At 45.6% G+C, this 144,179-nt stretch overlaps 1 protein-coding gene across 1 annotated transcript; it reads left to right on the top strand.

The window, feature by feature from the left end:
* Positions 1-31,105: 31,105 nt before the first annotated feature.
* Positions 31,106-126,908, top strand: GGH (gamma-glutamyl hydrolase). Its single transcript, XM_082259146.1, has 9 exons — positions 31,106-31,442; positions 87,106-87,220; positions 93,016-93,066; positions 99,212-99,296; positions 101,649-101,787; positions 109,447-109,553; positions 110,797-110,887; positions 115,643-115,780; positions 126,428-126,908. Exons 1-9 carry the CDS (start codon positions 31,154-31,156, stop codon positions 126,544-126,546), a joined length of 1,134 nt encoding a protein of 377 aa, XP_082115272.1. The 5' UTR covers positions 31,106-31,153; the 3' UTR covers positions 126,547-126,908.
* The last annotated feature ends 17,271 nt before the right edge of the window (positions 126,909-144,179 follow it).

The following is a 144,179-nucleotide window of genomic DNA, read 5'->3' as shown; positions in this document are numbered from 1 at the left end:
GGGCCCCCAACCCGCATACATGTGAACCAGGCCTAAAGCAATAGTAAAGTCATTAATAGATAAAAACACCGGTCCTCCTGCAGGTTTAACCAATTAATGACTTTACTATTGCTTTAGGCCTGGTTCACATGTATGCGGGTTGGGGGCCCACATTTGCACAGGCATAGCAGCCCATTGATGTGAATGGGCTTGAGCTGCTATGCCTGCGTTTTCAGCTGAAAAAAGGTGCATGCAGAATTTAAAAAAATGCAGTGGCCATGAAATCCATCCTTCTTTTGCACCATGCGACTTACCTGCCGTTGCTGCACACGCAAACTGTTTATTTTTAAATGCCGTGCCCACGTATACAAAAAATGCAGAAAGCTTGCCAGAGCAGGAACTGCAGGTTAGTCGCATGGTGCAAAAGCAGGATGGATTTCAAGGCCACTGAATTTTAAAAAAATGCTGCATGCACCTTTTTTCTGCGGAAAATCAATGGGCTGCTATGCCTGTGCAAATGTGAACCACCAACCCGCATACATGTGAACCAGGCCTAAAGCAATAGTAAAGTAATTTATAAACAACACCTCCTTCAGGTTTAACCACTTCTTGACCACAAGGATTTGCCCTCTTAATGACCAGGCCATCGGATCGGAGCCGAGCGCCAGAACCAGTTATCACCAGTTAGGCCAGACACTGCTTGATGACCTATTTTAGGCCTGGTTCACAGAGTCTGTACTGACTGACTATATAATAATGTGCATAAGTGAACCAAAGCCCCTAAATTCAGCAATGAAATTGAAGTGAGGTGGAAATTTAATAATTTAAATTTAATAATAGAATACCGTGATAATACCGTATACCGTGGCAAAACCTTAATCAATTAATCGCAGCATGAAAATCTGATACCGTCACAAGCCTAGCGGTGACATAGGCGTGCGCACAGGGTGTGCTGGGTGTGCCTGGGCACACCCTAATCACCTAGGGCACATAGCATTGCCAGTGAGGAGATGGGAAAGATCTCCCTGGGACCTGCTCTGCTCTATTTCTCCTTGCCTACAGGTACATGGCCCCGATACATTACTCTCCCTGCTGGCAAACACATGCATGTGTATTTCAACTTTGGGGTGCACACCTTAATGCAATAGGCTGCGCACACCTATGGGCGGTGTAGGTGGAAGCGGCGGTGGAGGAGGACCAGGGCCGGATTAACAGCATCATGGGCTTGGTGCTGAGGATTTTGAAGGGCCTTAAGGGCCGTGCCTTGCCATGCACCCAGAGGAGGAAGGGTGCAGCCATGCATGCCTAATTCAACATGGGATGCTGTCTCTGAAGCCCATAAACACATCCATGCATCGCCAACTGTCCCTCCTTGTCCGGCCTTCACGCTGTGTGGGGAGGTTCTGAGGGTGCTGCCTGGGGAAGCGAGCATAGAAGCCAGACTTCTGTGTTTACAAGTGACAGAAGAGCGGTAACAGTGAATATGGCCAACCCGGGGCCTATATAAAAGGTAGGGGCCTGGAGCTGCAGCTCCAATAGCCCCTACATTAATCTGGCCCTGAGGAGGAGGACGAGGTAGCCAACACTGCTTCTTTTCAAAAATTTTAAATGAGGGTACACCCCAAAAGAGTGAGAAAGAGCAAAAATGGAACAATGGGTGGGTAAGGTCGGTATCCATTGCTATTCTGCATAAGGTACGGAAAAGTCCCGTGGGATCCATGCCTGGTTCATTTTAATGAACGTGAGCTTGTCCACATTGTCTCTGGACAGGCGGCTGCGCTTGTCTGTTATAACGCCCCCAGCCGTGCTAAATACCCGTTCAGATAATACACTGGCTGCAGGGCACGCCAGCACCTCCAAGGCGTAAAGGGCAAGCTCAAGCCATGTGCCCAATTTGGAGACCCAGAAGTTGAAGGGGGCAGACCCGTCATTCACTACATGTAGGCGTGTGCACACATACTGCTCCACCATGTTGGTAAAATGCTGCCTCCTGCTAAGACGTTCCATCTGAGCTGCTGGTGCTGCTGTTTGTTGTGGCGTGCTGACAAAGCTTTTCCACATTTCGGCCATGCTAACCCTGCCTTCTGAGGTGCTGGCGGTGCCCTGGTTGCGTTGGCGACCTCCTCCTCCTCCTCCTCTGCCTTGTGCTTCCACTGTGGCCCCGCTGTCAGATGGGAATGCCAGCAGCATGGCGTCTACCAGCGTGCGCTTGTACTCGCGCATCTTGCGATCGCGCTCCAGTGAGTGAATTAAGGACGGTACGTTGTCCTTGTAACGGGGATCCAGCAGCGTGGCCACCCAGTAATCAGCACAAGTTAGAATGTGGGCAACTCGGCGGTCGTTGTGGAGACACTGCAGCATGTAATCGCTCATGTGTGCCAGGCTGCCCAGAGGCAACGAAAGGCTGTCCTCTGTGGGAGGTGTATCGTCCGTGTCCTCTGTATCCCCCCAGCCACGCACCAGTGATGGCCATGAGCTGGCCTGGGTGCCACCCTGCTGTGAACATGGTTCCATCTCCTCCTCCAGCTCCTCCTCCTCCTCATCCTCCTCATCCTCCAGAACTGTGCCCCTGCTGGACAATTGCGTCCCTGGCGTTTGCGTGTGCAGGAACCCACCCTCGGAGCCCCTTGCGAATGACTGCCCTGAAAGCCTTGGAAATGTTACCTCTTCATCCTCCTCCTCCTCCTCATCCTGTGCCACATCCTCTTCCATCATCGCCCGAATTGTTTTTTCAAGGAGGCATGGAAGTGGGATAGTTAAGCTGAGAACGGCGTCATTGCCACTGGCCATGTTGGTGGAGTACTCAAAACAGCGCAACAAGGCACACAGGTCTCGCATGGAGGCCCAGTTAAATTAAATAGCGGAATAGAAAATATGATCCAAAAAAAGTGTATGTATATCACACGTACACAACCACACTGGGCCCCAATTACTATTGTTTGTACCCCTAAAAGGCTAGATGAGGAGTAGGGGGAGTATGGAACAGGCAGCACCCTCAAACCTTCAGAAGTATGAGATGAACCCCAACAACTTGGAAAGGTGGATCTCTCTCACACGTACCGACACAGACTATCCCGCAATTCAATTGATCCTCAAAGGTTTTTATTGAATAGCGGAATAGGAAATATGATCAAAAAAAGTGTATGTATCTCGCACGTACACAACCACACTAGGCCCCAATTACTATTGTTTGTACCCCTAAAAGGCTAGATGAGGAGTAGGGGGAGTATGGAACAGGCAGCACCCTCAAACCTTCAGAAGTATGAGATGAACCCCAACAACTTGGAAAGGTGGATCTCTCTCACACGTACCGACACAGACTATCCCGCAATTCAATTGATCCTCAAAGGTTTTTATTGAATAGCGGAGTAGGAAATATGATCAAAAAAAGTGTATGTATCTCGCACGTACACAACCACACTAGGCCCCAATTACTATTGTTTGTACCCCTAAAAGGCTAGATGAGGAGTAGGGGGGGTATGGAACAGGCAGCACCCTCAAACCTTCAGAAGTATGAGATGAACCCCAACAACTTGGAAAGGTGGATCTCTCTCACACGTACCGACACAGACTATCCCCCAATTTAACTGATCCCCAAAGGTTTTTGATTAAATAGCGGAATAGAAAATATGATCCCAAAAAAGTGTATGTATATCACACGTACACAACCACACTGGGCCCCAATTACTATTGTTTGTACCCCTAAAAGGCTAGATGAGGAGTAGGGGGAGTATGGAACAGGCAGCACCCTCAAACCTTCAGAAGTATGAGATGAACCCCAACAACTTGGAAAGGTGGATCTCTCTCACACGTACCAACACAGACTATCCCCCAATTTAACTGATCCCCAAAGGTTTTTGATTAAATAGCGGAATAGAAAATATGATCCAAAAAAAGTGTATGTATATCACACGTACACAACCACACTAGGCCCCAATTACTATTGTTTGTACCCCTAAAAGGCTAGATGAGGAGTAGGGGGAGTATGGAACAGGCAGCACCCTCAAACCTTCAGAAGTATGAGATGAACCCCAACAACTTGGAAAGGTGGATCTCTCTCACACGTACCGACACAGACTATCCCCCAATTTAACTGATCCCCAAAGGTTTTTGATTAAATAGCGGAATAGAAAATATGATCCAAAAAAAGTGTATGTATATCACACGTACACAACCACACTAGGCCCCAATTACTATTGTTTGTACCCCTAAAAGGCTAGATGAGGAGTAGGGGGGGTATGGAACAGGCAGCACCCTCAAACCTTCAGAAGTATGAGATGAACCCCAACAACTTGGAAAGGTGGATCTCTCTCACACGTACCAACACAGACTATCCCCCAATTTAACTGATCCCCAAAGGTTTTTGATTAAATAGCGGAATAGAAAATATGATCCCAAAAAAGTGTATGTATATCACACGTACACAACCACACTAGGCCCCAATTACTATTGTTTGTACCCCTAAAAGGCTAGGAGTAGGGGGAGTATGGAACAGGCAGCACCCTCAAACCTTCAGAAGTATGAGATGAACCCCAACAACTTGGAAAGGTGGATCTCTCTCACACGTACCAACACAGACTATCCCCCAATTTAACTGATCCCCAAAGGTTTTTGATTAAATAGCGGAATAGAAAATATGATCCAAAAAAAGTGTATGTATATCACACGTACACAACCACACTAGGCCCCAATTACTATTGTTTGTACCCCTAAAAGGCTAGGAGTAGGGGGAGTATGGAACAGGCAGCACCCTCAAACCTTCAGAAGTATGAGATGAACCCCAACAACTTGGAAAGGTGGATCTCTCTCACACGTACCAACACAGACTATCCCCCAATTTAACTGATCCCCAAAGGTTTTTGATTAAATAGCGGAATAGAAAATATGATCCCAAAAAAGTGTATGTATATCACACGTACACAACCACACTAGGCCCCAATTACTATTGTTTGTACCCCTAAAAGGCTAGGAGTAGGGGGAGTATGGAACAGGCAGCACCCTCAAACCTTCAGAAGTATGAGATGAACCCCAACAACTTGGAAAGGTGGATCTCTCTCACACGTACCAACACAGACTATCCCCCAATTTAACTGATCCCCAGAGGTTTTTGATTAAATAGCGGAATAGAAAATATGATCCCAAAAAAGTGTATGTATATCACACGTACACAACCACACTAGGCCCCAATTACTATTGTTTGTACCCCTAAAAGGCTAGGAGTAGGGGGAGTATGGAACAGGCAGCACCCTCAAACCTTCAGAAGTATGAGATGAACCTCAACAACTTGGAAAGGTGGATCTCTCTCACACGTACCAACACAGACTATCCCCCAATTTAACTGATCCCCAAAGGTTTTTGATTAAATAGCGGAATAGAAAATATGATCCCAAAAAAGTGTATGTATATCACACGTACACAACCACACTAGGCCCCAATTACTATTGTTTGTACCCCTAAAAGGCTAGATGAGGAGTAGGGGGAGTATGGAACAGGCAGCACCCTCAAACCTTCAGTATGAGATTGTGTTCACTGTACCCCACAAAGATTGAGTTCACTGCACCCCACAATGATTGTGTTCACTGCACCCCACAAAGATTGTGTTCACTGCACCTCACAAAGATTGTGTTCACTGTACCCCCCAAAGATTGTGTTCACTGCACCCCACAAAGATTCTGTTCACTGTACCCCACAAAGATTGTGTTCACTGCACCCCAAAAAGATTGTGTTCACTGCACCCCAAAAAGGATGTTGTTCACTGCACCCCAAAAAGGATGTTGTTCACTCCACCCCAAAAAGATTGTGTTCACTGCACCCCACAAAGATTGTGTTCACTGCACCCCAAAAAGATTGTGTTCACTGCACCCCAAAAATGATTTTGTTCACTGCACCCCAAAAAGGATTTTGTTCACTGCACCCCAAAAAGGATGTTGTTCACTCCACCCCAAAAAGATTGTGTTCACTGCACCCCAAAAAGATTGTGTTCACTGCACCCCACAAAGGATTTTGTTCACTGCACCCCAAAAAGATTGTGTTCACTGCACCCCAAAAAGGATGTTGTTCACTGCACCCCAAAAAGGATTTTGTTCACTGCACCCCAAAAAGATTGTGTTCACTGCACCCCACAAAGGATTTTGTTCACTGCACCCCACAAAGATTGTGTTCACTGCACACCAAAAAGGATTGTGTTCACTGCACCCCAAAAAGATTTTGTTCACTGCACCCCAAAAAGATTGTGTTCACTGCAGCCCAAAAAGATTGTGTTCACTGCAGCCCAAAAAGATTGTGTTCACTGCAGCCCAAAAAGATTGTGTTCACTGCAGCTCACACACAGAAAAATGGATGTGGATCACTGACACCTGCCTATCTCCAATCCCACACCACACAGCAATATCGATTGTAGTTTGTAGAACACAGTTTCCCTAAAATTCAGCAGACTCTGTCCCTAACAGGATTGAGAAGAGATCGTAGATCAGGATTGAGTGCAGACCCCACCCCCCACACAGCAATATCGATTGTAGTTTGTAGAAGACACTGACCCTATATAATTCAGCAGACTCTATCCCTAAAATGCCTACAACTCGCCCTGCCTAAACACTCCGACCTGTCCCTCAATTCTATCCGGACACAAATGGTTTTTTCCTGCCTATCTTTCCCTAATCAGCAGCCAGCACGTTGATGTGTGCTCTGTCCCTGAATCTAAGCAGCATAATGACGCCGCTGCGGCTGCCTCGAACTTATAAAGACTTGGTCACATGCTTCAGACGGCCAATCACAGCTACTGAGACATTTGCAGGCATGGCTGGGATGGCTTAAGGCACACCAGTTAAACGATTGTTGATTGGCTGTTGAAAGCCCGCCATGAAAAGAGCGCCAAAGCATGCAAAACCCGGAAATAAAACGACCGAACACGGATTTTTACCCGAACATACAGTAAAGTGTCCGTGTCCGTGTTCGGGTACAAAAAATCCAATTATTCGGTACGAACACGAATAATACAGTCCGTGTTCGCTCAACACTAATCTTAACCGAACACATAGGAAAGAATGGAACATGCATGAGGTTTGCTGCATTAAAATGGACAATTGTGAATTATCCCTAAAATCTTTAGTGCTTTTGATCACCTTTATAAATGTGTTAACATGCATTTTTATATAAATGTACAAATAACAGTAAAAACTATTGCACATTATCTAAAAAGTTGTAATTAAAGGGCTTCTAATATGGATGAGCCTGGGTTCAATATAAACCCAGAATTTAGGGCCAATGAGCTGCTGGCCCGAATAATTATGTCAAAAGCAGCCCTGCGCCTTTGTAAATATGCAGCTGTGGGTCGGGAATGCTCATGACCTCACTGACCTAATGTGGTCTTATGCCCATATTAGGTCAAAAATTTCACCAGCATCCCTGTGTATTTGTGTGTCAGCTGCGGGTTGGGACCCTCCTGCCCACAGCCCATTGGCCTGACAATGACGGCAAACTGTCAGCTTCGGATGAACCCAAGCTTATTGCTATACCTTGGAATACATTCCCAGAAGAGTTGAAGCTATTATAGCTGCAAAGGGTGGGCCAACTCAATATTGAACCCTACGGACCAAGACTAGGATGCCATTAATGTTCATGTATGTGTAGGCAGGTGTCCCAATAGTTTTGGTAATATAGTGTACATTGGGCCTGCGTTACTGGAGGCCCAAAGTGTTTGTGGATAAATCTCCTGGCCATCCAATTCCAGCAGGTTGAATATCAGCCACTGCTAACTCTCCTCTTGTATGCATAAAGCTACAGATTTCCTCAATGACCCAGATGGGAGTTCAGGTGTCACTCTTGGTTCACACCTAACAAAATTAGCTCATGGGAATAGTAAATTATGTCCTAAGGTACCACATCCCTGATTAGTACAAAGAAGTATCGAATGTTGGGGCATAGGTTGGGATTTTAAGGGTACCGTTTTTTAACAACCAATATAACACAAGGAAATGTGTGATTTGTAGTTTTCCTAGAAATATGGCTTTATTATGTACAAATATTCCCAACAATGGGGTACATGATCATATATCAAACAAACATAGTAACAGACAATATATAAAATATACAATATAATAATGTGCCATGATGGCAAGCATCATAATGTCAACATGTAGTCGCAGCCTTAATTAGGTGGGTGGACTCCTCAAAGGTTGCTACCGGCTTAGACGACCCTGGCCGATGTGCATGGAATACTCAATAGTATCCACTATCCGTCTCTCTTAATGAGCCCTAAATGTGGAAGAAGCAAAAAACCAACAAAGCATAAGGGCCCTTTGACACTGAAGCACTTTTGATGCATTCCCTTTTTACTTATAACGTAAGGTGCCTTTTTGGTGTGCTTTTGAAAATATAATTGGCTGGGTTCACACTGGTGCAATTAGGATGTGGGTTTCCCCACATCCAAGTCACATTGTCAGACTGACCGGCTCTTCTGGTCCCTTTCAGGTCGAATTCAGCCAAAAATTCGGACCTGAAATGGTGAACAGGGATGCACCGAACCCTTTGTTGCAAGCCACTCCACACGGAGTGTGATCCCAAAGAATAGTATTCATGCACATGTTGCTCAGGAAAAGCATCCCAGTGTGAAAGGTGCCTAAAACTGCTTTATTTAAAAAGCATGCATAAGCTAGCCACAACATTTCTGATGGGATTCCTCAGAAATGTCTTCCAAGGCAATGGACTGGCTAACCTATTTTCTCAAATCAGGGGTGCTCAACCTGTGGCCCACGGAGCCCACTGATGTTGTCCATGACCTCAAACCAGGGCTTGCCTAGGGTGGGCAACCCGTTGCTTGTGATCTGGGCTTGCCGATCCAACATCCCAGAGCATCAGAGTGCATCAAGCCTCCGCTGTAGCACCAGCTCCTCTCCCAGGTGCAGTGATACCAAGTGCACTTAATCTGGGTCCTTTCTCGCACCATGGAGAGTGATGGCAGCAGAAGCTGGAAGAGGCAAAGGTCAGTGTAATAGACATCACATACGCTGCGCTTTTGCAATGGGCATATTGGCACCTATAAAGTGTGAAAAGCCAATAGGCTGCTTTCCTGCGGGTTAGCTGCACTTTGTCATAGACTTCTATCATATCATGCAAGTGTGGTGAACTTTCTGAAAGTGCACCAAAACTTCTGCATTCAGGAGCTTTGGTGCGCTTTCAGAAAGTGCACCACACCTAGGTAAACCTCTGCACATCAGTGTGAAAGCAGCCTGATAGCGGTATTGAGACGTTTGGGGTGGTAAACCCCCATAGTTTAGATGTCTTTTTTACCACCAACCCCAAATCACTGGTGTAGCGTCAGGGGTCGCAATAGTGACCATGCCCCAGTGGACAGACGGAGCAGCATATATATACGGCTCCATTCACACCAATGCTTTTTTTTTTTTTTTTTTTTTTTTTATGCTTTTCGCAGAAATGCAGGACAATTATTTAACATGGTTTCCTATTGAACACGTGCACATCAATGCATTTTTGTACCTTTGCGGTTTTGGAAAGAGTCAGGGACTTTTTTTTTAATGCAAACTGGTGCTTTTTTTTTTTTTCATTTAGTAGACTTCAATGGGGATGCTGCATAAAAAGGATTTAGTGCGCTTTTACCACGATTTGCGTTTTGAAATCTGCACAACAAATTTTCAAAAAAAAAAAAGGCATTAAAACTGCCATTCGCTGTACAATGCAGTGGAAAGCACAGCAAAAAGCACTACAGAAACGCTCAAAAGCAACATGTGTAGGTGTGAATAAAGCCTAAAAACTGATCCACCCCATTTTCCTACTGAAACCACTGAAAGCCTACTTCTCCTCCTGCCTTCTGCTGGCAGTCAGCGGCTGCAGGATGAAAATATGCACTATGGTATTCAAAATGACAAATTCAAAATTATGAACCATTTAATTGTGGCCTGCGACCAGTTACTAATTTATGTAAGTGGCCCTCGCTCTTAAAAAGGTTAAGCACCCCTGCCTTAAATGCACGAACTCTTTTGTTTCCATTAAATACCAATAAATATACAGTGCTGTGAAAAAGTATTTGCCCTTCCTGATTTTTTATTTATTTTTGCATCTTTGTCACACTTAACCACTTAAGCCCCAGCCCTATTTCGGACACTTTTTGTTTACAAGTTTAAATCAGTATTTATTCCTAGAAAACTACTTAGAACCCCCAAACATTATATATATTTTTTTAGCAAAGACTCTGGAGAATAAAATGTCGGTCATTGTAATATTTTTTATCACGCGGTATTTGCGCAGCGGTCTTTAAAGCGCCATTTTTTTGGAAAATTTTTGAAAAATCACATTTCACTAATTTTAAAAAATACTAAACAGTAAAGTTAGCCCATTTTTTTTGTATATTGTGAAAGAACATGTCACGCCGAGTAAATAGATACCCAACATGTTACGGTTTAAAATTGCGCCCCCCCGTGGGATCGCGACAAACTACGGTCAATAGAGATCTCAATCTGCGACCCTTTAAATTTATTTAACGGTTACCAGTTTTGAGTTAGAGTGTAGCTCTTTTTTTTAAATTATTGCTCACGCTCTGGCGATCGCGGCGATACCTCACGTGTGGTTTGAACAGCGATTTCATTTGCGGCTCGACTTCCGTATACGTTTTTTTTTGTGCGCGAGCTAACAGTGACGGGGGTGGCTAAATTTTTTTTTTTTTTTTTTCCATTTATTTTATTTATTTTTTTAACTTTATTAAAGTTTAAAAAAAAAAAAAAAAATCTGATCACTTTTATTGCTGTCACAAGCAATGTAAACATCCCTTGTGACACCAATATGTAGTGACAGGTACACTTTATGGAGGGATCGAGGGTCTAAAAGACCCTAGACCCCTCCACTACACTTCCCTGTATGCAAAACGCCGAAAACGGCATTTTTGCATACAGCCGTTTTTCAAATTTGCCACCTTTTGCAGCACAGTAACCCGGAAGTGACGTCATGGACGCCGCCTCCGGGTTACGTCATCGGAGACCCGATCGATGCCGTTTCCGGCATTCATCGGGACTCCATCCAGCCGGCGGACGTGCCGGCTGGGTGCTCGGGGCTCCCGGTGGAACGGGAGCCCCGGGCAAAGCCACGGAAGGCGGCGGGAGGGGGGGGGGACGTCCCCTCCCGCCCCCCCGGGTACCGATCGAGCGGCTCCCGAGCCGCATCGGTCGGTACCGACGGAAAGCCAACCGTCGGCTCTACACCACGGTACCGGGATGGTGCCTCTAGCTAGAGGCATCATCCCGGTACACTACCGCAAAGTTTACCGACGTAGACCTACGTTAGTATGCGGTAAGTGGTTAAATGATTCAGATCACCAAACTATTTTTTAACATCACATAGAGAGAACCTGAGTAAAAATGCAGTTTTTAAATGATTTCATCTAGGAGACAAAAGCTGTCCAAACCTGCCTGGCCTTATGTGAAAAAGGAATTCCCCCCCCCCCCCCCTGCTAAATCATGAAGGAACTATGATTAAACCCATTTTTTGGAAAGCCTGATTACTGCCAGACCTGTTGAAGCAAGAAATACTTTAAATAGAAGTTGTCTGGGAAATTGAAGCATGCTAAAAGATCTCAAAAAGCAACACACCGCGTGTTGCTTTTTCAAGAAATTCAGGAACAGATGAGAAACTGTAATAAGCGTATTAGGCTGGAAAGGGTTACAAAGCCATTTCTAAGGCTTGGGGATTCCGGCGAACCACAGTGAGAGCCATTATTCACAAATGGAGAAAACTTGGAACAGTGGTGAACCAAGAGCACAATGATGACTCATTCAGGAGGTCATAAAAGAACCCAGAAGAACATCTAAAGAACTTCAGGACTAATTTGCCTCATTAAGGCTGAATTCACACTAGCTGCAGCTGCAGATCACAGCAGGGGGTCTGGTGTGTCCCTGTCACCCATTTCAGGTGCAAATCGGGTTTGAATTTGGACCTGAAACGGAGCCAAAGATGCACAGGAACCTCCTGCAATGCAGACAATGGCCGTCCCTGAGCTGTGTGAACCGGCTCCACTGAGAGCCGGTCACAGTCTCCTGTCATGCATATTGGATGTGGGGAAACCCGCATCCAATTCACATCAGTGTGAACCCAGACTTAAAGTGTTACTAAACCCACAATCGTAAAGCATGCTTGTTAAACTCACTGTGGAACCTCGGGTTAATCCTCGGCATTGTGTAAAAAAAAAAAGCATAAACTGAAAATCGCTGTAAAATACCGTGGAAAGCACCGCAAAAAGCACTACAGAAACGTCCAAAAGCAACATGCATAGGTATGAATCGAGTGTAAGAACCATTTTCCTACTGCAGCTACTGAAAGCCTACTTCTGTTGAATCAAGAAATCACTTCAATAGAAGTTGTCTGAGAAATTGAAGTATGCTAAAAGATCTCAAAAACCAACACATCATGCAGCAATCCAAAGAAATTCAAGAACAGATGAGAAACTGTAATTAACGTATCAGTCTAGAAAGGGTTACAAAGCCATTTCTAAGACTTTGGAACTCCAGCGATCCACGGTGAGAGCCATTATCCACAAATGGAGAAAACTTGGAACAGTGGTGAACCTATGCAGGAGTGGCTGGCCTACCAAAATTACTCAAAGAGCACAATGATGACTCATCCAAGAGGTCATAAAAGAACCCAGAAGAACATCTAAAGAACTGCAGGCCTCATTTGCCACATTATGGCTGAGTTAACACTAGCTGTGGCCATGGATCAGAGCAGGACCCCGGTGTGTCCCTGTTTTACTGTTTCAGGTGCAAATCCGGTCTGAAATTTTGCCTGAATTCGGACCTGAAACTGAAACAAAGACGCACAGGACCCTCCTGCAATGCGGACCACGGCCACCCCAGAGCTGTGTGAACTGGCTCCACTGAGAGCCGGTCTCAGTCTCCTGTTATGCGAATTGGATGCGGGGAAACCCGCATTAAATTCGCAGCAGTGTGAGCCAAGATTTAAAGTAATTAAAGTGTTACCCACAACCGTAAAGACAGTCTGTATAGGCAGTAAAGCAAGCTTGTTATACTCACTGTGGAACCTCATGGGTTAATCCTCTGCATTGTGTAAAAAAGCTGTTTGATCCTGTCTCCTCTGATCATCTCCTTCTTCCACTGACTTTAAAGTATATGACCTGGAGCTAAGTTAAACTAGGATGAGGGCCAGCATGAAGAGGCGAAGTATTAGTGGGGTGATTTAGAATGATGCATTCTGTTTTACCAGATTGAATAGTTCAAGGCAGAGGGTGTGTCCTGTAGTGGGTAGAGCGGAGGGGGGATAGTTTGGAGCTCAGTCGGAGCTCATCACATCATCAGACAGTTTTCTTCTGCATTCCTGGACTTCACCTGTAGGAAGAACAAAAGATGGGTGACTTGGATAACATGCTGTCCCAGCTTAGAGCTGCGGCTGTGCCCAGAGGCCCTGGATGGCTACAAGAAAAACTCTCACTTATTGCAGGAGCCCAGTCAGGTCTCTCCTGAGCCCTCTTCTAGTTGCCCACATGCTAGGAGGTCTAGGCCTTCTGAGCGCTTCAGTCCTCTGGCGACATCTCAGGTTCGGTGCCATTTTGGAAGCCCCTCAAGGGACCCACCGACCCCCACCAGCCAAGCGCACACCTGCTTCCCCTGGTGTGCGAGTCGGGAGGAATCCTGTATATGGGGAACCCAGGGCAGGAGTTTTTTCATCTGCCACCCACTCCCCTGCCATCTCACCTCACAGTGTGGATGGAGCGGCTGGCTATACAGGCTCCCTGCCTGTGTTTAGTGCGGCCCGGTGTGGGAGTGACTGAGCTGGCACCTCCAGTGTCGGGGGACAGGGTTCCATCTGAGGCCTCAGCTTGCAATCTTGGTGCAGGTGTGGGACCATTGGATTTCTCTGGTCAACGGCTGGTGGCGCATGTGGTAACTACAGCCGGAAAGGCTTCGGATCACAAAGCGGCTGACAAAGGAGTCGCTGGGGTTGATGGGATATGTCTGGTAAAAGCTGCAAAAATGTGAAGGGTATGTGTGTTTTAAAAGGGCCTTTGGGTGTGCATCTAAAAACGGAAGTGAAGGAGCATATATGGAAGGGGTAGTATGTGGAAATGTTTCTTTGTTGCCATTGTAGAAATTTTACTTTAAAGTTAAACAAGATGAAAGTAAGAAAATGGAAGAAGAAAAACAGCAGAATCCGTTGATTTCCCATACGTTCTCAAACTGGTTGTAGGCGTATACAGTTTTAGCTAGTGTCATTGGGGCAGTCCGGCCTTCCTTACGGTGGGACCACAAGAACATCCATCTCTGAATGAAACTGATGTAGTCTCCACAAATTTCAGTGCCTCCCTTTCAGGGTGGGGCCATGGGTACAGCAGCCTCTTCACAACCTGTCACAAATCAGAGGGGGTTATGTTGGCAATTTAATGCTGGATCTTTCAAGTTTGGCACCGTGTGCTGTTTCCGTCATGACTGTTCAGGGTTTGGAGGGTCTCATGCGCTGTCCTTATGCTCCAAGCAAGGAAAAGGAGGAGACGCTGGAAAAAGGGAAGACACCGGTGAGGGTAGAAAATATGGCGACTTTAATAAAAGCGTTATCCTAACAGGGAGGCAGCTTGTGTGTTGCAGCTGGGTTTCTAGTAGGGTTTTCCTCATACCCTGCCAGTTGCTGGTTGTTCCTCCTTTGGCAGATAACTTGCAGTCATCTCATTTACATCCAGCGGACGTTTTCAGGAAAACTTTTCATAGAAGTTGCTTGGGTTCACATGGCTGTTTCTTTGATTCACTGCCAGTATTTCCCCTTTGGGTATTATCCCCAAAACACAGCACAGGTTACGCCTCTTTCTTCGCTTGTCGCATCCTAAAGGGGGTTCACTGAATGATGCCATTTGATCTGGAGCTTTGTACTTTGTCCTATACTTTTTTGGATATGGCAGTGTCGTGGGTTTGTAGGTATAGTAAAGGTTCATTGTTGGCAAGGAGTGATCCTAGTTGTTGCCTTCTGCTAGGGTGCAAATGGCAAGGGCAAATTTTCTGTTGATAGATGTTTACCAATAGGCTGTGCCATTTCTTGTTTGTTTGAAATATTAAGTTCCTTTTTGGAATGGATAGTTCGGGATGTTTCTGGGCTTAATTGTCATCCATTATTTAGATTATTTCTTGTGCATAGGGGCTGCTGGAAGTACTATCTGTGCCTCACTTTTGGCCACGGTCCAACATGTTTTCGCATTTTTTTGGTGTGGCATTGGCCCCTGACAAGATTGAGGGCCCTGCCACTGAGTTGCTGTTTCTAGGTATTGTCTTTGACACCATGGCGATGGAATGTAATTTGCCTTTGGACAAACTTGAAGATTTTAGGGGGCGGTTTCTGCCACTAGGCAATGCGAAAAAAAAATATTCAACTTCGTGCTTTGCAATCTCTCTCTTGGGCAAGTTGCAAAATTCATGCCCATGGGCCACATTTTTTGTAGACTGGTGGAGGCTACAGCTGGCATTAAGGCACCACATCCTTATATTCAGCTGGGGCATGATCAACGTGAGGACTTGTGAGTGTAGGATTCATGTCTGGTTTCTTACAATGGCCGCTCTTTGTCAGGAGCAGGTGATTTGATCTAGAACTGTTCACTGATGCGGCAGGCTCTGCTGGTTATGGAACTTACTGTCAGGGTCGTTGAAGTGCTGAGAGTTGGCCAGTGAAATGGAGGGAGGAATTGTATGGAATTGTGCATGTCCCAGGAGTTGATAACTCAGTGGCTAATGCTTTGTCTCGTTTCCAGTGGGACAGATTCTGTTGGTTGGCACTGGAAGCAGAGCAGCACGGAATTCTATGCCCCAAGCATCTGTGGAGCATTGCATTGCCGATTTTCAAGTTCTCACTTCGTCATTCGGTATGTGCGTCATTTTGATACTCATACTACAGTGTGTGGCAGGAATAGAGCGATCTGGTGAATGAAGTTTAACAAGGTGTGTGTCTCTTCTATGTCTCTGAAGTTGGCTGGTCTGGTTTTCATGTTTAAGTTGTCGGGTTACAGAGATGTTGCTAAGGTTTTTTCTGGCCAGGTAGATTATGCAGGATTATGGGAAGGGTCGCTCTGTGGCCTAAGCTTGACGCCCAGTTTCATTTGAAGTTCTTGTTGCTGTAGTGGGTCACTTGGATAGGGTTTGTTCTTCTGCCTATGAGGTTGCTTTGTTCCAGGCCATCTTTGTGCTGGCCTTTTTTAGGGCTTTTCGGTGGGCGAATTGGTGAGCCGGAACAAACGTGGTGAGGGTGATTTAAGTTTACAGGATGTATGGTTACTGGCCACTACATTGGGTATTCTGTTAAGAAAATCTAACACAAAGCAGTAGGAGGGGTTCTTGGATTGAGCTGTGTGTAGTTCCCTCTTCTCCAGTTTGCCCTGTCCGGGCTGTGGGGGCTTCTGCCAAATCTTCCGGGAGTTTCCTTTATGCATGTGGATGGGACTGCAATGTCTCGATTGCAGTTTAGGGCAGTGTTCAGGAAATGCCTGTTGTCCACTGGTTTGAGTGCAGACAATTATTCTTCATATTACTTTAGAAACGGGGAGGCAATGGAAGCGGTCCGATGGGGACTTAATGACCAGGTCTTTCAGTGCATTGGGTGATGAGAATCACTCAGATTGTGTTCATATGTGCGTCCTCATTTTATTGTAGCTTCTAGTCTAAAGTCCAAAGCTTCTAAAGTTTGTTATCTGTTGGGTCGGGTTAAGTAGTGCCGTCTTATAGGGTACAACCCGTCTTCATTATTCCTATCTTCTTGTTGGTTGTTGATATGGTTAGGATTCTTGGGGGGTGTTGTATTTCCTCCTCCCTATTTTTCCTTTCTCTTGCTGATTCAGAGGCGTGCTTGGTGTGGATCCTGGGTCACTCGTATGTTTTTTAGGGTGCCAGGTGAACGGAGGTTAGGACAGTGGGTAAGCAGTTAGGCTTGTCCAGGAGTGAGGTCAGAGTTCGCTGGCTGGGCATTCCAGGAATCCTGTGGTCTAGGATCTTGCCCAACATGCATCTTCATTCTAGTTTGGACAGACCCCTGATGAGGTCTTCTTGCATGTCTGGGGCAATGACCTTGGCTTGCGCTCCATGCGCGAGCTAATACGGGATATTAAGTTCCATTTTATTTATTTATTTTTTGTGTGGTCCGATATAGTTGTCAGGTCTGAGTGGCATATGGCTAACTCTGTTGAAAAGATCAACAAAGCCGGGATAAAGGTGAACAAGGAGGTACCAAGGTTTTTTGCCTGAAATGGGGACCTGGCAATAGGTCATTGAGAGCTGGAGGATGAGTCCTGGCCATATCTGTGAAGAGATGGTGTGTATCTGAATGCCATCAGCATTGATTTGTGGCATCTGGAGTTGCAGGAAGGTATTCAGCAGACCTTTCAGGTTTGGGGGGCAACAATGCATAAGGTGTCATGCTCGCGTGCTGTGGCAGGGGGTCTATTGGGCCCATCTGAGGTATGTGTGTCCCTTCCTAACAATACAGTGGTAACATCGGAGTATTAGGTTGTATCTGGTAGTATGTAAGTAGTTGAGTGTCCCTGAGCCGGTGGAGTTGCGGCTGGGGGCATTTGATTGCGTGGCAGATACAACCGGTTAGTCGTGAGTATATAGGCCTTCAAAGACCTTAGACTGGGCATAAGCTGAGGTTGGTTTATTTGTATGCATTGACTCTATTATATGCATTAAACTTGTTTTCTTGGGAATGTTGTGTTTAATGATTTGTAATAAAAAAGGCTGCTATGGCCATTCGAATCCAAATAAAAAATGTTGTCTGGTCATTTTGGAAGGGGGGATGGGTCAAGTGTTTTAAAGATAACCGGAGCCTCTGCATTCTGCAGGTCCCTCAGTCATGTATTTCCTGATATTTAAAGAGCATTAGGGGGCAGGCTGCACATGCTCAGTTTGGTGTGTATTACCAGATATTTATTTTTTCTTTCTGTTGGGTTGGGCTAAGTTGTGCCGTTTTATAGGGTAGTGCATGTGATCAGCACAGGGCCATTCAGCACTGTCCAGACTGAGGGTCAGGGGTCCTGCATTCTGATAGGATAATCTTGGGCGAATGAAAACTCTTCCTACAAGCTTTAACTAGACACTGATAGAAGTCAGGTGACTGCTCTAACTGCTGATGAGAAAAGGTATTTAGCAGTTAATATTTACTAAAATAATAGCATTTCAATGGTCTGTGTTCTGTGGAAGACCAGATATAGAGAATGCAGGGTACGGGGCTTAGTAACACTTTAAGGTCAGTATTCATGATTCGACAATAAAAAAAAATGGTATCCATGGGAGAGTTCCAAGGTGAAAGCCACTGCTGACCAAAACCACAAAGGTTAATCTCACATTTGCAAAAAAAACATCTTGGTTATCCCCAAGACTTTTGGCCAAATATTCTGTGGACTGATGAGACAAAAGTTGAACTTTTTGAAGGTTGTGTGTCCCATTACATCTGGAGTAAAAACGAACGCAGCATTTCATAAAAACACCACCATATCAACAGTGAAACATGGTGGAGTTAGTGTGATGTCTGAGGCTGCTTTAGGACCTGGACGACCTGCCCTAATTGATGGGACCATGAATTCTGTGCTCTATCAGAAAATCCTGAAGGAGAATGTCTGTCTGGCTATCAATTTGTGATCTGAAGCTCAAGTGTACTTGATGCAGCAGGACAATTATCTGAAATGCACCAGCAAGTCCAATGGCTCAAAAAAATACAAATTTAGGTGGCCTAGTCAAAGTCCAGACTTAAACTGATGTTCCAGCCTCCCCCTCCAAAAATTAAAAGTCAGCAGCTACACATACTGTAGCTGCTGACTTTTAATATTAGGACACTTACTGTCCTGGAGTCCAGCGATGTCAGCACCGCAGCCGATGTTTCCATCGGCTGTTGGGTGCTGCCGCTGCCATTGCCGGTAAGGGAACCCGGCAGTGAAGCCCTGCGGCTTCACGGGCGGGTCCCTACTGCGCATTCGGATTGGCATGGCGGCGGGGGAAGGAGGAGGGGGCCAAACTTCCAAGGGACGGCGCCGCGGTGCTGTCTCCTGGCAGTAAGGAAGGGTATCAATCAAAAAAATATTCCTTAAAATAAAAATTAAAAGCAATATCACGCCCGTTGACAAAGTCGGAAATGACGAAATGCGTCAGTGCGTGAACCTCACGGCGTCCGGAAGTACTGGGGGACACGAGCGGAGTGATCGGAGCTGCCTGACACCAACGTGGAGAGGGTGAGAGGTACCGTCACTGTCCGAGAATGCACCCTATGTAGTGAGAGTATACCATTTACTGCGCTGCATTTTAATTTGTGAGTGGATTTTCATTTGAGTTTGGGTTGAATAAATGTGAAGTTTAAAACGTTATCACAATAGTGCGTGCCTTTGTATCTCTTTTCCCTGTTGAGTCATCCTGGTCCATGGATGATCTGGTGAGAAGGGATTAAATGAGCACGAGGATCATTGGGGTCATTAGCTGCCACAGGGAGAACACAGGATCTGAGCCAGTTTGGATGACCGCATTTCTCAGTGTGTGAGCCTTGCCTATGAAAGTGGGTGGGCAATTTGTTCCGGTGAGTTGCCATTCTCACTGATTTTCACAACGGTGGATACAAATAGCTTTCCGAGGATTCTGGCTGCACGGTGTTTTTTCCTGTTTAGTGGATTGGCTTTCTCCAGTGATCTTTACTACATGAACTAAAGGCCCGTACACGCGTAGCGATTGTCGGCTGTAAATATTCGGCCACCGACCGATTGGCCGATTGTCGGCTTGTTAGTATGATGCTTCCGACAACCGACAGCGAATTTTCGGCCGAACAGAATCTGCAGACTTTAAAATTTTTGTTGGCCGTCACCAGAATGGCCGATTGTTCGCCAGTCAATACAGAATTCGGCCGACAAACAGCAGATTTGCAAGACTGGGCATGCTCAGAAAAGAAAAAAGACACGGAAAGTTAACCATCACATGACATCACTTCTGCAGTCTGCTGTTGTTGGCCGACAAAATTCGTGTGCAGTCTTTAGCACTTTTCAGCCGACAGGACAGCACCGGACAAAAGATGGCCGATCGTTCGGCCGACAATCAGTACGTGTGTACAGGGCTTTACTCTTGGAGTATCTACTCCTATGATTATTGGACTGAATATTTTTTGTCTGCGCTACTAATACTTTTACTTTAGAATCCATATGGGATTTGAGTTGTGTATTTAATTTGAAGTAAGGAAGGGTACCTGTCCCCCTTCCTCCCTGAAAGGTGCCAAAGGTGGAAACAGAAGGGGGGGAGGAAGCAAATGAGCAGAAGTTCCACTTTTGGGTGGAACTCCGCTTTAAATCCAATTGAGATGCTGTGGCATAACATTAAACAGGCCGGTAATTCTCAAAAACCCTCCAATGTGGCTGAATTATAACAATTCTGCAGAGGAGTGGGCCAAAATTCCTCCACAACGATGTGAAAGACCTTTTGCCAGTTATGATAAACGCTTGATTGCAATTGTTGCTGCCAAGGGTGGCACAACCACTTATTAGGTTTAGGGGGGGCAATTACTTTTTGACATAGGGCCAGACCGGTTTGGACAGCTTTTTTCCCATCCTAAATGAAATAATCATTTAAAAAATGCATTTTGTATTTACTCAGATTATCTTTGAGTAATATTAAAGTGACAAAGTCTTGTGTTTTCTTTTTTTTTTAATAACAAACATGTTATACTTCCCTCCTCTGTGTAGTTGGTTTTGCACAGGGCAGCATGTATTCTCCTCTTCTCGGGTCCCTCTTCGCTGCTCCTGGCCCCTCCCTCCTGTCAAGTGCCCCCCTACAGCAACCAGCTTGCTATGGGGGCACCTGAGCCGAGCTGCAGCTCTGTGTCTATTCAGACACTGAGCTGCCGTTCAGCCTCACCCCATTCTCCTGATTGGCTAACTTACTTTGACGGCCAATGGCACCACTGCTGTGTCTCAGCCAATCAGGAGGGAAAGTCCTGGATGGCCAAAGGACTTGTGGACATCACTGGATCAAGATGGGGCTCAGGTAAGTATTAAAGGGGCTGCTACACACAGAAGGCTTTTAATCTTAATGCATAGAATGCATTTAGATGAAAAACATTCTGACTTTACAACTCCTTTTAAAATATTTTTGGTGCTCTGAATCCTTTACGTGTGAAAAATATGCAGAAAAAAAAAATCAGGAAGGGGGCAAATACTCTCACAACACTGTATAATATCCTTCACTCCCTCCTACTATTTTTTTTTTTCAGTGGTTCCCTAAGACTGGAAAATCGCTTAAATTTCAGTATTGTTTGCCTCCTGGCTGTATAACATTATCTTGTCATGGCAAAATTTATTTTATACATACAATCATCAGAAGAATTTTGTTGCCAAATGAAGAAACAATAAAAGGTTTGTATTAGCAAAGTCTGTCTAAGGGCTCTTTCACACGGAGCGGACCGCATTGCGATCCGCTCCGGCACTTTTTTTTTTTTTTTCTCGGAGCTGATGACATCCGATTTTCCTTCCTTTCTGTTTTTTGAACGGAGGAAAAATAGGGTTCTGTTCCGTTCCAAAAAACGGAACAGAACTGAAAGGAAGAAAATCGGATGTCAGCGGATGGTAATCCGCTGACATCCGCAATGCTATTGACTTACAATATGTCCGCAAATCATCCGCAAAAAAATGGATGATTTGCGGACATATGGAGCGCCCGTGTGAAAGAGCCCTAATAATATATCCGCTTTCTCTAGTCAGTTCTTTATGTAAAACTGAACATTTTCCTCTTGCCATGTAATAGCGGCACAGCCTGATTCTTATTAAATGTTACACCCAGAAAATAACATTGTTATCTCTTTACCATTGTTGACAGGCAGCCAAGAACATTAACCTCTTGCCCTCCGAAACATTTACCCCCCCTTCATGACCAAGCCATTTTGGCACTACGTTACTTTAACTATTGCGCAGTCGTTGTACCCCCCCAAAAAAAAAAGTTTTGAAAAAAATATATAGATATTTTTTACTTTCTGATATAAAACATGTCCAATAAAAAATGTAAAACATCTAATTTCTTCATCAGTTTAGGCCAATATGTATTCTGATACATGTTTTCGGTAAAAAAAAAAAAAAATCCCAATAAACGTACAATGATTGGTTTGCTCAAAAGGTATAGCGTCTACAAATTATGGGATCTTTTTATTTATTTTTTTATTTTTTTACTAGTAATGATGGCAATCTGTGACTTATAGCAGGACTGTGATATTGCTGTAGACAGTCGGGACACTAACTGACACTTTTGACACTTTATGGGGACCAGTGACACTAATACAGTGATCTGTGCTAAAAATATGCATTGTCACTGTGTGCCTGACCAGTGTTTTCTCACTGTGTGGAAGGTGCTTTTACTAGGGAAAGGCATTGATCCATGTTCTTGCTTTGCAGGAACCCAGGATCAATGCCTTCCCTACTGACCGAATGGTGATCTGCCTTGTTTATATAGGCAGACTGACGTTTTTGGCTCTCTGCCTAATGATCGGAGGGTGCCAGCAGACATCGAGTCTGCATTACACGCAGATCAGCTCCTGCTGTGCCTAATCACAGCAGGAGCGGGTCGCGGGTGCGCCCCAGATCCGGAAAGGTCAGATCACATACTAGGTGGATGGTTGTAAAGTGGTTAAGCAACAAACACAAAAATCAAGTGCAGGAAGGCAAGTATGAACAGGACCTGCGGGAATAAAATGTGCATTGTGACCTGATTGATCATGAGCACGGGTCTCTGAAGACCCTTCTAGTACCGGGAACAGGACTTGTGTTTGTTCCTTTTCATTATAGTATCATGCAGTTAAAGCTAGCTGTAGAATTGATAAAAATGAATATCCATGGAGTTTTGATATGAACTAAATAATGCCTCCTGAAAGAGCGAATTGCAAAAGGATTTGTAAAGCACCAGATGGAGGTGGTAAAAACAATCGTCAACAAAAGAGCTGGATGAATGCCTGAGATTGGCAGCACAGTAGGACCCCTGGGGGTATTTATTGTCCACACCTGTTTGGTAATAAAAAAGCAATGTAGGGATGGCGCCAAGGTTAGAGATACTTAGAAGTTAGGTCAAAACCATAGCCAATAACAATCCTCAAAAATGTTCACAATGACACTCATAGTTAAAGTGGTTGTTTTAAAGGACAAGACCAGTTATAATAGAGGTGGCGGGCGGAGGGCACTAGCACACGAGCAGACAGGCACGGAGGGGAGGGGGCAGAGGAGGCCAGAGGAGAGCTGTAGGTGATGGAAGCACGTAAACTGACCATGGTGTCAGGGCTCAGTAGCCATGATATAGAGTGGTCAGTTCACAGAGGGGAGGGCAGGAACTGGCAGGATCAGACAGGTTTTTTAGGTGATACGGGGGGCCAAATGATACAGCACAAGCACTGTGCTGTATAACATGCTTTAAGGGAACAGGATCCTTTTTTATGGGGGGGGGGGGGAACAAATGCTTTAAGTGCAAAACCAATGGACTATGATGTGATGTACCGCAACTGTGGGGATCCCTCTGTTGGTTGATGCTACTAGAGCAAACACCAAGGAGTCCTGGATGAAAGCAACACTATACAAATTGCCAAGCACACACAAATTCCTGTTTAGTAATGTAGCACACTTGCTGGGCACAAACACATTATGGTCACACTTTCAGCTGGGATGCCCATCAGCAGAAGAACCTATCTCAGCCTGTTTATACTATCCTCCGAGATCAAAGGCCCCATTCCTTGGGCAAAGGACAATGATGAGCTCGGCTTGCCTTGTTAGAGGTAAGTTCAAGTCCTAGGTTAGGGCTCGTTCACACAGGCATACCTTCGCAAAGAGCCATTTTTGGGATGCACAGGTGTTCCATGCATTTGCGTGCAGGCCAGAAGCGTAGCTATAGGGGTTGCAATTGTGACCTGGCCCCATGCTTCAGGGGGGCCATGTGGTAACCCTGTCATATTTAGTTATACACCTGAATAGGAGGGGCAGCGGGGCAACATAAATAGGAACCAATGCCCTCCATTTTCTTCCTGGAGTCGCTGAAAGCCAATTCTCCTTCCCACAGAAATTCTCCTTCGCACAGCTGCAGGAGGGGATCAGTACCTCTGCATGCTGCCCCTTGTCTCCAGGTTACCTGACTCTTGCTGCCCCCCGTGTGCCCCCCTGGTCCCCCCTCCCCCCACAGTGCTACCAGCTCCCCCCACCCTCGTCTCCCGCTGGCTGCTGCAGGGGATTCTTTCAGGGGGGAGAGCATGGGAAGGGGCCAGAAAATATGTAATATACCAGCCTATTCCTTTTATGAATGGACACAGTGAGTGATTGGTACCAATTGCTCCTTTGTCCATTCATAATTAAAGCATAGTAAACTGTGTTTACCTTGCTTCAGTTTGTGAATGAATGGGAAGCTCTGTTCATTTATTCTGTGCAGCTGAGACTACAGAGATGGAGATTGAGTGTCCTCAAACTCCTTTCTCTGTCTCAAAGGTGAAACACCAGAGGTATGTTTAGTAAAAATGATAAAAAAAGAAAATAATTAAAAAAAAAAAAAGAAAATGACCATGTCCACTACCCTACTGACACCATCTGTTGCCCTACTGACCACGTCTACTGCATTACTGACAAAGTCCTACTGACACCACTGGCGAAGCTACCTGGATTGCAAAGGTCACACTTGCAACTGTCCAGGTCAGGGATCCTGGAGGTCGTGAGGTCTTTTTATGCTGAACTTCTTGGGAGTAAAGAGCTTGACAAGACAAGATGGAAAGCTTTTTGGACTCTACTCCAGGTCTAAATGGTGGAGATGTCCCTTTGTTGAATTTGACAAAAGAGATCACAGTTGAAGAGGTGACGAGGGCAATTGAACCGCTTGCCATCAAAAAGTCACCTGGATCGGATGGTCTGAAGGCTGAGTTTTACAAAGCCTTTAAGTCTATTCTGGCCCCACATTTGGTAGAGGTTTTTAACAGTTGTCTTGCTGAGGGGGTGCTTCCCCCTCCATGAGACTCTCAGCTGTGATTCTTCTTTCAAAAGGTAAAGATCCTTCGATGATTGAGAATTGGCGCCCCATCAGCCTTCTCAATGTCGATAGGTGCTGGCGAAGATACTTTTCTGGCGCCTATCGGCAGTAGCAGAGTCTTTGCTTTCTCGCCATCAGCACTGTTCGATCCAGGGTAGTAGCACCTTCACAGCGGTTTTAGCTGTCCGGGAGGCCATGGAGCAGTGCAGGGCTGCAAGCTGGGGAAAGTATCTACTGGCATTGGATCAGGCAAAGGCTTTCGATCGTGTCAACCATGAGTACCTGTGGTTGCTCTTTAGTAAGTACGGTCTGCCGGGTGGTTTTGTCGATTGGTTAAAAGTCTTGTATAAGGGGACAGAAAGCTTCCCTCTTGTTAATGGTTGGGTTGGACAGTCCTTTGAGGTTGGTTCTGGGGTGCGCCAGGGTTGTCCCCTGAGTCCCCTGCTCTATGTGTTTGCAATCGACCCCTTCATCAGGAGGCTAGAGAGCAGCATGTTGTGTGGGGTACCAGTGGGAATCCCGGGTGAGCCGCCTTTGAGGGTTGTTGCCTATGCGGATGATGTGTCAGTGATTGTCACTGGGACAGATGAAGCGGAGGAGGTGGTCTCTTTGACATCACGGTACTCTGAAGCATCAGGCTCCAAGATCAATCAGGAAAAGAGTGAAGTTTTTTGGATGGGAAAGGAAGGTGAGGGGTTTGATCTCCCGGACACCTTTCCAGTGCCCCAGGAAAAAATTAAGATATTAGGCATTGAATTTGGACCTGGCGATTATGGCCTCAAAAACTGGGAAGGCAGGCTGGAAGTTGCCAATACTAAGGTGGTCAGCTGGAAGAGATGGAAGTTATCTCTGAGGGAAAGGGTTGATCTGATTAAGACTTACCTGATACCGATCTTCTTGTATGTCAGCCCTGTCTGCATCTTGCCAGTGTCTCTCTATGCTAGGATCTATAGTGTGTTCTTCCAGATGCTGTGGGGGAACAGACTGAACCCCATCAAGAGGAATGTCACCTATCTATCCAGGAGGGAGGGTGGCTTAGGTATGGTCAACCCCGTTCTTTTCTTTTCACTGCTATTTCTCAAGTTTAACATTGGTAGTATGCTTGCAGTGGAACCTCCTGGATGGGCAGGCATGTTTAGATCTTGGTTTAGGAATAGTGTCCATCATTGGTGTCGGTGAAAGGAATAGTGTCCATCAATGGTGTCGGTGAAAGGAATAGTGCCCCATCATTGGTGTCGGTGAAAGGAATAGTGCCCCATCATTGGTGTCGGTGAAAGGAATAGTGTCCATCATTGGTGTCGGTGTAAGGAATAGTGCCCCATCATTGGTGTCGGTGAAAGGAATAGTGCCCCATCATTGAATGGACACAGTGAGTGATTGGTACCAATTGCTCCTTTGTCCATTCATAATTAAAGCATAGTAAACTGTGTTTACCTTGCTTCAGTTTGTGAATGAATGGGAAGCTCTGTTCATTTATTCTGTGCAGCTGAGACTACAGAGATGGAGATTGAGTGTCCTCAAACTCCTTTCTCTGTCTCAAAGGTGAAACACCAGAGGTATGTTTAGTAAAAATGATAAAAAAAGAAAATAATTAAAAAAAAAAAAAGAAAATGACCATGTCCACTACCCTACTGACACCATCTGTTGCCCTACTGACCACGTCTACTGCATTACTGACAAAGTCCTACTGACACCACTGGCGAAGCTACCTGGATTGCAAAGGTCACACTTGCAACTGTCCAGGTCAGGGATCCTGGAGGTCGTGAGGTCTTTTTATGCTGAACTTCTTGGGAGTAAAGAGCTTGACAAGACAAGATGGAAAGCTTTTTGGACTCTACTCCAGGTCTAAATGGTGGAGATGTCCCTTTGTTGAATTTGACAAAAGAGATCACAGTTGAAGAGGTGACGAGGGCAATTGAACCGCTTGCCATCAAAAAGTCACCTGGATCGGATGGTCTGAAGGCTGAGTTTTACAAAGCCTTTAAGTCTATTCTGGCCCCACATTTGGTAGAGGTTTTTAACAGTTGTCTTGCTGAGGGGGTGCTTCCCCCTCCATGAGACTCTCAGCTGTGATTCTTCTTTCAAAAGGTAAAGATCCTTCGATGATTGAGAATTGGCGCCCCATCAGCCTTCTCAATGTCGATAGGTGCTGGCGAAGATACTTTTCTGGCGCCTATCGGCAGTAGCAGAGTCTTTGCTTTCTCGCCATCAGCACTGTTCGATCCAGGGTAGTAGCACCTTCACAGCGGTTTTAGCTGTCCGGGAGGCCATGGAGCAGTGCAGGGCTGCAAGCTGGGGAAAGTATCTACTGGCATTGGATCAGGCAAAGGCTTTCGATCGTGTCAACCATGAGTACCTGTGGTTGCTCTTTAGTAAGTACGGTCTGCCGGGTGGTTTTGTCGATTGGTTAAAAGTCTTGTATAAGGGGACAGAAAGCTTCCCTCTTGTTAATGGTTGGGTTGGACAGTCCTTTGAGGTTGGTTCTGGGGTGCGCCAGGGTTGTCCCCTGAGTCCCCTGCTCTATGTGTTTGCAATCGACCCCTTCATCAGGAGGCTAGAGAGCAGCATGTTGTGTGGGGTACCAGTGGGAATCCCGGGTGAGCCGCCTTTGAGGGTTGTTGCCTATGCGGATGATGTGTCAGTGATTGTCACTGGGACAGATGAAGCGGAGGAGGTGGTCTCTTTGACATCACGGTACTCTGAAGCATCAGGCTCCAAGATCAATCAGGAAAAGAGTGAAGTTTTTTGGATGGGAAAGGAAGGTGAGGGGTTTGATCTCCCGGACACCTTTCCAGTGCCCCAGGAAAAAATTAAGATATTAGGCATTGAATTTGGACCTGGCGATTATGGCCTCAAAAACTGGGAAGGCAGGCTGGAAGTTGCCAATACTAAGGTGGTCAGCTGGAAGAGATGGAAGTTATCTCTGAGGGAAAGGGTTGATCTGATTAAGACTTACCTGATACCGATCTTCTTGTATGTCAGCCCTGTCTGCATCTTGCCAGTGTCTCTCTATGCTAGGATCTATAGTGTGTTCTTCCAGATGCTGTGGGGGAACAGACTGAACCCCATCAAGAGGAATGTCACCTATCTATCCAGGAGGGAGGGTGGCTTAGGTATGGTCAACCCCGTTCTTTTCTTTTCACTGCTATTTCTCAAGTTTAACATTGGTAGTATGCTTGCAGTGGAACCTCCTGGATGGGCAGGCATGTTTAGATCTTGGTTTAGGCCTTTTCTGCAACTTCGGGAAGAAGGTGGCCAAGTGAAGAATCTCAGGGGTCATTGTGGTCAGCTTCCAGCCTATGCCGCTCCATGTCTGAAGTTGCTACGGCAGTGGCGACTGTCGGCTGAAGATCTCAGATCCGCTCCGAGGAAAGTCCTCATGAGCCGAGTCTTGAGCAAAGTCTTTCATGACCCACTGGCCTTAAGGGATTGCCCAGGCCCAATTTTGAGGGAAGGGTTAAGATTGATTAATTTGGCTAGAGTCCCCCTTAAATTCAGGGATCTGGCCTGGTTGTGCTTCCACGGGAGGCTCTATGTTCGGGGCAATTTGAAATTCCGCAGTGGAATGGATCGTGGTTGTCCTCGGAAGGAATGTACAGGTGAGGAGGAGACTATGGACCATTTTCTGCTTCGTTGCCCTTTTAACATAGAGGTATACAAACAGGTGGGGCGGGCCCTCGCTGTTCCTTTCCTCTCCAGGCTGGGTTATGCTGAGTGGGTGTACAGAGCATTCAATACTGGTGGGGGCTTTTGTTTAGATACACTTTTTTTAGTTAGCTTAGTAGTCCGTTATTACACATGGAACGCACGGTGTCAGGTCACCCTTCGGCGTAAAATCCTTCCTGTTCAGGTGGTGGTATGTGACATTCTGCATGAGGTGGGGAAGATTCAGATGCTTGAGAGAGACAAGTGGGGTCAGAGGGCTTGGTTGAAGGCGTGGAGAGGTTTCAAGCCTCCCTGACTGCCAGGAGTCTCTTTCCTGGGTGTGGCTTTCTGTCACTTATCACCCTAGATTTTTTCTTAATGCTTAGTTTTTGATAAATGGCTGCATACATAGGTGATGGGTTGTGCCTCTTAGGCCCTCTCTGCTGCTTTATGTAAATAGTTTTCTAAGAATCTTGGAAGTGGATTATGTATATATTGTATATATTCTGCACATGGATGTGTATTCCTTTGTTTTCGGTTGGAATATTGTACTATTGTTCTGTTTTTTTACTTTTGTATAAAATGTGTTGCTTGATTCTTTTTAATAAAAGATCAATAGTGTCCATCATTGGTGTCGGTGAAAGGAATAGTGTCCATCATTGGTGTCGGTGAAAGGAATAGTGTCCATCATTGGTGTCGGTGAAAGAAATAGTGCCCCATCATTGGTGTCGGCGAAAGGAATAGTGCCCCATCATTGGTGTCGGTGGAAGGAATAGTGTCCATCATTGGTGTCGGTGGAAGGAATAGTGTCCATCATTGGTGTCGGTGGAAGGAATAGTGTCCATCATTGGTGTCGGTGGAAGGAATAGTGTCCATCATTGGTGTCGGTGTAAGGAATAGTGTCCATCATTGGTGTCGGTGTAAGGAATAGTGTCCATCATTGGTGTCGGTGTAAGGAATAGTGTCCATCATTGGTGTCGGTGTAAGGAATAGTGTCCATCATTGGTGTCGGTGAAAGGAATAGTGCCCCATCATTGGTGTCGGTGAAAGGAATAGTGTCCATCATTGGTGTCGGTGAAAGGAATAGTGTCCATCAATGGTGTCGGTGAAAGGAATAGTGCCCCATCATTGGTGTCGGTGAAAGGAATAGTGCCCCATCATTGGTGTCGGTGAAAGGAATAGTGTCCATCATTGGTGTCGGTGTAAGGAATAGTGCCCCATCATTGGTGTCGGTGAAAGGAATAGTGCCCCATCATTGGTGTCGGTGAAAGGAATAGTGCCCCATCATTGGTGTCGGTGAAAGGAATAGTGTCCATCATTGGTGTCGGTGAAAGGAATAGTGCCCCATCATTGGTGTCGGTGAAAGGAATAGTGTCCCATCATTGGTGTCGGTGAAAGGAATAGTGCCCCATCATTGGTGTCGGTGAAAGGAATAGTGTCCATCATTGGTGTCGGTGAAAGGAATAGTGCCCAATAGTTGGTGTTGGTGGGAGTAATAGTTCACCTTTTTTGGTGTGGGTGGAAGGAATAGTGCCCCCATCATTGGTGTCAGAGGGAGGATATCGCCATATCATTGGTGTCAGTGAAAGGAATAATGCCCCATCATTGGTGACAGCGGGAGGAATAGTGGTCCATCGTTGGTGTCATTGGTGTTGGCGGAAGGAATGGTGCCTCATCATTGGTGTTGGCGGAAGGAATGGTGCCTCATCATTGGTGTTGGCGGAAGGAATGGTGCCTCATCATTGGTGTCATTGAAAGGAATAGAAATAGTTAATTCTGCCCCATTATTGGTGTCAATAAGAGCAATATTCTGTCATGGATGGTGTCAATGGGAAGAATTGCTCCCTCAAGGTTGGTGTCAGTGGAAGGTATAATGTCCGATAGTTGGTGTCATTAAGAGGAATTATGCCCCATTATAGGTGTCAATGAAAGCAATATTCTGTCATGGATGGTGTCATAGGAAAAGCTCCTCATGGATGGTGTCAGTGATAGGAATGGTGCCCCATAGTTGTGCCTTGAATGAGCTGCCCTATGGGCGTTTGTTGTGCAAAAGAAGTTCATGCGCTCAGGCGACGAGCTTTGTGCAATTTCTAAATGTGCGTCAATCGCAGTAAAATCGCACTGTGTTACAATAAGAATGAATGGCACCTGAATGCGCACTGTGCGTTTTACCACGTGATTTGGAATGGTGGGCAGAGTTGTGAATGGGCTCTAACTGGAATGACTGGGGAAAGAGGGTTTTTTTTTTTTTTTTGATGACTGGAGCAACTGTGTATAACAACCAATCAGCTCCTAACTTTCATTTTCAAAGCCGTAGAAGCTGAAGATAGCAGCTGATTGGTTCCTATGCTAATTGTCCTCCTCCCTGTCTGTTATTAGACATCCAAGTCCCGCCTCAGGTAGTTAGCAGGCTGGGTAACAGTGGGCGTATCCCAGAGAACAGGGCGCTACCGGACAGGTCGGTGAATGACAGGGGGCGGGTTCAGCAGACGAGGGCACTCCCTTTAGCCTCCATTGCCGTCAGGACGGGCTCTCTGATGCAATGCGGGATTTTTGGTTGTGAATTTGGGAGGAGGGGGAGGGGGAAGGAGGGATGTCTGTCCTCCAGGTATCCTCAGTACTCAGTATACTGTAGCCTGTGTCTGATCCCAGCTGGAGGGCTGTGCTGGCCGCTGCCTGTCAGGAAGGAGAGGATCCTCCGACACTCCGTCACTATGGGCTCGGCTGGACTCATGCTGCTGCTCCTCATTGTCTTCTTCTTCTCCCGATCCTGGAGCTCGTCTGTGATCATCACCGACCCTCCCATCAATGACAGACCGGTGATCGGTGAGTGTGGGGACCATCTCCATCATTAACGGGGCAAGGTCATCATTGTCTGCTCATCTCTTCCTTCCCAAGCCCAGAGGGACCCTTCTTCCATGAGTGTAACCTCTATGCCACACAATCACCCCCAACATTATTCAGGGGTCCTAGAGAATATAATGGTGGGTGTTGCAATTTTTTATGTCGCATGGTATTTGCACAGCGTTTTTTAACCACTTTACCACTAGAGCTTTTTGCTGTCTTACGTCTGGGCCACTTTTTGCGATTCGGCGCTGTGCGACTTTAACTGACAATTGCGCGGTCGTGCGACGTCGTACCCAAACGAAATTGACGTTCTTTTTTTCCCCACAAACAGAGCTTTCTTTTGGTGGTATTTGATCACCTGTGTGATTTTGACTTTTTGCGCTATAAACAAAAAAAGAGCATTTATTTTGAAAAAATAACAATATTTTTCACATTTTTTTTATATGAAATTCCCCCCAAAAAAGATGTAAAAACCATTTTTTTTTTTTTTTTTTTTTACATTTTTGGCCAATTTGTTTTCTGCTACCTATGTTTGGTAAAAAAATCGCAATAAGCGTATTTTGATTGGTTTGCGCAAAAGTTATTGCGTTTACTAACAAAGGGAAAGATTTATGTCATTTTTGGGGTTTTTTTTTTTTTTTAACGAGTAATGGCGGCGATCTGCGATTTTTTTTTTTTTTTGACACTGACAGGGAAGGGGTTAACTTTATTGGAGAGGGAGGGGTTAATGTATGCCTGGTGCTTACTGACGTGTGGGGGGGGGAGGTGACTGTGTGAGACAGGGACAGATCGGATGTCCAGCTATGCTGAACACTCCGATCTGTCACTCCCTGTCACTATGGAGATCCGCCCGCTTGTGTTTATACAGGCGGGTGGATCTCCACACTAGATCCCCGACGATCGGGGCAGAGCAGCGGCGATCGCCGCTGCTCCTCCCCTGGCCCGACTCCCGCTGTGAATGAAAACAGCGGGAGCGCGCCTCCGGTGGCGCGCGAGCGGCGCCGCCTACAGGGGAAGAGTCTGGCGACGTAGGTCTACGTCGTCAGACGGGAACGAGCCACTCTGCCGCAGTACTATTCCAGTACTCAGCGGTAAAGTGGTTAAACAGCTTTACTCTGACGTTCTCAACAATACCTTTCATATGTGGTGCGAACACCGTTTACATGTGTGCGCAAGCAATGTACATATGCGTGCGACTATGGGGGGATAGGGGAATTATTTTTCTAAATAAAGTAAAAAAAAATTACACGTACATGTTAGGAGAAAAAAAAAAAAAAAATATATATTTTTTTTTTGAAAATCTTTTTATTGTTTCAACAGAAAAACATAACAACACAAAAACAATAGGTGCAAAAAGGTTCACATACCAGTCTTGCAGCGCATTGTCAACGTCAAGGCGGCAATCAAACATGAACAAAAAAAAAAAAAGGGGGGAAAAGTGGGCCCACGCAGGGGCATAATTATTCTGGCAGCAAGAATACAACGTTAATCAGTGTACAGCATAAGATAAGTAGTACAGTCCGGGCCGCCTCTCGGCCGGTCCCGGATAGCGGTCTATGGAACCCCTGAGCTGCCCCCGCCCAGACAGGCGGCAAGCAGCGGCACGGAGGAGTCCGCCAACCACTTGGCCCAAACCCTGTCATGCTTTTTGGGGCATCCCCTGTGAGAATACGTGTCCTTGTACAACGGTATCACCGAATCCACCAGCGCCCTCCACCGCCGGAGCGGGGGAGGGGACCGCTGCCTCCAATGAAGTACTATGTTCTTCCTGGCGAAAAACAGGAGGAGACCCATGAGGGTGCGATCCGCCACCCTAGGGAACAGATCGTCTAGTAGGCCTAACAGGGCCGTCTTGGGCGAGGGGTCTATCGAAACCTGCAACACTCCGTTTGCAGCCGCGTAGACCCGAGACCAGTAATCAGACAGATCTGGGCAGGTCCAGAAAATGTGGATAAAGTCCCCGGGCGTGTGGCCGCACCGCCAACACTCCGGGTAGTGGGACTCATGCATTTTGTGTAGGCGATGGGGAGTGAAGTACGCCCGGTGGGCGATCTTATACTGCACCATGCGGTCCCTTAGGGAGACCAGGATCTTAAAGGGGGAATCCCACACCTGTTGCCAGTCCTCGGCGTCCATGTCCGGGACATCCCGAGTCCACCGATCTCGGAGACCCGAGAGCTCCGGAGAGAACACCCGAAGGAGATGGGCGTGCAGGACTGAGGCGGCGCGGGCGGAGCAATCAAACCGAAGAACCCGCTCCAGATCCGACTGCACCACCCCCGCCCCCCCCCCCCCCGCGGGAACTGAGCCCGGAAGGCATGGGACAACTGGAGATAACGGAATAGGTGAGACGGGGGCACCCCGTGAGATTCACAAAGTTGGTCAAATGAAGGGAGGGAGAGGTCCGAGGACAGATCTGAAATCACCTTAATGCCGTATCTGGTCCAGGCTGCCGGGTCGGGGAGGGAGTACAAGTGGGGCAGAGTAGGGTTGATCCACAGCGGCGCCCTAGGGGAGACCGCGGTGCTCGGGTAAGCCTCCAGCGCCAGGCCCTAACGCCAGGCTCTGAGCTTCGTTAGCATGGATGAGGTCAAAGGATACAGAGCCTTGGGGCCCCGGAACAACAGATGCGACAGCGCCTCCATTGACCCCAGCACCGCCGCCTCCAGCACCACTGCGGAGTTGGAGGCATCAGGAGACAGCCACCATACCGCGGAAACCAACTGGGAGGCCAAAAAATATTTATGACAGTCTGGGAAGGCTAGACCCCCCTGGGACTGGGGTCTCATCAGCGTTGAAAACTTGTAGCGGGGGGGGCGAGGGCCCCACAAAAAGGAGGAGAAGAGCCTATTCAAATTGGTGAAGAAGGTTTTGGGGATCCATTGGGGTGAGTGGCGAAAGAGGTAGGTCAATTTAGGGAGGATCTTCATTTTTATCAGATTCACCCTGCCCAACAGGGAGAGGGGAAGGTTCTCCCATGCCCTCAGCCTGGCCCGAACATCCTGCATCACCGGGTCTAGATTAAGGGAAATAAATTTCGAGGGGTCCTTAGACACCCTCACCCCCAGATACATGAAACTGTCGACCCACTGTAGCGAGAGATCCGGCGGGGCAGCGCTCCTGGCCGCCTCGTCGATCGCAAGCAGCTGGGACTTTGACCAATTCACCTTCAGGCCCGTCACCCTGGAGAAGCCGTCCAGGATGTCCAGAGCACCCCGAAGGGAGGGACCCGCATCCTGCAAAAACAACAGGAGGTCGTCCGCATACAGAGCCACCCTCTCCTCCAGCCACGCCACCCGAAGCCCCCGAACCTCCGGCGAGGTTCGGAGCGCCTCGGCCAAGGGTTCCATGGCGATGGCGAAAAGGGCCGGAGAAAGAGGACAGCCCTGCCGCGTACCTCTGGACAACAGGAACGAAGGGGACAGCCTTCCTCCCAACCGAATGGCCGCCCTTGGAGATCTATAGATTGTCCTCAACCATCGTATAAACAGGGGGAACCCCATTCTCCTGAGGACCTCCCACAGGAACAGCCATTCCACCGAATCAAAAGCCTTCTCTATATCCAAGGAGGCGACCACCCTTGCACCGGAGTTCAAATGTTGAGTTTGCAAATTAGTATAAAGCCTACGCAGATTGACATCTGTAGATCTGTTGGCCATGAACCCAGTTTGATCCTGGTCAATCACGGAGGGGAGGATGGGGCGAAGTCTGGAGGCAAGAATTTTTGTGAGAACCTTGAGGTCATTATTAAGGAGGGCAATTGGGCGGTAGGAAGCACACAGCTTCGGGGGCTTAGGGATCAGGATAATGTGTGCCTCCGCCATAGAGGGCGGCAAGCAGCCCATCTCCAGGCAGTCATTGTACAATGCCGCCAGCACTCCAGCATGAGTTTTGTAGAATTCAATGGGCAGCCCATCGGGGCCAGGGGCCTTGCCTCCAGGGATAGAACGTATCACTATCGCCACCTCCTCTGCCGTGACCGGCCGAACCAAATCGGAGCGCTCAGCGTCTGACAACCAACCCAGGGCAACCGGATCCAGGAGCTGTTGCAGATCCTCCGGCCGGAGGTCCGCGGGCAAGGTAGTAGCATATAATCGGGAGTAGAAGTCCCCAAAAAGCCCCAAAATTCCCTCCGGTGAGGTGACCGCCTCCCCAGAAGGAGAAGTGAGCTCCGGAACCAGGGTGAGGGGGGCATCATGATGAGACATAACCGCCAACAGTTTCCCGTTCCGATCCCCATATTCAAAAAACCTCTGTTTAGAGTGGTACATAGACAACTGGGTGACCTCAGTCAGGTGTAGATGCAAGTCTCTCTTACTCGCCTGCAGTTCCTCAAAGTTGGCGGCCGAGGGGTCCCGGACATAGCGGCCAGAAGCCGCCTCCAAGTCGGACACCGTAGCCAGCTGCTGAACTCGAACGGCTTTGATTGCCGAAATATAGTGGCCCCTAGTAACCGCCTTAAAGGCGTCCCATACCAGTCCGGGAGAGGACGTACCTGCATTAGTCTGCCAATAGTCTTTTATCATAGATGGGGTCTGGGCTACAATCTCGGGCTGGTCCACCCACTGGGCACCGAGGCGCCACATAGCACTACTGCGGTCACAGCCCGAGCGAATAACGACCTGCAAGGGACTATGGTCCGACAAGCCGCTGGGGAGATAAGAGACCTCCTCCACATCAGACAACATGTGCGGGTTGGCGAAGCCATAGTCTATCCTGGAGGACGTTTTGTGAGTAGCAGAAAAGCAGGAGTAAACCTTCTCCTGGGGGTGTTTCCAGCGCCAAACCTCCTGTAACCCGGCGGCCGAAGACCAATGGAGAAGGTCCCCGGAAAAGGCCTTGGGAGGCAAGGGCCTGTCAAGGTCCGGGGAGAGGATGGCGTTGAAGTCCCCCAGGAGAAGCAGTTTGGCAGGACAGTAGCCGGAGACCCTCTCCAGGACGGTATACAGGACCTCAGCTTTGAACAGTGGGGATGCCCGCCACCACATACCTCTGCTGCCACATAGTGAGCACCAGCACCACATATCTACCGGAGGGGTCGGTGTGCACCGCCTCCACCACACAGGGCAAAGATTTGTGAATCAGTACACAAACACCCCTTGCATAAGTAGAGTAGGAGGCATGGAACGACCTCTGTACCCACGGTTTTTTAAGAGACAGGAGCTTGCTGCCCACCAGGTAGGTTTCTTGCAAAACCAGTATGGAGGGGTTGTAACGCTGCACATACTGAAAGAGCAATGCCCGCTTAAACTTGGAATTGAGACCCCGTACGTTCCAGGATAGCACAGAGAAGGTAGATGGTTTACGTGATGCCATCCTGGAAGGTTACATAAATGAACACCCCAGAAGTATCACCCATAGGTACTTCCTCCTGGGGAGCAGCAAGATCGAGTAAACCCATGCACCAAACAAAAACACAAACAAACAAAGTAAGCCCTCCTGGAGGGAGAGCACAACACCCCAAACACATAACGTTTACCCTACTGTACCCCGTTACCCCCAAAAACAAGGGGGAGAGCCCAGGGACAGTTTGAACCCAAAAACTGAGAAAAAAAAAAGCGGTTAGGCACCGGCCAACAGACCGCCTGGGCCTACCGCCACAGTCTGTCCAAAAATAGTCCGCCCACCGCCAACAGGGCTGGCGGGAAGCACAGTTCAGGGAGCCTGTCAAAAAACTAAAATAAGGCAAAAAGTCAAGCAAAGGGGGAAAAAAAAGGGGAAAAAAATAGTGCAGTTCACCCGAGCTCCGTGGTGAACAAAAGGGACATAAGGGCCAAAGGAGGATGCAGGGCAAGCATCCGCCGTGAGGAAGGAGGTGCAAGTGTCCAGGAGTCCTGAGAAACACATCCAAGGGAGGCAGAATAGGAGCATGTAGGAGAGCAGAAGTGGGAATAAAAGGGGCAAACAGGGCAGAAGTCAGTGCAGGAGTTCACTTACAGAATCCAGGACATCACACAGCCGAGGGGGACACAGGGGGTCAGCAACAATCAGGCCGCAGCACCCAAGGTGTCAATCCAATCACTGACATCTGGGGGGGTCTCGAAGAATCGCACCGTGCCCTGATGGGCCACCCTCAGCCGACTGGGATACAGCATACTGTATTTGATATTCCTCTCCCGCAGGCGACGTCTCACCTCATTAAAGGATCTGCGGCGTCTCTGTACTTCAGCCGAGAAGTCCGGGAATAACATCACCCTGGTATTCTCATAGGGCAACTCCTCTTGCTTCCTAGCCGCAGCAAGGATCATATCCCGGTCCTAATTCAGCATCCGGACCAGGAACGGTCTGGGGGGGGGCCCCCGAGGGTCGCTTGCCCGTGGGCACCCGGTGAGCCCGCTCAACCACATAGGTAGCAGGAAGGTCATGCAGGTGCAGCAGGGATTTGAAGAAGTCCTCAGCAAAGGCTTCAGGGCGATCACCTTCCGCGCCCTCCGGCAAGCCCACCACACGGATGTTATTTCGGCGCTGCCTGTTCTCGGCATCATCCACCTTGCTAGTGAGCGCGGCGACCAACGCCTGTAAGTCCGCTAGCTGAGCCGAATGGGGTCCCTGCCGGTCCTCTACCTCTCCAATCCGAACCTCAGCCTCCGTCATCCTGCCCCTGATTTTGTCCAAATCGTGGCGTATCAGGGTGCATTCGGAGGCCACGCTGTCGATGCGGAGCATGAGGGAAGCTTTGCAGCCTTCAATGGCCGCGAGGATGGGTCCAGTGATCGCCGCCGCTTCCACCGCCACTTCCGCGGGCGCAGGAGAGCTCGGCTGCGAGTCAGGGGAGGAAGACATCCCCGCCGAGGCCTTGGAGCAGCGACTTGCCTGGGGGCTGCTGGAGACTGGCAAGATGGCGCCGGGAGGACACGTGGCCCCGGCTCTTCCCCGGGCGCTGAGGCTTCGGATCCTTGGGCAGCTTACCCTTCGGCTTGGTCGACATGGCACAGGACCAGGACGATCCAGAGGAGCAGGACAAGCCAGGTATTGCAAACAAAATAGCCCTAAAACTGAGGAATTAGCACGGATGATCACGGAGCTCTGCAGCCACACGTCCGCTCAGGCTCACATCCCTGCCACATATATATATTTATTTTTACACTGTCTCTTTGATTTGTTTAACTTTATTGCTATCCCAAGGAATAAACATCCAATGTGATAGCATGGGCACTGACAAGTACTCTTTTACTGAGACATCTGGGGTGTATTAGACCCCAGAGCTCTCCTCTGCCCTTAAAACCACCTGATCAGACACTTTTAAAGGCTGGTAATGGCCTTTACATACAATAACACATGTTTATGTTACACTAAAACCAGAAGTGACAAAATACTTGTTGCTTCCTAGACCATAGAGATGATAGGGAACTTTCCAGTCCTCTGTCATCTTTTTGGTAACCCAGGACAACCGCCAGCTTCAGTCCTGTGCTCCTTCCGCCACATGTAATAGCAATCCGGCTGCTTGTTATCCACCAGGATTGCTTTCTCATGAACGAGCATTGCTAGCAATAAAAAAAAAAAAGAAATAAATAAAATTTTTTATATATATATAATAATCGGAGTCATAGCTACAGCCGCATGACCACTTCAACCAGATAGCATTATGGGTATGCCCTATTGGGGGGGGGGGGGGGGGGAGTCCTTTAAAATCGTGTGTGTAAGTAATCATACATACATACATACATACATACATACATACATACATACAGGTACATCTCATAAAATTTCATCAAAATATCATCAAAAAAGTTAATTTATTTCAGTAATTGAAATCCAAAAGTGAAACTCGTATATTTTATATAGCTGTGTTACACACAGAGTGATTTATTTCAAGTATTTCTTTCTTTTAATGTTGATGATTATGGCTTACAGCTAGTGAAAGTCAAGTATCTCAGATAATTTGATTATTACAGAAGACTAATAAAATAAAAAAAGGATTTATAATATAGAAATGCTGGCTTAGTGAAAAGTATGTCCATGTACAGTATGATATGCACTCATTACTTGGTTGAGGCTCCTTTTGCATGAATAACTGCATCAATGTGGCATGGCATGGAGGCGATCAGCCTGTGGCACTGTTGATGTGTTATGGAAGCCCAGCTTGCTTTGATAGCGGCCTTCAGCTCATCTGCATTGTTGGGTCTGGTGTCTCTCATCTTCCTCTTGACAATATCCCACAGATTCTCTATGGGGTTTAGGTCAGGCGAGTGTTGGCCAATCAAGCACAGGGATACCATGATCATGAACATCCCTGGTGGTAATCCTGAGTGTGGCTCGGGGTTAATTTTCAGTACCGAAAGCGGTAACCCCTAATCACACTCAGGATTACCCTGTAGTGATACTTGCCTTGTCTCTGCGATCCCCTAATGTCCTCCGGCTGATGCCGGCATCCAACTTCCAGGTTTCCTTCTCTGCGAGCACCGCGATGCAAGGGGGCGGACCCCGGTGGGAAATTAAAAAACATAAACAAAAACATGACACATAAACATTGTAATCTGTTAGGATTACTTTACTGTGAAACCATTTACCCCAGTTTTGTCACTAGTGCTTTGTCCAGTGCCCTGCCTGCACTTTTACTGTTTTTATTCTTTTTATTTTTATTAATAATTTTTTTTTTGTTAGTTTAATTTAATTTTATTAATTACATTTTTTTTTTGTAACCATTACAGGCCTACAATATAAAACCGATTTCCATTCAAAACCATGTACCATTTTGACATTCAAAAATACTGGCATAATCAGACTGCCAGGGATGTTAAACCTGGCATTGGTACTTTTGGCAGTGTGGGCAGGTGCCAAGTCCTGCTGGAAAATGGAATCAACATTTCCATAATGCTGGTCAGCAGAGGGAAGCATGAAGTGCTCTAGAATTTTCCTGTTTTTTTGTAGTGTGCCTGATCAGACTCAGAGGTAAGCCGGTGTAAAGGGACAAAAGTCTTTTACACCCGCCGGTCCACAGGCAGATCTGATCAGATCACCCATGTGAATAGACCCTCCTAATATGAGACTGTGGGGTAGACGCATGTCAGGTTGAGACATCCAGGTTCATACTTGTTTATTAATAAAGGTCTTAAAGGCACCCTTTTAGGGAAGGCCGTGTTCACATTGGTGCGCTGCAGTTTGGGCGCAGCATGATTGTATGCACATTTTACATCTGTTTTAGGTGCACTCTTATTGACTTCTATTATGTGCGTCTTCTGAAAAGGACATCACAGATCCAGCATGCAGGACTTTGATGCGATTTCATGAAAATCCGCGGTCTAATAGATGTCAAAGTGAGTTCAACTAAAACCATGTGTGAAAAGGCGCATACAGTCACGCTGTGCGCAAAATGGAGTGCACCGGTGGGAACCCAACCTAAAGATTAACCACTTTACCACCGGAGGATTTTGCTGTCTTACGTCCAGGACACTTTTTGCGATTCGGCACTGTGCTACTTTAACTGACAATTGCGCGGTCATGCAACGCCGGACCCAAACGAAATTGACATCCTTTTTTTTCCCCACAAACAGAGCTTTCTTTTGGCGGTATTCGATCACCTGTGTGATTTTCATTTTTGCGATATTAATAAAAAAAAAGCGACAATTTTGAAAAAATAACAATATTTTTCTACTTTGACAGTTAAAAAATATCCAATATATTCAATTGTTGTCATATATTTAGGCCAAAATGTATTTAGCTACATGTCTTTGACAAAAAAATTCTCAATGAGCGTATTTTTAACCGCTTTATGACCGGAAGATTTTACCCCATTCCTGACCAGGCCATATTTTGCGACTTCGGCACTGCATTACTTTAAAAGACAATTGCACGGTCGTGCGACGCTGTACCCAAATGAAATTTATGTCCTTTTCTTTTCCCCACAAATAGAGATTTCTTTTGGTGGTATTTGGTCACCTGTGCGATTTTCTAATTTTTGAAGAAAGAACGACAATTTAAAAAAAAAAAAACATTTTTCACATTCTGATATACAACATTCCCCCCAAAAAAATTAACAAATCAAAATATGTCCTTTTTTTTCCTCCCACAAATAGAGCTTTTTTTTTGGTGGTATTTGATCACCTGTGCGATTTTTTTTTTTTTTTTTTTTTTTTTTTTTTTTTTTTTTTTTTTTACTTTTTGCGCTATAAACAAAAAAAGAGCGAGAATTTTGAAAAAATAACAATATTCTTCACTTTTTTTTTTTTTTTTTTTTTTTTAATATGAAATTCCCCCCCCCCCAAAAAAAAAAAAAAAATGTATAAATCAAAATGTTTTAACATTTTAGGCCAATTTGTTTTCTGCTACATATTTTTGGTAAAAAAAAAAAAAAAAAAAAATCACAATAAGCGTATTTTGATTGGTTTGCGCAAAAGTTATTGCAGCTACTAACTACAGGAAATTTCTGTCATTTTTATTGTTTTTTTTTTTTTTAACTAGTAATGGCGGCGATCTGCTTTTTTTTTTTTTTTTTTTTTTTTTTTTTGCAGGACTGCGACATTGCAGCAGATAGATCGGACCCTTGACTGACATTTTTGACACTACCAGTGACATTTCCATAGTAATCAGTGCTATGAATATGCACTGTTGCTGTAAAAATTACACTGGCAGGGAAGGGGTTAACTTTATTGGAGAGGGAGGGGTTAATGTATGCCTGGTGCTTACTAACGTGTGGGGGGAGGGGACTGAATGACACGGGCACAGATTGCAGGTTCAGCTATGCTGAATCCTGCAATCTGTCACTGTTTGTCACTTAGGAGATCCGCCCGCTTTGTTTACACAAGCGGGCGGATTTCCACACTCGATTCCCCGACGATCGGGGAAGAGTGGCATTTACTAAAGATTAAAGACCTGCACTCCTGCAGTGGAGGACATTCTGGGAAATTCAGCAAAGCATCTGCACCACTTTCCTGGTGGTATGGCAGATTCGGGTAGGTCTAGTGCCACTTTTATAAAATGGTGCTATTATTGCACAATAATCACAATTATTTACCTCTAGCTTATAGATGACAGAACTGGAAGTCATTACAGAGACAAGCAGAGTGCCTGTCTCTGTACGCTTTGTTGCAGAGTAACATGTTTGCTACTGTAACCTCCTCTCCTCTCTACCTGTCACTTGTTAGAGGGAAACTAAACCCTTCTATCCTTTACTGCCAAGGAAGCTGTCATCTTAGCCTCGGTCTGTTCTGCAGTTGCCATGGTGTTACACATGTGATCAGCTATGACACCAGCTTCACAGTTAGGTTAAGAGCACAAGCAACTGTGATGGTTACCATTCACAGCATGCCTTGAATGTAACTGTTTTGGGAATTAGTTAAATCAGTGGGTTTAATTTTGCTTTGGGGAAATTGTCTGCTTCCCTCCTACAACCAGTAATGCTGACAGTGGGCTGTGTTATATGGGGAAGCTGGGGCACTAGTTCCACCAGGTCTGCTCTGTCCTTATGATTGGCTGCAGACAGGGGCTGGGTCCTTTGCCCAAAATTAGGCTTTCTGTTGGCTATGGATCCGCTCAGTGCCTGCTGTCAGTCGTAAGAGGAGTGGAACACAATGGACACCAGCCAAGTTTAAAGTGGTTCTAAAGGCAGAAGGTTTTTTTTTTTTTTATCGAATGCATGCTATGCATTTAGATAAAAAGCCTTCTGTGTGCAGAAGCCCCCCCACAATACTTACCTGAGCCCTCTCATTCCACGATGTTGCATGAGAGCCATGAAGTGTGGGGACTCTCCCTTCTGATTGGCTGAGACAGCAGCAGGTGCCATTGGCTCCCGCTGCTGTCGTCAGTGAGCAAATGAGGAGAGAGAGGGGCGGGGTCAAGCCACAGCTCCATGTCTGAATGGACACACAGAGCCTCAGCTCGGGTGCCCCGATAAAAAGCAGCTTGCTATGGGGGCACTCGGCCGGAGCCCAGAGTGTCAGCGGAGAACCTGAGAAGAGGAGGATCTGGGATCCGGGCTGCTCTGTGCAAAACCAACTGCACAGACCAGCTAAGTAGAACTTGTTTGTTGTATTTAACCACTTTACCACCGGAGGATTTTGCTGTCTTCCGTCCAGGCCACTTTTTGAGATTCGGCGCTGTGCGACTTTAACTGACAATTGCGCGGTCGTGCGACGCCGTACCCAAACGAAATTTACGTCCTTTTTTTTCCCACAGCTTTCTTTTGGTGGTATTTGATCACCTGTGCGATTTTTTACTTTTTGCGCTATAAACAAAAAAAGAGCGTTTATTTTGAAAAAATAATATTTTTAACATTTTTTTTATATGAAATTCCCCCCAAAAAAGATGTAAAAACCATTTTTTTTTTTTAAATTTTGGCCAATTTGTTTTATGCTACATATGTTTGGTAAAAAAAATCGCAATAAGCGTATTTTGATTGGTTTGTGCAAAAGTTATCGCGTTTACTAACAAAGGGAAAGATTTCTGTCATTTTTGGTGTTTTTTTTTTTTTTTAACGCGTAATGGCGGCGATCTGCGATTTTTTTTTTTTTTTGCGGGACTGCGACATTGCGGCGGACAGATCGGACCCTTGACTGACATTTTTGACACTTTTGTGGGTACCAGTGACATTACTGCAGTAATCAGTGCTATATATATATATATATGCACTGTTACTGTAAAAATGACACTGGCAGGGAAGGGGTTAATTTTATTGGAGAGGGAGGGGTTAATGTATGCCTGGTGCTTACTGACGTGTAGGGGGGGGGGAGGTGACTGAGTGAGTCATGGACAGATCGGATGTCCAGCTATGCTGAACAGTCCGATCTGTCACTCCCTGTCACTATGGAGATCCGCCCGCTGTGTTTACACACAGCGGGCGGATCTCCAGACTCGATCCACGACGATCGGGTAAGAGCAGCGGCGATCGCCGCTGCTCCTCCCCTGGCCCGACTCCCGCTGTGAATGAAAGCAGCGGGAGCGAGCCTCCAGCGGCGCGCAAGCGCCGCCCAGAAGGGGGAGTGTCTGACGACGTAGTACTACGTCATCAGACGATAACGAGCCACTCTGCCGCAGTAATATTACTGTGAGCAGACGTAAAGTGGTTAAACAAAAAAAAAAAAAACAACTTAAAAATCACTTTAAGGCTACATTCACACCTGAGCATAGCGTTTTCGCGCGTTTTTTACCGCGATTTTACCACGATTTACAGGCGTTTTTAGATTGAATAGAGACCAATGGAAACCGCCTGTAATCTGAAAAGAAGCACATGTACTTTTTTGAGCGTTGGGCGTTTTGCTCACAGCGTCAAAACACTCAGATGTGAACAGGGGCCATTGAAATGAATAGGATTTGTCTTGCTGGGCGTTTTGAGAGCTGATCCTAGAGCAGAAAAACTCCCCAAAAACGCCTACATGTGAACGGAGCCTAAGGGCCTGTTCACCCCAGATGCGCTGGACAGTCTGTCATGTCCATTCACACCTTCGCGCAATCTCTCACATTGCACCACAACACAACTAGTAGGACTTTATGTAATGGTACTTTTTTACCATTTCAATTAAAGCGGAGATCCAGCCCCCCCAACCAAAAAATTAAAAGTCCGCAGCTACAAATACTATAGCTGCTGACTTTTAATATTAGGACCCTTGTCCAGGGATCCAGAGATGCAGACTTTTCAATTGTCTCTTGGTTGCTGCTGCCGCCATTCCTTGGTGAAGCTTAGTGGCTTCACAGCTGATTCCCTACTGAGCATGCGTGTAGCGCGCTGTGCTTTGTGAATAGCCTGGCAGCGGGGGAAAGGGGGGGGGGGCAAACTGGCAGCGGTGAGGTCACCCAGAAGTGGGGACAAGTACCCCCGAAAGGTGCCAAATGTGGCAGCGGAGGGGGGGAGGAAACAAACAAGCAGTGCTTCCCCTTTTGGGGGGAACTCCGCTTTAACCGGTTAACAACTGCCCGCCACACTTATACTACTGGGCGAAGCCGATGCAGCGGGCAGGCAGCTCTGATTGCTGCTTGACACCCACGATCGTTCCCCGCTGAGAGAGAACGGTCAGCTGTTGTAAACACAGCTGACCGTTCTTCTCCCTGGAGTGATCAGAGCCCATGTGATCCTTCTATATAGCATCACAGGTCTCTCTGGTCATTTCAGAAGCCACGCCCCCCCCACAGTTAGAATCACTCTGAGGGGTTAAATGTAAGCCTAGGGATCACCCATAATGTTAACCCCTTCCCTGCCAGTGTCATTCTTTTCTTGTAGTAATGTCACTGGTCCCCCCCTCCAAAAGTGTCAAAAATGTCAGTTAGGGGTCCGATCTGTACGCCACATGGTCGCAGTCCCGCAAAAAATTGCAGATCGCAGCCATTACTAGTTTAAAAAAAAAAAAAAAAAAACAATAAAAATGACATAAATCTTTCCTGTAGTAAGTAGACGCAATAACTTTTGTGCAAACCAACCAAAATAACGCTTATTGCGATTTTTTTTTTTTGTTTTTTTTTTGTTTTTTTTTTTTTTTTGTTTTACCAAAAATATGTAGCAGAAAACAAATTGGCCTAAAATGTTGAAAAAAAATAGATTTTTAATTTTTTTTTTTTTTTTTGAGAATATCATATAGCAGAATGTGAAAAATATAAGGCTCCTTTCACACTATCCGTCTGTCGGGCGGATTCCGTTTTTCTCAGCGGGGGGATTGAGGTGCCGATCCCCCCGCTGAGCAGCAGGAGGACAGCTGTGTCTCTGCGCTGTGTGCAGAGACACAGCTGTCAGTTCCCCATGCATCTCTATGGGGGAAATCGGTTGGGAACGGACCGTCGGTCCGTTCTCATCCGATCCCGTCCGATCTGCTGGACGGATGGAAAATAGGGTTTCCATCCGTCCAGATTTGACGGATCGGATGTCAGCGGACTTGTCTCTGCTGACATCCGATCCCCCATAGAGATGCATGGGGGGACCGCTCAGATCCGCCAAAAAAAAACGCCTGTGTGAAAGGGGCCTTATTATTATTTTTTTTTTTCAAAATTGTCACTTTTTTTTGTGTTTATAGCGCAAAAAATCTAAATTGTAGAGGTGATCAAAAACCACCAAAAGAAAGCTCTATTTGTGTGGGAAAAAAGGACATCAATTTTATCTGGGTACAGCCTTGCACAACCGCGCAATTGTCCGTTAAAGTAACGCAGTGCAGAATCGCAAAATGGGGCCTGGTCAGGAAGGGGGCAAATCCTTCCGGTCTTAAAGTGGTTAAGTTTACACCAAAAAAAGACTGTGTGGTGTGCTCTTTATAGAACATCGGCACCACTGCCTTCCAACACTGCTGGTGTGAATGAGCCCTTATGTTGGTACAGGTAAGGGGAGAATACGACGCCATACACCACAACAAAGAGGCAGAATTGGCAGATCTCATGTTTATCTCTTTCCAGATCTATTAATTACATTTAGATGATAAGAGAAGAACAAAATGTCTGTAAAACAATCTGTATTTGTCATTATTCTCTTGTATTTGGTTTAGATCCAAGAAATGAGAACCTGACCTCCTATTACAGAGAATTGTATTTCTAGACATGTCATCAAACATTTAAGATATTTACTTTGACTAATGTTCCAGGTGTGACCTGTTATTAGTGACTCTGTGTACAGAAATGTGACCTTTAAAGCTTTGCTGGTAAGCATGACTCGTAGATGCAGCGCTGGTAATGACGGCTATACAGCGGTGCCTGATGCTGTACAGGTGAGCTGTGCCATGGAATGAACAGGACTTCGCTGAGAGGACCCACCTAAGCCCACACTGATGCCACTGTGTTCCTGCGATCTGCAGCGGGTGCCGATTAAATGATAACCTTAAAACAGGTCTCAAAATGCCTGAAGTGGATCGCATGGGTGTAAACATCTGTGTGATCTGGTGGCTCCAGTGCCAGCAAATAAACACTGTCCGCACATTTTCATGCAGATGCAGTGCGATTTGAGCCATTCAAAAATGAAAGTGTTCAAATCGCAGCGCACAGAATCACATGTGATTTGCACAGGACTGCGATTTGTGTGAATCACAGGCAGCGTGAACCAGCAGCTTTTTATTTTTCCAGCTTATTGCATTCTACTTGGGGAATCTTTCACACTAGCTCAGACATAAAGTGAACATTACCAAAGCCGTTCTGGAGCTCCAGAAAGGTGACTTTGCCAAGGCTGAGATGTCAGCTGCAGGGGGAGGAAGCATTTCTCAAGTCTCTTCTTCCCCCAGTGATCAGACTGTACATTTTACATTTGTATTAAAGTATAACTACAGGCAATTTGTGATATATTCTTTTTGTTTTGGATGGAGTAGAGAGGGATTAGAACCCCTGTCAGTTTTGTTCCTGTTAGTGAGAATAATCCTCTCTCTATTTGTCCTTTTTACCATTATTTAAAGTGAGAGCAAAAGAAAATCCCAAATGTTGGGTTGCCCCAGAAAATTAATAGAGGGGAATCTTCCAATGGGGACACTAGTTCTGATAGCCTGGGGGTCCCCAAGGAATTCCCTTAATTTGCAGTGATTTCCTCTCACTTCCTGTTTGGCTATGGGACAGGAAGTAAAGGGAAATCTCCGCAATGGACAGGAAGTGAAGGGAAATCTCCGAAATGGACAGGAAGTGAAGGGAAATCTCCGAAATGGACAGGAAGTGAAGGGAAATCTCCGAAATGGACAGGAAGTGAAGGGAAATCTCCGCAATGGACAGGAAGTGAAGGGAAAACTCCGCAATGGACAGGAAGTGAAGGGAAAACTCTGCAATGGACAGGAAGTGAAGGGAAATCTCCGCAATGGACAGGAAGTGAAGGGAAATCTCTGCAATGGACAGGAAGTGAAGGGAAAACTCTGCAATGGACAGGAAGTGAAGGGAAAACTCTGCAATGGACAGGAAGTGAAGGGAAATCTCTGCAATGGACAGGAAGTGAAGGGAAATCTCTGCAATGGACAGGAAGTGAAGGGAAATCTCTGCAATGGACAGGAAGTGGAGGGAAATCTCTGCAATGGACAGGAAGTGGAGGGAAATCTCCGCAATGGACAGGAAGTGAAGGGAAATCTCCGCAATGGACAGGAAGTGAAGGGAAATCTCCGCAATGGACAGGAAGTGAAGGGAAATCTCTGCAATGGGACACAGATGGCACAAAAAATCTGATGGGTTATAACCCTCCCATGCTGTATCCAAAATAGGGGGGGGGAGTTTTGCCCATAGTTCTACTTTAAGTCACAAGGTGAAAGGCTGCAGCACGGGGCTTGATCTGTTTCAGACACTGGTAAACACAACAAAGAACTGCACCAGCACCAGGATTTACATCTAGATTTACAGAGATTTATAAAATGGGGCTGTCCTTCTAGAGAAAAAAAAGGAATAAAATGGGTTGTCTGAGTACTGTGATCTCAGAGAAGTGATGAATACCTGGAAGTGTTGCACCTGCAATGTTAACATAAAAAAAATATATCTGATGTTTATGGATGAGCGTGGGCATGTTCCATCTAGTCCAAACCCACCTGAGTGAGCCTGCCAGGAAGCTGTCACTGTACTGGGCCAATCTTCAGCTGGGCATTCTCCTACTTGCAGCCTCACATATTCACTCCCACCAATGTGCTGCGGCAGGGTAGATCGGAAGTAAACCAGGGAACAGAAAAAAAATTGATCTGTAGCAAAAAGCCGCACATGTTAACACTGGTTGGCCACATGGCCAATGGCTCCCGCTGCTGCCAAAAGCCAATCAGGAGTGTGAGTCCCAGGAAAGGCAAGGCTGTTGTGGACATCCCTGGATCGAGAGGGGGAGCAGGTAAGTATTGGGGGGGGGCTTCTGTACACAGAAGGATTTTTACAACCACTTTAACCCCTTCCCAGGCAGTGTCATTAGTACAGTGACAGTGTATATTAGCACTGATCACTATATTAGTATTACGTGGTGTTAGTGTCAGATTGTCTGCCACACTTGAGTTCTTTTCACACGAACGATCCGATCAGATCCGCCTATCAGTTTTTTAGGCGGATCTAATCGGATCCTCCATGCATCCCTATGGGGCAGCAGATGTCAGCGGAGACATCTCTGCTGACACCCGCTGCTATCCGATTCTGATCCTGTCTGTGAAATCCGGACGGATGGAAACCTTATTTTCCATCTGTCCAGGGGATCGGATGAGAACAGACAGGCGGTCCGTTCTCATCCGATTCTCCCATAGAGAACAGCGGGGATCTGACAGCTCCCTCTCTGCACACAGAGCGGAGAGGGAGCTGCCATCCGCCTGCTCAGCGGGGATTGACGTATCAATCCTTCGCTGAGCAGCATGGAGGCAGCCCGTGTGAAAGGACCCTATCACAGTTCCACTATAAGCCACTGATATATACCATAGTTTGTAGACCCTAAAAACTTTCACACAAACCAATTAATGTACACTTCTGGGGATTTATTAATTTTTTTTTTTTTTTTTTAACCAAAGGCATGTAGCGGAATACATTTTGGCTTAAATTTATGAAGAAATTTTGGTTTCATTGGATACGTTTTTAATAGCAGAAAGTAAAAAAAAATATTAATTTTTTTCAAAGTTTTCATTTTTTTTCCATTCATATAATTATAAATAATAAAAAACCCAATGGTAATCAAATGCCTCTAAAAAAACTCTATTTGTGTGAAAAAAAAAAATTATATAAATTGTATGTGTAGCACTACTCCCTGGGGAGCTGCTGGTGACAGGTTCCCCTGGGTTACCCATAGCAACAGCACGATAGTTTAGCAACTTTAAAGTACTTGGCACAGTCAAACAGTCTAGGGTTTTTTTTTTTTTTTTTTTTTTTTTTTGTTGTTTTACTGAGAACTTGGATAGGAGAAGGGAATGAATGGGATACTCCAACTTGAATAAACTATGCACAATTTGCTGGGACGTTTAACTGTACTTAAATGTGGCAAGGCCGCTGCTTCACCTTGTCAATAGCGATGAAGTAGTAATAAATGAACTGCTTTAGATAAGCTGTACTGTACTGCAGAACACTCTTTGGGGCCCTTCCTGGTACCACCTTTGTTCCTAAGCTTCAGAGCTTTCTACATGGCACCCCCTTTACTGTAATACTCTGCGTGAACTAGCTCCCTGACTTCACTGGAGTGGTCCCCCTTCCTTGGCCACACCCTTTGGCAGGTCCCTCAGTACTCAGGGACACTGTTTCTCCCAGAAGACTCTGCCAGCAGCTCCACCGTCAGTTACACCGGATCCTCTGCAGCTCAGCTCCACACCTGGTTCACTAGGCCATCCGCATAAGACCACCTTCCTCACACTGCAGGAGGAGAGACAGCCGCCTGCCTAAGACCACCTTCCTCATACATAGCAGGAGGAGAGACAGCTGTCCACCTCCTCCTGGGACTCTGCTTCCCGCCAAAGATGCCCCGTCACGTGTCCCCTCTGCTTTTTGAGCAATCCCAGGATGCATTGCAAGAATGCCCTCCCACTGGGACTCCCATAAAAGCTAATGTGCCACTGGCTAGATTTCCTCCACTGTTCAACAAGCTCCCTTATTGGATACAGTGGGGACACTTCCTCAGACCAAGTGAATCCTACCTGGAAACATGTAACAGGCAACCTAATAGATCAGGCTCCCCTGATAAGGAGCAATAGATCCTTTACCTAGCACCTACCTAATTAGGAGGGTGCTACATATGTGTGTACACCTTTTGCATGAGGGCGCAATTGCCAGTTAAAATGGCGCAGTACAGAATAGCAAAAATTGCCCTGGTCATGAAGGGAGTAAAATCTTCCGGAACTGAAGTGGATATACATGCAGCTGCGGGGCAGGGAATTCCTTGTCTGGTTATGATTGGCCCAGTGCAGTGTCAGCTTCTTGGCGGGCTCATTCAGGTGGGTTTGGACTGGGCTTTCCATTCTGACATCCTTTGTTGGGCTCCTGGGATGAGTGGGAGAAACTGGAAACCCCCAAGGGTGAGTGCTGATGGGAGTGGAGATCCATTGTAAGTTATTAGGCGGCTCCATAGGCACTTGAATTGCTTTTAAAGTACAGCGCTGGGCCTGCCCATTAAATATTGGAACATCCTCATGGCTCCTTCTGTGGATGTGACCTTATTTAACCTTTTCCCACTTTGGACGTAACAGACAAATCCAAAAAGGGGAACTACTACTATTACCTTTTTGTTTCACTTGACCCTCCCTCCCTTCTAGATTGTAAGCTCTAACGAGCAGGGCCCTCTGATTCCTCCCGTATTGTATTGTAATTGTACTGTCTGCCCTCATGTTGTAAAGCCCTGTGCAAACTGTTGGTGCTATATAAATCCTGTATATTATTATTATTATTATTATTATTATTATTATTATTTGTTAATATTCTTATTAATACCTAAGGGTTCCAACAAAACTGCTTGAAACTTGCCAAAAGCTTTCCGAAGCTTGCTGCACGCATTGCTCTTATACAAGCTTGTGTGAACACCGCCCTAAAATGTATGCAGGCATCTATTTGTCAAATTGGACACTTGTATTGTGGTATGCCTCCGTGTGACTTTGTGCCGTCACTGCGGGCTGCCATATTGATGGTGGGTTAAGTAGTTGCAAATGCATCTGCAATGGTGTTGGAGCCTTCTCCCTTTTTTTTTTTTTCTCTTTAACCACTTCCTTACCGCTGGACATCATTCATGACTTCTTTTTTTTTTTTATTTCAGGCTTTCCAGCCTGTAGGAGAGATCTGAGGTCTTATTGACCCCAGATCTCCCCATAAAGAGGACCTGTCAAGCACTATTCCTATTACAAGGGATGTTTAAAATCCCTGAAATAGGAATAAAAGTGATAAAAAAAAAATGAAAGTAACCCTGTCCCCGTGTGCTCGCAAGCAGAAGCAAACTCATTCATATGTTGCAGCCAAAACTCAATCCATACCTGTGAGCTATTGCCCAAACGTCCCCCCCCCCCCCCCCACACGGTGGAGTGAGAGCAACAATTCTAGCCAAGACCTCCACTGTAACTCTAAACTGGTAACCTGTAAACATTTTTGAAAGCGTTGCCTATAGACCTTTTTAGGCAACAATGATTTTGGCATTATTCCACGAGCATGCGCAATTTTAAAGCATGACATGTTGGGTATCTATTTACTCGGCGTAGCATCATCTTTCAAATTATACAAAAAAATTGGGCTAACTTCAGTGGTGTGTTTTTTTTTTTTTTTTTTTTAAATTCATAAAACCTGTTTTTTTTTTTTATTTTTTTTTCCAAATAAACTAGTTTGAAAAATGTCTGCGCAAATACCATGTGACATAGAAAGTTGCATGATTGCCATTTTTTATTCCCTAGGTTCTCTGCTAGAAAAAAATATATAATGTTTGGGGGTTCTGAGTAATTTTCTAGCAAAAAAATTATGATTTTTACATGTGGGGGGGGGGGGGGGTGCCAGAAATAGCCCGGTCTGGAAGTGGTTAATGCAGCGAATGCATTAAGGTGTGAAAAACCTTTTGCCTTTCAAACCACTTTAATGCAGTCCCAGTACCACAGACCAGTCTCCTCCGCACTTTATTGGTTGAGCCCTAAGGGCCTATTAACTCTAGGATGTGCATAAAAATGCATCTGTTTTGGCCTGCAGTTGCATGTGTATGTGCATATTACCTGCTGTGTGTGTGTGTTTGTGTGTGTGTTTGTGTTTTTTTATGTGCTTTTTTCTGCATAAATTGATAACGTCTTGTGTTTTTTCTTTTTGTTTAAACATAACAAACATGTTGTTATACTTGCCTGCACAGAGTAGCCCAGATCCTCCTTGGGCCACTTGCCAGTGCTCCTGACTCCTCCCTCCTGCCGAGTGCCCCCAGTGCAAGCAGCTTGCAAGGGGGGCACCCGAGTGGCTGCTGTGTATGGCCATTTAGATAGAAAACTGTGGCTCAGCCCTGCCCCCTCTCTCTCTTCATTGGCTCACTGACTTTGACTGACAGCAGCAGGAGTCAATGGCTGTGTCTTCAATCAGAAGGGAGAGTCTCTTGGACAGCCGGTGCTCCCATACAATGTCGCTGGATTGAGATTGGACTGCGGGGGGGGGGGGGGGGGTGCTGCTGCACACAGAAGTGCTTTTTTTTTGTTTTTTTATCTGAATGCATTCAGATAAAAAAAAAAAAAAAAAACAAAAAAAAAACCCCAATTTTTAGAACCACCAATATGTGCTGCTACTTCTTTCTTCTTCTTTCTTTCTTCTTCTTTCTTTCTTCTTCTTTCTTTCTTCTTCTTTCTTTCTTCTTCTTTCTTTCTTCTTTCTTTCTTTTCGTGTGCGGTAGGAATGTAAACCTATTGCACCTCTCAGGCCATGTTCACCTTTCCTCTCATTTTCTAGGTTTGCCAACGCTGGAGATTATTCATTTCCTGTTGGTGATCAGACGGCGAGCACCGTGTATTACCTGAAAATCCGCTCTGACCAGTGTATCCAATTTCACCAGTCTAAAGGCAGCTATTGATTTATACCTTAAGTCCCGGTTGACACATATGTAATGCTGGAAGCCTGCGAATCCACAGAGTTCCCGCATCGCATTCAACTCATAGGCAGTTCATACTGACATGCGAATCGCTGGGGGTGTCAATACAAAGTTAATGACACCCCCAGATCAGTTCGCATATGGCAGTGCAAACTGTCAGTTCGGACATGAATCGAATCGCATAGGTGTGAACACTCATTCTGGTGCGGACCCAAAAAAGGGTCCTGTGCGAGTTGTCTGAATGTGATGCAAATTCAGCCATCCAATCTGTGCAATGTCTGACATCGCACATATGTGAACCGGCACTAAAGAAGGTGAAACAATAGAGATGTGGAACTGGAACTGCTCTGCATATAAAAAAACTGTCTGTGTATGTAATGTAAAGCACAATTGACGAATAGGCAGCTTCTGATAATAAAGGCCTAGAATATAAATGATTTATCAGCAGAGTGACTTTCGGTTCACCATACACAGGTTGTGCGTCTCTGTACCTGCAGAGTACTGCTGTCCTGTCACACGACTCGGTGGATAGGGGATTCCTGTCTCCGTCACTGAGGTCTCCTTGGCCATCACACAGCTCCCCACTTACAGCCAGCAGCATACAAGGCAGTGCAGTTCTGTAGAGACCGGCAGATATCCAGCACCTGCTTACCTTCTGCTAATTGGCCCATAGACCAGGGTGGATAAAAAGCAATTACTATTTTTTTTTTATTTTTTTTATTTTAATCAAACTTATTTTAATAAAAAATGAGAATCAATCTAAAGATAGTTTCTCTGTCGCTCATTGACAGACGTAGTCCTCCTTGATTAATATCAACTCGGGTTATACTGCCATCTACAGGAGTAGGACTAGACAGGAAAGAAAACGTTCTGGCCACACCCTAGGGGCAGTCCCAGAGGGTATATCCTCTCACTTCCTGCTACAGCAAATCAGTTTTTTTCTGTCTAGTTAGGAGTAAGGACCTAGATTCCTTGCTAGGATCTTCGGTCCTGGCAAGATTTTTTTTTTAGAAATACTTTTTTAGACAGCTTTTTTCTCCAGTGTTCCTGTGAGATCTTCAAGCAAGTACGCTGAAACTGGGCGACGGGCTGGATGTTGAGATCCAGTGGTCACCCCAGTTCAGCCTACGAGCGCGTGCAGGCCATAGCTCCGCGCTGGGTCGGCCGCGACATAGTCCCACTGGACGGGGACTGACCCTGTGAGTTAAACGTCTCGCCTGGACGCCAATGACCAACAGAGTCACGGCGTCCGTATTGGTCGACAGCCCCCCCACCCCGGTGGAGAGGGGTTCTGTCAGGAGTTGGCGCCCGCCTGGTTCCGGTATGGTGAGTAGAATGTTCCCCCCCCTCTCCCCCTGTCGGGTTTGTTGGTGGTCGGACACTCAGTTTCTGGGTCTCCCCTCTATCCTATAACAGGTCACAGATCCCCCAATTTGTGTGATTTTTGTGAATAGAAACCAGGAGGCTTGGTTTGGGAGCTGACTATCTAAAGTCACTATATGACTGAAGTCAGTGGCAGACTACTAAAAGGCATTACTATTGAGGTATAGAGGTATCCTACCTGTCTAGTGTGTACACAGGCCGATGCCTATGCCTGAGTTACTGCAGCCACAGATCGCCATCCCTCCAGAAAGCCGGTCACTTCCACAGGCCGCACAGCCTCCCGCAGGCCGAGGACACCTCCCGCAGGCCGAGGCATTCCCGTAGGCCGCACTATCAAGGGTCAAGTTTCAGCATTAGCAATCTTCTTGGTCCAGGGAAAGCAAGCCAAAGACTTCCTGTCTGTAACAGACAGTACTGGAAGCAGGTTGATAAAAAACTTCTGTGCATCAGGTGAGTCTCTGTCTCTCTGTCTCTCTCTGTCTCTCTCTGTCTCTCTCTGTCTCTCTGTGTGTCTCTCTCTCTCTCTCTCTCTCTCTCTCTCTCTCTCTCTCTCTCTCTCTCTCCAGTACCCCACTTGTGATGATGCATTATCAGCAGTTTTGGAGTCTTTGGTATCCCGGGTGGAGGTAGCCTGTCAGGGATGGGGGTCAAGAAGAGCGACCCCCGCCTACCCCTATGTCATCTGATACCTGAGATACGGATTCTGAGCTGGTCATTGCAGTCCCTTTTTCTGGGGTTGTGGTCTCAGGTACGGTCTCCTCAGACAGTAAGGAGGACGCTTCTGCCTCCGCCATAGCACAAGAAGCGTTGGTGGAAGCACTAGTTGTGTCTGTCCGGGAAACCTTAAATCTTGAGGTTACACCGGCAGAGGTAGCGGAGACTCCTATTCCTTTTTTGGTACTAGCAAACCTACCAAAATGGTGAAGGGTTTCCCTTGCCCAAATAGGGTCGTCCGTAAATGAGCCCTGCTATTTCCAAACGCATGGCTAGGCGCTATCATTTTGAGGAATCCCTCATTACAAAGATAGACGGTACCACCAATAGTGGACTCACCGATTTTCAGACTAAATAAAGCAACTGTTATCCCGTTGGATTGACAGAATGGGCCCCACCCATCTCTAGGGTGGGGGGATGTCTTCACCGGTTTCCAGATCCAGGGCTTTCCAGAATCCCGGATAAAGGGGTTCGCAAGGTCATATGGTCGGGATACAAGATCGAGTTTCGATCACTTCCACCGGTGCGATTCTTCCCTTCCAATAGTCGACATCCCGGGTCGCTTAAAAGCTTTGCGGGGGACCGCTTGATACAACAAGCAGTGGTAGTTCCCATTCCTTGGAGGAGTTCTAGTCGAACTTGTTCACAATGCCCAGGAAAAAGGGCTAGGTGCGTCCAATTCTGGTCTTGGAAGAGATGGAGTCCATCCATACAGTGGTGGCCTCCCTGCATCAGGGGGATTTCCTGGCATCCATAGACATTTAGGATGCCTATCCTTATATCCCCATCTTCGCAGGACATCAGCGTTTTCGTTGCTTTTCCCAAAGATCATCCCTGGTTCCCACCAGGAGACTGAACTATCTGGGCCTAATTTTGGATACATCCTTGGCAAGAGTGTTTCTCCAGGTGGAGAAACTCCAGAAGATTCAGTCAATGATTCGGATGTTGCTGTCCGTCAACTGGCTGGGATTGATGGTCGCCTCCTTAGAGGCAGTACCGTTTGCCCAGTCTCATACCCGAATTCTCCAAAGAGGAGATTCTTCTCATATGGAATCGGAATCCCGATTCCCTGGACAATCGGATCCGATTGAGGGAGGCTCTGGTCTGGTGGCTTCGGTCTCCGATGCTCAGCCAGGGGAAGTCATTTCTTCTGATAAATTCCAGGTTACCGATTAAATGTGTTGGAACTGAGAGCGATCAGACTTTGTCTGATTTACTGGACCGAGCAGCTCCAGGGCAGCCCGGTTCGGATCCAATCGGACTATGCCACGGTCATGACTTAGGTCGATCACCAAGGGGCACCAAGAGTGCCCTGGCGGCCATAGAAGTGGCCAACATTCTTATTGGGGGAACAGTTGTTCCAGTTCTCTCCGATATTTATCACGGGGGTGGACAGGCAGATTATTTCAGCCGTCAGATTCTGGATCAAGAGGAATAGTCTCTTCATCCAGAGGTATTTCACCAGCTGTCCCTTCATTGGGGCACCCCGGATATGGATCTGTTGGTAGGTTGGCTCAACAGGGCTCGCACCCGCGATCCTCTAGGGGACGCAGCAGACGCGCTGAACAGCCTGTAAAGGCAGTATCGGCTACTATATGTCTTCCCCCCCCCTCTCAAATTGCTGCTGAGATTTCTCCGCAGGATAGAGGTGGAGGAAACTCCAGTTATCCTGGAAATTCCGAGCTGGTCTCGTCAAGCCGGGTACGCCGACTTGGACAGGCTAGTCGCGGACGCTCCTTGGAGATTTCCTCTCAGGGAGGATCTGCGGTCTCAAGGACCGATCTTCCATCGTGCTTTACAGTCGCTGGTTTTAATGGCCTGGCTATTGAGACCCAGGTACTGAAGGACAGAGGGTTGTCAGCTTCAGTTATTCCTACTCTAATTAAAGCAAGGAAAGCGACTTCCAGCAAAGTCTATTATCGCACATGGAAGACTTGTATCGCGTGGTGTGAATCTTTGGAATTTCCCCCACGTACCTATTCGGTGACCCGAATCTTGGCTTTTCTGCAAAAGGGGGTTGAGCAGAAACTATCCTTGAGCACTATCAAGGGTCAAGTTTCAGCATTAGCAATCTTCTTTCAGAACCCTTGGGCTACTCATTCCTTGGTGTCCAGGGGGTGCGGCACTTGGCTCCGCCAGAGCGTGTGCCCTTACCGCCCTGGGATCTTAATTTGGTGTTTGTCGTTCTTCAGAAACCTCCCTTTGAAAATATCAGGGAGATTCCCTTGCTTACATTATCCCAGAAGGTGGCCTTCTTGGTGGCTATCACTTCTGCACGCAGGGTGTCAGAACTGGCTGCATTATCATGCCATTCCCCATATCTAGTGGTTCATAGGGATAAGGTAGTTCTTCATCCGAAGCCATCCTTTCTTCCTAAGGTGGTTTCAGATTTTCATCTGAATGAAGATATTGTGCTACCTTCCTTGTGTCCTAAGCCCAATCATCCTCAGGAATATGCGTTGCATTCCTTGGATGTGGTTCGGGCAATCAGGGTATACCTGAAGACTACGGAATCGTTCCGTACGTAAGACGGATTCACTTTTTGTGATCACGGATGGCCCCAGAAAGGGGTTGCCTGCATCTGCCGCGACTATCTCCAAATGGATTAGACAGACGGTGGTACAGGCTTATTCTATTAAGGGTCGGAATCCTCCGTTCCCTGTTAAGGCGCACTCCACTCGAGCGCTCAGTACTTCCTGGGCCTACCGCCATCAGGCGTCAGTGGTCCAGGTGTGCAAGGCGGCTACCTGGTCGTCAGTTCATACCTTTACAAAAATTTTATAAAGTTGATGTGATGGCATCGGCGGATGCCTCATTTGGCCGCAAGGTTTTGCAGGCCGCAATTTGAGGAGACCGGTGGTCTACCTCGAGGGTTTTTTTCCGTTGGAATTTCAGTTGTCTCATCGCGTGATTGATGAGCCTTTAAAACTTCTAGTTGGCACCGGTTGGGCCTTCTAGATTGGATTTTGATTTCCATTTTCCCACCCCTCATTTGTGGCACTGCTTTGGGACGTCCCGAGTTGATATTAATCAAGGACTATGTCTGTCAATGAGCGACAGAGAAAAATGGATTTTTGTAAAATCTTACCGTAAAATCCTTTTCTCTTAAGCTCATTGACAGACGTAGTACCCGCCCCTCTGTTTTTGAGTTGGGTTGGGTTAAATTCTCTAAACACTGCTTTGTGACATTTGCTGTAGCAGGAAGTGAGAGGATATACCCTCTGGGACTGCCCCTAGGGTGTGGCCAGAACGTTTTCTTTCCTGTCTAGTCCTACTCCTGTAGAGGGCAGTATAACCCGAGTTGATATTAATCAAGGAGGACTATGTCTGTCAATGAGCTTAAGAGAAAAGGATTTTACGGTAAGATTTTACAAAAATAAATTTTTAACTACCAGCAAGATTAAGTCGTTACATTTAAAGAGCACTTGTCATTTCAGATCCATCATGGCAGCGCCTGTAATGGGCATCCACTCACCTGCTGCTGCCACGTCCCTCACCTTGTTGCGTCACTGCTGCATCATCAGCCGTCCCATTAAAGTGAATAGGACTTTCGGTGTGTCCACAGCGGGCCCAAGGAGGGGTCCATATGTCTACCCCCCCCCCCCCCTCGCGCGCCTTCAGCTGCTCTGCTTGGGTCTCCCGCCCCGATTTAAGTCGGATTCGTCTTCGATTTGGTCTCTGATCATGTAACCCAGACGCAATCTCATGACATCCCTTTCGGTTTACTCGGCTGCCAATGGTGCTGATTTAAAAAAAAAAAGACACAGTATTCAAAAAATGCTGATTATCTGCGTTTTGAATACATTGAAGTGCATTGGAGGGGTTTGGGGTCTTTTAGACCCCAGATCCTTCCATAAAGAGTACCTGTCACTGCCTGTTACTGTCACAAGGGATGTTTTATATTCCTTGTGACAGCAATAAATGTGATTTTTTTTTTTTTTTTTTTTTTTTTAAAACCGTGCTAAAACTAAAATAAAATAGAAAAAAATTTAAAGCACTCCCAGCCCTGTGTGCGCGCATGAAAGAAAACGCATACGTAAGTTGTGCCTGCAAATGAAAACTGTGTTCAAATCACACATGTGAGGTATCGCTGCGAATTTCAGAGCGGGAGCAATAATTCTAGTAAAAGACCACCTCTGAAACTCTAAACTGGTAACCGGTAAAAAAAATTTGAAAGCGTCGCCTATGGAGATTTTTAAGTACCGTAGTTTGTCGCCATTCCATGAGTGCGCAATTTTAAGCAGTAACATATTAGGTATCTATTTACTCAACGTGACATCATCTTTCAAGATATGCAAAAAAATTGTGCTAACTTTACTGTTTTTAGTTTTTTTAAATTCAGTGAAATGTACTTTTTCCCAAAAAATTGCATTTAAAAGACCGTTAAGCAAATACCACGTGACAAAAAATATTGCAACGACCGCCATTTTATTCTCCACAGTCTTTGCTTTAAAAAAAAAAAACAAAAAACAAATTCTAATGTTTGGGAGTTCTAAGTAATTTTCTAGCAAAAAATGCTGATTTTTATCTTGTAAACCTGTCAGAAATAGACTTGGTCCTTAAGTGGTTAAGGCTAGGTTCACATTGGTGCGATGTTAGCCCTCGCATGTGATTTGCACCGCTCTGCTCTACAGACGCGCTGTCTGTGCGATGCAAATTCAGCCATACAGATTGTATGGCGGCATTCGCACCAGAAGTTTTTGGGTCCACACTGGAATCGGATAACACCCATGCGATCTGATTCCTGCACTATTTTGCATTTTGTACTGCGATCTCCGAACCTATCTGGAGGTGTCATTAACTTTGTATTGACACCCCCAGTGGTTGGCATAGGGTAGTGTGAGCTGCCTCCCAGAGACATGTGATGCGGGAGCCCGCACTGGATTTACACTGGTTCCCGCATTGCAATGGGGTTCGATCTGGGATTTTTATTCACTTTTTTTTTGGACATTCATTATATTTGGTCTCATCATTGCACAGTGATTCACAGCTACCTTGTTTTTGATTTATGTATTGATTGTACACAGATGTATACTTAATTCACTCTGAATTATCGCCGATCATATTCACCATACATAGTACTATTCACGGTGGGGACACCGATTTAGATTGGCAGCTTTTTCTTTATATTTTGGTTATTATTTTGTCTGCTTCTATTGAACACCTCAGGTAGCGCATTGGTCCTTGTTCCTATCGCAATGGGGTTGCCACCTCATCCCTTTAAACTAGGACATATTAACCACTTCAGCCCCGGAAGATTTTACCCCCTTCCTGACCCTTTTTTTGCGAATTGGCACTGCATTAAACTGACAACTGCGCGGTCGTACGACTCTGTACCTAAACGAAATTTACGTCCTTTTTTCCCCACAAATAGAGCTTTCTTTTGGTGGTAATTGATCACCTGTGCGTTTTTTTTTTTTTTTTTTTTTAATTTTTACGCTATAAACAAAAAAAGAGCGACAATTTTTTTTTTCACTTTCTGCTATATAACATTCCCCAAAAAAAAATGTGAAAATTTAAAATTTTTTCATTTTAGGCCAATTTGTTTTCTGCTACATATTTTTGGTAAAAAAAAAAACCTGCAATAAGCGTATTTTAAATGTTTTTTGCGCAAAAGTTATCACTTTTACTAACTACGGGAAAGATTTATGTCTGTTGAGTTTTTTTAGTAATGGCAGCGATATGTGATTTTTCTCGGGACTGCGACATTGCGGTGGACAGATTGGACCCCCTAACTGACATTTTGACACTTTTGGGGGGGACCAGTGACATTACTACAGTTATCAGTGTTATAAATATGCACTGTTACTGTAATAATGACACTGGCAGGGAAGGGGTTAACCCTATGGGTGATCAGTGGGTTAAATGTATGCCTCATGCTTACTGACACGTGTGTGTGTGTGTGTGTGTGTCGGAGATCGAAGGTTCAGCTATGCTGAATCCTGTGATCTCCCTGTCTCACTGAGAAGATCTGCCTGCTTTGTTTACATAAGCAGGCGGGTCTTCTCACACTTTCCCAGGGGAGCTGCACTGCTGCAGTAGGATTACTGTGAGCAGTCAGCAAGTGGTTAATTACACAGGTTCTGAGGCTGATATAATACACATAAGGCATTAGTGAGCTTAATTAATCAGCCTCGGAACCTGTGTAATTATTGTGTGTCCTAGTTTAAAGGAATGAGGTGGCAACCCTACATGGCAATAGTGTGACTGTGAACCCAGCCTTCAGACTGAACTCCTGGCAAATCTAAAATCTAGAGATTATTGTAGTTGTATATTTAGTCATACATCAATAATCCATGTGGTGTGTGGGTTGTTTTGTGTGCAAGTACCTGAATTTAACTTGGTATCAGCCACTTGCAATCCCTGTATTGATTGCAAAGCTCAGGCTGGGAGAGGAGAGGCAACACTATGGGGTTAATTTACTAAAACTGGAGCGTGCAAACTCTGGTGCAGCTGTGGGTGGCAGCCAATCGGCTTCAAACTTCATCTTGTACAAATAAGCTTTGACAAAAAACCTGGAAGCTGATTGGTTTCTGTGCAAAGCTGCACCAGATTTTTCACTCCAGGTTTAGTAAATCCACTCCTAGGAGTCAATGGTGCTGCAGTGCCAGGAGTATGCTGGTAGTAGGAGAGAGCAGGGTGACAGATGAGGTCACCTGTTTACTGCTTCTCCTTTTAATGTCCAGTCACAGATTGGGGAGGAGACCTGTATGTGTCATTGAACCGCAGCAGAGAAAAATCCGGCTTCCTGCCCTACCAGTGTAAGCGTCAGAACTGGATGGGCAGAAATATAAACACTTTATCGCGCTCCTTCACTCATCCGCCACTTTATTAGGTGCACCTTGCTAGTATCGGGTTGGACCCCTTTTGCCTTGAGAACTTTAATTCTCTATGGCATAGATACAGTTGTTGGAGACTTTCCTCAGAGATTTTGATCCATATTGACATGATCGCATCATGCAGTTGCTGCGGATTTGTCGGCATGCACATACATGATGCCAATCTCCCGTTCCACCACATCCCAAAGGTGCTCTATTGGATTTAGATCTGGTGACTGTGGAAGCCATTGGAGTACAAGGAACTCATTGTCATGTTCAAGAAACCAGATGTGAGAGGATCTGAGCTTTGTGACATGGTGCATTATCCTGCTGGAAGAAGCCATAAAGCGATGGACATGGTCAGCAACAATACTCAGGTAGGTCGTGGTGTTTAAACGATGATCAATTGGTAATAAGGGGCCCAAAGTGTGCCAAGAAAATATCCCTCACACCATTACACCACCAGCTTGAATGGTTGATACAAGGCAGGATGGATCCATGCCTTCATGATGTTTATGCCAAATTCTGACCCTACCATCAGAAAGTCACAGCTGAAATCGAGACTCATCAGGCCAAGCAACATTTTTCCAGTCTTCTGTTGTCCAATTTTGGTGAGCCTGTGTGAATTGTAGCGTTGGTTTCCTATTTTTAGCTGACAGGAGTGGCACCCAGTGTGGTCTTCTGCTGCTGTAGCCCATCTGCTTCAAGGTTCAATGTGTTATGCATTCAGAGATGGTATTCTGCATACCTTGGTGTGGTTATTTTGAGTTACTGTTACCTTTCTATAATCTCAAACCAGTCTACCCATTCTCCTGATATCATCATTTCCGTCCACACAACGGACATTTGCTGGATATTTTCAGACCATTCTCTGTAAACCCTAGAGAAGGTTGTGTGTGAAAATCCCAGTAGATCAGCAGTTTTTGAAATACTCAGACCAGCCCCCTGGCACCAACAACCATGCCACATTCAAAGTCACTTAACCACTTGCCGACTGCCAGCAGTACATATACTGCGTCAGGTCGGCTCTGTTCCTCAAAACAACGTACCTGTACGTCACTTGGCATGACTGCTAGAGTGGGCGCATGCCCATTCACCACAGGGGAGGCCACTTCGCAGGTCTGGCAGGCGCGATTCGGCCGACGACCGATCGGCCGATTGTAGGCTTGTTAGTATGATGCTGCCGACAGCGCACTTTCGGCCGAACAGAATCTGTCGTGCAAGCATTACAATTTTTGTATGCCGACACCAGAACGGCCGATTGTTCGCCAGTCAGTACAGATTTCGGCCGACAGACAGCAGATTAGCAAGACTGGGCATGCTCAGAAAAGAAAAAAGACAAGGAAAGTTAACCATCACATGACATCACTTCTGCAGTCGGCTGTTGGCCGACAAAATTCGTGTGCAGTCTTTTGCAGTTTTCAACAGACAAGACAGCCCTGGACAAAAGACGGCCGATCGTTCGGCCGACGATCGGTACGTGTGTACGAGGCATTAATCCCTTTTCTTCCCCATTCTGATGCTCGGTTTGAACTTCAACTTGTCTTCAAGCAATTAACAGGTGTACCTTTATAAAGTGGCTAGTGAGTGTATATTTCTATCTATCTGTGTATAAAGTGGTTTTGCCTGGGTTTCAAAACTGCAGCTATTCTTAAAGAGGTTGTAAACCCTTTTTCTCTTACGTCCTCCGACAGTCGCCGCCTCTTCATATTCGTCACATATGGGGTATTAGACTTTGCTCCGAAGGAGTAGCTAGGCAACAGAATATGTTAACAATAAAGCTTTAACATATCCCACCCTCAAGGGGTGGTCCCCTCAGTCAATACCCTCCTACTTCCTGCAACCATATCTCAGTTTTAATGTCTAGCTTGTCAGGAGTGGCTGGCTCTCTCTGTGCTGGGACTTTCTGTCCCAGACTCTTTCTTCTTTTTAATATTTTGTTTGAGTTTTTCTCTCTACCTTTTATTTAGCTGTTATTTTGTCAGCGTTAGTTAGTTCTTCGGACGAAGAGGATCATGCGGACTGGGTCTCGGGCTGATCCCCCTGGTCGCAGGTCGTGGGTCAGTGGCTTCCCAGTCTGCCATCGAGCGTTCAGCCAGGTAACGCTCCTGGCATAGTGAACGACCCATCCCTGTTCGGTGCAGGGATGATTGGTGAGGTGGCTACCTCACTGGACGCTGTGCGGTTTCTTAACCCCCCTTGTGTGCGTCTTGAATGCGACTCTCCCTGCCTCATGTGCAGCGGCTTGTTCGCCTGTGCGGGTCCCCCACGCCATGTGAGGTAAGTGTATCTATGTGGGGACCTGTCTGTCTGGGGGGGTGTCAGTCTGGGACTGTGTAACCTGCCTCTATTCACACTGCTTGTCTCCCTATCTCTCGGCTGCATGCTGTGGGCTGCAAGGGGGGGGGGAGCTGTATGACACTGTGTGTGTCAGACTGGTCAGTGTGAGAAGCTGTGTGCTGTGGGGCATGTTTTTTTGGCATGTTTGGGCATATACAGCAATCGCTGCGGCAATCTGACATGTATTCTGATATTGGAATGTAATGTGTGTTTTAATGCACTGTGGAGCGGCGGTTTCGGCGCCAAACGACGCCATTTTGCCTACACCCGCTCCGGCCGCATGGTTTACATGCATGGCGGCCATTTTCTTGTAGCCTCCATAGGCTTACATAGAAGCGCCCTGGCAGCATCACTTCCTCTTTCCAGGAACACCGATCGAGGCAGCAGCAGCGGCGAGGGTCTCCTCAGGTTTTATCCTTCTGTTCTTGCTATCCATTGCCTGTGTTCAGTTTGCATATTCCCTGTGGGGGTCTCATTGTGCTTGAGTGTGGTGCGGTGGGCTGCGCTTGCCGCGCTTGCTTAAAAGGGGCAGTTAACCCTTGGTTGTCTGGCATTACAGGGGCAATGGATTCTCAGGAGGGCAAATTTCCTACAGTATTGGTGGAAAGCCAGGGGACCGCTGTTTCCCCCCCAGGGGGGGATTTAGCCACTATTGTGGCTGGCCTTGCTGCTCAGGTGCAAATGCTGGTGGCTGCTCAATCTACTAAAAGGGCCAGAGTTGCTCTTTCCTCTGATTCTGAGGGTGAAGGTGATGGGGCTGTTCTGGCAGGGGCCTCCTTATCGGGGTCCCGCTCCTCTCTTGATCTAGTGGGGTCTGAGGTGGAGGCTGAAGTTGAGGGGGTTGATAACTCTCCCCCTGGCTCGCCTGAAGAGCTTGCAATCATGGATGAGTTGATTGCTTCCATTAAGCAAACGCTGCGTTTGCAGGACGAAGTGTGTCCCCCCCGCTGCCTTGGCGGCTTATGGGACGCAGAGGAAACGCAGGACGCCGCAGGTTTTTCCCTGCAATGCTGATTTTCAGCGCGCTGTTAAGGATCAATGGCGCGATCTGCGCAAACCTTTTGCGGTACCAAGTAATTTCAAGCTGCGTTATCCTTTTTCGCCTGCCACTGATGAAAGGTGGTGTGTGCCTCCACCAGTGGATCACGCAATTGCGGTTTTGAACAAAGCCACTGCGATTCCTGCAGAGGGTTCCCCTGTTTTCCGTGATGCCACGGATAGGAGACTGGAGTCTCTTGCCCGTCATACTTATTCTGTTACGGGTTCTATGCTTAAGGCTCTGTTTGCTTCTCTCATGGCGGCCCAGGCGATCGCAAGTTGGACGAAGATGCTTAGGCACGTCCTAGTGGCCGACTCGGCCTCGCCGGCGACCCTGGATATGGTGGATCAGATCCACCAGGGTGTCATGTATCTGTGTGATGCGGACCTGGACCTGATTCCGTTGGCTGCACGTGTGCACAGCGTGGCGGTGTTGTCTCGCCGCCTGGTTTGGTTGAAATGTTGGTCGGTGGACCAATCTTCACGTAAGACCTTAGCCAATCTGCCTTATGATGGGTCTCGCCTTTTTGGGGAGTCCCTGGATGTGTTGATTAAGGGGATCACCGGGGGTAAGAGCACTCTCTTGCCCCATTTCACCAAGGCTAAGGGGGCTTCTGGGAAGAAGCATGCTAATTTTCGGCCCCCTCAGGGGTCCTTTCGTGCCTTTCGGCCGCACTACAAGGGCAAACCGTTCAAAGGTCAAGGCTCTCAGAAGAAGCCCTGGTCTGGTAAACAGAAGTCTGGCCAATCCGGACCTGCAGCCCATAACAGTTCGGCCTGAAGGGGCGCCCTCACCCAGTTTTGGGGTGGGGGGACGCTTGCTCGGTTTTCTTCAGCCCTGGTTGGCCCGTGTGCGGGACAGATGGGTTCTGGAAATCGTTCGATCTGGTTACAAGATCGAGTTTCTCTCTCGGCCGGAGAGCAGATTTTTTTCCCTCAAATCTTCAACTGTCTCCAGAGCGCTTGCGGGACCTGCACCTGGCGGTGCGGGACCTGAGGGCTCAGGGAGTGGTGGTTCCGGTGCCTCATCGGGACAGGTTTCGGGGGTTTTATTCCAATCTGTTCACCGTGCCCAGAAAGGAGGGCAAGGTTCGTCCGATTCTGGACTTGAAGGCTCTGAACCGCTCTGTGCGGGTTCGCAAGTTCCGCATGGAATCCCTGCGGTCGGTGGTGGCTGCCCTGGTTCCGGGGGAATTCATGGCCTCCATCGATTTGAAGGATGCGTACCTTCACATCCCCATATTCGAGGGTCACCAGAGGTACCTTCGATTTGCCATTGCGGAGGATCACTACCAGTTCGTGGCGTTGCCCTTTTGGTCTCGCCTCGGCTCCGCGGGTCTTCACCAAGGTGCTTGCACCGGTTATGGCATTATTGAGGGCCCAGGGCGTTTCTGTCCTGGGGTATCTGGACGACATTCTGGTTCGGTCTGCGACCAGCCAGGGTCTGGAGGAGGACCTGTCTGTCACGATGCAAACTCTGCAGGAGTTTGGTTGGACGATAAATTTTCCGAAGTCGACACTGAGTCCGTCGGTTCGTCTCCCCTATCTGGGAATGATACTGGACTCGGTGCAGGCGAAGGTCTTCCTGCCGGAAGACAAACTCAGGACTCTCCGGGAGGAAGTCAGGTCCCTCAGGGACGTTCCGAACTCGTCTCTGCGGACGTGTATGAGATGTCTGGGATTGATGGTCTCGGCCTTCGAGGCGATTCCTTTCGCACAGTTTCACACGCGGGGTCTCCAAGCGGAGATCCTGTCCAGGTGGGACGGGCGACCTCAATCTCTGGATCTTCAAATCTCGTTGAGTCTTCGCACCAGGGAAAACCTTCTGTGGTGGCTCCAGTCCCCGTTGGTGTCCGGGGGCAAGTCGTTTCGTCCGATCTCGTGGACGGTAATCACCACGGATGCCAGCCTGTCGGGCTGGGGTGGAGTTCTGGGCGTTCTGTCCGCTCAGGGGACTTGGTCGGAGGGGGAATCTTCCCTTCCGATCAACATTCTGGAATTGCGTGCGATAAGTCTCTGTCTTCATCGCTGGACGGACCGGCTGCAGGGTTGCCCGGTTCGGGTGCAGACGGACAATGCCACGGCGGTGGCCTACATCAACCACCAAGGGGGCACCAGGAGTGCCCGAGCGGCTCGAGAAGTGGCCGACATTCTGTCTTGGGCCGAGACTCATGTCCCGGCGATAACGGCGGTTCACATTCCGGGTGTGGAGAATTGGCAGGCGGACTATCTGAGTCGCCAGACCCTGGATCAGGAGGAATGGTCTCTCCATCCGGCTGTCTTCCAGACGTTGTGCGCGAAGTGGGGTCTTCCAGATGTGGACCTGTTCGCGTCTCGCCTCAACTACAAGGTGAAGAGGTTCGTGGCAAGGACGCGCGACCCTCGGGCAGACGCGTCGGACGCGTTAGTGGCCCCGTGGCATCAGTACAGGCTGATGTACGCGTTTCCACCGATTCAGTTGCTGTCCAGGTTCCTTCGCAGGTTACACTCGGAACGCAACACGGTGATTCTTGTGGCACCGGACTGGCCTCGCCGGTCCTGGTACGCAGACCTCGTGAATCTGGCGGTCGACGCCCCGTGGCGTCTGCCTCTTCGAGACGATCTACTGTCTCAAGGACCGATATACCATCCTGCTTTACAGTCGCTGGCTTTGACGGCCTGGCTGTTGAAACCGAGGTCCTGAAGGAGAGGGGTCTCTCTCCGGAGGTCGTTCATACTTTGATCAATGCGAGGAAATCTTCCTCGGGGAAGGTTTATTACCGTACTTGGAAGGCCTATTTTGCCTGGTGTGAGTCCAGGGGGTTTTCACCCCGCACGTACTCGGTGTCCCGTGTGCTGTCTTTCCTTCAAACGGGTGTTGATCAGCGTTTGGCGCTGGCTACGATAAAGGGTCAGGTGTCTGCTCTGGCCGTTCTGTTTCAACGTCCCGTGGCTTCCAACCCATTGGTTGGCACCTTTGTTCAGGGTGTGCGGCATCTGGTTCCCCCGAGGCGGGATCCTCTGCCCCCTTGGGACTTGAATCTCGTTCTATCTGTGTTACAACGTGCTCCTTTTGAACAGATCAGGGAGATCTCGTTGTCTATGTTGTCCAAAAAGGTCGCCTTTTTGGTGGCGATCACTTCGGCTCGCAGAGTGTCGGAGCTGGCGGCTTTGTCCTGCAAGTCTCCGTACCTGGTTATTCATTTGGATAAGGTGGTCTTGCGACCTAATCCTTCTTTTCTTCCGAAACGAGTTTCGGACTTCCATCTTAATGAGGATATTGTCTTGCCTTCGTTGTGCACGAAGCCTAAACATCCAAAGGAGGTGAGATTGCACTCTCTGGATGTTGTTCGGGCGATAAGGGTTTACCTTAAATCGACTGAGTCTTTTCGAAAGACGGACTCCTTGTTTGTTCTTCCAGAGGGTCCTCGGAAGGGCATGGCGGCTTCGGCCTCTACCATCGCCAAATGGATCAGGCAGACCATTGAACAGGCCTATGCTTTGCAGGGGAAGGTTCCCCCTGTGCCTGTGAAGGTGCACTCTACTAGATCTCTGAGTACGTCTTGGGCCTGTCGTCATGGGGCTTCTGTAGCCCAGGTGTGTAAGGCGGCGACTTGGTCGACCGTGCACACTTTCACAAAATTCTACAAAGTAGATGTTCAGGCATCGGCGGATGCTTCCTTTGGCCGCAAGGTTCTTAGTGCGGCTGTTCCCTAGGGTCCCTTGTTGGGGACTCCTGGTTGTTGGGATAAGTTTTGTATCCCCTGGTTTTTTTGTCCTTTCCTGGGTTGTTGCTCCTGTTGAGCACCTGTTTTTTGCTGTTGCCCAGCTGGTTTCCTTCCTTTGGTAAGGTTCCTTCTTTGATGCGGAGACTGCGTTGCCTTTCGGCGCGGATGCGTTTCCCACCCCTCATGTTTGCACTGCTTTGGGACGTCCCCATATGTGACGAATATGAAGAGGCGGCGACTGTCGGAGGACGTAAGAGAAAACAGAATTTTTGTAAAATCTTACCTGTAAAATTCCTTTCTCTGAGTCCTCCGACAGTCGCCGCCCCCGCCCCTCTTTTGGGGTTTGATTGTATACTCTACTGCTATTCCACTAAAACTGAGATATGGTTGCAGGAAGTAGGAGGGTATTGACTGAGGGGACCACCCCTTGAGGGTGGGATATGTTAAAGCTTTATTGTTAACATATTCTGTTGCCTAGCTACTCCTTCGGAGCAAAGTCTAATACCCCATATGTGACGAATATGAAGAGGCGGCGACTGTCGGAGGACTCAGAGAAAGGAATTTTACAGGTAAGATTTTACAAAAATTCCGTTTTTTTTTTTTTTCTTTTTTCCTTTTTACCCTGAAAGACAAACACATAATGAGCTAGTACTAGCTCATTATGAAATACTTACCTTAGAACGAGCCCCCGCCGTGCCGCCCGCTTACCTGTATGACAGGCGACATGTCCAGTCGCCCGTCTTCCGGGATCGCGGCATCCGGCCATCTGATTGGCCGGAGCCGCGGTGACGTCACTCCCGCGCGAGCCGACGGTCACGACACGGGGCTCTGAAGGAACGGCACCAGCGGCCATTCCTTCAGAGCGCATGCGCCAGTGATGTCTTCGAAGGTAAAGATCTCCTAAACGGTACATGTTTAGGAGATATTTACAGTACCTATAGGTGTCTTATCATAGGATCATCTATAGGTACAACTTGCCGAGGAGGGTTTACTTCCTCTTTAACCACTTGACCTCTGAGCCCCGGTTCACACTTGTGCGTGTGCGGGGTTCACATGTAATATCGGAGCGATCGGCTGTGCGGTGCGAGTTTAGCCATACAGTTTGTATGGCTAAATTCGCACCGCAGCCGCACCAAACACGCACAGGACCCTTTTTTCCAGCCGCATCAGAATCGGATCGCACAGCGGTTCACACTTGTGCGATCCGATCCTGTGCGAGCTGCACGATCGCACTGCGATATGCGATCAAACTGGGGGTGTCGTTAAGATTACATTGACACCCCCAGCGTATCGCATATGGCAGTGTGAACTGCCAGGGGTGCGTGTGCGATGCGGGAACAGGCTGCGAATTCGCAGCCTTCCCGCATCGCATATATGTGAACCGAGCCTGAAAGCTTTTACCTCCTTCATTACCGACTATGGCTGCTAAGCACTGTGCTATTTTTAACTGGTAGTTATGCTATTTGTTTTTTGTTTTTTAATTTTTTTTTTATTTTATATACAAACTGAAAATCTTGAAGGGAAAAAAAAAAACAATTTTTTTTTCTAATTTCGGTTATAAAACCAATGCAATAAAATCAAATTTTTTCATAAATGTAGTCCAAAATGTATTCTTCCAAATATCTTTTGGTTAAAAAATAAAAAATCCCAGTAAGCATATATGACTGCTGATCACATTTCTAGTGTGATTGTGTTAGTGTGGAGGACAACCAGGGACTGGCTGGGAGGGACACTCACACTATCTGATGTGACAGCTAGTGACACGAATACAGTGATAATACTGACACTGTACAAATGACGCTGGCAGTGTGACGGGGGTGATCAGGAAGGCAGTCAAGGGGTTAACTGTGTGCCTGACAAGTGTACATGTGCTGCTTTTACTCTCAGATCCCTAATTTCAGCTCTGCGGCCGGTTCACACTGGTGTGACGGAAGACATCGCATGTGATTCGCACCGCACTTCTATGCAAATCACATGCGATGTCTTTGTGATGCAAACTCAGCCATACAGATTTTATGGCTGAACTGGAATCCTGTTCAGACTAAAGTTGTGTAGGACCTTTCTTCTTTTTTTTTTTGGGTGCACATTTTTTGATTCCTGTCTGAATTGACAGTTCGCACTGCGATATGCAAACTGATCTGGGGATGTCATTAACTTTGTATTGACATCCCAGTGGTTTGCATATGGCAGTGTGAACTGCCTGTGATGCGGGAACCCACAGTGGATTTGCAGGGTCCCTTCACACAAGTGCTCCGCTTGGCCGACTCGGTTTTTCTCAGCGGGGGATGGATCCACTGATACACCCCCCCCCCCCCCCCACCTGAGCAGGCGGATGACAGATCTGTTTCCGCTCACTGTGCTGAGATGGACCTGTCAGAGTCCCACTCTCTTCTATGGGAGATCGGATGATAACGGGCCACTTGTCTGTTTGTTTTCATCCGGTCTTATCTGATCCTCCAGACGGATGGAAAATTGGGTTTCCATCCGTCTGGATTTCATGGACCGGACCGGATCGGATCGGAGAGCAGCGGGTGTCAGCGGATATGTCTCTGCTGACACCCGCTGTTCCATAGGGATGCATAAAGCATCTGATCCGTTCCGTCTGAAAAACTGACAGGGGGGACCGGATCAGAAAGCCAGTGTGAAAGGGGCTTTAAAGCGGGACTTCACTTAAAAGTGAGAGATCCTCTAAACCAAGGGTCTTCAAACTGACCCTCCAGTTGTTCAGGAACTACAATTCCCATCATGCCTAGTCCATGTCTGTGCATGTCAGAATTTTACAATGCCTCATGGGATGTGTAGTTCCGCAACAGCTGGAGGGCGGAAGTTTGGGGATCCCTGCTCTAAACCTTGTGCTTCGCCAACCATTGTTTGAAAGCGTTCAGATCCATTATGAACAGGCAAATGTACGCAGTTGTTCAAAGCTCCATAATCTGGAAACAAAAGTTGAAAAATCTGCGTCTCTGGTCCCGTGCGTGTTTTGTACCATGCATTGTGCACATGTAAATATTTGTGCTAACCTTTATATGTGTACAGAGCAAACAATCTTACTGGAGGCGCTTCACGTCCTGCATTGCCTACATTCTAACAATGTACCTAGTGCTTCCTCGGTAATATAAAGAGCACTACTATTCTATACAGCGGGTAGAAGAAGTATTGAACACGTCATCGGTTTTCTAGGTAAATATATAAAGGTACTATTGACATGTTTTTCACCACATGTCGGTAACAATCCATACATACAAAGAAACCAAAACAAATAAGTTCAGAAATGTAAGTTGTATGGGTAATACAATGGAATGACACAGGAAAAAGTATTGAACACGTGAAGAAAGACAGGCGCAAAAAGACATGGAAAGCCAAGACACCAGCTGCAATCTGTCAGTAGTTGGAAAGCAATCCTTGTCAGTTAAAATCATTATCAGCTGGTTCAGTCTCAATTGATGGCCTATAAAAAGGTGTCACACAAGAAACATCTCATGATGTGTAAAAGCAAAGAGCGCTCTCAAGACCTTTGCAACCCTATTGTTGCAAAACATACTGATGGCATTGGTTAAAGAAGGATTTCTAAACATTTGAATGTTCCAGTGAGCACTGTTTGGGCCATAATCCAGAAGTGGAAAGCACATAATTTCACCGTAGACCGGCCAAGGCCAGGTGCTTCTTGCAAGATTTCTGGCAGAGGAGTAAACAGAATTATCAGAAGTTGGCCAAGAGCCAAGGACCACTTGTGGAGCGTTTCAGAAAGACCTGAAATTAGCAGGTATAGGATGAGCACTGCCAGAGCCCTACAAAATGACCTGTAGCAGGCCACGGGTGTGAATGTCTCTAACCAAACAATCATAAACAGACTTCATGAGGGTGGCCTAAGGGCCGATATCCTCTAGTGGGCCCACTGCCCGGTACCATGGAGCTTTATTGGCACTTCCCATTGTCCTCTATTCCCAGATGTAGCCTTTTACGGGGAAACATGTCAGGAGACAGGAGCTTTGATCCGAACTTGCTGGTGCAATCCATGGTCGGACCTTCTTCTGTACCACCTGACAATTTTTATCTGACTAAGTGCAATAGCTGTATTTTAATACATTTTAAGCCTACATACTGCACTAGGAGTCTCTCCTCTCTGCTTATCCACATACATACCATGATCTGAGTTGGGGGAAAGCTGTGGCTGAAGGCTGAGCTGTATATCATATGACAAACTATTCATCCATTAAGTAGTGTCGGTGCTTGTGATTAAGGAGCTGCACATAAAATATCTGTAATCCAGAGCTGATTATTATCTATAATTTGGAGATCATGAGATTCTGGTAAGAGGCACATTCTCTATACACGGGTGGAGAACTGGGAAATATTTTTTTTCTTACATCCTCCGACAGTCGCCGCCTCTTCATATTCGTCACTAATGGGGTTATTGACCTTTGCTCCGTAGGAGTAGCTAGGCAACAGAATATATTAATATCAAAGCTTTTAGCATATCCCACCCCCAGGGGGTGGTCCCCTCAGTCAATACCTCCCTGCTTCCTGCATACCAACTCAGTTTCATATGCCTAGCTCAGGAGTATGCAGGCTGTTCCTGTGCTGGGGCTCTTAGTCTCAGCCACTTTTCTCTTTTTTGATTTTATTTGAAGTTTTTTCTCTTTCTTTTACTTAGCTGTTTATTTTCAGCGTTAGTTCTTCTGATGAAGATGATCGTGCGGCGCTGGGTCTGTCTGGCCACCCTGGATCCCAGGGCTCAGGGCCAGGGGCTTCCCAGCCTGCCATCGAGCGTTCAGCTTAGGTTTTACCCTGGCACATTGAACGACCCATCCCTGTTCGCTGCAGGGATGCTATCGGTGAGGTGGCTACCTCACTGGACGCCATTGCGGTTTCGCACCGCAACTCCACTGCGTCATGCTTGCGACACTCCCTGTCCTCAGTACTGCGGTTTGGTCGCTGGAGCAGGCTCCCCACGCCATCCGGACTGGTAAGTGTAACTCTATGTGGGGACCTGTCTTTTTTGGGTGTCAGTCTGGGACTGTGTGACCCTGCATGTCTGTGTGGCTGCTGTGCTCCCAGTCGGCTCCTGTGTGCACTTGCTGCCTGTGTGTGGGCTGTGAGGGGGGGGGCTCTCCCGCTCTGCTGGGTGTCATATGAAGCAGTCAGATTTTCAGCATGCTGTGCGGCGATCGCTGCGGCGATCCGCCATTTTTCTGGGGCAAAATTATGGTGGCAGGTCCTGTGAGGTACTGCACAGCGTTTTTGGCGCCAAACGCCGCCATTTTGAGCGGCGATCGATCACCACATGTCAGCAACATGTTCTATTTGCCCAGGGTTTTTTCCTCAGCCGAGCGGCCATGTTTGTGTAGCCTTGCAGAGGCTTCATAGGGGCGGTCAGTCTTGCATCCCTTCCTTTTCCTCTGGGACAGCGATCGGTGCAGCAGCCTGTGTGAGCTCTCCAGGTTTTATATCTCCTTTTTTCCTGTATTCCTTGCCCAGTTTCTTGTCCCTGTGGGGGTCAGTGTGTTCAGTGGGTGCGGTGGGCAGCGCTCGCCGCGATCTTAAAGGGGCAGTACCCTTTATTAATAATTTTGCTGGGGCATGGATTCTCAGGATTGCAAGTTTCCTCCCACCCTGGTGGGGGGCCAAGGGGCTGCTGCTTCCCCCGAGGGGGCTGATCTGGCCACTATTGTGGCAAACTTAGCTGCTCAGGTGCAGATGCTGGTGGCTGATCGATCCACTAAACGGCCCAGGGTGTCTATTTCCTCTGATTCAAAGGGCGCTGGGGCTGCTATGGCTGGAGTGCCCTTCTCAGGGTCTCACTCATCCCTGGACCTTGTGGGGTCTGACGGGGAGGCAGAAGGGATTGATAGTTCTCCCCCCTGGCTCGTCTGAAGAGCTTGCACTCATGGATGAGTTAGTTGCTTCTATCAAGCAAACGCTGCATTTGCAGGATGAACCATGTCCTCCTGCTTTGATGTCCTCTTATGGGACGCAGAGGAAACGCAAAACATCGCAGGTTTTTCCTTGCTCTACGGAATTTCAGCGCGCGGTTGATGAGCAATGGCACAATTTAAAAAAGCCTTTTGCTGTGCCGAGTAGGTTCAAGCTGCGTTATCCCTTTACACCGGCTACTGATGAGCGTTGGTGTATACCGCCTCAGGTGGATCACGCGGTGGCGATTTTTGAATAAATCCACTGTGATCCCTGCTGAGGATACCCCGGTGTTCCGGGACCCGACGGACAGGAGATTGGAGTCTCTTGCCCATCATGCTTATACGGTTGCTGGTTCTATGCTGAAGCCTATTTTTGCTTCCATTATGGCAGCCCAGGCTATTGCGGATTGGACGCAGGTGCTCAGGCGCACTCTGGTGGCTGACTCTGCCCCGCCGACAACTTTGGCCATGGTGGATCAGATTCATCAGGGTGTCATGTATTTGTGTGATGCGGACTTGGATTTAGTCCCTTTGGCTGCGCGCCTTTCTAGTGTGGCGGTGTTGAACCGTCGCCTGATATGGCTGAAATGTTGGTCGGTTGACCAATCTTCTCGCAAGACTCTGGCAAATTTGCCCTACGCGGTATCTTGCCTTTTTGGCGAATCTTTGGATACTCTGATAAAGGGTATTTCTGGGGGTAAGAGCACTCTCTTGCCCCAATCTCACAAGAATAAGTTTGTTCGTGGTAAGAAGAATGCTTCGTTTAGGCCCTCTCAGGGGTCCTTTCGTGCCTTTCGGTCGCACTATAAGGGCAAGCCCTTCAAGGCCAAGGCTCCCAGAAGAAGCCGTGGGCGGGTAAGCAGAAGTCCGGCCAGTCCGGATCCGCTGCCCATAACAATGCGGCCTGACGGGGCGCCCTCACCTGTTTCTGGGGAGGGGGGACGTTTGCTCGGTTTTCTTTGACCCTGGCTGGACCGCGTTCGGGACAGGTGGGTTCAGGAAATCGTTCGATCTGGATACAAGATCGAGTTTCTCTCTCGGCCGGCGGGCGGATTTTTCCCCTCAAACCTTCAGCTGACTCCGGAGCGCTTGCAGGATCTGCACCTGGCGGTGCGGGACCTGCGGGCCCAGGGAGTGGTGGTTCCGGTGCCTCATCGGGACAGATTTCGGGGGTTCTATTCCAGTCTGTTCACTGTGCCCAGAAAGGAGGGCAAGGTACGTCCGATTCTGGACTTGAAAGCTCTGAACCGCTTTGTGCGGGTTCGCAAGTTTCGCATGGAATCCCTGCGCTCGGTGGTGGCTGCCCTGGTTCCGGGGGAATTCATGGCCTCCATCGAAGGATGCATACCTTCACATTCCCATTTTCAAGGGTCACCAGAGGTACCTTCGATTCGCCATTGCGGAGGATCATTATCAATTCGTGGCGTTGCCCTTTGGTCTCGCCTCGGCTCCGCGGGTTTTCACCAAGGTGCTTGCGCCGGTTCTGGCCTTACTGCGGGCCCAGGGCATTTCTGTCCTGGGGTATCTGGACGATATCCTGATTCGGTCCGCGACCAGTCAGGGCCTGGTGAACGACCTGTCCATCACGATGCGGACTCTGCAGGAATTCGGCTGGACGATAAATTTTCCAAAATCGACGTTGTGTCCGTCGGTTCATCTTCCCTACCTGGGGATGATTCTGGACTCTGTTCAGGCGAAGGTCTTCCTGCCGGAAGACAAGCTTCGGACACTTCAGTGCGAAGTCAGGTCCCTCAGGGACAATCAGTGCTCGTCCCTCCGGACGTGTATGAGGTGTCTGGGGTTGATGGTTTCGGCCTTCGAGGCGATTCCCTTCGCCCAGTTTCACACACTGGAGCTTCAGGCGGAGGTCCTGGCCGAGTGGGACGGGCGTCCGCAGTCTCTGGATCTGCGACTGTCGTTGAGCCATCTCACCCGAAGGGGTCTTTTGTGGTGGCTCCAGTCCCCGGCGGTGTCGGGGGGCAAGTCCTTTCGTCCTTGGTCGTGGACGGTGATCACCACGGATGCCAGCCTGTCGGGCTGGGGTGGTGTTCTGGGCGTTCTGTCCGCCCAGGGAACTTGGTCAGAGGAAGAATCCCCCTTCCGATCAACTTTCTGGAATTGCGAGCGATAAATCTGTCTTCTGCGTTTGACGGACAGGCTTCAGGGCCATCCAGTTCGGGTGCAGACGGTCAATGCCACAACGGTGGCCTACATCAACCACCAAGGGGGCACCAGGAGTGCCCGGGCGGCTCGGGAAGTAGCCGACATTCTGTCTTGGGCCGAGACGCACGTCCCGGCGATCTCTGCTGTTCACATTCCGGGGGTGGAAAACTGGCAGGCGGATTATCTGAGCCGCCAGACCCTGGACCAGGGAGAATGGTCCCTTCACCCGGATGTCTTCCAGATGTTGTGCGCGAAGTGGGGGTCCCCAGATGTGGACCTGTTCGCGTCTCATCTAAACAACAAGGTGGAAAGGTTCGTGGCAAGGACGCGCGATCCTCGGGCAGACGCCTCGGACGCGTTAGTGACGCCCTGGCATCAGTATCGCCTGATGTATGCCTTTCCACCGATTCAGCTGCTGTCCAGGTTCCTTCGCAGGTTGGCCTCGGAACCGAAAACGGTGATTCTGGTGGCACCAGACTGGCCTCGCCGGTCTTGGTACGCGGACCTCGTGAATCTGGCGGTAGACGCTCCGTGGCGTCTGCCACTTCGGGAAGATCTCCTGTCTCAAGGACCGATATTCCATTCTGCTTTACAGTCGCTGGCTTTAACGGCCTGGCTGTTGAAAACCAGGTCCTGAAGGATAGGGGTCTTTCCCCCGAGGTCATTCCCACTTTGATCAAGGCTAGGAAAGCCTCTTCGGGGAAGATTTACTACCGTACTTGGAAAGCATATTTTGCCTGGTGTGAGTCCAGGGGGTATTCCCCTCGCTCATACTCGGTGTCGAGAGTGTTGGCTTTCCTTCAAACGGGCGTGGACCAGCGTTTGGCGTTGGCCACGGTTAAGGGTCAGATTTCTGCGCTGGCCGTTCTCTTTCAATGCCCTGTGGCGTCTAACTCTTTGGTTAGCACCTTTGTTCAAGGGGTGCGACACTTGGTCCCTCCTAGGAGGGAGCCTTTGCCTCCATGGGATTTGAACCTTGTTCTGTATGTGTTGCAACACGCTCCTTTTGAAAATATCAGGGAGATCTCGTTGTCTTTGTTGTCCAAGAAGGTTGCCTTCTTAGTGGCGATCACTTCGGCTCGCAGGGTGTCGGAGCTGGCAGCCTTGTCCTGCAAATCTCCGTATTTGGTGATTCACTTGGATACGGTGGTCTTGCGACCTAACCCGTCTTTTCTTCTGAAGAGGATCTCGGAATTTTCACCTCAATTAGGATATTGTTCTGCCCTCGCTTTGCGCGAAGCCTAAGCATCCGAAGGAGGTGGCTTTGCATTCCTTGGATGTTGTTAGGGCGATCAGGGTTTACCTGTCATCGACTAAATCCTTTCACAAGTCGGATTCTCTCTTTGTCCTTCCTGAGGGACCTCGGAAGGGCATGGCGGCGTCGGCCGCTACCATCGCAAAATGGATCAGACAGACCATTGTGCAAGCCTATGCTTTGAAGGGGAAGGTTCCTCCTTTTCCTGTGAAGGTGCACTCTACCAGGTCTCTGAGAACGTCTTGGGCCTATCGTCATCAGGCTTCTGTGGCCCAGGTGTGTAAGGCGGCGACTTGGTCATCCGTTCACACCTTCTCCAAATTTTACAAAGTGGATGTTCAGGCATCGGCAGATGCTTCTTTTGGCCGCAAAGTTCTTAGTGCGGCAGTGCCTTAGGGTCCCTTGTTTGGGTCCTTGGCTGTTGGGGTGTTTTTACCCCTAGGTTACTTGTTTTTTTTCCTGGGTTGTTGCTCCTGTTGAGCACGTTTTTCCTGTTGCCCAGTTGGTTCTCTTACTTTGGTAAGGTTCCTTTCTCTGATGTGGGTACTGCGTTGCTTTAGGCGCGGCTGCTTTTTTTTTCCCACCCCTCATGTCTACACTGCTTTGGGACGTCCCCATTAGTGACGAATATGAAGAGGCGGCGACTGTCGGAGGACGTAAGAGAAAACTGAATTTTTGTAAAATCTTACCTGTAAAATTCCTTTCTCTGAGTCCTCCGACAGTCGCCGCCCCCGCCCCTCTTTTGGGGTTTGTTTATGTACTCTACTGCTATTCTACTGAAACTGAGTTGGTATGCAGAAAGCAGGGAGGTATTGACTGAGGGGACCACCCCCTGGGGGTGGGATATGCTAAAAGCTTTGATATTAATATATTCTGTTGCCTAGCTACTCCTACGGAGCAAAGGTCAATAACCCCATTAGTGACGAATATGAAGAGGCGGCGACTGTCGGAGGACTCAGAGAAAGGAATTTTACAGGTAAGATTTTACAAAAATTCAGTTTTTATCACTGGGAACGGTGGAATTCTTTTCATCATAGGACATTTATTTGTTTGTTTTTTTATTTTTTGAGAAATGGACACTTATTATTATTTTTTTTCACTTATTTGATATTCCGTTTCTGATATGTGTATTTTTTTTTTTTTTTTTTTTAATCCAAGTAATGTATATTTTATCAGTAAGTGGTATTGATTGTTCACGGATTGGACAATAATTTATACACACGGTTATATGGTAGCGCATAGGTACCATGGCTCTGTGCACCCCACTCTGTAATGCTTGCGGTGTCTATTTTAGGTGTTTAGATTATTGGCAGCTAACTTCTTCATATGATATGATGTCCCCTTCCAGATCTTCATATGATATGACGTCCCCTTCCAGATCTTCATATGATATGACGTCCCCTTCCAGATCTTCATATGATATGACGTCCCCTTCCAGATCTTCGTATGATATGACGTCCCCTTCCAGATCTTCATATGATATGACGTCCCCTTCCAGATCTTCATATGATATGACGTCCCCTTCCAGATCTTCATATGATATGACGTCCCCTTCCAGATCTTCATATGATATGACCTCCCCTTCCAGATCTTGAGTATGAGTTTTAGCTAGTGGATGTTTTTTGTAATTTACAGAACATTGCTTGGAAGGCAAGTAACATTTTGTTCTGAAGGCTCCATTCTTAACTGTGCCACTCGCATTCTGCAGTTAGTGCAGCTGTTTATTTCAGTGGGCTGCCCTGTCTGCAAAAACATGAGAAGAAAAACCCGGACCCCCCCTTTTTTTTTTTTTTTTTAAACTCACTGCACAGAATCGCATGACTGCCAAAGAACGTGTCTTGCTTGTGGGTCTGGAACTTGCACGTAGCCTTAGACTTTAAACCGGAACTTTACCTATAAGAACTTTTTCTTTTTTTTTTTTTTTTTTTTAAACAAGGAACATACACTATATTACCAAAAGTATTGGGACGCCTGCCTTTACATGCACATTAACTTTAATGGCATCCCAGTCTTAGTCCGTAGGGTTCAATATTGAGTTGGCCCACCCTTTGCAGCTATAACAGCGTTAACTCCTCTGGGAAGGCTTTCCACAAGGTTTAGGAGTGTGTCTATGGGAATATTTGACCTCTCTTCCAGAAGCGCATTTATGAGGTCAGGCACTGATGTTGGACGAGCAGGCCTGGCTTGCAGTCTCTGCTCTAATTCATCCCAAAGGTGTTCTATCAGGTTGAGGTCAGGACTCTGTGCAAGCCAGTCAAGTTCCTCCACCCCAAACTCGTTCATCCATGTCTTTATGAACCTTGGTTTGTGCACTGGTCCAAATTATTTGGTGGAGGCAGTATTCTGGTGTGGGGTTGTTTTTTCAGGGGTTGGGCTTTGACCCCTTAGTTCCAGTGAAGATGTCCGTACACCAAGACATTTTGGACAATTTCTTGCTCCCAACTTTGTGAGAACAGTTTTGGAATGACCTCTTCCTGTTCCAACATGACTGTGCACCAGTGCACGAAGCAAGGTCCATGAAGACCTGGATGAATGAGTTTGGGGTGGCGATTGCGAGCCAGGCCTTCTCGTCCAACATCCTTGAGACAGCATGGGCCGGGACAGCTTCTCTATATGGAGAGATTTGAAGTCTATTAGACCCCAAATCTCTCCTCTGGTCTCCAATGCAGTGGATTAGACACAGATTGGTCTCTTCCGCTGATTTCCTGGCCGCTAATGTCAGAACCGGAAGGGACGATTTAGTCACAATGTCCGTTCCCCTCTCTCTCTGTTCCATGCAGCTGATGCCACTGGTCGCCTCGCTCCTGGGCTCCTCAATCAGATGGCAGAGCCCGGGAAAGACGGAGGGGGGGTGGGGCCCCCTTCCGCCACCCGCAGAGGTGATTGAGTGGCTATTTACCCACACGAGTCACTTCCGTTACAATCGGAATTGCCGGCTTAAAAATAGCAGGATGATGCCCGTTGGTGCAGGCATTATCCTGGGAAAACCCGCCACAAACTGAGGGCATCCATGGATGCCCTATGGGTGGCAAGTAGTTATTCGATGGTCGTATACCAGCCTTCCCAACTCACTCTGGCCTTATATTGGCATAACTTGCTTTATTCGCAGACTCAGCTGTGAATATGCATGATGATGGGAAAGGCTTTATCATTTGATGGTCCTCCTGAAATTGGGGCATAAAGGAAATCACACGATGACCCCCGTAGTCCCACTAATGCACTTGTAAGACTGGCCTTTCTGTCAGTTGGCATTTCTATGGGAATTTGGGCACTTGATGTATACATGCTAATTGTTTGTTTGTAAGGTCAAACAGTCTGTGCTTTCATGGATGTGTACAAACAAAATCTGCAGGCAATCGGATGAGAATCTCCAACTGTCCTGATTTCTGCCTACCACTTTAAGTATGATGTCATCACGATGGAGCTCTATCTGGCTTCATGGAAATCATCAGAAGCAGCTGCGAGAAGGCAAATGAAAGTCAACACTTGATATATTTTGTAAAAGGAGTCCCTTTTGTGTTTCTAAACGTTTAAGTCTCCTTCTCTGACTCCCAATACTTGGGTAATTATCTGAATTAAACAATAAATTTGCTGATGTAATTACATCATGGGTCAGCAGGAAGGTGTTTGTTTTTCCATGGTTTACACGCCTTAGCATAACTTCCTTCTAAGCTGTTGGAAAAACCTTGTTTGAGAGAGGCTAATTTAATCATGAATCATTGGTGTAATATATCCTGCTTCATATACACAGCCGGTATTGAATGCGTCACCATTTTTCTAGGTAAAAATATATAAAGGTGCTATTAACATTAAATTTTCACTACATGTCCGTAACAACCCATGCAATCCATACATACAAAGAAACCAAAACAAATAAGTTCAGACCTTAAGTTATGTGTAAATAAAATGGAATGATACGGGGGGGGGGGGGGGAGTATTGAACACACGAAGAAAGGGAGAAGCAAAAAGGCGTGGAAAGCCAAGACACCAGCTGAAATCTATCAGTAATTTAGAAGGCAATCCTGCCCCTTTTCAGTGCAAGTTATCGGCTGGTTCAGTCTCAACTGGTGACCTATAAAATGGTGTCTCATTACCACCAAGGTGTCACACAAGAAACCGCTCATGATGGCTAAAAGCAAAGGGCTCTTTCGCAACCTCATTGTTGCAAAACATACTGATGGCATTGGTTTAACACTACTCTGGGGGGGGGGGGGGGGGTGTGATCAGGGTTTTATTTTACACTTTGCTGTTACAACGACGATTACTGTAACAGCAATGTTTTGAACTGTCAATGAGTGGGTTACATTAAAGCGGAGTTCCACCCAAAAGTGGAACTTCCGCTTTTAGTGGTCCCGACCCCCCGACATGCCACATTTGGCATGTCATTTTTTGAGGGGGGGGGGGGAGCGTGTACCTCGTTTTGACAGGTACCCGCTCCCACTTCCGCTCGGAGCGCCGCGGCGCCCTGAGCGGAAGTTCTCCCCCTCCCTCCCTGCAATCTTCTGGGACATGTTAGAGGTCCCAGAAGATTGCCGGCCAATCACGACACGTAGCGCAACATGCACAGCGCGTACCCGGCTGTGAAGCTGCCAACTGTCACAGCCGGGTGCCCACAGCAGTGATGCCGGCGCCGCGGAGCAGAGAGGGAGAAGACGGCGCATCGCTGGACCGTGGGACAGGTGAGTGTGTGGATAGGCTGGAACTCCGCTTTAATAACACTTGTGCCATAACAGAGGCACACTATCAGTTTGAAGCTCTGCCCTTTGCTCCTGCCTCTGCGCCTCAAGTTTTTACCAATGTGTTGGCTCTGGTTCTGGCCTTGCTGAGACAACAGGGGATTGCCATGATTGGCTATCTGGATGACCTGCTTCTGTGGGCGGTGACTCCCTGGGTCTTGATGGACAACGTGGCAATCACAATCCGCAGTCTACAAGAGTCTGAGTGGATCCTGAACATCCAGAAATCTGCTCTGACCCTGACCAGGTGGCTAGGATATTTGGGTCCCACACCCGATTTCACACAGGCCGAAGTGTTTTTTTCAGCTGGACAAGCTACGGAAGCTTCAAATGGTGATTCCTCTACCAATGTCCCGCCTGAAGTCCTCCCTAGATTCTTGCATGCAGTTCTGGGTCTGATGGTGTCTACGTTTAAGGCGGTCTCATACACGCAGTTCTGCAGAAGGAAATCTTGTCTAAATGGGACGAGTCCCCCCACATCCTTGGACACCCAGGTTCAAAGACCAGAGTATCTGGTGGTTGTTTTGGTCTCCTGCCCTGCAGGCTGGGAATTCACCTCTTTTATGTAATTTTCTGGAACTTCAGGTAATAAGGCCCTTGCCTGGAACAGTGGACAGAACTCTTTAGGGGGCTCCTGGTCAAGATCCAGTCAGACAATGCCACAGCAGTGCCCTACATCAACCACCAAAGTGGGACAATAAGTGCAGCAGTGGCACTGGACTTCACATACCGGCTCGATCCACCATGCACATGCCAGGCATGGAAAATTAGTAGGTTGACTACCTCGGCCAGCAGACGTCTCTGCATCCAGACTTGTTTTTTCAGATCTGCCTATGGTGGGGCACTCCGGATGTTGACCTTCTGGCATCTCATTTCAACAGGAAGTTGCCAAGGTTTGTGGCAAGGGATTCCTTGGGGACACAACAAAACACCTTGGTGGCACCGTCAAGCTTCTACCCCATCTACTGCGCAGGATAGAGGCTGAAGAAATAATGGTCATTGTATTGGCTCCAGATTGGCCTCACTGATCCTGGTACTCAGACATGGTGCAACTAGTTGCCAGACACTCCCGGTAGCTGCCCCTCAGGAAAGATCCTTTGTTTCAAGGGCAATCTTTTGCTGTGCTTCCATCTCTGGCTTTGACGTTTGACTATAGAAAGCCAGGTTATGATGGTCTTGGGACTATCAGGATCGGTGATCTCTACAATCCTAAAAGAGCAAAAAAATCGACCTCCTAGGAAGATTTTCCATTCTACTTTGAAGGCCTACATATCGCGGTGTGAGACTGCAAAAGTCCACCCAATACTTTTTTTTTTTTTTTTTTTCTCGCTGGCTCGAATATTGGTCTTTCTGCAATGGGATGTGTTGAACAAAAGTTGGCCTTAAGAGCAATCAAAGGCCAAGTATGTTTTCGAAGTAAGAAGGGTATGGTGGCCTCCTCCATTCTTTGGTGGATTCTGCAGACCTTAGTTTAGGCTTATACCATTAGGGTTAGGTTCCTCCCTCCGTTGTTACCGCGTATTCCACCAGGGCACTTGGTGCCTCTTGGGCCTTCCGGCATCAGGTGTCTGTCTCAGGCCTGTAAGGTGGCTACCTGGTTGTCTCTGCACAACTTTGTCTACCTTCACTAAACTTTATAGGGTGGATGTTGTTGCGTCTTTTGTGCTTATGTTGGCCACACAGTTTTCTAAGCAACTGTGGGATTTCAGGTCGCTTTAGGAGGGTATGTTTTGGTTGGGCTCATGTTTGTATGTTGCTAGCCTGTTTTGGCTCTTTTTTTTTTTTTTTTTTTTCACACCCCTTTTATTTTTGCCACTGCTTGTGGACGTACCTGTGGTAGAGAATAGTCCGTTTTTAGCCATCAATAAACAAAATAGAAAACGTAATTTTGTTGTTCGCTGCAAAATTCCTTTTCTTCGTTTTTATTGACTTTCACAGCACCTGCCCCTCTTGATTGTCTTGTTAGTAATTGGTTTGCCTGTGGCAGAGAGGGGGTTTATACCAGGCAGGACTGACCATACGCAGTGTCCTACTACTCCTCCTGTAGGTGGCGCTAAACCCTGTGGTCGAGAATAGTCGGCTGAAATTAAAAAAAAAAAAGCCATATATCTTTACTCACATGTCTGTTTAGGTACTAAAGTTTTATGTAGCATGCTCCAAGTTGTGGAGACTACAGTGTTTGAAAAACGCAAGAGGTCCATGTTGCTTTAGACGCATTAGGCTTGATTCACAAAGCTTTAACATGAGAATAAGTGTTACTATTTTGGTCATGTGACTAATTTTCAAAAGCCTGTTAGACATAGCTGAAAATAACCATAGCTTTTTTTCAGGGGGAATGCAGTTCCGGCACCTCCAGAACTGAATGTATGTAATAGCAGGTTCTGGTGTGTGCTGGAGGGTCTATTGATGCTGGCTGATGAGGGATGGAGGGATCTATTTTTGTGTGGGAAGGGGGGTCTATTGTTGCTGGGAGTTCTTCTGTTGCTCGTGAGAGGTCTATTGCTGCCGGGGTGGGTCTTATGTTGCTGCGGGTCAGTTGTTTCTGGGAGGGATGTACCGTTGAGCATTGGTCTTTGTTGCTGGCTGCTGTAGGGTCTATTGATGCTGGCTACTGAGGAACCTTTTGTTGCTGGAAGGGATCTATTTTTGCGGGGGGGGGGGGGATTGTTGCTGGGAAGGTCTATTGATGCTGATGGGGATCTATTGTTGCTGGGGGTGGATCTTATGTTGCAGGGGGTCAGTTGTTGCTGGGAGGGATATACTGTTGGGGTGGGGTCTTTGTTACTGGCTGCTGGAGGGTCTATTGATGCTGGGGTGGATCTAATTGTCATTGGAGTGTCCCTTGTTGCTAGATCTATTTTACTGTCTCTTGTTATTAACAAATTCCATACAAAAAATACTTAGCACCACAAAATAATACTTGGGTCTGTATTCTCTAAGAGGGGCGGTATTGGGAGGTGGGTAAGGGGCAGAGTCAAAGGGTGACTCAAAAGGGAGGAGTTCCTGAATCTATTCTCTGAGAAAAAAAGCCCTGAAAATAACTATTCACTTTTATGAACATAAAGTATTTTATGCTGGTGTGTTTAGCTTTGTGAATTAAGCCTCGTGTGCTACACCAACAATTGTTCAGCGCACGGGCACCCTGGCATGAATACATGAAAAATGTTAAATGATGTGCATGGATGGTTTTGCTGTTCGTTTTCTCACATCCCTTCATTTCTTTCTTTGCAGGAGTAGTGGCACAGGAGATCCACTTTGAAAACTTGATGCCATACGGGCAGTCATACATTGCTGCATCTTACATAAAGACTCTAGAATCAGCTGGAGCCAGAGTCATTCCTATAAGGTGATGAATAACGGTGACAAACTTTTAAATGTGGCTTATGTTAGGTCCCTAATCTGGAAATGTAGATGAAATTCAGGTAATGAGGTGCACCCACATATCTGCCTATTGCTGAAACCCAGGTGTGTAATGGAAATGGTGACTTTATCTACACGTTGTATGAAAGGTTGGCATTTGGGTCCATCCCATACTGCTTGTAAAGTGGCTTGTGTGCCTTAAAGTATTCACACCCCATGAAATTTTCCACTTTCTTTCATGTTACAACCAAAAATGTAAATGTATTTTATGTGATAGACCAACACAAAGTGGTACATAATTGTGAAGTGGAAGTAAAATGATAAATGGTTTTTACAAATATGAGAAGTTTGGCGTGCATTTGTATTCAGCCCCCCTGAGTCAGTACTTTGTAGATCCACCTTTTGCTGCAAATACAGCTGCAAGTCTTTTTGGATATGTCTCTACCAGCTTTGCACATCTAGAGTGACATTTTTGCCCATTCTTTGCAAAATGGCTCAAGCTCTGTCAGATTGGATATTGAGCTTCTGTGAACAGCAATTTTCAATTTTTGCCACAGAATCTCAAATGGATTTAGGACTGGACTTTATGCCATTCCAACACATGAATATGCTTTGATCATAACCATTACATTGTAGCTCTGGTTGTATGTTTAAGGCAGGGCTCGACAAACCCAAGGCGCCAGGTCGCCATGGCGATTAGAAATTGTCTTCCCTCATATTGTAAAGCGCTGCGCAAACTGTTGACACTATATAAATCCTATATAATACTACTCCTAGTAAATTATCCCGTATGGGCTTTGACTCTGCTGCTTGCTCCCGCTGCGGTTCATTGGGGGCATACCTTATACACATGTTCTGGCCTTGCCCTAATATTTCAACGTATTGGAAAGACATTTTTCTCTTTTTTTGTTTAATACCCTCCATTTGTCTGTGCCTCATACCCTGGAAGTTGGACTTCTTAGTATTCTTAATGACTTTATACACCGGACACACGCTCGAACTCTGGTTTGTGTTACTGTTCTATGCTAGGAAATTGATTCTGTTGAGATGAAAGAATGCTGTTGCACCCTTTGTACAAACCTTTAATAGCTTGGTAAATAAAGATTTCCTGTTTACAAGCTGATATATAAGGGTAGGGCCTGCCCTAATAATTTCTTTAAAATCTGACAGCCCTGGCTTGATATTCCAGACAGTTTTCCCCATTATCTCAACATTTGTAAATAGGTACATCTAATTCAATAACTTTATATATTGATGGTTTGGTAAACTCTAACTCTAAGTGCCGGTTCACACTAGTACGACTTGTCAGGCGACTTGGTCAGCCTGACAAGTCGTGCACCGTCGCGGTCCATTGTGTAGTACAGGACCGGTTCTAATAGGAGCGACTTAGAAAAAGGGTCCTGTACTACTTCGGGGCGACCTGGAGCGACTTGCATAGACATTCATTTTATGAAGTCCGTGCAAGTCGCGGTGCACGCGACTTCACAGGTCGCCCCCGGAGTCGCGCCGCTTCAGTGTGAACCGGCACTTAGCTGTGAACTTCTTGGCTCTCCTGCTAGAAGGTGAGGGAGGAGGTGGAGGGGATATGAGAGTTTGTGTGTGTGTGGCTGGTTGTTGTTGTTGTTGTTGTTGTTGTTGTTTTCTTTCACCTTTTCACTGAATTAAGATAGCTGAGCTATATAGTGGGCTGTGTGTAGTCCAGCCACGATAGTTTTGTTATTCTATGTCCTATCTCTCCCTATTGGGGAAACAATCATTTTATGTAACCCTTTTGTTCTCTGGTTGGCCTCTTAAGGCTAAGTCCCGGTTCACATTTCTGCGATGCGGGAACGCTGCGAATATACAGCGTATTCCTGCACCCCTGGCAGTTCACACTGCCATATGCGATACGCAGGGGGTGTCAATTAAAAGTTAACGACACCCCCCCAATTGAGATCGCATATCGCAGTGCGATCTGCAAGTTCGCACAGAATCGCATCCGCACTGCGGATTAAAAAAAGGGTCATGTGCGTGTTTAGTGCGATTGCGGTGCGAATTCAGTCATACAAACTGTATGGCTGAAATTTGCACTGCACAGAGATTGCATGTAATTTAGGAGCAGTGCACTCCGAATTACATGCGATCTCTGTGATAGCACTAAATGTTCATTTTATTATTTGCTCATGTTTGCAAAAGTGTGTTTATGCTTTTGGAAAATGTGAAAATAAAATAAACGCCTTTAAAAAAATAATAAAATCAAAAATGACATTTGTTTTAAACTTGAATGTTTAAAAGCAAGTGACATTTTTTACTTTCAAAGCGTTAAAGATTTTACATAAAGATTACAATCAGTACAAAAAAACAATACCAGTTCCGACAAGAAGGAACTGGACAATAAAACATATGTCAAAAACAAACCTCAGATTCTGTCCCTCATCTTAACGTCTCAAAGAGATGTATAATAGGCAATAAAACACAGTTAACTGAGGTATCAGAAATACAGCTTACACAATAAAGACTACTCTTTGGACTTGCAGTATATTACAAGCAGGGGCGTAACTACAGGGGTTGCAGGGGTTGCGATTGCTACCGGGCCCCATGCTCCAGGGGGCCCAGTAGCAAACCAGTGGGTGAACTTCCAGGATTGCAAAAGTCACACTTGCGACCGGGCCCTGGCATTGCACCACTGTGGGAAGGCCCCAAGATTGCAGGAAGGGAGCCCACTGCAGAACTTGTGAAAGGATCCTGCTGCGTGACCGTAATAAAAGGTCATGCAACGAGAATAAAGAGCCCCAGGATTAGTGGGAAGAGCCCTGGGCTTGAAGGGAAGGGCCCCGGCCAGGGATCTGGGGGGCCCTTCATGGTTTCTTGCATCGGGGCCCTGAAGGCTCTAGTTACGCCTCTGATTACAAGCACTACAAACTTTCTAGCCCCTGGAGCAGTCCCTTATCCTGAAGATCAGGAATAGAAGTGGGAATGGAAAAAGAAAGAAGGGTGAAGAGGATCAGACTAGAAAGGAAAAAATGAAGAGTATGGTCCATCATGAAGTTGGAGCGAGAAATTAGTTCCCCCATTTCAATAGGAGTAATAGGTCTAACCCTGCAGAGAGACCTACATATAATCAGCCCAAGGCTCCCATATTTGTTGAAATGTATGGACTGTGTCTCTCAGGATACTCACAATATTCTCATGTATCATCCATGTAATTTTCCTCTTCACCTGTGTCACACGGTGGGTTGCTTCTAGGATTTAGCTACCGTCATCTTGGCGCCCAGGAAAATTATAAAAAATAAAATGCTGTAAATACTTAGGTAGGCCAGGGATCGGGGCAATAAGAAGAGCCACCCATGGAGTACAGGGTACAGATTGTCCCGTCACCCTCTGGATCAGGGCGGAAATGCCATTCCAGAAGCCACGGATCCTAGGCCACTCCCACCAAATATGACACATCGACCCCATTATCTGACAATCTCAAACACAAGGGCGACACCGAAGGGTACATTCTGGCTAACCTAGTGGGCACCAAATACAAACGGGTGAGCACTTTTAAATTTGCCTCAACCAGGGCAACATTCATAATGCCCCCATATGATCTCAGGAAGCATGTTTGCCACGACTCAGTGTCTCTAACCTCACCCAGGTCTGCGTCTCAGTCCACCATATAGGAGGACCCAGTAGCAGCCCATAACTAAGAGATACCCCCGCCGATCGCATCCTGCGTACACCACTTTTCGTAGGGGGTCACTTGGTAGTGATCCGGTTTAACCGGCCAAAGGGAGTGAAGGAAATGTGAAATTTGCAAAAAAACAGAAATGCTCCAAGCTGGGCATTTTGAGAACTTCCCTACAATGCTTAAGAGTGAAGGGCCCCCTATGGGTAAACAACTGTCGGATCCTGTATAGACCCTTGTCAAACCACCATTTTTAAATGCCCCTATATCTAGCCCCGGAGGGAAATCTGGGTTATTAAACAGATGGGCTAGTGGTGTGAAAGGGGAGACTAGATGACTGCAAGAGCGCACTTTGTCCCACAGCGCCACTAAAAAAGACAGAGTAGGTGCCAAGATAGGAGGTCAGCCAGAGTATAGCCCAGAGTCGCCATTCTCTCCATGTACACCCAATCTGGTTTAACATAACGTGAGTAAACTATTGATAATTGCGTAATATGGGCCGCTTGATAGTACCTAAACAAATCGGGTAATCCCAATCCACCTTGAGTCTTTGGATAAAGTAACATTGTTTTCCCCAAACCAGTGTTGTAGTCGTAGGGCAGGTTAAGAACAGAAGATCGTCAGCAACTTCGGTAGTGCATGGGGTCGGCCCCTAGGGGTCAATTTAGATGCCAGCATAGGCCCAACTATCCCGTTGGAAGCAGAAAAGTACACCACTCCATCGTAAGCTCTTTTCAGCTCTGGTAGTCAGCGCTAGGTTAAGTGCCAATCTAGTGGATTTGATTTGCTAAAGTTTACTGATTGGGTCTAAGTTTGTGTGCTTTGCACAATTCTTGTAAATTAGTCTTGCCTCTAATCTGAGTTGACATTTGAAATGTTCATTTTCCCCCGTATGGTTGCCTTGTGAGCTGCCCACAATGTGGTGGGGCCAACCTCACCCCGATATCTCAAATAGTTTTGCACTAAACCTCTCGGTAATGTATCTTAATTGTGATAAACACCGATAAGCCATATCACTATTACTACCCACCTAGTATTGAGTAGGTTCCCCTTTGGCCCTCAAAACAGCCCTGACCCTTTGCGACATGGACGCCACTAGATTTCTGAAGGTATGCTGTGTGATCTGGCAGCATGCCGTAGCAGATCCTTTCACTCCTGTAATTTGAGAGGTGGAACCTCCATGGATCAGTTTTCCAGCACATCCTACAAATGCTTAAGGCCCTGATCACAACTGAGCGTATTTCAGGTCGTAAAACGCTCATCCCTGAAGTCTCAAAACGCCCAACAAGCAAAATCCCATTAATTTCAGCGGCCCCTGTTCACATCTGAGCATTTTGTTGCCTGAAGCTCAAAAAAGTACATGAACAAAAAGCCCAAAAAAACCCACCTGAAAACGATACGCTCAGGTTGGAATGGAGCCTAATGGATTTAGATCTGAAGAATTTGTGGGCCAGGTCAACACCTCAAACTTGTATTCCTCAAAACATTTTTGAAGTGTGACAGGGCGCATTATCCAACTGAAAGAGGCCACTGCCATCAGGGAATACAGTTTCCATAGAAGGGTGCACTTGGTCAGTAACAAAGCTTAGGTGGTATGTGTCAAAAGTAACCTCCACATGAATGGCAGGACCCAAGGTTTCCCAGCATCACACTGCCTCTGCTGACTTACCTTATTTCCATAGTGCATCGTGGTACCATCTCTTTCCCAGGTAACTGGAGCACGCGCACCAGGCCGTCCACATGATGTAAAAGACCTTGATTCATCAGATCAGGCCACCTTCTTTAGTTGCCCCATGGTCTAGTTTTGATGATCATGTGCTCATTGTATACACTTTTGGCTTTAACACGGGTTAGCATGAGCACCCTGACCGGTCTGTGGCTATGCAGCCCCATACACCACAAACTGCAATGCTGATGTTTTTGCTTTCAACACATCCATTTCATTCACAACGTGTTTACTTGCTGCATATTATATCCCAATGTTCTTCACTTTATCTGTCAGTGATCGTAATGTTATGGCTGATTGTTGTAAATGCATACGTTAACACACACCATCCTTGAGTCTAGGCACACATTTCAAGTTGGCAAATACCTGTGTTGTGCCTGATATTAATACATTGTTTGCTTTCTAGAATCCATTTGCCTAAGGAAGAATATGTGAAGATCTTCAAAGCAATAAATGGGTATGTCTTCAGCTACTTTTGTTTCAGGAAGCACTCCATGCTAAGCTCTTTTCCCAATGAAACTGACCAGTTTTATAAATCCAGCAACCCTTCCTTTAAAAAAAATGCTGTGTCTCTATTGCTTTAACATTATTTTAGTTGTGTAAGATATAAAAAGAGCAGAACCTGTGTTTCTCCTTTCTAAATGTATTGCTGATGAGCAGGTCCTAATCATGGATCAACCACTGCAGACAGGGTGGGTGGCTTGGCTTGGAGAAGACCTCTCACTGCCTTCACCTGACTACTTATGTTAACTTGTGTATTGGGTTAGGGCCTGGGTTGTGTGTAGTGTTAGGTCTAAGGAAATTATTTCAGGGTGAAACTTTTTTTTATTTAGAAATATTAACCACAAAAATTGCTTAAAGTATGGGATTCCAGAACAAAACTAAAATTCTACTCACCTAGATGGATGCAGCATTGGTCTGATGCTGCATCTGTTCTGTTCCCTGCCAACTCCAGACCCGGAATTGAGTGATCAAACACAACTGATCACTCAGCTCTCGGTCTGCAGGTTGGTGGTTGCTGTTAATCACTAGCTCTCTGCTCTGCTCTTCCAGTGCTTACTGGAGCTCTTGGCTGTGGAGAGGGTGGGAGTGGCTTGCTTAGGCTTTAGCCGCTGTCGGCTGAAAACCGGTCACAGAAGTGCAGAACAAACTGCACTCCTATGATCCATAGAACGAGTACAGCCAAAAAAGTGTTGGCTATACTTCTTCTCCTTTTTATTATTAGGTGTATGGTAAAAAGTGGTAATGCATGTTTTGGGCTAGGTGAGGGAAGAGTTATTGCTGTTTGGGAAAGCTTCTTCTCACTTCCTGTCCTGATTGACCACTGCCACTACGGTAGGAAGTAAAGGAGTCTCCCCAGTGGGAATGGAGATGGCAATATAAACCTGATATTTCTGAAATAGACAAATGTTCTTTCTCATCCGTTGTGGGACATAGTCTTAACCATCAGGATATAGTGCCTTCTATAGAAGAATTGGACACAATGACAAAAAAAAAATGTAGGCCAGCCCAGGATAACCCCTTCCACTACCAGCATGCCTCGGAGGCTGGACATCAATCAAGACTCTTCTTTATAACACTGCTAGAGGTATTCTGTACAACTGCAGCTATCCATCCCACCCTGGCATTTAGAGTAGGGATAGACCGATATGGTTTTTTCAGGGCCGATACCAATATTTTGGTCACAACGTATCGGTATGGGCCGATATTTCGTACATTTAAAGGTTTTTTTTGAAAAATAAAGACAAATTTTGACCCAAATCTGGTACTGAACATGTTAATTTTTGTTTAATGCTTAATGGTTGGCTTGCTGGCACCCTGTGGTGGGTGGCTGGCATAGGGGTTGTGGTTGGCTGGCTGGTACAGTGCCTGTGGCTGGCTGGTACAGGGCCTTTGGGTGGCTGGCTCGCTGGTACAGTGCCTGTGGCTCGCTGGCTGGTACAGGGCCTGTGGATGTGGGTGGCTGGTACTGGGCTGCTGTGGGTGGGTGTATGGCTGTGATGCACTCCCGCAAGACTAGTCCTGACTCCAGACGAGGCTGTCCAAGACGAGGGAGGCGGCCTAAGAAGGCAGAATGACGTCCCAAAAATATTGGGACCGATATATCGAGGAAAGTGCAAATCGGACGCCGTTATATCGGCCTTGCCGATTATCGGTCTATCCCTAGTTTAGAGTGCCGTGTCCGACTCCTGTTTAACTGGACGTGAAACAGACTCTTCTAGACATAGGACTTTATGGCCCAATTCCTGGCAGGTTCTGACCGCAGACACTTTAAGCTTTCTCCTGTGCTTTCCCCTGAAGACTCTGTCTGATCTGCCTACAGTCCTAGCGACTTATGAGTGGTTGGTCACAGTGACTAAATCTGATTCTAAGCCGTGAAGTGTGTTTCTGCATTAAAGGATTCCAACAATCAATGGTTGGCAGCCTTTTTTAAAAATGTAATGATGGGCTCTGTCCTTTGTCATTTTCTGGCTGTGATTTTAATTTTATCAAACCATCGCAGAATGGTCAAACACCTTTTAAAAGACCATGGTAGTGGATCCTTCATTGATGTAGCATGTAGAGCAGATGGCTGGAGCCTTAAAGAAAAACTCCAGCTTTTCCTCCCCAAAACAGATCCATTGTGCATGTAAATGAATCACAACCTCACTATTAGTTTGTGTAACTTACCTATATTAGCTGTATACAGCAAGTTTCTGTGTCTTTGATGTCACTCCTTCTGGCTGAATTTCAAAGTTCTCTGACCTCCTTTTTCTTTTCCAGTCCTCATACTACATGTCCCATGATCTTTTGAGCCTCTGTAGTTTCAGGGTGGGCTATAGGAGTCACAGAACCAGATCTGGGAGTTGATGTGGGAAGGTCCTAGGATTACTGTGGGTGTTTCTGGGCCTTAATGTGGGTGGTGAAAGGTGTAAATATGTCATTCCTGTCTTCCAGCATGCCAAAGAATGTCTTACTGTTGAGACTACAGAGGAAGGGCTATGGGAGAGTATTATGAAGACGTTTATGTCATGTGTGAATTGATCACTTCACAGACAGTAGGGCTCTGGGAGGGTGTGAGGGCTGTTCACACTGGTCGGCATATTTAACGAGGCAGGACTGAATTATAATTGTGATCCATTCAATCCTGCCAAGCAGCACAGCTAGCTTTCAGAACATGTGAACAATAAAAATCAGTGCTCAAAATAAGATGGTGCCTAAATAAAAAGTGTGGTCAGTCAGTGGGAAAAGCAAATCGAATTCTAGGATGCATCACTAGAGGTATCCCCAGCAGGAGGAAGGAGGTTCGAATGCATCTATATAGATCTTTAGTGAGAGCTCATTTAGAATACTGTGTCCAGTTCTGGAGACCTCACTTACAGAAAGATATTGATAAAATAGAACGAGTCCAGAGACGGGTAACAAAAATAGTTAAAGGTTTGGGGGATGAAACCAATCGAGAGCGACTTCAGGAACTCAATATGTACAGTCTGGAGGAAAGCAGGGAAAGGGGAAGCATGATTGAAACATTTTAAATACATCAAGAGAGGTTCAGGAGGGCAGCTTTTTCAATATTAAACCAAAATGGAGAACACGGGGACATGATCTCAAACTAACTGGAGGAAAGTTCAAAACTAATCTTAGAAAGTTTTATTTTACTGAAAAGGTATTTGATGTTTGCTCACTACCAGCAGAGGTAGTGAAACCGTTAACAGTAAATGGCTTCAAATATGCTTGGGACAAACCTAGATCTTTACTCAGACAATAAAGTTAATAAAACATTTTTAAAAAAATAATGGGCAGACTCTATAAACTACTGTCTGTTTTTTTTTTTCTGCTGTCACTTCTATTTTTCTATGTCAACGGAAGTACTCCTGTCAGGGTGGGTTGGGGCCATGGGCATCCTACTGATGCAGAGGCCCTCATAAGAGAATTTTCATCTCCTGGTCTACATCCTGAAGTTTCAAGAAGGGCTGCTCCTACATCACTGGATTATCTCCTTGGCAGGTCCTCTGCTGTAAATCCAGTTGCACAATGCCATGGCATTGGTGTTCCTCAACCATTAATGAAGAACAGAAACTCTTGCTGTGGCAAGTTAGGATTCTGATCTTGGTAGAACTTCGTGTTCTAATCCTGTTCACATCTCGGGTGTAGACAGGCTTTCACAAACGGTTACATCTGGACATGGAGGAACCATTCTAAAGCCTTGTACACACGATCAGATTATCTGACAAATTTTCTTTAGTTTTTTGTTGCATGCTAGTCTCATATGGAAAGTGAAGAGGTTACTTTCATACGATAATTCTCGTATGACAAAATTCAACGAGAATTCAAAAGCATTATGCTAAAGATCCGAAAATCGGCAGATCGTTCGTCGGACGAAATTTTACTTCCGATTTTCTTGTCGTGTGTATGGGCCTTTACATCTAAGTGCTTTTCAGGACCTGTGTTGCAGATTAAGGATACAGGATGTGGACTCCCTGATATCCTGGTTTAACTACAGTGCATGCTAAACGGGTCCATCTCCAGGTGAAGCAATCTTCTGGTAGTAGCAGTAGCTGCTCTAGAGGGATTTTTAGGCCTTTCCTCCTTTTTTTTTTTTTTTTTTTTTTTTTTTTTATACATCTTCCTTGTTTGCTTTGCAGACTGTGCAACCTTCCATTCTTTGCTTGATCATGTGTGGGAAGCCCCCACGTACCTTCCCCTGTTTGAACCTTTTGTTCTCTGCATTTTCAGGAATCGCCTTTTGGATTCCTTGGAGGTATTTGTGTTCTAGTTCACCCTCCAGGAGTAGTCCTTGCCTCAGCACGATTAAGTGACTGACCTGATTAGCATTCCAAGCTTGGAAACTCCATTTCAATTGGGCCTGTTATGGGATCACGTGAGTTGAGGGTTAGAATTTTTTTCTGTTCTAGGACAATTTCTTATCTCCCCAACCAGGACATCGTACTTTGGTCACTGTCTTTGAGAGGAGTTTTTTTCTCTTTGACTATTCAGGCTACTGACTTTTTAAACATCCCAGGTGGACACTGTAGGGTGATTCTGTTTCTTATTCCACCTTCCTGGTGGTTGAGGTAACAGGTTTCCAAGCTTTGCCTTTTGGATTGGTTTCTCCTTTACTTGTCAAGACATACTTTACTGGTTGCGAGTGCTCAATTTTTCTGGCATCAAACATCAGTTTCCCAATTTCTCTAGGTGCCCCCTGAGCACAGACTACCCCTAGGTCTTTCCCTTCATTTCAGAATCCGAATACTTTATTCCCATGGGGAAGTTATCGGGCCTGATATAAATTGTTGCCTGTGTTGCCCACTCCCTCAGTTGGACTGCTTTGAGGTCTCAAATGTGAAAGATTACCTGTTCCCCCTCAGTGAAATGAGAAAATAGGATTTTTGTATTTGTAAATTCCTTTTTGGAATCCACTGAGAGACACTGGTCACTTTATTTCATATACTACTCTCAGTACTGCTTTATTACAAAATTAAGCATGCTGGTAGTAGGTGTGGTCTTGGGCTGGGCTACAGTTGGTTTGTTTGCCAGTGTCCAGTCCTACTGTAAGAAGCAGAATAACCCAAAGGTGAAAGATTTCCTACATCCCTCAGTGGGCTTTAAAGTAAAGGCGAGTGCAAAAATTTTATATTCTTAGACATTTATCAGAAATGAGCAGTGAGCTGACATGCATTTAGTGCTAAAAAAATGTGTGAATGAGTGTAGGGCAACGGGTAAGTAAAATATTACAACCAATCCAAAATCACCTTCTGCAGTGATAATATACGTGTAGAGTCTACTGACCACTCTTCTACTCAATGCAACTTAAATCTGTGACTCAACCTTCAGCTCGACTCTGTAGTATTTCTATGCCTGTTATCCTGATGTTGTGTTTTTTTTTTAGTCGGTTTCTGCTGCAATGAACATAGGTGAATGGAGAGCACTATGGTGTTTCTGTTTTGTTGCATTATGTAATATACTGAGAATTGGGGACTGAAGAAAGGGAAGGAAGCAGACACAGCCCCATATGAGAGAAAAGGAGTTTTGGCTGCATTCCCTATAGGAGGAGTTCACTAAAGGTCCACTGGACCCTGCAGTGGGGTCAGGGATCTAAGGTGAGCGAGCACTTCACCTTTTGGTGGTGGGTCACCTGAAGCACTGTGAAGAGCGAAGAATGCTTCTAGCACACAAGCAATCACATGTACTGTTCTAATATTGTTGTTTTTAGTCTAATTTTTTATTTTTAGCTTTACTGCACGCGGAGTTGTATTTTTTGGGGCTTTTGTTAAGTTCTGTAGAAGAGTCATCAATAGACTCTTCACGTATATTATCCCATCATAAGGTACTTTAGAATTGGTGGTCCTATTTTACTTACCCGTTGTGCTTCACTCAATTACACGTTTTGGTAATAGGTTGTGAGTGAGCACACCAGGAGAGTGTTGGCTGCAGTTGAGCCTGGGTTATTAGGCAACATATGTTTTTTTTTTTTTTTTTGCTTATTTTCAAAGTAATATTTTATTGAGAGAGGCGCTTATTTGTTACACTCTTTTTTTATATTTACATTTAGTGCAAATTAAGTTTTATGTTAAAAAGGTCACAGGACTTTATAGTTTAACACTGTTTCCTTTCTTTCATAGGGTTCTTTTGCCGGGTGGTGGAGTTGACCTTGAAACTTCAGAATATGCAAGAGTGTCTAAGATACTTTATGAGCTGGCCATTGAGGTAAACTCATTACTATTAAATTTAGTTTTTTTCCCTCCTAAATATGAACATCTGCATTTGAATCATTTACTTATCTCTTTGAGAAATCAGCTTTCCCCAGGAAAATCAACCTAAAGTGGTTCTAAAGCCTTAAGGTTTTTTTTTTTTTTACCTTAATGCATTAAGGTAAAAAAACATGTTGCAAAGGACTCCCCAGTTCTGGCTCTCTCCCCCCTCGCTAAGCTCCTGCAGTTGTCAATCAAATTCTATGATGGAGCAGGGGGTGGGTCTGAGCAGGCAGCAGGGCTCAGGAGCATGCCTACACAAGCAACCCCATAGAAAGTGGCTTTCTTTGAGGGTACTTGCCAAAGAGGAGGAGCCAGGAGTTCCAGTGGGGCACCCCAGAAGAGGATCAGGGCTGCTCTGTGCAAAACCACTGCACAGCACAGGCAAGTATAAGTAACATGTGTTTCTTTTTATTTTTTATTAAAATAACAAAAGGTAAGCTTTACAGTCACTTTAAAGCTGAAGTCCAGGATTTCAGCCACATTGTAATATGTGCAGGCATACTAAGGGTTAAGTCCAACGGGGTGCATGCCACCTCCTGGACTTCTCTCTCTGTTTAAATTGATTCTGGATACACAAACAATATTTTATTTACATACAGCTGCAAAAAAAAGTATGTGAACCCTTTGGAATGATATGGATTTCTGCACAAATTGGTCATAAAATGTGATCTGATCATCATCTAAGTCACAACAATAGACAATCAGTCTGCTTAAACTAGTAACACACACAGAATGAAATGTTGCCATGTTTTTATTGAACACACCATGTAAACATTCACAGTGCAGGTGGAAAAAGTATGTGAACCCCTAGACTAATGACATCTCCAAGAGCTAATTGGAGTGAGATGTCAGCCAACTGGAGTCCAATCAATGAGATGAGATTGGAGGTGTTGGTTACAGCTGCCCTGCCCTATAAAAAACACACACCAGTTCTGGGTTTGCTTTTCACAAGAAGCATTGCCTGATGTGAATGATGCCTCGCACAAAAGAGCTCTTAGAAGACCTACGGTTAAGAATTGTTGACTTGCATAAAGCTGGAAAGGGTTATAAAAGTATCTCCAAAAGCCTTGCTGGGGTCCAGATCGCCAGCAGGGGTCACAAGGGGGATCAGGGTTGCTCTGTGCAAAACCATTGCACAAAGAAGGTATGTATGACATGTTTGTTTCTTAAAAAAAAAAAAAATGCCGGAGCCTTTACAAAAGCTTTAACCACTTGCTGACCTCCCGCCACATTTCTACTGCGGCAGGCTAGCTCGGCTGCGTGAAACTACATAGTACTACATTGGTCATGTGCATGGTGCTGGGGGGCGAGCGCTCCCGCCCCCACTAGGCAGCGGGGATGCTGATGCAGGTGGCCACGATTGCTGCCGGGCACCCGCGATCGCTCCCTGCTGAGAGAGAAGAACGGTCAGCTGTTGTAAACACAGCTGACCGTTCTTCTCTCTGAAATGATCACTGCTATAGAAGATCACAGGTCTCTGTGGTCATTTCACAACACTCCCCTAGGCTCACATTTAACCCTTTGATCACCCACTAGGTTAACCCCTTCCCTGCCAGTGTCATTATTACAATAACAGTGCATATTTTTAGCACTGATTTACTGTAGTAATATCACTGGTCCCCCCCCCCCCCAAAAAAAAGCATCAAATAGGTCAGTTGGGGGGCCGATCTGTCCGCCGCAATGTTGCAGTCCACTAAAAATCGCAGATCGCCGCCATTACTAGTAAAAATAACCTACATATTTTTCGTAGTTTTGTAGACGTGATAATTTTTGCGCAAACCAATCAGAAATACGCTTATTGGGATTTTTTTTTTTTTACCAAAAATATGTAGCAGAATACAAATTGGCCTAAAAGGATGATAAAAATGTGATTTTTTTTTTTTTTTTTTTTTAAAAAAAAAAAATTTTTTTGGGAATGTTGTATAGCAGAATGTAAAAAAAAAAAAATATATATATATTTATTTTATTTATTTATTTATTTTTTCTCAGAATTGTCGCTATTTTTTTGTTTTAAGCGCAAAAAATAAAAATTGCAGAGGTGATCAAATACCACCAAAAGAAAGCTCTATTTGTGTGGAAAATAAGGTCATCAATTTTATTTAGGTACAGTGTCACACAACAGTGCAATTTTCAGTTAAAGTAACGCAGTGCCGAATCGCAAAAAAAATGGCCTGGTCATTAAGGGGGCAAATCCTTCTGCTCCAGAACTGGTTAAAAGTGACCCCCTAAAATTGGCTTGCTGCTGATTTCATAACATGCTCCAAATTAATGAGTAAGATTAACATTCTCATTGTCTCTTCTACAGGCAAATGACCGAGGTGACTATTTTCCTTTTTGGGGAACATGTTTAGGATTTGAACAAATGACCGTTTTAACAAGTGGGGAACTCCTCCTAACGACCACTCATACAGATGGTGTTTCATTGCCTCTAAACTTCACTGAAAGTAAGTACTTTTTTTTTTTTTTTAGAAGTTGGCCTTTACTATTTTGAGCAACCTAAAAGAAAACCCTAAGAAAAAATTACTTTTCAGGTTAAAGTTACCCTGTCAGCAGAGAGTCCCTTTTACAAAATGGCACTTTACCTGTATACAGGTAGAATAGATAGTTTTCTGCTGTGTAGATATGCACACGCAAGTCATTCCATGCAGAACCCCTAAGTCATAGTTTTTAAATGGAAGGTTAAGGCTTAGTGGCTCCATCAACTGCTCAACTTCCAGGTTTAAACTCCTGGCTCCAGTGGCTTCCACTACCTGTGACAGTAGCTCAATCCCATCACCATGCCAATAGCCAAGGCTGGGGTCTGTGGACATTTTACCAACTTTGGGTCTCAAACTAGGGTTGATTCACCCACACAGTGGCACATTTTGATTTACATGTAGTTTTCATTTTTTTACAATGATCATGGTGACCCCTTTTGTACGGAGTAATCAGCCATGTCACATGATTTTTTTTTTTTTTTTTGCAAAAGCTACAACCATAAAGTGTTTACTGTATGCAGAGCTAGCATTTGGATTTTTCACTCCACCAATTTAGAGCCTCTGGAGATGGTTGTGATGAATTTTGGTTTCAAGTGTATCCATAGCCAAAATGTGTTTTTGTAGTTTTAAGTAGATTGGTGAGCCTTTGTCAGTTTTTTATTGCTGTCTGTGTCCCCATTGACGATTCATTGTCTTTGTCCTGGAAAGCACTGTCACCCCGATGGAAACCAAGGGGGAAATCCAAAATTTTCATTTCGTTCATTGACTGATAAAGCTCCTTTTATCTTCTTGACAGTTGGGTAATACTGCCCCCTACAGGAGTGGGACACTAGGCACTAGGAAAAAATTTGACTAGGCCTATGGGGCAGTCCTATGGCGTATACCATCACTCTCCGCTATAGGCATTGTTTTTTTTTTTCTGCCTAGTCAGGAGTAAGGACCTAGTTCCTTGCTGGGATCTCCGGTCCTGGCATTTTTTACTTTTTTAAATGGAATTTTTTTTCTATCTTAGTAGATTCTTACAGGAACAAAATATCAACTGCCGGACTGGGTGACGGAGTGGATAATCTAGATCCTGAGGGTCCCCCCAGTCTGGCCAGTGAGTGCGTGCAGACTTCAGCTCCGCGCTAGGTCAACCGCAACATAGCCCCACTGGACAGGGGCTGGCCTGCAAGTTAAACGTGAGGGCACATACGACCTGGATTCGGCCTGAGTCGCAGCATTCCTCCTGGCTGACAGCCTCCTCTATTCCAACGAAGGGGTTGTCTGTCTGGAGCGGTGCCCATCATGTTCCTGGTATGGTAAGTAGCTGTACCCCCCTCCAACCCTGGAGATTTTTGGGGTGGACATGGGCCACTTTCTGGGATGGTCAGACCCCCAGGTTCCCCTCGTTCCCATTCAGCCCTCCCCCCTCTTCTGGATGGTCTTCTGCAGGCTGTCACGGCCCCCCCCCCCCCATCAGCCTACCCCCCGCATGAGGTGGCCATACCTTCTAGGTCGTCAGGGGTGTTAAGCTTGGGGGGGAGGGTGGGGGTCGCACTGCCGACGACCGGAAGGTTGACATGTGGGAGGGGGCGGCTGTACCTGGTGGGGGCACCCTGGTGGGGGCACCCTGCTGGGCTCGTGTTCCATGCGCCTGGGAGCTGCGTGGCGCCACTATTTTCTTGGGGCCTTTTTGTGCTGTGATCGGCGGCCATGTTTGTGTAGCCTCAGCCGCCATTTTATTGTAGTCTCCCATTGGAAATGGCGCCGACCATGTTTTTGAAGCTATAGGGGCGGTGATTTTGGCGGTGGGAGCCCCTCCTCATCCCCTAGTGCTGACTCCTGGATCTTTCTCTTTCTGATCGCCGCATGGTGTGCTGTAAGTGCCTGATTGGTGGTGGTGAGTCTTTTGGTGGGGTTTTCTCTTCCTCTCTCTGCTATAGCAGCGGTAGTGCTCTGTGCTGGACCCTGTAGTACCACCAGCGTGGTGGGGGTATTTTCAGCAGTATTATACACTTCTTTTTTTTTTTTTTTGTGTGGGTCCCCCTCTTCTCTATTGGAGTCCCTGGAGTACATTTCACCACCTGATCCCCTGCTTCATCTGTCTCATGAGAGCCTGAATCTGATTCGGCCGCCGCAGATGCGAGTTACCCTTTTGGGTCTATGTCCACGCACCCTGCATGCTCTGCCAGGGAGGGTGATTCCTCTGCTCCTCTAGCCACGCATGAAAAGGCGCTGGTGGATGCGCTGATTGTGTTAGAGCGTGAAACGTTAAAGATGGAGGATGCGGCTAATGCGCCGTCGGAGGCACCCACAGGCCCTCAAAGGCGGCGAGGGTGTTCCCCTTTCCTGCTTACTTTGATAATATTGTCACTAAACAGTGAGGTTGTTCAAAATTCACCTTTGCGGTCCTTAAGCGTTTTGCTATGAGGTATCCTTATCAGGATTCCTTGCTTAAAAAGTGGACGGTCCCACCTGTAGTGGACTCGCCGGTTTCCAGGTTAAATCAAGCCACCATAATTCCGGTTGAGGAGTCCCTGGCCTTTAAGGATCTGGCTGATAGGAGGTCGGAGGCTCCTGACCCACCATATGTTCACTGTGGCTGGTTCGGCATTTAGGTCGGTATTTACTATTGCCCTTGGTGTCACAAACTCTGAGCGAGTGGGCTAAACTTTTACGCCGGGACCTGGAGGGGGAACAGCCTCCCCCTGCCTTTTGAGGAGCTGGTGGGTCAATTGGTCCAGGGGCTACATTTTCTGTGATGCCTCTTTGCTTTCCAGACTGTCTAATTTAGCAGTGGTCCTCCAATGTATTATCTGGCTAAAATGCTGGTCTGCGGATCAGACTTCTAAAAAGGCCTTAGCTGATTTCCCATTTGTGGGGGGGGATCACCTGTTTTGGAGCTTCCTTGAATGATGTCATCCAGAGCCTCACGGGGGGAAGAGTACTCTTCTGCAAGCTTTCAAGGACAAGGAGCCGGGGGGGGGGGGCATTCTTCTCGGCTCTGAGACCTTTTCGTCCCTCAGGGTCTCAAGACAAGGGTTCTTAGAGCCCTTGGAGGGCCTGGTCTGGCAAGTCACTAGCGGGTTCTTGCAGACAAGGCTTCCTCTGCATGAAGGGGCGCCCTAACCCATATCTGGTGGGGGACATCTTCGCTGGTTTCCGGATCTGTGGACCTCCCTGGTAAAAGACAAGTGGGTCCACAAAGTCATTCAGTCCGGCTACAAGATCACGTTTCGGTCTTATCCCTCTGGAAAGGTTCTTCCTTTTCTACTGTTGCCTTTTGTTCTGTGTACCTGTGCATACACCCCCATTATTTTAGTAGCATGCACCTATACACATCTAGATCCAGAGAGATCTTTACACAAAAGAGGTAGTTCAATCAGCAATACACATTTATTGAATGGGTTACATAATAAATAAATTTATATATATATATATATATATATATATATATATATATATATATATATATATATATATATATATATATATATATATATATATATATATTACAAATTACACACTAAACAGTATTTACAACACATTGTTAGTACAGATCTCTTGGCTTTCAATGTTATTAACAAATTACCCACAATAGCCCTATTTACAATACCATGTACGTATTGAGCATGGAGTTAAGTTACCTTTTCACTTCAGGCATGGTGCCTGCCATGTGTATTCAAACACTTAAGAGAAAAAGCATGTATACATTCTAAGTGTGAGAGGTATCGTCTATATTTACCATCCCCAGTATCTTCATCCTAGTCTGCTTGCCAGAGAGTGATCTCTCTCCTCACCTATATTAATATAGACCCATCTCGCCTTGCTCAGAGCCATTCTGATTGGTGTACCCTATATTTAGCATAACTCAGCCTCTCGATAGTCCTCCTCTCTGGGTGGGGATTAATCATGCTAGGTCGTCTCCTGGGCCAAATTGTCCATCCTTGGACAGCCAACCAACTTCATTACATATCTAAAGAGACAGTCTTTGAAGTAGAGGGCTAGATAAAGGAATGACCTGTCATGGAAGATTATCAATTATTTCCTGGCCCCCGTAATGTCTGGGGAAAAGGAACATAATTACAGGGCTGTACTACCGTTTGTTTATCAGTGTAAATAGCAGACCCCTCCTAGGTAGCCCAGGCATGCATTTCAAGCATACTTATCCATTTGAAATCAATACTCAATATCTTGAAAAATAAATATTTACATCCATCTATTTACAATTATTATAGGAGATTTATACATTACTCCTCATCCTCAAAACACGGTAAGGGAGATTACGCCTAAACGCCTAAGGCAACACTACCTGTGCTTGTCCCCAGATTGTTTACGGGTCTCTTTGGGGCGGTGCAAGATTTGTTACTTCAAGGGGTGAGTTTCCCCGTTCCGACTTCGGAATGTTTTTAGGGGTTTTACTCAAAGCTGTTCACAGTTCCCAGGAAAGAAGGAAAGGTATATCCAATTCTGCACCTCAAGGAGCTGAACTCCTTTGTGCGTGGGTTCAGTAGTTCCAAATGGAGTCCATTCACACGGTAGTGGCATCCCTAAATCCAGGGGAGTTTCTCTCTTCTATCGACATCAAGGATGCTTACCTTCACATTCCAATAGGTGCCAGTCACCAGCGCTTCCTCCGCTTTCCTGTGGGCAAGGAGCATTATCAGTTTGTGGTGTTACCCTTTAGTCTTGTCTTTGCTCCTCGGGTCTTCAGGAAAGTGCTTGCCCCAGTACTAGCATTGTTGCGTCAGCGGGGGATTGCGGTACTGGGGTACCTGGACGATCTTCTGATGTTAATGGAGTCTCCGACTGCTCTGATGGACAACTTGGAGATTACTCTGCGAACTCTGAAGGAGTTCGGTTGGATTCTGAACCTTCAGAAGTCTGCTCTGGTTCTGTCCACGAGACTATAGTATCCGCGTCTGACTCTGGGCTCGGCCTCAGCCAGAGTGTTTCTTCCTCTGGAAAAACTCCAGAGATTGCAGGAGGCAATCCAGCTTCTGTTGTCTAGCAGATGGTCATCCATCCGAGCTTGCATATGGGTGCTTGGCCTGATGGTGTCTACCTTTTTGAGCCGGTTCTGTTTGCATAGTTCCACATGAGATCTCTGCAAAGAGAGATCCTGGCAAAATGGGACAAGAATCCTCAGCCTCTAGACAATCTGATCCTGTTGAGCCGGGGTGTGAGAGGAACCCTGATCTGGTGGCTTTGTTCTCCGGGACTTGGACAGGGAAAGTCCTTTCTCCCCTTGTACTGGACGGTTTTCACCACGCTTGCCAGCTTGTCCGTGTGGGGAGGGGTCCTCGGCACAGATTGTGCTCAAGGGGTCTGGACTCTTCCAATCAATGTACTGGAACTCCGAGCGATCAGACTTTGTCTGGATCATTGGACAGTTCGTCTTCAGGGGTGTACGGTACTCATTCAATAGGACAGTGCCAAGGCCATGGCCTATGTCAATCACCAAGGGGGCACAAGAAGTGCCCTGGCGACTCGGGAGGTAGCCAGTATTCTAAGGTGAGCAGAACGATTTGTTCCAGCCCTCTCCGCCGTGCACATTCCAGGGGTGGAAAATTGACAAGCGGATTATCTCAGTCGACAGGCGTTGGACCAGGGGGAATGGTTGCATTTATCCAGAGGTGTTTCATCAGTTGTGCCTCCGGTGAGGTACTCCCGAGGTGAACCTGTTGGGATCTTACCTTAACAGGAAGGTAGAGAGGTTTGTGGCATGGTCTCGGGATCCTCTAGCCGACGCCACAGACGCCTTAATGGCTCCCTGGAGACAGTATTGTCTGATTTACGTTCCCCCCCCCCCCCTTCTCAAACTTCTGCCAAGACTCCTGTGCAGGATCAAGGCAGAAGGGATTCCGGTCATTTTAGTGGCTCCAGACTGACCTCGCCGGTCTTAGTACACTGATCTGATATGGCTGGTCCCCGACGCTCCTTGGAGACTTCCTCTTAGGGAAGACCTGCTGTCCCAAGGGCCAATCATCCATCCTGCTTTATGGTCGCTGGCAAAAAATGGCGCAGGCATGTTTGTGTGTTCTGGTGCAAAGCCAGCCTATTCAAATGAATGGCAAGCCTTAATGCAACGTAAGTTAATGTGAGGAATAACACACACTGAAACGAGCGCCAGACTGCAATGCTGTAAATGAGCGTTCTCACCAGAACAATCTCACCAACAGGACTGACAGCAAAAAAACCCAAACCTAATGGTTTTTAACCCTTTACTATCCAATACTTAAAGAAATGTTTTGGCTATATATGCAGTTTAGCCCAGGTTCACACTGAGGCCGTTTTGAAATAGTGCGAGTTCAGCTGAACTTGCACGATTTCAAGCCCGCATTTTAGTTTCAAAGACAGATTCCTGCACCAATGTCTATGGCAATCGCCCCCCTAAAATCACCAAAAGTTGTACAGAAACTACTTTTGGGAATCGGATGGTGCCATTGCTGGCAATTGGCTCCAATTTAATATATCAAATCAGGCCAGTCTTTGTTATTTATAAAAAATAAAAAAAAAACATGTTATACTTACCTGCTCTGTGCGGCAGTTTTTCAGAGTGGCCTGGATCCTCCTCTTCTCGGGTCAAACTCTGGCGCTCCTGGCTCCTCCCTCCTGCTTGGTGCCCCACAGCAAGTGGCTTGCTTTGGGGGCACCTAAACAGGCGCGCTCCTGACCCGAGGCTCTGTGTATCCATTCACATACGGAGCGGCTTGGCCCCGCCCTCTTTGTCTCCTGCATGGCTCATTGGCTATGATTAATAGCATCGGGAGCCAATGGCTCCTGCTGCTGCCAAAGCCAATAATGAGCGTAAGTCCCTGGAGAGGCAAGGCTCTTGTGGACGTCGCTGGAATGAGAGGGGGCTCAGGTAAGTAACTGGGGGGGGGGGGCTGCTGCACACAGGTTTTTTTTCACCTTCATGCATAAAATGCATGAAAGTAAAAAAACCTTGTACCTTTTTAAAGCCACTTTACGTGTTAGGGTAAACATAGAGGTAAAGGTTTAAGGGATAACTGATAGGGAAGATTTTAAGGGTAATTTAAAGGGTTAGGTTGGATTGACTACTTCAGGAAGAGTTTTTCCTATTACAGCCCCCTCCCACCTTGCACATCACAGCCCTTCTCTCCTGGGAGTATCTAATTGCTGACTGTGCTGGCCCAGTTTCTAAACCCTCCTCTCCTCTTCCCCTCCCTACATAACCTTTTTATGTAGCTGCTGTGGGAGGAGTGAAGGGAAATGCTATAGAACAGGGATATGCAAAGTGTAGCCTCCAGCTGTTGCAGAACTAAAAGTCCCATGAGGGCATAGCGAGACGACAGCCACAAGCATGACACCCAGAGGCAGAGGCATGATGGGACTTGTCGTTTTGCAACAGCCGGAGGGCCACAGTTTGCAAATCTCTGCTATAGAGTATCTCTGAGCCTGCTGGAGCTGCTGACATCACATGCAAGGTGGCACCCAGCAGATGTTGGATGTCTGTACAAGTTAGGATTTTACGGGAAAATATAATTCATAAAATGTTAAATGCACATATAGTACAATCTTATGGAAAGACTTTTACCGAAATTATTTTAAATTTTTTTTTTTTCTCCTGTGTTATAAATTTAGTTTATTTGATCTATCTTATACTGTACTGTCTTGTAGGTGCATTAAGCAGCAGATTGTTCCAAACAATCTCCCCGTCGCTGTATCAATCTCTGGCAAAGGAACCAATATCTGCACATTTTCATTCCTGGAGCCTGTCCTTGAAGGTGGGTGAAAAAAATAAATAAAAACTTTTATACTAGGGCTCAAATGATTAATTCAGCTGGTTATCTCTGGGTTCATGTATGATGCTTCTTGGTCAAAATCTGAACCTAATAAACATTGATTTCCTATTACACATATATTGAATCACAAACGATACCTAAAGCTGTCCGCACACATTACAATCCAAATCTTTTTGTACCAACAGTTCTTCCGTGTGCGGGCCTATCTCACTGGATATAAGTTGAATGGTTTGTTTAGGCCCTATACACTACATAGCTGTAATGTGTGTAGCCAACTAAAGGAACATTTGCAAACAATTACATCAGGTACACTGAGAGAAATGCAAATCTGACAGGGGTTCTAAATCTCCCACCACTCTTACTACAAAACACCTTTTATTTTACCTTCCTGGGTCTCATTGGAAGAAAAGAAATTGTCTTGGGCTGTATTTGCTCAGACACGGCAGCAGCCTATTCAAATGAATGGGCTGCTGTGCCTGCATTTCATGCAGGAAAAAGGTTTCTGTACCATTTGTAAATTGCAGCGGGCAGGAAATGGCATGGTGCTCTTGCACCTGCACCTGAAAACGTGCTGCGTTTTTAGATACATGGGAATGGCATTAGGAATAAAGGCAGCTCCGCATGTCTGTAAAGAGCAGCATGTTTTGGCTGTGGGTGGTTGTAGGTCCAGCAACAGCTGCGATACCACCTGCAGTAGTGTTAAGGAAGCCTAAATTCACGGACAGTTTGTAAAATTCGTGATTGCAAAAATCCTGGTATGTGGGGTGGGAGAGGGACTTTGGGGGGCACAACTGAAATCTTGGGGGGCACAACCCACTCCAGCACCAACCCCCCTGATATAGCTATGTGTCATTTACTTGCCTGGCTCTATGGAATTCCCTGCATTCTCTGTTGGTGCTTTTACAAAAATGGCACCCCTGGCATCCCTATAGTGGTGTCTGTTCTGCATTCTCTGTGCTGCCACAGCATCAATGCATCCCTGTATCCCTCCATAAATGCCGGCCACCATGGCTTGCCAGGTCGCATGCTGAATTTTCCTGGGCCCACCGGTTGTATGTATGTGTGTGTGTGTGTGTGTGTGTGTGTGTGTGTATATATATGTATATGTGTGTATATATATATATATGTATATATATATATATATATATATATATATATATATAATATGTAAAATATAATTTTTTTTTTTTTATGCTTTACATGTAAATCTGTTTTATTTTTATAGAATTATACAGAAAATGAGAAACTAAGGAAGTTTTATAATGTTCTGTCAACAAACTCAGATGGTGACTTGGAATTTGTATCCACTATGGAAGGTAGGACTTTGGACTAAACTTACTGTGTTGTTGTTTTTTGTTATTATTTAATATTATACAGGATTTATGTAGCGCCAACAGTTTACGCAGCACTTTACAATGTAGAGGGGGTACAGTACAATTCTATTACAGTTCAATACAGAAGGAATAGAAGGGCCCTGCTCATGGAGCTTACAATCTAAAGGGAGGGGGAGGTGGTACAAAAGGTAATAGCTACAGGGATGATCTGTTGGAGGTGACTCGGGTACAGTTGGGTGGAGGTGGGGATAGGCTTCCCTGAATAAGTGAGTTTTCAAGGATCGCCTAAAGGCAGGTAGTGAGTTCCAAAGGATGGGAGAGGCTCTGGATAAGTCCTCGAGGCGAGCATAAGAGGAGGTAACCAGGGAGCTAGACAGCAGGAGGTCTTGGGAGGAGAGGACAACTCGGGTGATATCTGCAGATGAGGTTGATGATATTGCTGGGGGTGATGTGGATGGCCTTGTATGTTGTAGTTAGTATTTTGAATTTTATATGGTGGTGTAGGGAAAGCCATTGAAGGGATTGGCAAAGAGGAGCAGCAGTCATGAATCTGTTAGTAAGGTGTATTATTCTAGCAGCAGCATTCATAATGGACTGAAGCGGGATAGATAGTCTGTGTAAAGGTAGGCCAGTGAGGAGGGAATTTCAGTAGTCAAGGTGGGAAATAACCAAGGAGTAAATACGTTGTTTTGTGGTGTCGTTAGCCAGGAAGGAGCAAATTGTGGAAATGTTGTGGAGGGTAAAGCAGCAAGATGTACCCAGTGATTGGATATGGGGGGCTGAAGGAGAGGTCTGAATGTAGGATTATACCCAGCACCTTGGCTTGTGTGGAGGAACCAATGGTCGTGCCTTTGATGTATTATGGAAGATAATGAAGAGACTTTAATCCTCAAGGTTCCTAATCCATCCCACTTGGATAATTGCAAAACGTATAAGGGGTAGTCACCAGAAAAGAAACCTTTATTTAATTTATAGTTTAGACTACAACCCCATTAGACAATATGCAACAATTTAAACAAGGTACAGTTGGGCTCTACTCTATCTAGCACGGCTTATTCAATATTGGTAAAATCAATGCTTTTATTGATATCTTACTATATAAAAACAAAGGATAAACAAAACCAAAATTAAGAATCTGCTACTTCATCTCTCTGGCTGTTCAAAAAAAAAAAACTGATAAATGTATGGCTAGCTTTATTGAGAATTCATTCACAGAATGATCTCCCTTTTTGTACAATGTTACAAATGATTTACATTTCGGAGTTAAGGGCATAACATTACCACACACTGATACACCTATTACTTTTTAGAGCCAGTTCACACTGAGGCGATCCGACTTCGGGGGGGGGCGACCTGTGAAGTCGCGTGCACCGCGACTTCGGTGCGACTTGCAGGGACTTCACATAATGGAAGTCTATGCAAGTCGCTCCCAGGTCGCCCCAAAGTAGTACAGGACCCTTTTTCTAAGTCGGAGTGACTTGTGTCGCTCCTATTAGAACGGGTCCTGTGCTAATCAATGGACCGCAACCTACCGCGACTTGTCAGGCTGACAAGTCGCCTGACAATTCGCGCTAGTCTGAATGGGCTCTTACCTTATTGCCAAGTGCAAGACTCCTCTGATTCTCATTGTTTACATTCCTAAAATTATTTGAAATGTATATAATATTTAATTTTTTTTTTTTGTAAAATTGACTTTTATGTTATGGTTTTATGCAATATTTACTGTACATGTTTACTGATTTTTGCCATATTTTCCATAAATTCAATATTTTATCTTAATGAACTGGCTCTTTGATTATCGATTGTGATATTTTTTGGAAAATGGTCACTTGACACAAATATCACACACTCATTTTCTCTTTATTTGTGTCTTATTTCAATACTGTCTCTACAGAGTTTTGTACGCTGCCTATGTAGAGGGCACTAATGACATCAGAGTTTTTGTACAAAGCTCTATTTTTTATGGAAAGTGAGAGTTCAGCTTTGTTTAAAAAATAAAAAACCCCACATGTATTGAAATCAATCCCTGTTTTGGGAAAGGCCAGAATGCTTCAGTCGCATTATAAGGATCTCAGGGGGGAGAATTTGTTCTGTAAACAAGACATTAGGATGGAGATCTTGTGATTTTTAATTAGATCTCCTAAAAGAGTCAAATTCCCTTAAGCACAATTGTGTTCTTTTACTCCTAAATTGTGGTTTGCGATACAGAACACGAGTCATCCTTGTGGTTTGCGTATTTAGCACAGGGAGAAGTAGAGGATGACATCTGTGTGCTAGATATGGAGTGTAGTGAGCAATTCTTAGGTGCCTGTATCAGCCTGTGCCCTCCCCAGCAGGAAAGGCCTGCTCCAAAATTCTTATGAAAATATTAATAAAGGACATTCTGGGATTTAATCCCAGCTCATTTGTAAATCTTCATTTTTCCAGATGTGGAGTTTACACATAAAGTACAATTCCATCTAAAACCTTTGTTTTTGTTTCAGATAGACTGAGGTAGGTTTATTACATCTGTTTAATTGTTAGTTTCTCAAAGGCAGTATTGCCACAATGCAACATATTTAAGTGACTAGGTATGCAACCAGTAACCAAACATTAAGGCTAAGTTCACATGTAGGCATTTTGGGGAGTTTTTCTGCTCTAGGATCAGCTCGAAATACGCCCAACAAGACAAATCCTATTCATTTCAATGGCCCCTGTTCACATCTGAGCTTTTTGACGTTTTAAGCAAAACGCCCAACGCTCAAAAAAGTACATGAGCTTCTTTTTGGGCAGATTACAGGCGTTTTATTTTTTTCCATTGGTCACTAGTCAACCTAAAAACGCCTGTAAATAGCAACACCAAGATGTGAACGTAGCCTAAAATGGTTGTAAACTTTTTATTTATTTATTTTTTTAAATAAAAATAACATGTCATACTTATCTGCTCTGTGCCATGGTTTTGCACAGAGCAGCCCGGATCCTCCTCTTTTAGGGTCTCCTGCCAGTGCTCTAGGCCCCTCCTCTTCATTAGGTGCCCCCACAGAAAGCTGCTTTCCCTGGGGGGCACTTGTGCGCGCATTCATTGACCCAGACAGCGGTGCACGGCCCCACCTCTGGCGTCACAGGATTTGATTGACAGCAGCGGGAGACAGCAACTGGAGCCGCTGCGCTCGTGCACATCGCTGGATTGGGCTCAGGTATGAAAGGGGGGGGGGCTTTGGGGGAGAGCTGCAGCACAGAAGGTTTTATACCTTAATGCATATAATGCATTAAGGTAAAAATAGCTTTAGGCTTTAGAACCACTTTAACCACTTGCCGACTGCCTAACGCCGATTTAAATCGGCAGTCAGCCCCTCACAGGCAAAGCGACGTAGGTCTACGTCGCTAGCCTGTGAGGCTCTAGGGAGCGCGCACCGCCAGAGGCACGCTCCCGCTCGCTCACGGACTCCCCTGCGCATGTGCCCGGCAGACCCGATGTCCACCGGGCACTCGCGATTGTCCGCTACAGCAGGAGAAAGGCAGGCGGCTAATGTAAACACAGCCGCCTGTCATTCTCCCCTGTGCAAGAATGGAGATCACACGGTTCTGCTATGTAGGACCGTTGATCTCTGTTCTTACACCAGTAGCCACATACAATCAGTTGGAAGCACGCCCCTAGGGACACACTTAACCCCTTCCCTGCCAGTGTCATTTTTACAGTAACAGTGCATATGTATAGCACTGATTACTGTAGTAATGTCACAGGAAACCCCAAAAGTGTCAAATGTCAGTCAAGGGTCCGATCTGTCTGCCGCAATGTCGCAGTCCCGCAAAAAAAAAATCACAGATCGCCGCCATTACTCGTTAAAAAAAAAAACAACAAAAATGACAATCTTTCCTTTAGTTAGTAAACGCAATAACTTTTGCACAAACCAATCAAAATACGCTTTTTGTAAATATTTTTTTTTTTATTTAATTTTATTTTATTCGATTTTTTTTTTTTTTTTTTTTTTACACTCTTTTTTTTGTTTTATAGCGCATGATCAAAAAAATCGCACAGGTTATCAAATACCACCAAAACTCTGTTTGTGGGAAAAAAAGGACGTCAATTTCGTTTAGGTACAGCGTCGCACGACTGCGCAATTGTCCATTAAAGTAACGCAGTGCCGAATCGCAAAATAGGCCCTAGTCAGGAAGGGGGTAAAATCTTCCGGGGCTTAAGTGGTTAAGCTCTTGCGCAGGTATTCATATTCAAATACCCCATTCATCTGTCAAAGGAAAAAAAAAAGGGGTCAGTATCTTCTCCCGAATAGCAGTCAGTTGCGCCTCCATCGTTCTCTAAAAAGTGATCCATCATGGATCAGTCTTCATATAGTGACGTAGGTGTAAACAAGCCCTTAGAACCTTGGGTATTCACATCCAAGCTAATGGAATTGTAGATTTCTTGTGAGACAGACTGCGTAGGTATCTGCTGATGACAATTGTGAACAAAACAGGGCCTTAATTGCATGTTGAATCTTTCAGTGGCATGTTGGAAGGCAAGGGGATTCTCACTGGAGGCAACAGGGATGTGGATGCTCTGATAGGTCCAATATAAACCTATTGCTTTATACATAGGTAACATCTGTATCCCACAAGGGCAGCTGTCTGAATTATTGATTGGAGTGGCAATTGTATATAGCCTAGATTATATTGATAGTAAAGTTTGGATAAAATTGAATTGTTTCGCCTTGCCACCAGTGTTTCCTGCTCTGACAATCTGTGTTCTGAATTTTCCAGCATACGATTACCCATTTTATGGAGTTCAGTGGCACCCAGAAAAGAGTCCATTTGAGTGGAAGAAAACGTCTCCAATTTCTCATACCGCTGAAGCTGTACAAGCTGCTTTTTACATGGCTGACTTTTTTGTTAATGAAGGTAACAACTTCACACTGAAAAATTAAATGTGATTATTTAGGACTTGGGAATATCAGCAATTCATTTAACAGTACCTTGTATCTGTTTTTCCCGACACATGAAGAGATTATTGGTGGAGTAAGGGTACCTGCAATCTTAGTTAGACCAGGCACTCCATACTTGGGTGGTGTGACCTTCAAAAATCTTTTTAATGAAACGGCATCAAGAAAATGTCCATGGAGGATGGAGCGTAGTGATCAGGAAGTCTATACCTGCTGATCTATATCAAAAATGATATCCTAAAGTGATGTAAATAACAAAAAATATTGATATATATGTGTCAATCTTGACTAGTGATAGTCCTTAGTGATCTAGAAGTCTCTTTGGACCACTCCAACAGTGCTTCAGTGTGTCCCACCACTAATCCAAATGCACTCACCAGAAAGTGTTGCTGTACAAGTCATAGGCAGCAAACTGGGCTCATTTTCTGTAAACAAATATTTGGTTATTTCTTTCAGTACCTTTTAACACACCTTAATAGCTGGCAATGCTTGCCATGCGTTTGGGCATCTAAAGTTAGGCTGGCAAAATATACTTCAACCATCACATTGAGAAAAAAAACACACACACACACACACACATGAGATTGTATGTGATAAAATCCACTCATAAATTCAGAAGTTTATTTAAGGCTTAAGATGGCCATACACTAGTCAACCCCCCTGCTGGGACATTGTATTCTGACAGCTGCACCCACAGCTATTAGTATACCAGATCAGCGGATTATACTGCCCCCTACAGGAGTAGGACACTAGGCAGAAAAATAACTTGACTACGCCTATGGGCAGCCCCAGGAGGTATACTCCCCCCCCCCCCCCTTTTTTTTTTTTTTTGCTATAGGTACTCCTTTTTTTTTTTTTTTTTTTTTCTGTCTAGATCCCACAGGAAAAAAACCAGGAGAAAAAAAAAAATCAACTGCCAGACTGGGTGATGGGCTGGATAATCTAGAGCCAGTGGTCACCCCAGTCTGGCCAGCGAGCGTGCGCAGACCTCAGCTCCACGCTAGGTGGGCCGCGACATAGCCCCACCCGATGGGGGCTGGTCTGCGAGTTCAAAGCCTCGCGAGGTTGCATACAACCGAGTCTTGGCCTGCATTGCAGCTTTCCTCCTGGTCGACAGTCTCCCATTTCAATGGCGAGGAGGTTCTGTCTGGAGCGGTGCCCGCCTGGTTCCTGGTATGGTGAGTAGCTATCCCCCTGGAGGATTTTGGGGTGGATGTGGGCCCCTCCCTGGGACGGTCGGACCCCCGGGTTCCTCTCCTTCCCCTTGGGCCCCCTCCTTGAGTCTGATGGTCCTTTGGTTCATCAACCCCCTCTGCCCCCCATCCCCCCTCCCCCCTATACTGGGGTTGTATGGTGGTCTGGCTACCTCCTGGGGCAGGGTGCTGTACTGGTGATGGGGGGCAAGGGGAGGGTACACTGCCGACGATCGGCTGTGGGAGGAGGGGGCTGTACCTGTGGGGAGCTCCTGCCACGGCCCTCCTTCTTGCTCTGTGTCTTTCCTGGGCCCAGGGATCCCTCCTGGGAGACATGGGAGGGCGCCTTTTTTTGTAGCCTATTTTCTGTATAGGCTGGCGGCCATGATTGTGTAGCCGTGGCAGCCATTTTGCGTTAGTCTGGCATTGAATAGAATGGCAGCCATTACTGTGGAGCCTTCTTTCCTTCCTCAACGCCACACGTGGAGTGCTTTGATCCTAGAGCTGCCGGTGACTACCTGGTGGGGTGGCGAGTCTGGTGGGGTACTTTCCCTCTCTCTGCTGCAGGATAAGTGGGTGCTCTATAGCTGGCGACCGGGTAATGTTACCAACGCAGTGAGGGTGTCCCTTAGCAGTGTTTTTGCACTTTTGTGGGGTACCCTTCTTCCTCATGGAGTCCTTGGAGCACATTTCCCCACCTGACCCCCCCCCCCCCCCTCAGAGCCTGCAGGGCCCCTCCGGGTCCCAATCATCCATCGATGTACTAACGGCTGTCCTGGAGTCCTTTGAGGTTACTTTTGGGTGGCGGGGGGTAGAAAAAAGCACCCCACGCCTTCCCCCTGCCTCATCTGTCTCCTCAGATTCTGAATCTGGTCTGGCCGCTGCGGGCGGGGCCCACCCTGAGGGGTCTTCGGCCTTGCGCCCTATGGTTTCTGATAGTGAGGATGATTCCTCCACTGCTGTAGGCGCTGGTGGATACACTAGATGTGTCTGTGCGTGAGACTTTAAAAATGGAGGAATCAGCTGAAGGTGCCGCAAAGGCACCGGTTCCTTTTAGCATTAACAAGCCATCCAGAGCGGCGAGGGTGTTTGTTTCCTTCCCATTTTGGCAGATTTGCCGCAAAAGAGTGGGAATGTCCAAAAAGTAACTTTGTGGTCCCAGAGCGATTCACAATGAGGCACCCATGTGAGGAGACCCTCCTTAAGAGGTGTCCTGGGTCGGCACTCCTCTTGGGAGTTTGGACACTGGAAAAGTCCAGACTCCCGATCAATGTCCTGGAACTCTGAGCGATCAGGCTGTGCCTAAATCAATGGACAGATCGCTTTCAGGGATGTCTGGTGCGAATCCAATCGGAGAATGCCATGGCTGTAGCTTATGTCAATCACAAGAGTGGAACAAGAAGTGTATTGGCAGCTTTGGAGGTAGCCGGCATCCTTCCCTGAGCAGAACGTTTTGTTCCGGCCCTCTGTCGTACACATTCCAGGGATGGGAAATTGTCAGATGGATTATCTCAGTCGGCAAACGTTGGGCCAAGGGGAGTGGTCCCTTCATCTGGAGGGGAGGTGTTTCATCAGCTGTGTCTCCGGTGGGGCACCCCCAAGGTGGATCTGTTGGTGTCTTGGCTCAACAGGAAGGTGCACAGTTTTGTGGCACGGTCACGGGATTTGCTAGCAGATGCCACAGACGTGCTGGTGGGACTCCTGGGGCCAGTATAGTCTGATTTGCGCAGGATCGAGGCAAAAGGAATTCCAGTCATTCTAGTGGCCCTGGATTGGCCTCGCCGGTCTTGGTACCTGGACCTGGTGCTGCTGGTCGCTGATGCCCCGTGGAGACTACCTTTCAGGGAGGATCTGCTGTCCCAAGGGCCAATCTTCCATCATGCTTTACAGTCGCTGGCTTTGACGGCTTGGCTGTTGAACGCCAGATGCTGAGGGATAGAGGATTATCTGGGTCGGTGATTCCCACCCTACTGAAGGCTAGGAAGTCTACTTCTAGGAACGTGGAAAGCGTCCCTTTCGTGATGTGAGTTGCTTGGTGTTCACCCTCGCTCTTTTTCAGGGGCTCAGGTCTGGACCTTCCTTCAATGGGGGGTTGAGCAGAAATTTGCCTTGAGTACTATTAGGGTCAGGTGTCGGCATTGGCGGTCTTCTTTCAACGACCCTTGGCCACGCTCTCCCTTGTGCATACTTTTTTAATTCAGGGGGTTCGACATTTACCTCCACCGGTGCAGTCCCCACTACCGCCCTGGGAATCTCAACTTGGTGCTTTTAGCTCTACAGAAACCTCCCTTTGAAAATATTCGGGAGATTCCCCCGCTTACGCTATCCTAGAAGGTGGCCTTTTTGGTGGCTATCACTTCTGCGCGCAGGAGGAAGGAGATGGCGGCGTGGTCTTGGCGTTCACCTTATTTGGTTATCCACAAAGCTAAGGTGGCCCCTGTCCATTGTTCTTCCAAAGGTGGTCTCTGATTTCCATCTGAATGAGGACATTGTGTTGCCTTCCCTGTGTCCCAGGGCAAAACATCCTAAGGAAATTGCTTTGCATGCAGTGGATGTGGTTTGGGCTATTCGGATGTACTTGGCAGCTACGGAGTCTTTTTAGAAAGTCTGGTGGGGTGGGGAGTCTGGTGGGGTACTCATCACATGCTTGACGAAGGGGTCCTGTGCGGCTCCGAAACGTTGCACCATTTTTTGATGTGATCGTATCTTGAATAATTTTTTTTTTTTTTTTTGGACTGCTTTTGCAAGATCCTTGGTGTGCTGGCGAATATGTATTTACTTGTAACTAATCCAGTTGCCAACTGGTGATCGCTTCAGCACCCAGTACACACGAGCCTACAAACAAGGAAGGTGTGCGATAGGAATATGAACTATATATTTTTAGAAAGTCAGACTCGCCAGGTTTGTAGCATAAAGCCCCGTACACACGTACCGATTGTTGGCCGTAAATGTTCGGCCAGCGTCCGATCGGCCGATTGTCGGCTTGTTAGTATGATGCTTCCGACAACCGACTGCGACTTTTCAGCCGAACAAAATCTGGTCTGCATGCTATAAAATTTTTGTTGGCCGTCACCAGAACAGCCGATTGTTCGTCAGTCAGTACAGATTTCGGCTGACAAAAGCCAGATGAGCAAGACTGGGCATGCTCAGTGAAGATAAAACACACGAAAAGTAGACCAGAACATAACATCACTTCTGCAGTTGGTTGTTGTTGGCCGTCAAAATTCGTGTGCAGTCTTGAGCACTTTTCAACCAACAAATCAGCACCGTAGACAAAAAAAAAAAAGGACCAATGTAATGCTCCTATCACTGATATCCACCAATTTGACATGTAATGAACTGGTGTAGACAGTATGAAACTGCTTGGTGTGCTGCAGAAAACTGGCCTCAACAATTATGCCCACTAGGGAGCGAAACACGCCTGAAGGATCTCTCCTGTAGGTGGAAAGCAGAGCTGAAGCCATCTACACTACTTTTTTCAGTTTTGGTCACAGTCAGCCAGCGTCCAGAGTGCAATCGATTTTGCCCATTTTTCTGTATATTATGAAACGTGGTCACATTCTGCTGCCCCCTCTTACCTAAAATCAAAGGGTGCTTCTCCCGCAGCATTCTGTATTTTTTTCAGAGTCACACACAGCCACGTCATTCATTTACAGGGATCTGTGAATGAAAGACTAAGTCCCATCAACCACTATGGCAGAGGAACACTTGGGCCCCTTTCACACATACGGTCCATTCAGTTAATCAGATCAGTCACGTCAAAATGTATCGGTTTTTCGTCTGTTTTTTTTCCGTCCATTTTTTTTTTTACATCCACTACCAATGGAAAAACGGACCGTTTGTCCGTTTTTTTTACATCAGTTTTTCGTCCGATACGTTTTTTTTACGTATGAAAAATAGGACATTCATCCATTCAAAAAACGGACATTGACGGAAGCGGATGAAAAACGCATATTAACGGATGATCATCCGTTGCCGTCCGTTTTTCCATAGAGATGCATTGATGTCCGTTTTTCATCCGTCAATGGATGGATGAAAAACGGACCTATGTGTGAAAGGGGCCTTAGATCTCCGTGGATTAGAAGTGCAGTTATGTCTCGAATGCTTCCTCCATCCACATAATTGTAGGTCCCTGCCCCTGTATGGACTCTGGCCTAGAGGAATACTGTGCATTATTGCTCCAGTGCAAAATATTGCAAATGCACTTGTTTTTTTTTTTTTTTATTTGAGTGCATTTTAACCGCTTGCCGACCGCCGCAAGTAGATTTACTGCGGCGGTCAGCCCCTGCCAGGCAGAGTGACGTTAATTAACGTCACTAGCCGGGGAGGGTCTGGGGAGCGAGCCCGCGCGGTCACGGACCCCCCCCCCCCCCCCCGCGCGTGTGACCATCGGACCCGATGTCCGCCGGTCACTCGGCGATCGGCGGGGGAGAGGGAGAATGTCAGGCAGCTTGTGTAAACAAGCCACCTGTCATTCTCCTCGCTGTAAAGACACTGATCACATGGATCTACTATGTAGATCCGTTGATCAGTGTCCTTACAGCTCAAGCCACAGCCAATCACAGTAGAAAGCACGCCCCTAGGGACACACACAGCCCCTCCCTCCCAAATAAAGTTAACCCCTTCACTACCAGTGTATTTTTACAGTAACAGTGCATATGTATAGCACTGATTACTGTAGAAATGTCACTGGTAACCCCAAAAGTGTCAAATGTCAGTCAAGGGTCCGATCTGTCCGCCGCAATGTCGCAGTACCGCAAAAAAAATCGCAGATCGCCGCCATTACGCGTTAAAAAAAAAACAACAAAAATGACAAATCTTTCCCTTTGTTAGTAAACGCGATAACTTTTGCGCAAACCAATAAAAATACGCTTTTTGCGATTTTTTTTTTTTTTTTTTTTTTTTTTTTTTTTTTTTTTTTTTTTTTTTTTTTTTTTTTTTAACCACCAAACATAGGTAGGATAAAACAAATTGGCTGAAAATGTTAAAAAATTTTGATTTTTACATTTTTTTTTTTTTGGGGAATTTCATGAAAAAAATGTTAAAAATATTACTATTTTTGCAAAATTGTCACTCTTTTTTTGTTTATAGCGCGTGATCAAAAAATTGCACAGGTGATCAAATACCACCAAAAGAAAGCTCTGTTTGTGGGAAAAAAAAGGAAGTCAAATTCGTTTAGGTACAGCGTCGCACGACCGCGCAATTGTCCGTTAAAGTCACGCAGCGCCGAATCGCAAAATACCCCCTGGTCTTTTAGCAGGAAAATCCTCCGGGGCTTAAGTGGTTAACCACTTACCGCATACTAACGTAGGTCTACGTCGGTAAACTTTGCGGTAGTGTACCGGGATGATGCCTCTAGCTAGAGGCACCATCCCGGTACCGTGGTTTAGAGCCGACGGTTGGCTTTCCGTCGGTACCGACCGATGCGGCTCGGGAGCCGCTCGATCGGTACCCGGGGGGGCGGGAGGGGACGTCCCCCCCCCCCCCCCCTCCCGCCGCCTTCCGTGGCTTTGCCCGGGGCTCCCGTTCCACCGGGAGCCCCGAGCACCCAGCCGGCACGTCCGCCGGCTGGATGGAGTCCCGATGAATGCCGGAAACGGCATCGATCGGGTCTCCGATGACGTAACCCGGAGGCGGCGTCCATGACGTCACTTCCGGGTTACTGTGCTGCAAAAGGCGGCAAATTTGAAAAACGGCTGTATGCAAAAATGCCGTTTTCGGCATTTTGCATACAGGGAAGTGTAGTGGAGGGGTCGAGGGTCTTTTAGACCCTCGATCCCTCCATAAAGTGTACCTGTCACTACATATTGCTGTCACAAGGGATGTTTACATTGCTTGTGACAGCAATAAAAGTGATCAGATTTTTTTTTTTTTTTAAAACTTTAATAAAGTTAAAAAAATAAATGGGAAAAAAAAAAAAAAATTTAGCCGCCCCCGTCACCGTTAGCTCGCGCACAAAAAAAAACGTATACGGAAGTCGAGCCGCAAATGAAATCGCTGTTCAAACCACACATGTGAGGTATCGCCGCGATCGCCAGAGCGTGAGCAATAATTTAAAAAAAAGAGCTATACTCTAACTCAAAACTGGTAACCGTTAAATAAATTTAAAGCGTCGCAGATTGAGATCTCTATTGACCGTAGTTTGTCGCGATCCCACGGGGGGGGCGCAATTTTAAACCGTAACATGTTCGGTATCTATTTACTCGGCGTGACATGTTCTTTCACAATATACAAAAAAAATGGGCTAACTTTACTGTTTAGTATTTTTTAAAATTAGTGAAATGTGATTTTTCAAAAATTTTCCAAAAAAATGGCGCTTTAAAGACCGCTGCGCAAATACCGCGTGATAAAAAATATTACAATGACCGACATTTTATTCTCCAGAGTCTTTGCTAAAAAAATATATATAATGTTTGGGGGTTCTAAGTAGTTTTCTAGGAAAAAATACTGATTTAAACTTGTAAACAAAAAGTGTCCGAAATAGGGCTGGGGCTTAAGTGGTTAAATACTGGTTGAGAATTTTGATAGAACCGTGCATCTAGGAAAACCTCTTCTGCCCATCCAATGTCAGTGGGATGGTACAATCAGAATCTTTTGTGTTTTAGAATGAGAAACGGTTGTCAACAGATTGTCATTGTTAGTGCTGTTTGTGGTCACGTTGCGTAGCTTTCAGCAACACTTTCTTTGATATGCCCAAACATCAACAGATGGTTACATAGAACAACAGGTGGTAGAAGATCTCCCTGTCACTTCTAACTACGCCTTGCTAAAAAATGTCTGTAAGCAATAATGAGCCTTTCTGAAGCTTGGAAGTCCTCCTTGTTTTTCTGTCTTTAACTCATTCATAACCCTCTCCTAATGAGCCGCTCTTTAAATCTGTCTCTTTTGCAAATCTAAAATGAAATGTAAGGGTTTCTCTAATGGAGAAAAACAGCTTGCTGAAAAATGGCTCGTCATTTCAACGCTCATGACGTGCAACATTTCTCCCAAACTTGACCAACATTCGGATATGTAGACTCCTTTTGTAAAGGGATTGCTCCCACTTCTTTGAAGAGTGATCCCAGTACTTTATGTGAATAGTGACAGCTTGTTAGCCCATGTGGTTTCCCACACATTACTGGAATTGGATGTTGCTGGTGATGGGTACGTTTTATCAGGGAAATGGAATACTTGAGATTGGATTTTATGTATACATGCCAGGGGTTTAGTACTAGGTACTTTCTTAAACCTTAAGCCCCTGTTCACAGTGGTGTGACTTGTCATGCGATTTGATGAAGTTGTGCCCTATTGTCAGCAATGGAACTGTTCAAATCGGTGCAACGCCAACATTGTGGTGCCACACCGATTTTAAAAAAAGTTCCTGCACTATTTTTGGCAATTAATGGTGCAACTTGCATAGACATCTGTACATGAAGTTGCAAGATGTCAGCCAAGTCGCACCAGTAGTCGCACTTACATGCAGCTTTTGAAATTGTGCGATTTCAAGTTAAGTTGTACAATTTCAAAGCCGCATTCAGTGTGAACAAGGACTTGGGGTCCATGTACACTAGGAGCAAAAAAATGGCAGAACCTCCATTAAAAGCGGTATAAAAAAAATGCTCAAATTGGCTCGTATTGCACAGGAGTTTGGGAGAGCTTATGGACATTTGCTTTTAAAAGCATGCTAAAACATTGCTCATTTTTTACTATAATCAATGTATGTTTGAAAATGCCTAACACACCTAAATGCCGCATTTAGGCGTGTTTATGAGAGTAAGCTTTGTTTTTTTTTTTCTGGCTCTCCAAAAAAATGTGCTTCTGATGTGTTTTTTTTTATTTTTAACTTCCTGCGTCTAAACTCTTCTCTTGAAATATACCTCTAACACCCCAGTCACACCGATTGCGACATTGAAATCGTGCTACTTCACTTGAACTAGCATGATTTCAAACTAGCATTTCAGTGCTATATTAGGTGCAACTTGAATGACACCTGTTTGACTTCATGCACAGAGGTCTATGCAAGTCGCATCTGAACTTTCACAAAGTAGTTCAAGAACTACTTTCAAAATCGGTTTTGAATTTTACTGTTTCCAGTGCAAAGAATAGGACGCAACATGTCATGCGATATTAAACTGTCTAATCGCATGACAAGTCGCACCCATGTGACCGGAGGCTTAAATACTATAATGTGCATGAACATATGGGAGAACATTGAGCTGATTCTACAGGCAGGAGGGAAAAGAAGGAAAACCTCTGTAGAAGCAGCATTTTTTAAGCCCAGCATGCATGGACCCTTGAACTGTATTAATTGGAGTTCATTAAGATGGGAGCTTAGCACCATCATTTTGACTGATCTGCTTGCAGGCAGGAGAGTGTGCACGGATCTGAACGCTGACACTGCATTCGGATCTGCATCAGCTCCTGCCCACGTGACAAATTTTGATATGCAACTATGTGCATGCAGCTAATGCATCTGCACACTGCATGCGCAAAAAGTGGCTCATCACAAAGGAAAGGTCTTAGCACCTCTCTGAATGAGCCCTAAAATGTAGCCAACCCCCCCCCCCCCCGGCAGTGTTCTGGTTTGTCCCAGCTTCTATTATTTAGCCAGCCTGTAATTGTGTTAAATAAAGAATTTAATATACTAAAAACTATCATTACATGTAATATTCCCCTAATTTTTAAAAATACATTTTATTCATGGTGGGGTTTAAAGCGGAGTTCCAGGAATTTTTTTTTTTTTTTTTTTAAGTCAGCAGCTACAAAAACTGTAGCTGCTGACTTTTTTAATCAGCTACTCACCTGTCCCATGATCCAGCGGTGTACTCACCCCAGGGGTGTCCTCCCTCGGTGGTGCCGGCATACCTACTATGGGCACCTGGCTGTAACAACTTGCGGCTTCACAGCCGGGCACCCACTGCGCATGTGGGAGCGGCGCTGCGCTCTGTGTCTGGTCCCGAAATCTTCTAGGACTGTTGTGTCCCAGAAGACTTTGGGAAGGAGAACTTCTGTTTCCGATCGCCCAAGGTGACCGGAAGAGAGAGCAGGTACCTGTCAAAATCGGATACCTGCTCCCCCTCCTCCCCAAACGCTCAGTTTCACAAACAGGGGCTGGTAAGGAGGCCTTAAAGCAGAATTTCCACTTTTGGGTTGAACTCTGCTTTTAAGCATTTGCTGTTTTTCAAATGGCTGGTCACTGATTTTATTGAAGATTTTCCATTAATTCCCATGGAAGACCTGCAAAGTCCCTCAATGCATACATTTGCTGCATATTGGACCCACAGCAAATTGAGTATTTAGGCCAGTGGGAATGTGCCTGAATTTGACCCTTGTTAATAAATATACCTTAGACTCCCAGGGGGAAAGTAATTTTTGTGTGTGCTATAAATAATTAGTGATGCACGTACTAATTGCTGTGTATTTTCTTCTTCCAGCTAGAAAAAGTCAGCACCAATACTCAGAGGAAGCAGAAGCAGCATATCCATTAATATATAATTACTGCCCAGCATACACTGGAAACATCTCCGTCTTTGAACAAATGTATTTTTTCTGAACTTATTAAAACTTGCTTTAATGTGCTGCAGCCTGTGGTGAGAACATATTTTTGCTATGCACTTTGTACTTTATGACGCCAATGCATTATCACAGGAAAGCAATCCTATTTTTTTATTTTATTTTTTTTTTTAAACAAACTTATTTCTGATTAAAAGATGTCAAGCCAATCCTGTTTTTAATTTTGACCATTTCAATTGATTAGTGAAGCCACTTGTGTTCCTGGCCTTGCAGTCAGGAACGCTGAATGTAAACCTGTGTTTAATATCTGCGCTATGTGGAGAGTCCTGTGTCTGTTGTCCTTGTTTGTTTAATTCCTGGATGGGACTGTTACATACAATTAAATGCCAACTTGACACCTCAGTCCAACTTGCATTTTCTATTTTAGGCTATTTAATTGCATTAATTAGTATTATGTTAACCGATTGAGGAAAAGCTAAGTTACATGGTATACTTGAAGCAAAGTTACATGGTATACTTGAAGCAAAGTTACATGGTATACTTGAAGCAGAACTACACATATAGTGTATAGTCACTGTACATATAGCGTACCAATGAAATACATGTTTACTATTTGACCTGCAAAATATGTAATTTGGCTCAGCCACTTTTGTGACTTACACACTCTGCCACACTCCATAGCCAGGATGAGGAAAAACCTTTTCCGTTGCTTTCCGGGCTGCTGGTTAACAATGGATGAGCAGCAGCACACTGATCTGGTTAGCTCTCTACTATGCAGACCTGTATGCATATTAACAGTGCTAGACTGACATCTCTGTGCAATTCATTATAACCTTGATTGGCTTGGGGTGCTGGTCCACCCACCCCCAATCAGATTGCATGTGACCGAAAGTGAATATGAGGATTGATTTGAATTCTGTATGCTAGTTGTATTTCAAAGCACATTTTATAGCATACAGAATTAAAGGAAGTTTTTGGAATTAGAGTTGAGTTTTTAACTGATGCATCCCTCTAATTTCACGAATGGTGACAATTTAACGCAGCAAAAGTGCACTACATGCTTCTCTGCAGTATCTCTGTAGAAGTCTATTGAACTAAAACTGCACCATTTTGCACTTAAAGTCCCTGACCCTTTCCAAAAACGCAGCAGCTGAAAAAAGTATAGATGTGAACATGTCCCATAGGAAACCATGGTAAATGGACTGTAGTGCGTTTCTCCAAAAAGCATTAAACGCATAGGTGTGAATCGAGCCTTAAAGCGGTTGTAAACTCTTACATGCACCTACTAAAATGACTAGCGTAAGATGATTGAGATAAAACAAATGCTTCAACGTAAGTATTACCTGTTTATCTGCATCAATATCTTGTCTACATCTGTTCCAAGTGCAGAATTTAGACAATATCCCTGAGCTTCCAGAGGTGGGGGCAGGGATTTGATGTCCAAAATTACACTCGGCTCTCTTCTCTGAGCAGTGCGATCTGAGACCTGAGCGGAGGGGTAATGAACACCCTCACTCCCCCCCCAAAGCAGTCTTATAGGGAAACTTGCACAGTGTAGGCTGCCAATCACAGGCTGTGTGCTGGAACCCACCCTCCCCCTGTCACTTATGATTGCTTGGAGTCTGGATAACCTGTCAGCAGTGACTCCTGCAAATAGAGGAAGGAGGCAGCAGACAAAAATATAACGAAGTGCTATGGATTGAGGCAAGTACATGCTATAGAATATGATTTGTTCATTTTTCATTTCAGAGGTTTGCAATCACTGTCCCACTTATAAGATGGCAGCCCTATGCAAGAGCAGTCCTACTTCTCTGGAACATCACAGGTTGACATGTCTGATCTAGTGTTGAAGAGGGGGAATCATGTCCTAGTTCTAGGACACTGTGATCTGTTTAGTCTACTTGATTTAGTAGCTCTGGCCCACCTGGGAGCAATGTGGATGGGGGAAGAGTCCTAAATGACTGGAGACTCAACCCAGTAAACAGCTGATCAGATTTGAATGTTGGTTAATAGTAGTCACTAAGGCTAGTTTCACACTACCCTACGTGATAAGTTGTGGGCTAGTTTCACACTACCCTACGTGATAAGTTGTGGGCTAGTTTCACACTACCCTACGTGATAAGTTGTGGGCTAGTTTCACACTACCCTACGTGATAAGTTGTGGGCTAGTTTCACACTACCCTACGTGATTAGTTGTGGGCTAGTTTCACACTACCCTACGTGATTAGTTGTGGGCTAGTTTCACACTACCCTACGTGATTAGTTGTGGGCTAGTTTTGGTGTCAGCAGGCAGCGTTGTGATGCATATTGCTGCTTGTTTCCATTTTTAACTTTATTTGAAGTTTCACATAATGACCCTTTATTAGCCACCCTCCAACCACGCTATAGCCAAAAGACTGCTACAGCGCAGTTGTCCAGTTCTGGGATGTCCTCCCAGAACCCCGCCCCCTTGCGCTCCCTCTGGAGGAGCTGATCACAGATCTAGGTAGAGGGCCAATTACAGCGGCCCTTTACCATGTGATCAGTGTCCAATCACAGCTCATGACATGTAAACAAATGCCCGGTTATCAGCATTTGCTTTCCTCAGTGCTGTCCGTGTGTGAGGAAAGAAAAGCTGATAACTGGCTATCCTGTGACACTGGGACATTTACACTGATAATCAGTGCCGCCTCATCAGCGCACGTCAGTGAAGAAAAAGTACTTAATTGCAAAATTTCATAACTTTTTTTTTTTTTTTTTTCCTTTTGCAAAAACAAAAAAAAACCCCCAGTGGTAATTAAATACCACCAAAAGAAAGCACTATCTGTCATATGGGTATAGTGTTGCATGACTGCGCAATTGTCATTCAAAGTGCAACAGTGCTGAAAGCTGAAAATTAACCTGGGCAGGAAGGGGGTGAAAGTGCCCAGTAGGCAAGTGGTTAATCTCACTGCACGGTGCATTGCGCTACTGTGCAGTGATTATATAGTGGCATCCATTGCGGTCATGCTACTTTTTTCAACATTTCACCTCCCTGGTGCTGTGGTGTGAATGGGGTACAATTGGGGGGAAACAATTGTTGGTTTGTAGAAAAATGCAGACCACCCATAGTGTGAATAATGAACACCAACAGATGTGTTTCTTAGCAACACATTATGGTCGCTTCATAAAACTCAATAAATGTTGCCTTAGTTTCTGTTTGGTTAAGTTTTTCAGTCTCCCACAAAAATAAAAAAAAAATTATAACAACCCAAGTACATGCAAGGATACTAAGATGAGTAAATCCATAGGTCAGTTAAAGAGGAAGTAAAACTTCCTCTACCTTTACCTATAGGGAACCCTTATCATAGGCTTACCTATAGGTACTGTATATATCTCCTAAACACACATCGTTTAGGAGATATTTACTTTGCATGCAGCCAGTGACATCACTGGCGTATGCACTCTGAAATAACAGCCACCCGTGCCGTTCCTTCAGAGCCCTGTGCCGAGAATGGCGGCTCCTGTGTGCATGCGCGGGAGTGATGTCATCGCGGCTCTGGCCAATCTCGTGTGCGGGGGCTTCGTTTTAAGGTAATGAGCTAGTATGCGATGCATACTAGCTCATTATTCCTTTTATCTTTCAGGTTTTTTTTTTTGGAGGTTTACAACCTCTTTTTAAGATTTTTACCACTTACAAATTCCATTATCACAATGTTGCATTGTGAAGGAAAATAATGGACTGGTCAAGTGCATATTTATTATTTTTTTTAATTAACATAGGTGGGAAACATATTATTTTATTGTTGCCAATGTAAAAACAGAAATGGGATAGAAGATGCTATCCTTTTTTTGACTTATCTTGTTTTTTGTTGTTTTTTTTTTTTTTCTTCTTCTTCTGTCCGCCCTTGTCTTATACATGGCATTGTCATACTTGCCCATGTACCAAAACTATGTATGCAAATTATGTGTTTTAATTCAGTCCTAAATAAAGACATTTTGTATATATTTTGTAATTTCTTCACACAACCACAACTTTTACACAGTCTTACATACTGTATGTGTATCCTGGTGAACCAGAAAACCGCTCCCAATTCCAGGACCATGTGGTTTTGCCATTGCACCATATTTTTCATGATGATCGCCCAAAGACTGGACCCCTTCAGGAGACAGTCTGGCCTACTGCTCTGAAATAACTTGCATTGAAGAACCTTCCATCGTTCAGGGGCATCATGTATTTCTCACTTGTAGCTTTATTTTCTATTGGTTCCATACCGCAATCTACCTAATTCCATATTTTCAGCTTTACCAGAAACGTAAGAAAAAGAATAAGAACTGCATTACTTAGTGTAGACTGAGAGGAAGGTCTAATAATCAAATGGGCCAAGAAAAGAGAGATCTCAACAAAAACAGCTGCATGACTAGTAAAGCTGATGGGGAAAAAAAAGGTTACTAGATGGCAAAATAGATAATAAACTTACAACATGACTTAACCCACACAAACAATGAAAACCATACTCCCAACAACATTTCCTTTCCCATATTGTATGAACAATAAAAATTTATATAAGTAAATACGGTATGTATCCAAGCAAGGGAATTTCAGAGGAATAACACTTAGGGTCCTTTCACACGAACGATCCGATCAAAACTGCCTGTCAGTTTTTTAGGCGGACCTGATCGGATCCTTCATGCATCCCTATGGGGCAGTGGATGTCAGTGGAGACCCGCTGCTCTCTGATCCGATCATGTCCGTGAAATCTGGACGGATTGAAACCCTATTTATATAAGTAAATGCTGTATATCCAAGCAAGGGAATTGCAGAGGAATAACACTAAGGGTCCTTTCACACGAACGATCCGATCAAAACCGCCTGTCAGTTTTTTAGGCGGACCTGATCGGATCCTTCATGCATCCCTATGGGGCAGCGGATGTCAGTGGAGACCTGCTGCTCTCTGATCCGATCATGTCCGTGAAATCCGGACGGATGGAAACCCTATTTTTGATCCATCCAGCGGATCCGATTGGATGGAATCGGATGAGAACGGGCAGGCGGTCCATTCTCATTCGATTTCCCGCATAGAGGACAGCGGGGATCTGACAGCTTCGTCTCTGCACACACAGCGGAGACGGAGCTGCCATCCGCCTGCTCAGCGGGGATCAACAGATCGATCCCCGCTGAGCAGAATGGAGTCCACCGGTGGATGCGGACAGTGTGAAAGGACCTTACCCGCAGACCCATGTATTGCATATGTATGTTTTGCACAGTGAATGGTAATAAGCATAGCAAAAACAATCAACAAATAGTAGAGTTGAAAACTGACTTCACATATTATTTGCAGATAAAGTGAATAGGAGTTGGCTTTTCACATAATAACAATTATTGTGTGAATATTCTCAACTCCTTTAGTGAATTAGCCTCATAATCTCTAACATCTACACTTGCATTGTAATGAAATATCTCACATTCAATATACTAGATCATTTTATTGCAAATAAGAGAGGTGATGAACACATACAAAATAAAGCAAACCATGCAATGAGTATACCAAGGCAAGGGGAGAGATGGGATAGCGCTTCACAAGAATTAGATCAATCTTCCTTTTCTTCAGAAGTCCTTGAAGAGGAGCACAGTGGTTTTAGAGGTTAGCACTTCTGCCATGCAGCACTGGGGTCTTGGTGTGAATTCCACACATGACTCTATATGCATGTTTTCCCTGTGATCACATGGGATTCCGGTTTCCTCCCACTCTCCAAAGGCATGTTGGTAGGGTAATTGGATCCTCTCTCAATTGACCACAATATGTGTTTGTATGCACAAGTTAGGAATTGTAAGAATGTAAGTGTTTTTGCAGGGAGTGATGTGATTGTACAGTATATAAAGTGCTGAATATATGTGTTGGTCCTACATAAATACTTGTGATTAATATTGTAATATAAAGAAACATTGGTAATCTGTAATTACTGCACATCCAGGGGATGCACATTTTTTTTTTTTTTTTTACCTTTTTAAAGATTTTCCTGCTGTTCTCATTTTTCTATTGCATTCAGAAAGCTTCACAGATTAAGGTTTGATTTGCTATGGTAATGTCACAAAGTGCCATCTAGTGGATGGATTTGGTTTTGCAGCTGAGACTTGGTTAATTTTAAAGCTCAAGTTTTGTTGAGAAAACTGAAATTTGTTTTTCATACTTACAGCAATTCTCTTTTTCTGACGAGGTCCCGCTCACCCCCTGCACTAATGAAGACCATAACTCATAATTGAAACCCCCGCCCAGCATGGCATTATGTAACTAACTTCTTCTAGAATTGGTGGGGGTTTGTGCTGACACAGAGCTCATCAAGACAGGAAAATTGTGTTGAGTATGAAAAACAATTTTCCCTGAAGGCTCCATACTAGCACACACCTGGGAAATACTTAGCTTTACAAGGGTTGCATAATGTAGAACAATAACTTGAATTATGGCCAGCAGCAGAAGCAATAACTAGTTTGCCCAACTTGACAGTTGTTAATGCTGCTTGTTCTATATGATAATGAGAAATGAACGTGTGTATGTAGGATCAAGTTTCTTTCTAGCATATCATTGCTGGTGAGACTCTACAAGCTGCTGCTCATGATGTTAAAACACTTTTCATAGTGCGCTGTCATCCCTTTCAGGATCGCCAACCCCTTATCCTTGTAAGCCAGCATGATAACCTTCATCAACCAGGAAGCTATGACCCTGCTTGAAACTCTGGCACCCTTGTGCGTTCCCCCCTCCCCTACCGGGATCACAAGCAGAAGGTCTGACGATTGAAACTATATATAGCCACAAAGTAAGCGGCCAGAGTCCTTCCCACATCTAATGGACTGATCTGAAAAAAATAGGTGCAACAATCTCTTGACTCAAATGGAACCATGAGGTTACCTTTGGAATGAAGCCCAACATTTTGACAAAAACTAAACTGTCAGCCAGGAAAGATGTAAACTGTTCTTTAAACCCTAAGGCAGCCAATTCTAAAACACTTCTAGCTGATGTTCCTGCCACTAGAAATGCTGTCTTTAGCATGAGGTTCCAAAGATAAACTTCTTGAGTAAACCTAGTGGAAGACAAGAAGTGCAGGACTATCAGTTTGGGTAATAAAATGGCTCTGAGAGGCCTTAGCTTTACAATGGCCTTATACAACTGGACTATTCCTTTGTTGGTTGTGCACTACTTGTGTTTGAGACCATTTTTAAGAAACTGCAAGATATGGCAGACTTGAGGCACAGCTGGGGAATATTTTAGAAGGCATCAAAATTTCAGAAATGTTAGCCATATTCTTTTATACACACTATTTTTGCTCTTCTTACGGGACCGCATGAGGATATCCATAACTCTTCACAAATAACCTAGATCAACAAACCTCTGCCCTTCGAGATCCCGGCAGTCAGTCTGCTCTTCTCTTGGAATTCTCTCTGGAATATGGTCACTTGCAATAGGAGGTTCTGCCTCATGTTCAGGAAAAGGAGTAATGAATACTATGGGCACTTTGGCCAATCTGTGAACACCGCTAACCCCATGACATTCTCCAGCGTCAACCTCTTTATGTAAGATAAGCATCAGAGGGACTGGAGGGAAGTCATAGGCTATTTGAAAAGGCCACACTAAACCTGAGAGCATCGGCTTGGACTGCTTGATGGTGATGGAACCTTGTGTAAAACCAAAGAGAAGGCAGATTGCGAAACGTAAGAACCTTATGTTCTTGCGGCTCGATTGCTACATGAGAATACTAATTCTTTGTCTATCAAGAGCAGCCAATCCCCTGGCTACACTACTTTTTAGAAATGTCTGTAAACATTTTAATATATCTGTTCAGCACTTTCAGGTGTATTACTGGCCTCCAGCCTCCTGGCTGAACCAGAAAAAGAGGTGAGTAAACTCTTGAGAAGCGCTCTAAATACGGAACCCCCCCTATTGCTTCCTGCTGCAAGAGTGCGTTTTCGTACAACAAGAGAATGTCTTTCTTTTAGCCGCAGATTGGTAGCTTTGTCAGAAAAAAGCATGTTCCCTGGTGCTTGAGAAATCTCCAAAAAATTTGAGCCCTACAGTGCTTAAGACCCAATGATCTTTGACATTTTCCGCTCGCGCCTGTCAAAACTTGCGCAGCAGGGCACCTACCTGGCAAACGTGGGCAGGTACACCATCAAAAAGAAGATCAATCAGAAGCAGATCTTTTGGACTTCTGCCCTGATGCATTATTCCAGGAACTATGGAACTCTGTGCTTAGTCTATACGGCTCTCGATTCCTTGCTCTTGGTCTTTGTGGAACTCCTAAAAGGAGAATTTTTTTTTGCCGCAGCAATCTCCAATCCTGAGGGATGGAGCCAGATTTCCACTCGTAACCTTTGAAATTGCCTTGTCTGGCTTATTCCCAATAAGAGACTGGCCTTCGAAAGGTATTTTGCAAAAGCCCTGTTTAAAAGAGGGGTCTGTTACGCAAGGTCTGAGCCACAGGGCCCATCTCTCAGTGACCACATTTAGCATCACTCATGCAAGAGACTTAATTATATCGACTGAAGCTTCTCCCATAAAACCTGCCACCAGCTTCAAATTATTAAATGAGGCTAAAGTCTTGGTTTTACAGATAAAAGGTGAATAGTGCTGCACAGCTTGCAAGTTAAGTGGATAAATAAATGTGATACACGTGCAATATAAAATGAATAAATGTTTAACCTCTGCAATGATGAATCTAAATTTTGTGCAAATGGAATAATAGTCTTCCAATATGTAAATGGTTTTGTGCTCTTTACAAGCGAAATGGATCAACTCAATGTAATACACGTACAATATTTATTAGAATATATGTGCAAATTCTGGGGTCTAAAGGACTCCAGGTCTCTCCTCTACCCTGGAAAACCTGAGATTAAAAAAAAAAAAAAAAATTCCTTTCCAGAAAAAAAAAATGGCAGCATTTACATCTGCCAGTACTGGAAGTGATGGACACCTATTGACAACTGCAAGTTCCAATGTCCAATATATCCAATAAGAATAGCATGAAAATGTATCTGAAGGATTGACGTGTTTTGCCTATATCAAGGCTTCTTCCGGATCCCTTTGTTGATTATGGCCTGGAACCATCCAGTCTATTACAAGCTCTATGGTAACCCAGCGGCACCGCTGGATCCGATACTGGGCTCCCCGATTACATGCTGCATTGCTTTTACAGGCAGCAGGAGGGGACGTCCCCTCCACTTCTGCCGCCTGTAAAACCAATCCAGCCCCTAATATGCTGCTAGGATGACTTTTACAATGCAAGGAGTCCCTGGCTAAAAAAAAATAAAATAAAATACTGGGATGATGCCAATTAAAAGTCAAGGACGTTCACGTGTCAGAAAGTGGCTTAACCTGGCCATCTGGTCCTCTTCATAACTATTGGTCTGGCGCCATCGCTTGTCAGGATCCTAAGAGGACCCCTCTCTGTCCTACCGGAGAAAAAGGAACTGAAGCTGGTGGTTCCACAGCTTACTATAGAGCCCATGGAGGACTGGAAGGTCTCAAAAGAGCTCCCTGGTAAAGGAAACCTTAAACAGTGTGTCCTATCGTTACTTCCAGGTTTCCCGGGGTTGTAAACGGCGCCATTTCTAAATCTTGAAAGCATTCGATCACACCTACTTGGTGTTATTAGATTCTTTTAAGAGCAGAGGAGAGTTCTGAGGTCTGATAGACCCCAGATCTCTCCATAAATAGTACCCGTTACCAGTGGTAATTTTGGCCTTGAATTTTGATTTAGTTTTATTTAAAGTCTTTTGACTAAAATGCTATTTTAGTTTTAGTCGTAGTATTAATTTAGTTGACATTTTCACAACTAAATCAACACTGCCTATTGCTGGCACAAGTGATGTTTCATAATGTGCTCACGTGCATTCTCCTTTACGTGCATACGTAAACGGTGATCGCACCACGCATGTGAGATATTGTCACGAATATCAGAGCAAGAGCAATAATTCTAGCACCAGACTTTCTCTGTAATTCTAAGCTGGTAACCTGTAAAAGCTTTTAAAGCATTGCCTAAGGAGATTTTTTAAATACCGTAGTTTGGAGCCACTCCACATGTGTGCGCAATTTTAAAGCATGGCATGTTGGGTATCTATTTACTCAGTGTAGCGTCATCTTTTAAATTTTATAAAAAAAATAAAAATATATATGTAATACGATGTGTCTGTGTGCCCTAAAATGAACTTTAGTGTATTTTTATTGAAAGTTTACATTTATTAAACAGTTTCAATAATATTGTGTGACAAAAAAAAATGTATAAACAAAAAGATAATGGCTCCAGGACTGTGGTGGTTACCCCTATATTAATGCCTAAGCACAATTTTGCAATTTTGACGTGTTAGTAAAACCATTGGTATCATCTCAACTACTGTGCATCCAGGTGGATTAAATCTTGTTTTTTTCAGAACAAATTGGGCCTTAATTTAGTAGTAAATAGTTATGAATATCCCCTGAGTTGGCTCTAGTAAACAAAATCATTTTTTTAATTTAGCTGTATATTTCTTGTTACTACCATAACCCACCACAAAAAAACAACCCAAAATAAATTCTCCTGCTTCTGCTAATCACAGTGATACCACATATGTGTATGTTATTTGTACCTGTAGTACAGCCCCGAAACAATAGTGTGCATTTTTTTTTGTCCTACCTAAAACACACTGATGCTAATTAATAAAAAAAAAAAAATCCTGCTCAAAATCTACTTTCCCTGACTTTTTTAACTTTGGACCCTTACCTGACCCAAATACTAACAGTGGCACTGACCTAGATCAAACATTGATCTTGGTATTTTTTATTTATTACATTGTATCTTTCCTCTCCATTCACAGAAAGGGAAAAATAACACCGGGGTGGGCTTCACAGTGACTCCTCACTGTGGTAGCTAATCAGAGGGTACCACAGTGATCAGGTGACCCAGAATTGGGAACGCTGGGTCCTGATCATTAGTACTCCCAGCACAAAGTGAGGTACGCATATATGCTGCCCAATGGAAAGAAGCCTACTTCCGTGAGGCCGCATATATGTGTTACGTAGGCGTGAAGGGGTTAATCAGCTATCAGATACAGAGAGCGACTTTTATCCCGGAGTTGGGATATAAATAGGTGGGGCTCCTCTAATGGTGGGCTGTAACAAGATTCCTCTTTATCTGAGAGAGGAAGGGCCCCACTGGCCTGTGAGTATTCCTCTGATGGGTGACACCAGCAGGCTGGGGCCCAATCCCCCACACATTGGAGTACCAGTTCAGGGTGGAGGAACTCTCTATAACGGGGGTCAATTCTAGCGGCTAACTAGACTCTGAAGTGCTTTTACAAGCATTTATGTCCCCTGGGCTTCCACGGCTTTACCGGGATCTCCTGTCCCACCAGGAGTCTCAATTGACCCGCTGGCGCTTCCTCCGGCTGTTTACAGAGCCCAGCAAAGACCAGATCAGCTTTGCTCGGCTCTATGATATAGTACCCCAGGAGTGATGACGTCACATCACTTTTGGTTTCCCCAGATGTAGATGCCGCCATTTTCAAAAATCAAAAACATTTGATTAAACTGGTATACAGTAAAGCCAATGCTCATGAAAATGCTTGTCCAAAGGTGTTACAGTGACCAGCCACCAACATTAGGGGAATTCAAAGCTCACCAGAGCAAATGGTTACCATTACAGCAGCATGTGCGCCTGAGTGTGTGTATATATATATATATATATATATATATATATATATATATATATATATATATGAACGTCTCACAGAAACCAGTGCATCTCTTCATGTACTTCCAGCTGGGGCTAAATAAAGCTCGCCAGCAGCCCAAAAGAAATTCCAGTAGTGTAGTAGGTTTTATTACCAAGCATATAAAAGCAATCATCCAGTCAAAACTTAGATGGAATGCCACTGCTGACCCAAGATCGCACAGCAGCATAACCTAAGCACCAGAATCTCCACCCGATGCGTTTCATACAATGAGTTATCAATAAAAAAAGTGATTAAATAAATGGAAACCAAAGTGTAAAAATAAATAAATGATTAAATAAAAAAAGTAAAATGCCCCTGTACCCCCGTGCTTGCATGCAAAGGCGAACGCATGCTTCAGTTCAGCACGCATTTAAAAAGGCGATTGCCCCACACATGGGAGGTATCACTGTCAAATCGTGGGCAGTAATTCTAGCACCAGATCTCTTCTGTAAATCTAAAGTGGTAACCTGTAAAGGCTTTTAAAGCATTGCCCATGGATAGTAAAATTAAAATTTACACGGGCGTGTACAATTTTAAAGCGTTACATATTTGTTATCTATTTACTTTAAGTAACATCATCTTTTATATTTTACCGAAAAAATGGGTGATGTATTGTGGCATTAAAATTCATAAAATAAAAGTTGTAGTTTTCCCCAAAAATTGTGTTTGAAAACCGCTTTGCAAATACTGTGTGATATACAAAATTGCAACACCCACTAATTTATTCTGTAGGGCATCTGCTTTAACCACTTTACCACCGGAGGATTTTGCTGTCACTTTTTGCGATTCGGCCCTGTGCGAGTTTAACTGACAATTGCGTGGTCGTGCGACGCCATACCCAAATGAAATTTACGTCCTTTTTTTCTCACAAACAGAGCTTTCTTTTGGTGGTATTTGATCACCTGTGCAATTTTTTACTTTTTGCGCTATAAACAAAAAAAGAGCGTTTATTTTGAAAAAACAATATTTTTAAAAAATTTTTATATGAAATCCCCCCCCCCCCCCCCCCCCCAAAAAATGTAAAAATCTAATTTTTTTAAAATTTTTGGCCAATTTGTTTTAATTTGGTAAAAATTTATTGCGTTTACTAACTAAGGGAAAGATTTCTGTCATTTTTGGTGTTTTTTTTTTTTTTTTTAACGAGTAATGGCGGCGATCTGTGATTTTTTTTTTTTTTTTTTTTTTTTTGCGGGACTGCGACATTGCGGCGGACAGATCGGGCCCCTGACTGACATTTTTGACACTTTTGGGGTTACCAGTGACATTACTGCAGTAATCAGTGCTATATATATGCACTGTTACTGTAAAAATGACACTGGCAGGGAAGGGGTTAATTTTATTGGAGAGGGAGGGGTTAATGTATGCCTAGTGCTTACTGACGTGTAGGGGGGAGGTGACTGAGTGAGTCAGGGACAGATCGGATGTTCAGCTATGCTGAACACTGCAATCTGTCACTCCCTGTCACTGAGGAGATCTGCCCGCCTGTGTAATCTCCAAACTAGATTCCCCGACGATCGGGGAAGAGCAGCGGCGATCGCCGCCGCTCCTCCCCTGGCCCGACTCCCGCTGTGACTGAAAACAGCGGGAGCGAGCCTCCGGCGGTGCGCGAGCGCCGCCTACAGGGGGAGGAGTCCAGCGACGTAGGTCTACATCGCTGGACGGGATCGTGCCACATTGCCGCAGTAGCAGCAATGTGAGCGGTCCTAAAGTGGTTAAAAAATATATGTTTGGGGTTTCTAAGAAATTTTCTATCAAAACAAAAAAACTGATTGTTACATGTAAAGAAAAAGTGCCAGAAAAGGCCTGGGTTTTATAGTAGTTTAAAACTCAGAGGGCAGGACCCCTCTCAAAGGACTCAATGAAAAGCAGTGCTGTGTCCAGTGTGACCCATAGGGGATTACCACTAAATGTCCTCACCTCAGTCTTGGAGCAATGAGTGGTGAGTAGGCGGTAGCATAACCTGATTGTAGATATCTGTGTCCCTCAATGGACCCCTAGAAATAGATTTTACCCACTTGAAGACCCAGCCTTTTCTGGCACTTTTTGTTTACAAGTGAAAATCTGCATTTTTTGCTAGAAAATTACTCAGAATCCCCAATTTATTATATATTTTTGTAGCAGAGACTCAAGAAGAAAATTGCAATCGCAAATTAAAAAAAAAACAAACACAATTTTCTATGTCACGCCGTGTTTGCGCATCAGTTTTTTAAATGCAATGTTTTTGGGAAAACAACACCTTAATGAATTGTGTTGCACACAAACACAATTTTTTGGTAAACTCTAAAAGATGATGTTACGCCAAGTAAATAGATACCTAATCGGTTTATTATTGCGCACGCTTGGGGAATGATGGCAAACTGTGATACTTAAAACTCTCCATAAGCAATGCTTTAAAAATGTTTACAGGTTACCAGTTTAGAGTTACAGAGGAGGTCTAGCACTAGAATTATTGGTCTCGCTATAATGTTTGCAGCAATACCGCACACAGACTTGTATAAAGTACTCGAAATTTCTACTTGAGTAAAAGTACAAGTGCTCGATCAAAAAGTGACTTGAGTAGAAGTGGAAGTGCTCGCAGAAAAAGTTACTTAAGTAGAAGTACTAAAGTATTCAACATTTTTTTTACTTAAGTATTGCAAGTAGTTTTTTCAAAAAATTTGCTACTTAAGTACTAAAAGTAAAAAGTACCAGTAGTTTTGAAAAAAAATTTCTACTCAAGTACTGAAAGTAGAAGTAGAAGTACTGTGTTATGTAGTTATTAAAGAAAGAAGTCAAAAGTTTGAACATCATATTGTTTTTTATTATTTCAAATGATTTATTCAAATGATTAACCTGTGTTTGTTAGTAGTTTCTTGATGCACTTTAAGCGCTGTAGCACAATTTATTTGTTTGTTTCATATTTTCTTTTTATTGGAAAGATTTGGTATAGCAGCTTTTATTATACACAGCCTTTATTTTCGTATGCGCTGATTTACAAATGACATTATACACATTTTTTTGAGCTTTATGCAACCTGCCATCTACTGTTCTGGCAGTGGTAATTTTTTTAAAAGTAACGAGTAACTATGCAGCACAAAAAAAAAATACTTGAGTAGAAGTATCGAAATCATCGAAAAAATGTAGTGAAGTAAAAGTAGAAGTAGGAGAAAAAAATTCTACTCTAGGAAAGTACAGATACCGCATTTTGGTACTTAAGTACAGTACTTAAGTAGTTCTACTTCGTTACTATACATCTCTGACCGCACATGTGTCATGCAAACACAGCTTACATATTCTTGCGTGACTTACGTATGCTTTCGCTTCTGTGCGCAAAAACAGAGGGATGAGGGGCGCTTTACTTTTTTTTTTTCAAATTTATTTCTTCAGTTTTATATTAAAGCGGAGTTCCGGCCACAAAATCGACATAGTCGATTTTTGGCCATCTGCTTGACTATAGCTCACCTGAAAAAGAAACAGGTAGCTACGATTGTTTTTTTTTTTTTTACTTACCTTGTAATTGCAGAAAAACATACTCACCTTTCTTCCACTTCCTCCCTCGGCGGCCATGGCCCGCGCCGTCACTTCCGCTTTGCAATGATTCCTGGGAGCTGAACGTCATCGCTCCCAGGAATCAATGCGCCTGCACCGGCCCCGACGTCAGTTCCGGTGCAGGTGCGTCATACCTTGCTAAACAGCTTCTGAGCATGCCCAGAAGCTGTGCAGGGATGACGCTGCAGACCCAGAAGTGACGGCCGGGCCGGCGCAGTGCATCGTGGGACCGAAGAGGACAGAAGAGGACGCAGAAGAGGATCGCGCTGGCTTCAAGCTGCCCACACCTGAGATGGCAGCACTGGAGAAGACATTTTAAAAGTAAGTATTTCTTCTAAAAGGTAAGTGCGAACCGGAACAGATCAGAGGCTAGTCATTGTGGAATGTACTAGCCCTGACTGTCCCGGGGGTATGTATGTTGACATTTTTTTTGTGGCCAGAACTCCGCTTTAACTTATTTTTATTATTATGCTTTATTATATTTCATATATATATTTCCACTATCCCTTTAATCTTTTCTTTTCTAGACCGGAAGTGAGGTCATGACATTGCTCCAGCCCTGCAAGAGCATAGAGGTGATAAGAGACAATCTGGGCTCTGGTAACTTCTATGGCCAGCCGTGATAGGAGATCAGGATAATTTCCTGGGTGCGCTGGGAGAAACGGTAAGCCCCAGAATCTCCGGTGAGTGGCGGGAGGGGGCCACCCCTCCTGCTGCTTCTGAAAGAGATCCAGCAGATAACTAGTTGCTCTAACCACTTTTGTGAGAAAGAGAATCGCCGGCTGAAAAAAGAAATAGCGGGGTTATAGCTGATAGCTTCAACCATAACCTCAAGAAACCACTTGCAAACCCCAACGTATATGTATGTATGGTGGTCGTCAAGTGGTTACTGAAAAAAAAAAAAAATATATATATATATATATATATTGATATATACAGGAGCATCTCATAAGATTAGAATATCATGAAAAAGTTAATTTATTTCAGTAATTTAATTCAAAAAGTGAAACTCGTATTTTATAAAGATGCGTAACAGAGTGATATATTTCAAGCATTTCTTTCTTTTAATTTTGATTATTATAGCTTACAGCTTGTGAAAACTGAAATGTAAAACTCTCCGAAAATTAGTATATTACAAAAGACCAATAATAAAATGTTTAATACAGAAATGTTGGCTTACTGAAAAGTGTGTCCATGTATAGTATAGTATGAACTCCATACTAGGTCAAGTCTCCTTTTGCATGAATTACTGCATCAATGTGGCATGGCATGGAGGCGATCAGCCTGTGGCACTGCTGAGGTGTTATGGAAGCTCAGGTTGCTTTGATAGCGGCCTTCTGCTCATCTGCATTGTTGGGTCTGGTGTCTCTCATCTTCCTCTTGACAATACCCCACAGATTCTCTATGGGGTTTAGGTCAGGCGAGTTTGCTGGACAATCAAGCACAGTGATACCATAATCATTAAACCAGGTATTTGGTAGTTTTGGTAGTGTGGGCAGGTGCGAAGTCCTGGTGAAAAATGAAATCAGCTTCTCCATAAAGCTGGTCAGCAGACAGAAGGATGACGTGCTCTAGAATGTCCTGGTAGAGGGCTGCACTGACTTTGGACTAGATAAAACAAAGTAGACCAACACCAACAGATGACATGGCTCCCCAAATCTTCATAGACTGGAAAATTTTGCATTTCATTTGGAAATCAAGGGCCCAGAGTCTGGAGGAAGAGAGGAGAGGCACAGACTCCAAGTTGCATGAGGTCCAGTGTGAAGTTTCCACAGTCAGTCAAAAATCTAATTTCTTCATTCATTTAGGCCAATGTCTTCTACATATCTTTGGTTAAGAAACTTCCAATAAGTGTATATTGATTGGTTTGCGCAAAAGTTATAGCATCTACTAACTATGGTATAAATATACTGGAATGTATTTTTTTTTTATACTAGTAATGGCAGCCACCAGCCACATTGCTATATTGCGGTGGACAATCTTACACTAACTAACACTTTTGACACTTTTTATTAATACAGTCCTCTTTTCAACAGAACAAGCTCTCTTGTAGTTACGGGGATGAGACAAACCATTTAACACTGATAGGGGTCAGCTTTTTTTGTTAATGTAAAACCTTTATCCCAAAAGGAAAAAGGCTAGTCTATATAACACTCCTGACAATGCTGCTGTCCAAAGGTGCTCCCTGTGCTCCCTTATACAGAGTGTGGGCACTCTAATACAGGTGTGTTACTGGCCAGATCACCAGGTGAAAACAGAGGTGTAAAAAAGACGTAGCCCCACACATTGTAGCAATTTGTCATGCGATTTGACAGGTCAAATTCAATGACAAGTTGCAGTCTATTGCCGGTAATGGGACCGTTCAAATCGGTGCGACACCGACTGTGGCGCCGCACTGATTTGCAAAAGTAGTTCCTGCACTACTTTTGCCGATTTCCGGTGCA

This window comes from Pelophylax lessonae (assembly GCF_965119305.1).
Source record: "Pelophylax lessonae genome assembly, chromosome: 5".
In the NCBI taxonomy this organism is placed as follows: Eukaryota; Metazoa; Chordata; class Amphibia; order Anura; family Ranidae; genus Pelophylax; species Pelophylax lessonae.
Note: the sequence above shows the minus strand (reverse complement) of the source record. Positions and strands in the feature narration are given on the sequence as shown.

What these genes read in the sequence shown, in the direction of transcription:
- GGH (XM_082259146.1), top strand. Translation starts at nt 31,154, where the DNA reads ATGCAATGCGGGATTTTTGGTTGTGAATTTGGGAGGAGGGGGAGGGGG. An exon ending in CCTGGAGCCTGTCCTTGAAG is followed by an intron (nt 109,554 to 110,796) that starts GTGGGTGAAAAA and finishes TTATTTTTATAG; the next exon opens with AATTATACAGAAAATGAGAA. An exon ending in TGACTTTTTTGTTAATGAAG is followed by an intron (nt 115,781 to 126,427) that starts GTAACAACTTCA and finishes TTCTTCTTCCAG; the next exon opens with CTAGAAAAAGTCAGCACCAA.